The sequence below is a fragment of the Heteronotia binoei genome, chromosome 21, assembly GCF_032191835.1.
Source record: "Heteronotia binoei isolate CCM8104 ecotype False Entrance Well chromosome 21, APGP_CSIRO_Hbin_v1, whole genome shotgun sequence".
Classification (NCBI taxonomy): domain Eukaryota; kingdom Metazoa; phylum Chordata; class Lepidosauria; order Squamata; family Gekkonidae; genus Heteronotia; species Heteronotia binoei.
Genome location: NC_083243.1, coordinates 175040118 through 175149616, shown reverse-complemented (window position 1 = coordinate 175149616; position 109499 = coordinate 175040118). Strand labels below are relative to the sequence as shown.

At 45.5% G+C, this 109499-nt stretch overlaps 3 protein-coding genes across 6 annotated transcripts; 2 read left to right on the top strand and 1 right to left on the bottom strand.

Moving 5' to 3' along the window:
• Positions 1 to 3153: 3153 nt before the first annotated feature.
• On the top strand, positions 3154 to 15591 carry DNPEP (aspartyl aminopeptidase). The gene is made up of 10 exons (XM_060262277.1): positions 3154 to 3329; positions 4547 to 4631; positions 4759 to 4866; positions 7588 to 7665; positions 8671 to 8754; positions 9107 to 9267; positions 12856 to 12895; positions 13725 to 13826; positions 14774 to 14941; positions 15460 to 15591. The coding sequence occupies exons 1-10, from the start codon at positions 3169 to 3171 to the stop codon at positions 15508 to 15510; spliced, it is 1038 nt and encodes a 345-aa protein (XP_060118260.1). The 5' UTR covers positions 3154 to 3168; the 3' UTR covers positions 15511 to 15591.
• Positions 15592 to 25508: 9917 nt separating this feature from the next.
• Positions 25509 to 74381, top strand: PTPRN (protein tyrosine phosphatase receptor type N). 2 transcript variants are annotated; one of them, XM_060262017.1, is made up of 23 exons: positions 25509 to 25718; positions 47499 to 47549; positions 48473 to 48586; positions 48798 to 48903; positions 50228 to 50411; positions 51056 to 51254; positions 51496 to 51612; positions 52553 to 52587; positions 53229 to 53551; positions 54281 to 54367; positions 55654 to 55733; positions 57042 to 57106; positions 57565 to 57777; positions 58839 to 59048; positions 59389 to 59536; positions 61207 to 61280; positions 62445 to 62522; positions 63813 to 63932; positions 65515 to 65681; positions 70304 to 70360; positions 72562 to 72626; positions 72879 to 72952; positions 73412 to 74381. In XM_060262017.1, exons 1-23 carry the CDS (start codon positions 25610 to 25612, stop codon positions 73481 to 73483), a joined length of 2748 nt encoding a protein of 915 aa, XP_060118000.1. In that variant the 5' UTR covers positions 25509 to 25609; the 3' UTR covers positions 73484 to 74381. The 2 variants fall into 2 exon arrangements, with proteins under 2 accessions (XP_060118000.1, XP_060117999.1); XM_060262016.1 differs by having other exon boundaries at positions 25510 to 25718; positions 51056 to 51368; positions 70307 to 70360.
• A 664-nt stretch (positions 74382 to 75045) lies between these two features.
• Positions 75046 to 102461, bottom strand: DNAJB2 (DnaJ heat shock protein family (Hsp40) member B2). 3 transcript variants are annotated; one of them, XM_060262299.1, is made up of 11 exons: positions 102385 to 102461; positions 98466 to 98539; positions 89860 to 89969; positions 86706 to 86759; positions 85595 to 85717; positions 83365 to 83454; positions 82975 to 83080; positions 80298 to 80368; positions 78865 to 79110; positions 77163 to 77217; positions 75046 to 75892 (listed from the first exon to the last, which is right to left on the bottom strand). In XM_060262299.1, the coding sequence occupies exons 2-10, from the start codon at positions 98528 to 98530 to the stop codon at positions 77189 to 77191; spliced, it is 894 nt and encodes a 297-aa protein (XP_060118282.1). In that variant the 5' UTR covers positions 98531 to 98539; positions 102385 to 102461; the 3' UTR covers positions 75046 to 75892; positions 77163 to 77188. The 3 variants fall into 3 exon arrangements, with proteins under 3 accessions (XP_060118282.1, XP_060118283.1, XP_060118281.1); XM_060262300.1 differs by lacking the exons at positions 77163 to 77217; positions 102385 to 102461 and having other exon boundaries at positions 98466 to 98553; XM_060262298.1 differs by lacking the exons at positions 75046 to 75892; positions 77163 to 77217; positions 102385 to 102461 and having other exon boundaries at positions 78583 to 79110; positions 98466 to 98585.
• Positions 102462 to 109499: the final 7038 nt, after the last annotated feature.

Sequence of the window (109499 nt, the reverse complement as noted above, 5' to 3'; positions counted from 1 at the left end):
GACTGCTATGTCTCTGCGGTACATTTCTATGTTCTACCTATTGCAGCATTTTTAGAACAAAATAGCTGGAAAGGATGTTAAGGTCACCTAGTCCAACATCTACTATTGTATCCCATTCTTTGGTTGGCCATGCGGCTTCTTCCAATAACATAAGCGAGTGATGTAGCTATTGCAGACCAATGTTGGCCTGCCAGGCGTGGGAAGAAGCCCAGTTCCTGTGCTGTGAAGCATTATGAGAACAGACTCTTAATGAAGTTGTTGCAATTTATTTTGTGTGCTGGTCATTAGATGCTGCAAAATGGAGAGATTTTTAGTTTATTTGCTTGATTAAGATTTAAATTCTGACATGAATTGATGTTTTGAGCTTAACGAAGTTAACTTAATAAAAGTGTTTTGCATGTGGAAAATTATGTGGACGCAGAGTGATGCAGCAGGGGTATCTTTAGTGAATAGCTTTCATAGGGGATGCAGGTTATAAAAGCGTTATTAAAAATCAGGACATTGTTTAATTAATTACTTCATCGGTGCTTTTATGCTTAATAAACAAAACACGAGCGTGCCCAAATGTGCTCAGAGAACTTGTTGCCTAGCTACATTTGAGCCGCCCTGAGCCTGCCTTTGGCGGGGGAGGGCGGGATATAAAAATAAAATTTTTATTATTATTATTATTAGAAACATAGAATGGTTGAAAGTGTGCAATGCAGAGGTCCAACATACATACGACAGAAAAACTAGAACTTGAGAACTGTCTAAATGAAACTGAAGCCAAAAGTCAGTAAAGGGAGAGTGCTGATGGAATCAGGTGGCCTGGATTTTTTTTCTTGTTCAGTAGCATTTTCCACAATGCTTAAGACGGCTGAAAACTTTTGAGAAATAACAAAGACAAGGGTGCGTTTGCAAGGAATTCATGGGATGGAGGGGAAGAAAGGCATAATGTTCAGTTAGTGGGAAAGGCTAGAGATTCTCTGTTTCTGTAGGGGTTAGTGTAGTGTGCTGCCTCGTATGCTAGACATGGCCCTGGGAGACCTAGTTCGAAATCTCCACAGTCACAAAATCCACTGGGTGACATTGAGCCACTAGAAACTGCTAACAGTGTACTGAGCTGAGATTTGTTACACTGAGTCCCAGCAGTGAAAACCGATTTGTTGCTGATGTGTTCATGGCAAAGTGAGAATGTGTGAAGAAGTGCCAGCAGTACAGGTTTCTGTTGAAAGTATGGCTGTATGAGGGACAGAAAAACAGCTCTGTTTGAAGTCAGATCTCTCAAATACTGGATACTCTTTTGTCTCCCTACTCGTACCCTCTGTAATACAGAATGCTATGATTTTTATTTTAGCATAACCTGTGTTATCTAAGAACAGTTCTTTAATTTCAAAGTTTTGAAGTGTATTAAATCTGTGGACTGGCTAATAGCTTTTGTGGATTTATTTTTATATCTGCTGGTAACTACATGCATCTAAAACTACAACACACTATCTCACAACATTCTGACCTACTCAGCCAAGCATACTTTGAGTGAGGCTTTTAATCTTTCTTGCCTAGCTGCCTTACCCTAAATTGGACCATCAGTCCATCGAGGCTAATACTGTATATTCTGGCAGTGACTTCTCAGATGCAAAGAAGAGGTGTTTTCCATCTCCCGGATCCTTTTAACTGGAGATGCCAGGGACATTATCCTTTCAAAGCAGGTTCCTTGTTACTATGCCTTGGCCCCTCATGGTGGGTCAGTCATAATTGTCTCAGCCAGGCAGCTAAAACTGTAGGAGATTCAGGCAATTTCAGTCCCTTTCTCTATCTTTTTACTTTAGCCTTGCTCACATGTTACAGTAAGCACATATACAGCCTGCATGTATGCATGAATACCTGTTTGTAAGAGCCAATGTGGATTCTCTTTACAAATGAAACTGGGGACTAGTCCAGTACCTAAATAAATGTGAGGTTTCAGTTATAAATTCACCTGTACACATGTTCAGTTGTTCCCTCTAAGCTGCAGAGTCTTGTGAGCAAAAATGCTAGTTTGTGAGCTACTGGCATTAAAGTTGTGAGCTATTGCATAAATTACTGTGCTTTGGGGTCATCCTCCCTGAGCTAAGGCAAAATGTGTGAACTGGGGGCTAAAAATCTGTGAGCTAGTTCACGCTAACTCAGCGGGAACACTGGTTCAGGGTAGCATGAATTACTCAGAGCGCGTATAAAGAAAAATCAAGTGTACCCCGTGCACAGATTGTACATACTTTCACTGTAATTTGTGAACAGGGCTTTTTTCCCATTTCAAGTCTGTCATCAAATTTCCTGTACACCCAGGGCAAGCAGGTCATGAATTTTGTTTTGAGAAGTTATTGTGTAAAACAGTAATTCTACATGTGCTGGTTCTGAAATGCTTAGCTTTTAGAAGCATAACCTGTTGACTGAATTTCAGAGCGCACGAGGAGGAAGGCTGCTAGTCCTGACTAAAATAATGTCGTTCAGCACGGCTCGAAGAACAGCTCTCCTGGGGCCTGAAAGGAATTAAGCAGGCAATCTTTTGGCCATCACCGCTTATGTTTGCATGTGCTCAGAGGATTGGTGTGGCCTGAGGTAACAGGAGATGAGGGAAGATAATTCCCAGTACTCAGAATGGAGGAAAGGGAAAAGATGAGGCTTTGCAGCCAAGTATACGTGGAAAATCATTACAGCAAATTATAAAATGGCACTATGTGTAAGCACCCAAAGGAAATCTGTAATTCTTTGTAGCTAGCATGGGTTTATTAAAACAGTTGGCTTCTGAGGCTTGCAAGCCATTGTAGCTTGCTAGACCCCCGCAAAAAATCAGCTTTTAAAATTCAAAATAAGCTCATGCAGGACTGTAGCCAGGATTTTAAAAGTCAGGGGGCTTTTTAAAAAGTCAGGGGGGGCACCCTTTCTCATCCACTGTGGGGCTTGCCACTTCTCAGAAGCTTTCTAGGGTATGGGCAAAAGCCGGAGGCTCCGAAAGTGGCCACGTCAAGGCAGCCAACCCTAAAACTTCGGAGTCAAGAAGGGATTGCAGCTTGCATGCAAGCAGAAGGGTTGCTTCCGTTTCCCTCTCCCGCAGCCCATTCCACATGACTTCCTCTGCGTCCCATAGTAAGGAGCTTGTCTGATGCCTGCGTTCTGTGTTTGAGTACATAGTGAAACGTGCAGCTTCTAATGAGTTCCCTTCGATTTATTAAATTTCAGGACCTGGCAACAGGATGTCTGAAGCAGCAGCTGGTGAAGGTGGAGCACCCTATTCTCCGTATCCCGCATTTGGCCATCCATCTCCAACGTAATGTGAACGAGAGCTTTGGACCAAACACTGAGAACCACCTGTAAGAGTATAAACCATAACTGTCCTGTCCTGCCTCAGGCGCTGTCCCTTGCTGGGGAGAAATCAGGTGCCGGCTCCTCCGGCGGGACCTGGCTGGCACCTCAGATAGCCCCTACTAGTGGAGTCCTATCTACCTGAGGGGGAGAATATTGATTGTCTCTAGGGCTTGTCCTTCTTCTGAGCATCAGAAAAAAGCCCTGTAGTGGGTTCTGCCTCTCAAAGAAGGGCATACTTCGTTATGACACCCCAGCTTCCCTGCTCAGAGAGACCCATCTGAACCTCACTATTCTCTTAAACCTGTTGTTTATACTGACATTCGGAGTGTGAGGCTCAGCTATAGGACAGATTAGACACATACACGGCTGCCATTTTAAAGTGATTTTAAAAAGCCAGAGGGCCAATTGCTGATTGGGCTTGCAGCATTGAAAGATGAGCTCTTGTCACATATACACCTTCACATCTTTTCAAGTGCTGAAACAACTGTGGGGGAAGGGGGGCACTTGAGAATTAGCACTTGAGAAGGTATGGGGCAGGAGACAAGAGTGCCTCAGCACTCTGTGCCATGGGCCCAGTTAGGCCTCATAGCATTTTTAAATCTCTTTAAAATGATGGCAGCATCCACAGGTTGGGCCTGTGAATGTCAACATGTCTAATTTAGCCCTATGTATCTGTGTTCTTTTAATATCCAGTCTTGTTTTTGTTGTAAACAATTGATTTTTTCGCTTGTTCTTAAAAGGCAGTTAGTACACTTTAAAATATTTTTCAAATTTTTCTTTAAAGTTGGACAACAGTGACTTGTCTTTAAATGCTTCTTTTGCCTTGGATGACTAAGTATCAGAAAGCTATCTATCAGAGTTGTCTTTTTCTGTCAAGAAGGTGGAAGAAAACATAACAGCTTAACTTTCCCCATCAGCCAAACCAAAGTTATCCAAGGCAAAGGAGCTTTTGATGTTATAAAAACTTGGAAAATGTGGTTTAAAAAGCTCTTTTAATCCGCACAGATTCTTCCTCTGGCTACTGAGAGTCATACTCACAGTGGGTAGTAGCTCACTGACACTGGGATGTTACGTTCCTTGAGAAAATATGTTGTTGGGTTTTACCAATAGCTTTTTTGGAAACCCTCTATACCTCCAGATCTCAGTGCCCTTCTGTGTCCAGACAAATCCATGGGGAGACAGTCTGGTTTATTGGACCAGCTGACAAGCCTCCTTTTTACAGGATCCCAATTTTGGCCACAGAAGCCCAGGAAGCACTAGAGAAGGAGGTGTCCTATACAGGTACTGCTTGTACCTCTGCTGTCCAGGTAAGATGAGAGAAGGTCAGATTTACCAGCTGGGGTGCTGAGGCTGTGTGTTGGGCCTAAATTTTAAGGTGAGACTTTGCTGCTTTTGGGAGGCAATAATGCATCTCTGTCACAATTTTATTTGCAGCAGAATTGGCATTCTCCAGCTCTGCTGTCCCTCCTCTGCTCCCAGCTGGAAGTGAAGCCTGAGCAGGTGGTTGAAATAGAGCTTTGCCTGGTGGATACACAGCCTGCTGTGAGTGCCAGTCTATTTTAGTTGTTGGTTTGTTGGGGGCTTTCTTTTAAAAGCCAGGTTGTTGAATGGATGAAATATTGCCCTTGCATTATACAGCTCTCCCTCGAAGGTGACCTCTAAGACAGAACCACAGAGAGAGAGGCTAAGGCCAGCTGTGTTTCTGGAAGATAACATTGGTTTTGGTCTTTAGGCAGTGAGCAGATTTATACTCGCCCGCGGAGCCAACTGGACCCAGAGCGGCTTCGGGAGTGCTTGCAGGATCCGATGCCCCCTGGCGGATCATTGGATGAGTTAGTGGAGGACTGGTACTTCTGGCTGTCTGCAGCCATCGACGATATCGCAGCCCCCCCCCCCCCCCCCCCGTGTCCTCTTCGCTGCTGTACCAAAGCGGCTTCATGGTATATCCTGGAGCTGCAGAGGATGAAGTGACAGTTTAGATGGCTAGAGTGAGTGCGGCGGAGATCTTCTGACAAGGAGTCTAGAACGTCTTATAGAATGTTCATGAAAGTCTATGAGAAGGCAGTGAAGTCTGCTAAGATTTCTATGCAGCCTCCATTGCATCTGTGAAATTGCGCCCGGCCCAGTTGTTTAGAACAATTTGATCGTTGACCACGGTGCTGACAGGCAACCAAAAAGTTAGGGAATTGGACATTGGCTGTGGGGCTTTTGCAATTTATTTCGCAGATAAGGTCTCGACTCTCTGCCAAAATCTTCCAGCCACAGTTGAGACAGTACAGGAACTGGAAGCCTGTTGTCCGTCTTCAGGTCTCATGTTGGACCACTTCAGCTGCCTCACTCATGAGGATGTGGACAGGATCTTGGCTGCAGTGAAGCCCACCACTTGTCCTCTGGACCCATGTCCATCTTGGCTTGTTAAAGTGGGTGGAGGTGGTATCAGGGGTCCCTTGGCTGAGATTGTCAACTTATCCCTGTTATCAGGGATATTTCCAGCCAAGCATAAAGAGGCAGTGATTCGCCTGCTTTTGAAGAAACCATCTTTGGACCCAAAGGGCCCAGCCAATTACCACCCAGTCTCGAACTTACCGTTTCTGGGCAAGGTAATTGAGAAAGAGGCGGCTGAGCAGTTCCAAGTCTTCCTGGAAGATACATCTGACCTTGACCCCTTCCAGTCCGGCTTCCGTCCTGGTCATGGGGTGGAGATTGCTTTGGTTGCCCTCACGGATGACTTTAGAAGGCATCTGGATCAAGTTTGAGGGAACACTATGAAACCTGGGGAACACTCACTGATTTTCTGGTAGTGAGAGATCAACAGACAAAACGTTCCCGTGGGTTTGGGCTTATGACCTATTCTTGCCAGGAAGAAGCAAATGCTGCACTGGGACTACAGAAAGCAGTTCCTAGGGAAGGTTCTGTGAAGCCTGGTGCCCATTTGACAAGAGGGAGGAGATGCAGACTGCTACTGCAAAGAAATAGTGGATGCGGTTCAGGCCGTCTCATGGGTTCTGGAAACCGGAGGGAGGTGGCTACAGGCAGCCAAACTCACCAACCCTAAGCTCCTGAGAGAGACTGTGCTTGTATTGTGTATAATTGGTTTCAGTTGTTTATTTGTATATATTAATGTTTTGATGGTTGATTTTCCAAGGCAACTCCATTTTGGGTAGACCTCATCAATGGGGATCTAAATTGCCAGACCCCATGATTTGGTCTAGTGGGGGGATGTCATGATCCTGGGCCTAGCGAGGCCTGCAGGCCCCAGGGAAGCCTGCCTTGGAGTTACTGGGGAAAGCCTACGTCTCCCAGAATCCCCTCTGTCCCTCTGATTGGGTAGCAAGGGGTTTGGAGGGAAACAGGCTCAGAGAGGGGTGGGGCCTGAGAAGAGAATATATAGGCCAAGCCCAGGAAGTGGATGTTCTTTCCCTGGAAGGCTGAGCTGGAGGTAGACTGTGCCTGAAGAGCTTGAGCCGGGGAAAGCTCCCTTACCCATGGGAAGCAGTGAGTGCTGGATAGTAGTTTAGGGACTGTAAGTTAAGACTTGTTAGGACTTTTGTTTATTTTCCCTTCACCCTTTTACTGTTTTATGCACCTTGTTAATTTATCTTGCACTTACTTTAAAATAAACTTTTTTGTTGTTGTTCACTCTGCCTGGTCCTCACGCCTGCTATTTGGCCTAAGCTACAAGAGGCCTTCTGGGCCTTCTCAAGGGGAACCCTTAACCCAGAGTGGTGGCAGCAATTGATAAAACCCCCCTGAGTCGTGACGGGGCCTTTTCGGCCCTGGCCCCAACCTGGTGGAATCAGCTCCCCAAGGAGATTCAGGTCCTACCGGAACTATTACCATTCTGGAGGGCCCGCAAAACGGAGCTGTTCCGCCAGCCTTGGCTGAGGCAGGCAGGCGTCCTCACACCATCTAGTGGTCTTCCTGCACTGACTGCATTTACTACTATCCTGATAACCAGGGACCAGTTCAACACTGTTGATAATTGACCTCCAAGAAACCTATGATTCCTGTCTCTCAATTTGTGAATGATGTTTATACCACCGATGCCGCCTTATATCATGCTATTTAATCGTTTTAACTGTTTAATTTTTCACTGTTTTATTGTACAGTTTTAACTGCTTTATTGTGTTGTAATCCACCCTGAGCCCATCTTGGGAAAGGGCAGCCTATAAATTCACTAAATAAATAAATAAAAGCTTCCTATCAGGAAGAAAGTACTGATCCCTTTATTATCCTCCCCCCCCTCTGTGATTCCTATTCCAGACCATTGGTGGTGCCTTCAATGAGTTCATATTCTCTCCTCGCCTGGACAATCTCCACAGCTGTTACTGTGCCCTGCAGGTGGGTATTGAGGGTGAGGCTAGATCCAAAGACTGGCACTATTCCCAGTAGTCTGTTGATTTGCCGTATGCCAGGAATGTTCCTGTTCATACCCAAAAGGCTGAGCTGGGAGGTTGATCTACGTATGTTGCTATCTTGACATGTTTGACTCTATTCCTGTACTTGGTGAATAATTATGTAATTCCTTGTGGGACAGTAATGGTCTTGCGCCTTTAGAAGCTTTTTGTGAGGAGGAGAATTTGACAGGGGCTGGGTTTCCAGTGCTATACCGGGAGAAGAGGCATCTTATTAAATTCTTCTTTCTGTTTTGAAGGCTTCTTTTGGTTTTTTGTCTATGTCAAAGTGCCCAGTCTTTTGAATTTGACATAGAACGAGGGCTGTTTAAAGCTGAGTTGAGCCTCCCTTCCAATTGCTTTTGTCCTCGGGTGAGCTGTGAAGAAACTAAGCCCTAGATTCCCTCGCTTGGGAGTGCATGACTAGCAGCCATGGGGTCTTCCTCCCCTCCTTTTAGCAGAGTGATGCATGCTCTGGAACACTCCTTGCAGGAGGTGGAGTAATTGTTGACAGGCTGGCATTCCTCCCTCACTTATCCTTTATGAAACAAGTCTTGCTGCTTTTAGTCCTTTCTCCCATTTCTTAGAAGCTGTTCCCTAACCTTATGGGTGGCCTGAACAGTAGCCATCATTTCAGGTGCGCCAAACCCAATTTCATCTTCAGGTTGGCCACTCTTGCCAGGTTTCTTGTGCCTCTCCTAGATATACTAGTTGCCTGATCTCTGTGGCCGCGGCCTAGCTTTCATCCTGGCATTTCTGGAACTGGTTTAGTAGGTGAAAGAGGGACAGATGTCCATACCTCATCACAGCATTGGCGCTATTTTCTATCTAAAGCTGGTTGCATGCTAACATGTTGGTTCACAATCTAGCAAATTCATAGACCAGCAGAAAGTGCTGTTGAGAGTCTCATCTTGTCAAGCTTACCATACCCTCCCTTCATCTATTAATACAGGCACTGATTGAATCCACTGAAGGGCCTGGAACACTTGCCAAAGAGCCTAATGTGCGTCTGGTTGCATTATATGACAATGAAGAGGTGAGTGGGTTGATGGAGAGGCAAAAAATGGAGGGCCCTCCAGGGCAGGTCATTGGCCACTATATGAAAGACGATGCGGGACTTAGATGAACCTTTGGTCTGATCCAGCAAGATTCTTCCTTATGTGAAGGAGCTTATGTTGTTTTGTGCTGAGTGACACTTGTTGGGGAAGGCTAACAATGATGCGTTGGAGGTTTCTATGGGACATATATCCTGACTAAGGGGAAGCTTCAGCTCTGAGATTGGGAAGAGGAAACAGCTCGTGGTAATTTCCAAAGTGAGACGAGAGCTGAATCTTAGATGACCAAAAAGGAACCTCTCAGCACCTTCGCTGAATTTGCCTCCCTGGCAGGTGGGTTCCGAAAGTGCTCAAGGTGCCATGTCTCTGCTTACTGAACTTGTACTTCGACGGATCTCGGCTTCACCGCAGAATCTGACTGCGTTTGAAGAAGCAGTGCCCAAATCCTGCATGATCAGTGCAGACATGGCCCATGCCGTGCACCCCAACTACGCGTGAGTAAATTGCTGTGCTCAGGAGGAGGAATTGCATTACAGCTGCTTCGTTTTGTGACTGTTTCATTGTTCCCTATTTAATATTGCTCCATGCATATGCATTCTTGCTACACAGGTTTAGAAGTCCGTTGCTTTCGCTTAAAACAAACCTTCTAAGACCTAAGTTTCTTTAGAACCTTTAAATAACTTTATAATGGTTTTTATTGATAATCTTATAAGCAAAACTCCAGAGGGAAGGCTAAAAAAATTAGTTAAAAGAAAATGTAGGTGGCAATCACACTGCAAGTTTGATATCAGCCTTTTGTATAATTGGAATGTACTTAAACTGTCGTTAAAATAGTGAGAATAAACCAGATTGATACCCTGCTTTTGTGACTGAGAACATTAAGAGATCGCTAAAACTCCAGTTAAGATATAAAAGACCCAGAGAATGTCTTTTCTTTCTGATCCTTTTACGTCTTAGAGTTTGTTTATATATTCTGAGTGCAGAGACATGTAACCATGTTTTCCTCAAATGTATTGGGTTGAACTGGAACAGTGTTGCCCTTCGTTAACTCACATAAACACTCAGACACACACAACTGGAAACCCTCAATACTCACTGCGGGGAGCCCTTCTCCCTCTGCTTGTGGCTTCCCCCATCGCTGGTGCTCTGAGGGAACCCACCCACCCCCATTGCTTCCACTGCCAGTGAGTGCAGTACAGTTTTGGCTCCCCACCCCTGCTGTCTTCCTCCTGCATCTCCCACCTTCCATCCCTTCTAGTGCCAGTGAGTCCTGCACAGCTCCTGTTTCCCCCAGAAAGCATGATACAGCATCCAGCCTCTGCTTGTTGGACTCACCGTGTCTCCTGCCCCCACATGGCCTACACTGCCAGCAGGTCTAACGAAAGTATCCACACATAGGAGGCACACTTGGGAAATAGTATATAAACAATTGTGGACCCATGATACTTGTAATGGGGGGAATCGCCCCCCTTCCTTGTCAGGCCCAGTGCATCTCCTGGGCTGCATGGTCCTTGACACAAGGCCCATTATGTCTCCTAGGCTGCACAGCTGCTACTGCAGGGCCTAGCAGGGCTCCCAAGCTGTGCAGCCTCCAGGACCAGCACAGCCCTCTGGCTGCTTCTTTGCTGACACTGGGCCCCGCGTGGCTCCTAGCCCTCTCCTCCAGCCACCTCCAGAACCCAGCACAGCCCTCTGGCTGCTTCACTGCTGCCTCTGCTGAGCCCACCATGGCCCCAGAGATGTTTTGCCATGCAGAAGGTAGGTAGTAAAGAGAGTTCTTTGCTCGTGTGCAGAGAATACTGCGTTACCTAGATGGTCGCCCAGGTTTGCAGAAAAATCTGTTTAGAAGAAGAAGATATTGGATTTATATCCCGCCCTCCACTCCGAAGAGTCTCAGAGCGGCTCACAATCTCCTTTCCCTTCCTCCCCCACAACAGACACCCTGTGAGGTAGATGAAGATATTGGATTTATATCCCGCCCTCCACTCCGAAGAGTCTCAGAGCGGCTCACAATCTCCTTTACCTTCCTCCCCCACAACAGACACCCTGTGAGGTGGGTGGGGCTGGAGAGGGCTCTGACAGCAGCTGCCCTTTCAAGAACAACCTCTGCCAGAGCTATGGCTGACCCAAGGCCATGCTAGCAGGTGCAAGTGGAGGAGTGGGGAATCAAACCCAGTTCTTCCAGATAAGAGTCCGCACACTTAACCACTACACCAAACTGGCTCTCCTTTAGTGCAAGTGTGGCCCCAATCCATCGATTTAGATAACCACAGATGGGGGCAGACTTGGAAAATAGATACGTCCTGCCCCCCAACTTCCTCCCCGATACCCTACTGTTGTTGCTGCTGTTAACCATTCAGTCATGTCCAACTCTTAGTGATTCTGTGAGCCAGCTCTCTCCCAAGTTTTTCTATCTTGTAATGTTTCTTTGAGTTGTTCTGTGCTCAGTCCGATGTCTAGCCATGGTATTCTTTGGTGGCCTGGTTTCCTTTTGCTGCTAACCCATCCGAGCGTAATTGTTTTTTTTTTTCCTAGTGAGTCTTTCTGCATGACATGGCTGAAATAAGTCAGCCACAGTTTTGTGATAAGAAGAACATAAGAGAAGCCATGTTAGATCAGGCCAATGGCCCATCCCGTCCAACACTCTGTGTCACACAGTGGCAAAAAATTTTTATATATACACACACACTGTGGCTAATAGCCACTGATGAACCTCTGCTCCATATTTTTATCTAAACCCCTCTTGAAGGTGGCTATCCTTGTCGCCGCCACCACCTCCTGTGGCAGTGAATTCCACATGTTAATCACCCTTTGGGTGAAGAAGTACTTCCTTTTATCCGTTTTAACCTGTCTGCTCAGCAATTTCATCGAATGCCCACGAGTTCTTGTATTGTGAGAAAGGGAGAAAAGTACTTCTTTCTCTACTTTCTCCATACCATGCATTATCTTGTAAACCTCTATCATGTCACCCCACAGTCGACGTTTCTCCAAGCTAAAGAGTCCCAAGCGTTTCAATCTTTCTTCATAGGGAAAGTGTTTTTCATGACTGGTTTTACGCACTCCAATACATGTTTGCTGTCCAAGGAATGCTAAGGATTCTATCTACTAATCCTGTCTAAATCCTGAAATTTTGATACCATTCCTTTGGGCTGAAAACTTCCATAGACTTTTAGGAATTAGATAGCTATGTCTATTATGTAGAATAAAGTTGTTTCTTCTTCTTAGACACTGATATCTTTACTTGAGTTTATAGGCAGATTTAAGAATCCAAACGTAATTTAGTTTTTAATTGCTGTTTATTGTGTTCAAAATCTGTGACCAAAATCTTTTTGGCATGGAATGACAATAGTTATATGAATTTAGTGAATAACACTTGGATTGACAAAGTATGGGGTGCTAATACAAAGAACTGGATCCAGCCTTATCAGTTCCTGCCTCTGTAGAGCTGAAGGGGACAAAATATCTCCCTGTCATCTTAAGCCCATTCACTCATCATAAGTCATCTGAGTAGAGACTCCTCGACTACACTGAGCTGCTTCTGGGTCTTGAGTCTTGTGTAAGCTGCTCCCCCCCCCCCCAGGCCAAGGGGTGAGGCTGAGCAGATAGCATGCTGAGCCTTTGCCGGTAGATAGTCTCTTCCAAGTCTGATGGGTGGTTGAGACCAGTGTATGACAAAAGTAAGGAAGTGGATGTGCTTTTTTGGCTTTACGATTTGGATTTTACTTGTTCCAGGGTACACACTCAACCTCGACTACTCCCACATACAAGCTGTGCCCTCAGCTTAGATGGAACTCCCAGCATCACTGTCCAGATGGTCTCTTTCTCCTCTTCCCCATACTATCAATAGCATATGGCATTAATAGAACTCACTTTCATCAGTGAGTGCTCCTCTGTTCCAGCAACAGACCAACACACCCAGCATGGAACACACCCAATTACAGCTTGTTCACCACCTAAATTGTCTCCCATGTTTCAAATGGTTCCCATGCTTCATTTTCCCTTACTGGTTCCCGTCTCAGGTATGCATTCCAAAGAGCAGAGGTACTGGGTGGGGCATGATGATGCTTTTTTCCTGTCCCCAGGGACAAGCATGAAAAGAACCACCGGCCAGAGTTCCATAAGGTAGGCATTTGGAATTATATAACTACATTACTGAAAAGAAAGGTAGATCCTTGGGAAGCAGTGTGCAATTGTCCCATTGAGTGCAGGCAAAACCTGACAGACCTCTGGTGTTTGAACAGTGTGCAGACTGCAACAGAGGTGATTCCACTTTCTCTGATCCAGTTGTGTGCATTCTAAAGTAGACCAAAGCAGGGGTAGCTTGTAGGAGTGATGTCATGTGAGAAAAGATTTATGTGAGAGCTTGGTCCAAGAAATACATTATGAATAGTTCTCATTCAGGGACTGCTTGGCACCAGCAGGTATAAAGATGAATATTTACTTAGGTTTGGCCTAGATACAAGGATGTGGAAGATAACATTTTAATTACTGCAGATGAGAGACAGTATCTTCTCCTAAATATAAATGCGGGGGGGGGGGGGGACCCTTATCTTAAGCTGAGAAGGAGCAGGGGTGGGAAGAGAGTATGGCTCTCTTACCCTCCCTTTCTCAGAAGGGCAAAGGTATCCTTCCCATAAATTTCACAGTACTTATGTATTTTAGTGTGTCTGACAATTGTCTATTGATGCACAGCAGGACTATTGTATTGGCAAGTATTGGTCCAGTTTTGCATATGAAAAACGCAAGGGGACATCTCTCTGGGGAACCATACGCCCATAGCACTGCTGCATGATTGGGGTCAGGAGATCTACGAAGGTGCTCCTCTACATTCCAGTGACCCCCCTTCTGATTTCCAAAATAGCCTTCTAATATTGCATGCTTGGGAACTCATACATCAGGTATGCTGTACCGCCCCTCCCATCTCTGTTTAATGTTGTGCTTTTCTGTGCAGGGCCCCACGATCAAAGTGAACAATAACCAGCGATACTCCTCCACTGCAGTCACAGAGGCACTGATCCGTGAGATTGCTGGTCACGTGAATGTACCCCTGCAAGTAAGGAGTGTTTCTCCACTTAACCTTTCAGTGCCCTTGCAACCCATGTCAAGATTATGCACCAGTCGTCTTGAGCATTATCTTCAGAGTATCTGTCTGTGACTGCTGTGGCCTTGCACTGTAAGCTTCAAATCCAGCATCCAGAGGACTTGTGGCCCTACTTACACAGCAAGGTTTTAGGGTTCCATGATAACTGGCCTCTCTCTCATCTGAAATAGTAAGTTAGTTATCAAAGATTTCAGATTTTCACGGCTGGTAACATCATTAGGGTTTGTAGAATCTTTCGGGCTCAAGTGCCGTGTTCTACTGGAGAAAGTTTTCCTTCCAGACGTTTCGTTCTCGGCTGCGGAGAACATCCTCAGTGGCGTTGCAGCCGGAGCATGCGCTCTGACCTTCTTGGCTGCTGTGCATTGAGTGAGGCCAGGGCTGCTGGAGAGCTGTTATTTCTGGGCTGGAGGGGGTGTGGTGAAAGGGCAATAGAAATAGGCAATAGAAATAGCAGCTCTCCAGCAGCCCTGGCCTCACTCAATGCACAGCAGCCAAGAAGGTCAGAGCGCCTGCTCCGGCTGCAACGCCACTGAGGATGTTCTCCGCAGCTGAGAACGAAACGTCTGGAAGAAAAACTTTCTCCAGTAGAACACGGCACTTGAGCCCGAAAGATTCTACAAACCCTAATGAAGTAAGTTAGTTCTTTCCATCTCCATTCAGTTCTCCCACGTTCATCCTCCAGAGTTTATGAATTGGAAGGATGTCACAACAGCTAACCCAAGGCTATTCCCTGATGCTGGGACTGACTGTCAGGTGCCAAGAGTCCTGTACTCAGTGCTTCTGCTTCAGAAAATAGACTCAGTAGATCCGTACGTGGCCTCAGTATGAGGTCTAATGATTAAAACACTTTCCCCCCGGGCAGCACTCTCATCAGCTAACACCGTTCTCCTCTGTTGCAGGAGTACATGGTTCGGAATGACTCTCCCTGTGGTACAACCATTGGACCCATCTTGGCCTCCAGGCTTGGCTTGCGCGTTGTGGATATGGGTTGCCCACAGCTAGCCATGCACTCCATTCGTGAGATGTGCTGCACCTCGGGTGTCTTGCAGTCCATCACTCTTTTCAAGGTTTGCAGTAACTCCTGTGGCAGTTCAGCATCATCTTGGAAAGGGGGAGGGGGGAGGCATGGGAGCATTTGCAGGCAGCTGCTCTTTGCTTTCAGATTAGGAGGGGGCCAAAATGAGAGAGTAGGGACACATATATATGTAGAGAGGTGGTCTGGGAGAGAGCTGAGGGGCAATGAATACTGGGATAGGGAAGTCAGGGTTACTAATCTCAAGAGCTTGGTGAAAGGGAGTGAGCTTCCTCCTCTGTCCGGGTCATAAGTTTGTTCTGTGCCCCCCTCCTCCCCAATCACTGGATTGAGGGCTGGACCCTGCTGCCTCACTCTCTAGCTCTGTATGTTACCATGGCAACTATGGTGGCCTTGAGTCAGTGATTGGTTCCTGTGGCAACATTGTGCCTCACGATTCTCAAGCTGCCATGGTGATGCTATCGTGTATATGCTGACAGCTGCCCTGCTTCTCCCCTGAGGGCTGATCTCCCCATCCCTTTCAACCCTGACTTCTTCCTTTCTCTTTTCTAGGGCTTCTTTGAGCTTTTCCCATCTCTGGATCATGGATTGCTGAGCAACTGAATGGCATCTCAAATGCAGAATGAGGCAAACAGCCCCCTTCTTCTGTACTGGATAGTAATTAAAACACATCAGTATCTTAAACTAGTGAGCTCAGTGGTGTGCCGGACTTGCTGACTGACAGTTTCTGCTTCCTCTGCAGCCATGTTCTTTATCAAATCCTTAAAGATGCATCTTCAGTGACCAGCCCTATATTTCAGTGTTACGGAACACATGCTAGACACTCCAAGACACAGAGCTTGTGGCCAGAATAGCCTGTCCCTTATCTTTTGCAGTTAAAAATTAGTACAGCCCAAATAGCAGTCAGAAGGGCCAAAGTGGGCAGTAGATGAAAGTCGGTTTTGATAAATGCCAAATGATGCATACTTGAATTTGCCATCCCACTCACACATACTTTGCTAGCATCCTATTGGGCTTTGAATTAGTTACCATCCTGTGTGTAATACGTCTCTCAAAATGTCAGTGCACAATGTTGCTATCATATCAAATAGGCAGTATGTAGAGTTTACCTACGCACAATCCCATCATGCAGATTAGCTGCATATTAATGAGAGTTCAGCATCACGTTCTTTGCTCAAATCGTGTTAGGGAAAAAAGTGCCTCATTTATTTATAAAGCTGCAAAATGCTTTATAGTGGAAAAAATTGAAAGAGTTCTGTTGAACCCATCTGTAGCTACCATTTTCCTACCTTGGGCCAGTTAGATCACACTTCTTCCCCCCACAGCTGTAAGATGGAGCTGAAAGCCGTAGCCCTCCTTAATCCTCTTGGATTTTGTCTGGAACAACATATTGCTTCTGAACATGGATGTTCCATTTAACTAACACAGTTAATACATGTGGATGGACCCCTGGAAATGTATCTAGTCACATTTTAAAACCGTCGGAGTGATAGTGACTAGCTTCAAGTTGTAACAGTGTGGTCTGGTTATATTTAAATGCTATTGCTTTTAATATACTGATACTTAGTTTCTTAATCTATTGGTAGTTTCATAAAGTTCAAGGTGCTGGTTATGACGTTTAAAGCCATTCACAACTTGGGAACCACATACTGGATGGACAGCCTCCTCCCATGGGCACCAAGTATGGTCATTGGGCAGCCATCTGTTAGCTACCCCATCACTTAGAGTGGCCTGTCGGACACTGGCCAGAGCCTGGGTCTTAGGGGCTCTGCTTCCATGGAATGGGCTCCCAGAAGAGATGAGGGAGAGCCTCTCCTTTTTCTGGAGGTACTGCAAGATCTGCTAGGGCTTTGTAGGGGGTTTGAATGGGAGGGGGCATCTTTTTTGCGGGGGGGGGGGAGATTTGCGGTTTGATATTTTATTTTGGTTTTAACTATTAATGTAAGAAGCCTTGGACCACAAGGAAAGACAGGATATGTATGTTTCAATAAATAAATGACTTGTATTCTGGTATTAAAGAAGGAGAAGAAGCATTTTACTTGTTTAGGCCTGCTGCTTAGGAATGTTCTTTAGTTGCCCTAATGTGTGTGTGGGGGGGGTATTAGTTTTTGGTGATGGAAAGTATAAAGGTTTAATATACACATAACTTAGGAGAGCCAGTTTGGTGTAGTGGTTAAGTGTGCGGACTCTTATCTAGGAGAACCGAGTTTGATTCCCCACTCCTCCACTTGCAGCTGCTGGAATGGCCTTGGGTCAGCCATAGCCCTGGCAGAGGTTGTCCTTGAAAGGGCAGCTGCTGTGAGAGCCCTCTCCAGCACCACCCACCTCACAGGGGGTCTGTTGTGCGGGAGGAAGGGAAAGGAGATTGTAGGCCGCTCTGAGCCTCTGTCCTGGAAAGGGCAGCTGCTGTGAGAGCCCTCTCCAGCCCCACCCACCTCACAGGGTGTCTGTTGTGGGGGAGGAAGATAAAGGAGATTGTGGGCCGCTCTGAGACTCTTCGGAGTGGAGGGCGGGATATAAATCCAATATCTTCTTCATCTTCTTCTTCTTCTTCTTTAAGAGCAGTCTGCAGTTTTGGTTTTCCAGACTGAATGATGATATGAGTACAAAGGAAATGGGGCAAAAAGTCACCCCTAACACATCCCTGATCCTGCCAGTCACCTGCTTCTAACCCTGTATGCCATTTATTTCCAATACACGAATTCTTTCCTGAATAAATAACAAGCTAGCTGTGATGCTTCTTTAATGCAGAAAGCAGCTCAGTGTGCTATTGCAGCCAGCCTTCTTGGAGCGTTCCCCAGCAGTTCCAGCCAACCCCTGTATATATACAGAATAGCCCATACCATACCTGCTTGCGCTTGGCTGTTTTTCTCCTAACTTTTATTGAGAGTTTTCTTTTGCTTTTCACAACATATTTTATCTCACAAATGTTCCCTTTGAGTTTTTTTTTATCTAGCTGTCACAAACAGACCTGCTTTCTCTGTTTCTGGACAGCATTGGCCGGGGGAGGGGGGGGGGAAGAGAGAAATCTTCCCTGTGTAGTCCAAAAGGTGGTAAAATGTTTTCAGGTTTTGTTCTTCAAGCTACAGATGAGTTGGAAAGAAACGGAAAAAGCTAGCAATTCCTCATTTCTCTTAGAAATATGATAGGTTTTGTGTGAGTGGTGTACTATAGGTTCATAAAGTCACATGTTTGAAAGTGTGCATTGAGGAAAGAACCTTTAGCGTAGCAAGATGGGAAAGTAGATTAAATTAGCATGTAAGGTTTTTTCTTTCAGCCTCCAAAATTATTTATAAAACACTGCTGTGGAATGTGATTTCAAGTGAGCATATTCATGTAAGCTAAGCAATAGGTACTAATCAAGTAGCCTCTTCCTCAGGGGCCCATAAGCTAGTTGAACTTGTGGCTGCTTTTGGAATTTTGAGAACAGGTCGAGGGCACTACCACAAAATGGCTGTTATGGGAGGCAGGTCCAGTCATAAAACATTGAGTGATTCTGAGCAAGCACCTTCTAGAATGGAGGTAGCTCCACCCAAATGGTTACTCGCTCTAGACAGAAAGGAGTCGCTGCTTGGCTCTTCTGAAGCACCTTCTGCTCTCAATTAAGTGGATAAAAGACATGACCAGCTCTTTGCTTTAAGAAAGATGGAAGTGAGCACATTCATGGAGCCTTGATACTTCCCTACAGAACAGAAGGGAAGGCCCAAGACTTTACCAAATGTGCTGAACTGCTTTGGTTAGAGAAGCCAACACAGTCTATCCAGCTGTGTCCACTTACAAATGCTACTAAACACATACCACCTTTCTAGCTTTTATCACTCAAGGCTCCATAATAAAAGCTAGAAGGTGGTGTGTGTTTAGTAGCATTTGTAAGTGGACATGGCTGGATAGACTCCTGGCTTCTCTAGCAAAAGCAATTAAGTGCATTTGTTATTGTCTTAGGCCTTCTCTGTTTTGTGGGGAAGTACCAAGAAGGTGCCAGTCTAACCATCAAATGAAGAGCCTGACTGGATCAGATATGCTTAGTGCAGGGTCCTGTTTCCCACAGTGGCTAACCATTTGCCCCAGACAGCCCACAAGTAGCAGGGATTCCAAAACCATCCCTATTTGCCTCCTAGCAGCTGATACTCAGGAAGATACTGCCTCTGAAAACGAAGCTTCCATTTAGATGTTACAAGTGAGGGACTTGCATGGGGCATCTCATTTTCTCCTGCATCCAACTTACCCACTAGTCCTTTTCCTTTACTGGCAGCCCCCATAGCCTCTGACCTGTTCTTGCTTCCTTTTCTTCCCACCTACCAGCCAACCTACTTTATCTGCCTTCAGCTTCCCCTCCTTTTCCCGGCAACCTCTCCCTAGGAAAAGTCTGGCTGATCTGTGGGGCAGTAAGCATGGTGGCCAGGCCATTGTACAGTCACCAGTTTGGGTAGAGTTGCATGGTAGCTGCTGCCTCCAAGCCAGGTGAAGTTGTGCGGATAGTGAGTCTTTGGCAGTTGCTGCCACCTCTCCTCCAGGTCTCCTAGTTACCTAGGACCTAGCCTACACGCAGCTTTGCTTTACAGAAATCAAGGCTTGGCAATGGCCAATGACTGGTGAGAGCTCAATAGGCATTATTTTGTTTAAGCTACAGGTGTTTCTGTTACTGTGATGAGTTTTAATCCCCCAGTCTGTTTTGTTTTAACATTTCAGATATTTCCAAAACGCTGGAACTTCCTTCAGATTTGTAGCGAAACTTCCATGGTTTGTTCCTAGCTTCATTTTTGTGGCTTTTATCTATCATATCCTTTGCAGTCAATTTGGATATTGATGATGATGAGTAATAACTGACAGGCAAGGAAACCTGAAGGACTTGCAGGGGCATTTTATTTTGTGCAGGGGTGTGGAGGATTCAGGTTGGCAGATGGATATAAATACAGATGTTGCTTTTGAATGGGTATAAGTCCCCCCAGATGTTACCTGTCCAAGAGTGCTTAAAGAATTAGCTGGTGGAGCAATCATATTCAGGGCCTCTTGTAGTATGAACTGTCTGCCAGACTATTTGAATAGAGCAAAATGTTGCCCCATTTTTTTTTTAAAGATGCTGTGGAATATTGTACATTTGGAGTTTAGTATGCCGTTTTATAAGGTTCCTTGTGATGTTATCGATCAGCAAATTGGAGGGCTGTGGATTAGATTTTAGGATAGTTAGTTGGATAAGGAATTGGTGGGATAATTAGTAGTTAATGGCTCCTAGTTTGATTGGAGGATAGTATCCAGTGGGGTACTGGGATAAGGAATTGGTTGGATAATTAGTAGTTAATGGCTCCTAGTTTGACTGGATGATAGTATCCAGTGGAGTGCTTCAGGGCTCAGTTTTGGGCACAGTGCTTTTTAATATTTTTTTATCAACAATCCAGATGAGGATATGGAGGGACTCCTTATTAAATTTGCAGATTATGTCACATTAAGTGGGGTAGTGGAAGATAAGAGATAAAATACAAATAAACAATAGGCAGATGTGAACAAGCTGTGGTTTAATAGAGATAAATGTAAGATTTTGCATTTGGGTAGTGAAAATATTAGGAGTCCTGTAGTGCAGAGTGGTAAGCTGCAGTACTGTACGATCTGAGTTCGATCCTGGCAGAAGCTGGGTTCAGGTAGCCGGCTCAAGGTTGACTCAGCCTTCCATCCTTCCGAGGTCGGTAAAATGAGTACCCAGCTTGCTGGGGGTAAAGTGTAAATGACTGGGGGAAGGCAATAGCAAACCACCCCGTAAAAAGTCTGCCCTGAAAACGTAAAAGCAACGTCACCCCAGAGTCAGAAACAACTGGTGCTTGCACAGGGGACTACCTTTACCTTTAGTAAAAATATAATGCACACATGGGAAGGGTGGGGTATAAGTTATAGAATAAATAAGTTATAAGTTATAGAATATAGTTATAGAACAAGTTATAGAATATAACTTATAAGTTATAGAATAAATAAATAAATACCAGATGGAGAATACTCTTCTGGGTAGTAGAGTGCATGAGTGGGATCTTGAGGGTTTAGTGGACTGCAAATAGAGTATGTGTAGCCAGTGTGATGCAGCAAAAAGGCGGCAAATCCAACCTTTGGGGTACATCAATATGTATAGTGTCTTGGGCATGAGATATGGTAGTACCACTGTATACTACACTGGCCAGACCTGATTTGGAGTATTGTCTCCAGTTCTGGAGGCCTTTTTATAGGAAGGTCACAGAAACTTCAGAGCGGGTACAGAGGAGAGTAGTGAGGATGAGTAGGGTTTTGGAAAATAAGGCTGTGTGAACTAGGAATGTTCAGCCTGGAGAAGAGGAGGTTGAGAGGGGTTATGATTACTCTCTTTTTAAGTAGTAAAAGGGCTGTCATTTAGAGAATGGTAGGACACTGTTTCAGTTGATAGTGGAGGATAGATCTCATAATTAATTACTGGTGTGATATTAGGGAAAAGCTTTTTAAGGACAGTTCAGTAATAGAATTGGTTGCCCAGGCATGTTGTGGGTTTTCCCTCCTTGGAGGCGTTTAAGCAGAGATTGGATGATTTTTCAGGGACGCTTTTGGTCATCCTGCATGGTGTGTGTTGGGGGATGGGTGTAGAATAGACCAACTTTTTGATTCTATGATTTTCTTCCTCCCCCCCCCCCCCCTTATTTATTTTTCTCTCTAAAAACCCCCCAGCCTCTCCCCTGCTTCCCCTCCACTGGCTAACCAACTTTTTCCTGCTTGTCTTCCCCTGGTGGTCTCTACCTAGAAGAACTATGGCCCAGTTATTCAGAGTACCTTGTTTCTTCCTGTATCCCCTTTCCCAAAGTATTTTCCTTCTCTTGACAGCCCCCATGTCCTCACCTTTCCTTGATTTCTTTTCTTCCCACCCATCAACCACCTGGACTTGTATCTGCCCCATCTTCTATATTTATTGTTTACTTCATTACACTCCACCTTTCTCCACATGGAGACCCCAAGCAGCTTACATCATTCTCCTTCGTTTTATATTTGCGACAATAAAACTGTGTAGGTAGAGCCAGTTATGTATCCTCAGCCTTGAGCTTCCACGGCAGAGTAGGGATTTGAAACTGGGTCTTCTACATCTGAAACTAACCTCCACCACACTGGCATTTGTGGGGTGGCTACTGTTAAACAATAGCAAACAGCTGGGCCTGGATAAGTCATACAACTCAGGTAGTACCATGTGTCATGATCTTGGGCCTAGTGAGCCCTGCAGGCCCCAGGGAAGCCTGCTTAGGAGTTACTTGGAAAAGCCTACATCTCCTAGGATCCCTTCTGTCCCTCTGATTGGGTAGCGAGGGTTTTGGAGGGAAACAGGCCCAGAGAGGGGTGGGACCTGGGAAGCGAATATATAAAGGCCAAGCCCAGGAAGTGGGTGTTCTTTCTCTGGAAGGCTGAGCTGGAGAGCTTGAGCAGGGGAAAGCTCCCTCACCCAAGGCTAGGGGTGAGCGTTGGTATTAGGGCGTCTATAGATAGACGCATTAGGGCATTTGTTTATTTTCCCTTCACTTTTTTACTGGTTAATGCACCTTGTTAATTTATATTGCACTAAAATAAACCTTTTGTTGTTCACTCTGCCTGGTCCTCACACCTGTTATTTGGCCTAAGCTACAGGAGGCCTGAAGGACTTGGGAGGGTACTCTGGGCCTTCTCAAGGGGAACCCAGAGTGGTGGCAGCAATTGGTAATACCCCCCTGAGTTGTGACACCATGTCACCAGGTGGTTTCAACCAGGCCCTGCCCTGATGAGCAAAAACAGCCCCAGACGGGCTCTAGGCCTTCCCCCTATCTTTTACTGACAGTAGCCAGAGTTTGAAGTCTGACAATACTGCTACAGTTGCCTAGCAACTGCCACTGAAGGAATTTCTTTATTAAAGCGATAGGTGCTGTTCATTATTTGAGGTGGGGTTAACCCCCAGTGCATTTTTTTATTTCAGGTTTTTTTGCAAATCTGGAATATTTTTCAGATGTATAGAAAGAGCTGCCTTATTTGTTCATGGCTCCAGTCTCTGGAATTAAGATTTGATTAACAAATTTGATCATGTTGAGAAATATTGACAAGAGGGAACCTGCAAGAAACTTTCTGGAGTGGCCATCCTAGATGAGATTGCCCACTCTTGAGAAATAGATATATAAATGATGTTGATATTGATATAGATACTGTTACTGAACTAACCTCTGGATTTGTCTGATCTATTTTTAAGCCCGTCAAAGCTTGTAATTATCCCTTTATCTAGTGACAGTTCTAGAAAGTACTGCAGTCTGAGCTCTCTGCTCACAACCTGAGTTCAATCCTGGCGGAAGCTGGGTTCAGATAGCTGGCTCAAGGAGAAGTGTAGGAAAATCAGAATCCCCTCCTCTACACACAATGCTTGTGTATGTGTGTGTCCTGATACAAGTCTCTGGAAGACTACTGGTTTTGCTGGAGAAAATGAAGTTAGCCATGAAGCAAGATGGACAAGTGTCCACTTTTACAGATGGTTTCATCCTGGTTACTGGAGTCTCAACGCTGATCCTTATCTGCTGGTCCTTACAGAGTCACAGGTAGCTGTGTTGATCTGAAGCAGCAGCACAAAGTTTGAGTACAGTGGCACCTTTAAATTCAAGGTATAAACTGGTCAAACTTTATTATACTGTAGCTTATAGCAAATTAACTTTGTTATTTGTGCAGCCCAATAACTATGGGTGATCTAGCCTGCACTGTGTTTTCTCTGGATATTTTTGACTTTCTCGTTGTGCCAGCCATTTATTTGCAGTCTATGGAATAAGAGAGCAAACAAGAACGATGTGGCACAGTGTGACGTTTCCAGGGTGCAAGGATTGCGATATAGGTGTTATTCAGTGATGGAAATGTACTACAGCAATGGGGAGAAAGCTGCTTCTGCATTTTGACCCAGGCTTATTAGCAATTATTAGGAGCTCTGTGACGCAGAGTGGTAAAGCTGCAGTACTGCAGTCTGAGCTCTCTGCTCACAACCTGAGTTCGATCCTGGCAGAAGCTGGGTTCAGATAGCTGGCTCAAAGTTGACTCAGCCTTCCATCCTTCCGAGGTCGGTAAAATGAGTACCCAGCTTGCTGGTGGGAAAGTGTAGATGACTGGGGAAGGCAATGGCAAACCACCCCGTAAAAAGTCTGCCGTGAAAAGTCATGATGTAGCGTCACACCAGAGTCGGAAACGACTGGTACTTTACCTTTTTTTCTTAGCAATAGAATAATTAACAGACATTTTCACGTTACTGTTTTATTGGTTTCTCATGCTAATGCACAGGGCTGGCCTATGGGCTAATGCACAGTAGGCACTGGCCTATGGGCCTCCATGCCTTTAGGGGCCTTGGGCTGGTTTCCCCCCCCCCCTTTCACCCCTGCCTGCAGCCCTCCCAGCCAGCAACTGAGCCGCTCTTTCCCCAACTTGCCTGGTGTGGCTGCTGCTGGCATCGTTGCCAAGTTTGCCCCTTTCTGCCTCTCCCATGCAATTTTGTCAAAGGGGCTTTTGAGAAAGCGCCTGCACGTTGCAGTGGGGTGGGTGCTCCAACTCAGATGATTTGTGAGGAGGCCCCCAAGATTTTGATCGCCTAGTGGGCCTCCACACAGCTAATGCAACCCAGATCAAAGGTTTTCTGAATTCATTAATTTTACTATTCTGCTATTGGATTTTAACTTTGTACCGCTTTGCATTCTATATGTGGCTCTGCTTACTTTACCTCATTCCTTGTCTGAAGAAGTGTTCAGGTGCACGAGAGTTCATGCACACGAAAGCTTACATTTCAAATAAAAGTTTTTTGGTCTTTTAAGTGCTTCTTGACTTCTGCTTTGGTTTATTCCTTTGACAGCCTCAGGTGTTTTCCTGGGTGTGGATGGAGGTGAAGAGGTGGGATTTTGATAGTGTACTTGGTGGGTTCCCTGAATTATGCTGCTTGTATTTTGGCATTACAGGGAAGACCCCACACACTCTTAATCACATTATCCTCACAAAGATGCAGAAGACAGGTTGTGGGTGACGCAAAGACATACTAACTGTATTCGAGATAGCATGCGTTTGTCTGTTGCAGGAAAAATACATGAGACTTCGAAGCCCCTTAATTGCGTCGTCCAGAGGAGCTGGGGATTTATAACATAGCAAGGCTATTTTGGGTTGCCGCGGGGTTTTTTTTTTTTTCCCCGTTTCAGAAAGATCGCGGTGGAGGTTTCTGTAGTATGCAGCCCAAACCTAGAGTGTGGTTAAAACGCTTGCCTGCGGGAGGTGCAATTCTAAAGCCTCGCGAAGTAATCTGTTGTTATCTATAAACCGTCATCGACGAGAGGCGTGCCAACCGGGCATTGTATTGCTGGAGCAATTGGTTGAAAGCGCGGAAACCTGAGTTTGGAGGATGAGGCTGGCAAAAAAAAAACAAACCGGGCAAGGTCTACCGAGAGGCGTGGCCAAGAGTATAATAAAGTCTGCGGAGGCGTAACTTGCAAAAGTAGGGTGTGACCATGGACCATCTCGATTGGCTGGTCGTACAAAGGCGTGTCGTTTTCTCCTCGCAGCGATAGGCACAAACGCGTGTGTTTTGCATGCTTATCGAGATTGGCTAGTTTGGGGAGGAGGCGCGTGTCTCGGCGCTGGTCTGGAGGGGGCGCTGATTGCCGGGTTCGGGATGGTGCAGCGGCCGTGGAGGAGGTGGATGCTAGGGCTGTGAGCGGGGGCACCAGCCGGCATGGGGCGGTGGCGGAGGCTGCTTCGGGCGTTTGGCTGTTTCCTCCTGCTGTGGCTGCTGTTCCTTGGGCCCGGGGCTGCTGGGGAGCGCCCACTGCAAGTATTGCACGGTGAGACGCGGGCACGAGGGATGCGTGGAGACAGGCAGAAACGGGGGGCGGGAGTGCACGAGAGTTCAGGTGCTCTTGGTAAGGCTGCGGAAGCGGGAGGCTCGGCCTGGGATGCTGAAAGCGACAGTGGGCGGGGTGAGTGGGCCTGGGAGAGCTGTGGAGCCAGCCCCCCCCCCCCGCCGGGTCACTGGCTCCTCTTCCTCCCTCCTCTTCTTGCGCTTCCATATGGCAGGATGCAGCTCTTTCCATGCAAGCCCCGCTACGGGCACGAGGGATGCCTTGCAAACCCTGGGCTCTCCCAAATCAAACTGTCTGCTTTCCCGCCATTGGAGATGCAGAAGTATTTGTTTTTGAGGAGAGGAGCCAGAGTTTGGAGTCGTCGAGGAGGGGAAGGGGAGGCACGCTTGCTTTGAGGAGGGGTGGCGGAAAGGCTTGCCCCGTGGCCCTTCCTATACCTCGGTGGTAGGGTGAAAAGGGGAACCTTGGCCTAAAATGGAGTGTATCCATCCTACCCTGCAGCCGTGCCTTTGGGAAAAAAAATCTCTTCCCTCCTGTTGGGCTGTGAAGGCTCCCGAATAGCTGCATCGCTTCCCTTGCTCCTCAGGAGCCGGTGGGTGGTGCCTCTCTTTCCCGCCCCCTCCTGCTGTAGATGGATGCTCGAGTGCCCTCCCCCCATCCCCAATTCTCTTTTGGCATGGGAAGAGAATTGGGGAGGGGGGGGGGAGAAGTGTACCTAGTGTAGCTTCAGCCCCCGCAAAAGTGAGGTCACCGTTTTGCGTGGCGGCCTGTCATGTGCGCGTCACAGGCTTGGCTGGCTCCGTGTCCCCTACCTCCCCGGCTTCCTTCTGCTCCCGAGCCGCTCTTTTCTCCCGCCCTGCTTTTCGTGTTTTCCTCCTCGATTCAGTCACTGACGTCATTCTGGTCAGGCCTTTCTCTTCATCCCCCCTTCCAAGCCTTTCCCGGCTGCCTGTTGCAAACAGGAGCTGAACCCGTTTTAGGAGGGCTTTGTGGGATTTTTTTTTTTTTACAGCCTGGAAAGATAGAATGGGGACAGGGGTTCTTTAATGCTCTCCTCTATCCTGCTTCCCCCCCCCCACCCCCCAATACCTGTGGGTGTGTACACTGATGCCTTCTCTAGACAACTGCTTATGGGTTCCCACTTCCTTATTGATGTGCCTGATTTGCAAAATGAATCCCCAGGTCACTGTTCTGAGGCTGTTGTGGGAAATTTCTAAACCTGGTGAAATCATAGAGGCCAGTCAACGGCTCCTTTTTATCTCCTGCGCCTCAGATTCCAGCAAATTATTTATTTATTACTTTTCATTTATATCCCGCCCTCTGCGCAAGCGGACTCAGGGCGGCTTACAACATTATTTGCAAAATGCAAATGCAAAATTTGCAAAAATGGCAGCTTCCTGTGGCTGTTGTCAGTTTGCTTCTTTAGTTCTGAACTGGAAGTAAAACATTTGGGTATGTGTCTATAACAGCTATCCCTTCTAGAACAACTGTGAAGACTTTGGACATGGGCAGCCCTGTTCTGAGACATGCTTTCCCTAACCAGGCGTTTAGAAAACCAAGATCTTCCCTGCCTTTTGTAGGCAGTTAGTGGATGAAACTGCATATTCTGTATTCAAAGAGGAGGTGATGCCCTGCCGTCTTCACTTTTACTTGGTGTGGTTACTTGCCTCATAACTTTTTAAGTGTTGGAGAAGATACCCTTTTGCCGAGCTGTTTCCAGCTGTATGGGGTATGGCGGCTGTCTTGGAGAAAGTTTGATGATGGAAGGGAGTGTTGCAATGGGAATGCTTCCTCCCTCAGTGGTTCTGCACTATGGCAGCTTTAGGGAAGATAGTAGAGTGGCACAGCAGTGATGGTAGAGGCAAGCTTGACCAAAGTGTGAGAGGTTTGCCTGGGCAGTATGGCCTGTTGCAGAAGGTGAACCAGAATAACAATGTGAAGATTTTAGTAATAGTTGACTGGTGTGCATGAAGGAGGAAGACCAGATCATAACGTTGAAAGGTTTTCACCTTTTCATGAAGTGTGCTATGTCTCACACATCACAAGATGGTTGGTAGGTTCCAGAGGGCAAAGCCCCATGCCTGACATTGGAGTGGATGCTTTGCTGGGTTCTGGTATTTCATATCCCCAGGAGTGTCCTCTGGGAAGGTGGATCTTTGGCAGGAGGATGGTAGCCTGAGACCAGATCAGGGCAGTGAAGATCATGAATTAGGAGAGGGGCTGGAGATTCTGTTTTTCAAGTTTAAGTGACTGCTGGCTATTAAAATATTTAAAGCCAGAAATAATTTACCTTGCTGTTGTCTGTTCTGCTGAAGCCTAATTCTTTCTACCTCTTCTAATGAGTTGTTAAGTATGGATGGAAGAGCTTCTGGTAGCCAGAATTAACATTTGCTAGCATAAAGATGGTATATTTATAGTTTTATTGTTCTGTTTTGATTTGCTGATTTTATTGCATTGTTTTTAAATTTAAATGGTAGGTTTTTAATTGTTGTTCAGTTCATGTCGTGATCCTCCCTGAGCCCATTATGGGAAAGGGCAGAATATAAGCCTACTAAATAAATAAATATTTTTTTTCTTGCTGCTAAAAAAAAGTCCTATCCTAACATTGGATTCAGATGGACAAGGTGTATATTTACTTTTAAGTCTCCTATAGAACATAAGCCTCATTAGAGCTCTTGGAGCAGCAGTTCTGCCCTGCCTTGATTTCCTTGGTGTAGCTACCTGGCAGAATTCAGCCACTAATTAATTGCAAATTCAGTATGCAGTCTGACAATATGCTAAACAATTTATGCTGTTTTCAAAGATTCAGCAAAAGCAATGGGTGTTACCCATTAGCCTAGTGGTAACTTAACATGATGCACGTAACTATTTGGCAGGGAAAATTCAATCACCTTACCAAGTGGTGATTAGAGGCTAACCAAATTTCTGCACCTGCTTAGAAATCCATGGAAGCTGCAAAGCGATAAGATGGACAGGCCATTAATAGCTTGCCAACTGGTTAAATGCAGAGTGGCAAGTTTCAAGTTGGTATTTCAAGTCCTTATTCACTCAGTGAAACAATATAATCTCATTTGTGGGACTCATACTTCATTCAGTTTTGGCAGAAATGGTAATTGGAGGCAGTGCTGTCTAGGTTAGCTTTATTATTCTATTAATACCAAAATACTTGGGAACAAGATTATATACAGGTGTGCTAAGATGCTGAAATGGTGGGGGGGCAGCCCAAAACGATGGGGCCAAAATGTGAATCATAGAGTTGGAAGGGACCTCTAGGGTTATCTAGTCCAAACCCCTGCACAATGCAGGAAACTCACAGACACCTCCCCCTAAATTCACAGGATCTTCATTGCTGTCAGATGGCCATCTAGCCTCTGTATAAAAACCTCCAAGGAAGGAGAGTCCACCACCACCCGAGGAAGCCTGTTCCACTGAGGAATCGCTCTAACGGTCAGGAAGTTCTTCCTAATGTTGAGCCGGAAACTCTTTTGATTTAATTTCAACCCACTGGTTCTGGTCCTACCTTCCGGGGCCACAGAAAACAATTCCACACCATCCTCTATATGACAGCCCTTCAAGTACTTGAAGATGGTGATCATATCACCTCTCAGCCACCTCTCCAGGCTAAACATCCCCAGCTCCTTCAACCGTTCCTCATAGGACTTGGTCTCCAGACCCCTCACCATCTTCGTCGCCCTCCTCTGGACCCATTCTAACTTGTCTATATCCTTCTTAAAATGTGGTGCCCAAAACTGAACACAATACTCCAGGTGAGGTCTTACCAGAGCAGAGTAAAGCGATACCATCACATCACGTGATCTGGACACTGTACTTCTGTTGATACAGCCCAAAATTGCATTTGCCTTTTTAGCCACCGCATCACACTGTTGATTCATGTTCAGCGTATGATCCACTAAGACCCCTACATCCTTTTCGTACATACTACTGCTAAGACAAGTCTCCCCCATTCTATAACCATGCATTGGATTTTTCCTACCTAAATGCAGAACTTTACATTTATCCCTGTTAAAATTCATTTTATTGGTTTTAGCCCAGTTTTCCAGCCTGTCAAGGTCATTCTGTTTCTGTCTTCTGTGTTTGCAACCCCTCCCAATTTAGTATCATCTGCAAATTTAATAAGCATTCCCTCTATTCCTTCATCCAAATCATTGATAAAGATGTTGAACAAAACAGGTCCCAGGACAGATCCTTGAGGCACTCCACTTGTCACTCCTCTCCAAGAGGATGAGGAACCATTCACAAGCACTCTTTGGGTGCGATCTGTCAACCAGTTACAGATCCACCTAACAGTAACAGGATCCAAACCACATTTTACCAACTTGTCAACAAGGATAGTATGTAGAACCTTACTGAAATCAAGATAAACGATGTCTACAGCATTCCCCCGATCCAGCAAGGTAGTCACTTTCTAAAAAAAAAAAGAGATCAGGTTAGTCTGACATGACTTGTTCTTGAGAAAACCATGCTGGCTCTTAGTAATCACATACATTCTTTCTAAATGTTTCAGGACCGACTGTTTGATGATTTGTTCTAAAACTTTTCCAGGTATAGACGTCAAGCTGACAGGTCAATTGTTACCCGGATCCTCTTTTTTCCCCTCCTTGAAGATGGGGACAACATTCGCCTGCCTCCAATCTTCTGGCACCTCTCCTGTTCTCCAAGAATTTTCAAAAATAATAGCCAGAGGCTCAGAAATTACACCCGCAAGCTCTTTTAGAACCCTTGGATGCAATTCATCTGGCCCTGAGGACTTAGCTTCATTTAAAGAAACTAGGTGTTTATATACTACCCCAACGCTGATCCTGAAGTTGGAGGCATCTGTAATCTTGAAGATTTTATCAACTTCATTCTTCTTTGGTTACTTTTTTGTGACAGCCATGAATGCAAGGAATATTCTGGATTTGTTCTCTTAAAAAAAAAAGTGAGTCTTTGAGAAACCAAGTTGCTTGGTGGAAAACCAAAATCCAGCTTGTCCTCAGTGGTTTATGCTAACTGTGCAAACATCTGTGCTTATACGATCTTGTGTGAGCCTGAAAAGATGAAGGATACTGACACTCTAGACTCCCTCTTGGCCTCAATGCAGCATTAGATGTGACCTTTAAAAGTCATTTTTACTTACACCCAATTTGATGAGGGCTGAAAAGTTGGACTGATCTGTTTGATTAATGTAACAGAACAGAAACTAGAAAAGGGTAGGGGATTGGAAATTCTGTTTTGAATTACTGTTTTAAATTGCATCTCCTGGCTGTTTTGTTTCATCATGTCCTTTTTATCACAGTGTATAACATCTTGGGGTATTTACATATTGAGCAGCTGTAGCCATGGCCCTTCCTCTTGACAAAGCAATGAGATTGTGGTTTGGGGGGGTATATTCCTCCTCCCTTCCTTTTATAGAGTCAGTTTATGTTCTTTTCAAGAGTCCCAAGGAAGCTGAGTGAGTTTTTTCCTACTTGTACCATACTGGGAATTGAGCCCTGTGTTTGGCGGGGGGGGGGGGGCATTAACAGCTAGGTCAAGCATTTGTAAACAGTGATTTCTCATGGCCTCCCACAATTTGATTTCAAGCCAAATCCTGTTATTAATGGTGTTCTGTATGAAAGACTCCTTAATGTAGCATTTTTTAAAAAGCACCCTAAGGTTTAATTAAATTCATTCAAAAATATCTCTGCAAGCTGGGATGTGGATATACTTGGGGATTTATTCTAAGTTTTAGGGTATACTCTTGAGCAGCTTTTTGATTTTTGTCATTTTGTTATATTGTCTTTGACTCAATATGAGTCTACCAGAAAAACTGAATTTTTATATTTGTTGTTTTCTCATATTGGAGAGGGGAGAGAACTGGAAAAGAAATCTAACCACTGAATACCCTGTGATTCCCTGTAAGCCTTCTTCAGACTGCCAACTGGCCTGTTTTGGGTGCATTGATGACATTTCACAAATGAGGCAGCAGTTCATGACTTGGGAACTTTGAAACGAAAACATTTACAAATAGTTTTGTCTTTGACTTAAGCAAAAGTTCCAAGCAGTCTGGGGGTGGACTTGGGGGACTTAAACCACAAAATATACATTGGGAGGGTGTCTTCTCTTCAATCTAGGGTTCCTCCCATGATCCTGTGAATTAAAGACAAGAGCTTCTAATCGCAGAGGGGGAGACAATCTAGATACCCCTCTTATAAAGCCCATACGAAAGTGAGCAGGATCATCTCTGGAGAATGGCCCTTCAGTCAGGTGTAAGAGCTTAAGGTGAAGGGCAAGAATGGAAGTGAAATAATTTCTGAATGGAAAGGAGGTGCTGTCATTCTACTCTTGCCTCCTAGGTCCTCAGAAAATCCATGTTGGGGTTTCGTCCACTGATCCCACCTGATCTGACATTTTAGGTGGTCCTCTCTGAAGCTACTCACCCTCTTTCTCTCCACACACACATACACTTGAGAAGCACTGACCAAATTAATCAAAGGTACTTATCCTTAAAGAAGCAGTATTGACATAAAGGAGGCACTATAGGAAAGTCTGCTCCAGTTTTCTGCAGTTGCATGTGCAATCTCTGGTGTATGGTGGGGATGCGGCCTAGTGTGGTGGGAGGCTTTGGTATGGCTCTGAGAGTAGACAGGATTATTCCTTGTGGCATCAACAAGTACGGGTTCTCCCTGTTCCCGTTTGCTTGAGAGGTATGAGAGTCCCTGCCAGGTTCTTGGGATCCTAGTAGGGATGTGTGATTGGATTGCACTGCTAAACTAGCTAAGAAAGGTGAACCTGGCCATGATAAAAGGACAATGTCTCAAATGCATGGCAATTTGGAAACTGCTTGAGAGCAGGGGCAAGTGAGATGTGTCCTATCAGTTCTTGACTGTGTTCTACTTTTAGTCTTCATTGAGTGGGAAGTATAGTTTACTAGCTGATTAAAATAAGGGGTAATGTTTTACTTGGGTGGAGGTAAATGGCAGAGCTTGGCATGCAGAAAGTCCCAGGTTCAGTCGCTAACTTCTCCAGTTTTTAAAAAGATCAGGTAGGAAGTGAAGACTCCATGGGAACGACTCTTCCCATCATGCCTACCCTGTAGAAGGGGCTTTGTGAGATTGTCATCTAGGTGATCTCTCTGTGTGTAATTACAGACCCCCTCCCGTTTGGAAAATATATGCTCCTTCCTTCTTTATCGATATTGTGAAGAATGAGGAGCTGCCACTGCTTCCCCCTCCCTGAAATAGCACTGGAATCCATCAACAATCAGGTGGAATTGCAAGTCATAGCCATGTTTGAGTAATCCCAGTCCAGAAAGCATATTTTGTGACTGAAAACTGCCTTGGACCAGGTGTGCTGATAAAGCCAGAACCTTGATGTGCCTGGCTGCAGATTCCCCCTCTCTGGGGGCCTCTGACTCATGCTGGCAAAGACGTCAGTACTAGTGCAACGTGGGTTGGTTGCTGTGGTCTTTTTTGACTCACTGATTTGGCAGCTGTATTGTTCCTTGTAGAAGTGCCTAATTTCCATGTCCTAGCTCCCTCATACCAGGGGGCTAAGACCAAACAGAAGTGAAGGATCTGTGCCCTCCTCTGTCATCACTGGGTCAGATACAGGTGAGGAAGAGGGAGAGACAGTTCTAACAACTCATGATCAGCATTACCAATTTTCCCTTTTTTTCAGCACCTAAAAATAGGGGCAGTTTGTGCACGTAAATTGACACAAACACACAGAGTCCACAAGCACACTGATACCATCTCTGGGAACTACTGTGCCAAGATCTTCCTTCCTTTGTCAACCTCAGTGTCTTTCTGTTGGAATAGTTCCATCATTAACAGTACCTCACTGGAATCCTTGAAAAAGAAATATTTGTTTAGATACTTATACCCTACAAAACAGATTACAGTCGCATTCTCCCCTTTTTCATTTTATCTTCTCACCAGCAGCTCTGTAGGCTAAGAGAGGATGACTAGCTCAAGGTCTCCCAGTGAACTTTCAAGACAGATGAAGATTCAAGCTTGGCACTATACCACACCGATAGAGGGATGAGCTGCTGCTATTGCATTGGCTTCATTTGTGCCACCTCAACATTTCCACTGGATGCACTGCTTCAGCAATAGAGTAACAAGGAGAGTTTGATTCAGAAGGAAGGAAACTGAGCAAGCAGTCACCAATATAGATGCTGTGGATGCTATGTTATGAAGATTTTCATAAAAGTGGTGGATGGATGCTCTTAGGAAAGGCTGTTAATGTTCAGATACCTTGAGGTTGTTGACACTGTAGTACAGGGGTGGGGAATTTTTTTTTCTGCCAAGGGCCATATGGATATTTATAACATCATTTGCAGGCCATAAAAAATTATCAACTTAACAAAACAGTGCTCCGCCAAGGGAGAACAATTCAGGCTGGCAAAATTAATACAAATAATTTTTTTTCTATTTGAAGTCACGTGGAGAGAGCCTAATCTGGTGTGCGCGCACACACACGGCCCGTTGCCCTAGGCAAATGCATAGGTCCAGGGGGGTTTTTTGTAGAAAAAGCCCAACAGGAACTCAGTAGCATATTAGACTACATCCCTTAATATTAGCATATTAGGTCACACTTATTAGCATGTTAGGCCACACCATCTGGGATAATCAAGTGCAAACTGAACTGTGGCAGTAATTTTTCCAGGCCCTGCAGCAATTCTGGCCAGCCGGCCAGGCCCCAGGGAGGCTGCCACACAGTACACATCAAAGAATCTTAAGAGTCTTGGTTATCTAACCAGGCATAAAATTTCCTCCAATATTTTCTTCTTTAGGTTGCCCAGCTAACAGCTGAGACAAGAACTCCAACTCTGCTGTTTCTAGAACTTTTCCCACCAGATCCATTTTCGTGGGAATTTCCTGAGTTTTCCATCTCTGTGCGAAAAGGACCCTAGCTGTTGTTTTAAAATGAGCCAACAAATGTTTCATCTCTTTGGAATATTCCTCCGGAAATATATTCACTAAAAATAGTTCTGGTTTAAAATGAATCTGTGTCTTCATGATCTTCTGTAACATTTCATACACCATTTTCCAGTAGACTCACAATCTCACATGTCCACCACATATGATAAAAGGAACCAATCTGTTTAGTACATTTCCAACACTTACTAGACATATTAGTATACATCTTACAGAGTTTCTGTGGGGTCAGGTACCATCTATAAAACATCTTTTATAGATTTTCTTTGAAAGTTACTGACCTAGTTAATTTAACATTAAGTTTCCATAGTTTCTCCCAGTCTTCTAATGCTATATTGTAGCCAAAGTTTTTTGCCCATTGAACCATACAGTCCTTTACAACTTCATCTTGAGTTTTGAAGTAGATCTGCATATATTTTGGAAATCAACTTTTCTTGTGGACCCAACAAAATTTTGTCGAATACATGTTGCTCTGTAATAAAACCTGTTGCCTTATCTTTGGCATATCTAGATTCAATTTGCATTCTTGACCACCAATCCATTTTAATATTCACATTTTCCAATTCTTCTTTGGTTTTCAGTTGGTTATCTTTTCCCAACAAGTCTTCATATCTATAATTCTGATTTGGTTTTAAGAGGTTTGGATGTGTAAATGCTTCTACTGGAGAAACCCATCTTGGGATTTTTTGGTAAATTTTCATCTTTAACCATGACCACGTATGATACAAAGATTTTGGAAACCAATGATTCTTAAAATAGGAGTGGCCTTCGAGTCTTTAAAATTAATTTATATTTGTACTTATATTGTTATTGATTTTATCTGTTATTATGATATCATGATTTCGTATCATGTCCTGTAAGCCGCCCTGAGCCTGCCTTGGCGGGGAGGGCGGGGTATAAAAAAAATTTACTTACTGATACCACAAATATGTGTGCCATCCCATAGTTAAATCATGTCCTAATAGCATTTGTCTCTTGTCGTTCAAAAGTATCCAGTCTCTTACCCATAAAAGTACAGATGCTTTGTAATATAGCTGCCAATCTGGTAGCCCCATGCCTGCTTTTAGTTTAGAGTCCTGCAATGTCTTTTGTTTAATTGCAAGACCCCTATAATACGCTTGAGCAGTGTCCCAAACGACTTGCATTTTTACTTGTGTTATATTCTGTTTAAAATAGTATTCCATCTCCACCTTGGATTCTTTAAGAAAGTCTTTATCTTTCAAAATTGAAATATTTAAATTCCAAAATTTTCTCTTCCGTAAACCTTTTAGCTTTGTCGTTACAGGACTATGGTCTGAGATAACTCTTTTTTGAATTTCTACATCAGTTGGATCTTTAATCAAACTTGCTGAAAGCCAACACATATCAGTTCTTGACCAAGTTTGATGACTGGAAGAATAATACATAAAATCTTAAAATCTTGTTCTCCATGCATCTACCAGGTCCATTTCTTCTGCTAATTTCCAAAAACTTACTGGTAACTGAAGACCTTTATTTTTAATCTGTTTGTGCATTTTTCTATCCAGTTGTTTATCCGAAACTTCATTAAAATCTCCTGTTAAACAATATTCTGCATATTCCAAATTTGATAATTTAAGACTCAGGTCTTAAAAAAATTTCTCTTGGTGATCATTTGGGGCATAAATATTTGCAAGTAAATTTTTTTTATTATCCACTGTGATTTCCAACAATAAAATTCTTCCATCTTCAGAGGCAAATTGCAATTGCAGGTTAAATTTATCTTTAATATATATTGCCACACCTCGTTTCTTCTTATAGTTATCTGTTGCTGTGAATAAATTGCCCAATTTTTTATTTTTCAAAAGATGTTGGTCTTTCATTAAAATATGAGTTTCTTGTAAGCAAATTATATCCATTTCCAATTTTGCCAAATATCTAAATGTTTTCCTCCTTTTAACAGGAGAGTTAAGTCCATTCACATTAATTGAAACTATTGAAGCCATTATAGGTTTGGAGCAGCCAGAAAAGCCGGAAGCTCCTGTCGCAAAAGCCGCGCAAACGCCAAACTGCTTTTTGGCGGTTTCAGTTTGAGCGGCTTTTGCGCCGGGAGCTTGCGGCTTTTCTGGCTGCTCCGCAGCGTTTAGTGCAAAATCTGCGCAGATCCTGCGCGGTGAAGAGGGGGGTCGCGCCGGCGGAAGGTGAGTGCGAAAACGACCTCTGTGTCAGGGTGAGATAGTTTAATCTTACAAAAACACAGAAGAAATGCATGCTACTGGAGGGCTACTCAGACACTGAGGGGAACTAAAATATTTTTGGCAGGAAAATCTGCCTGGGAGTTGGGGAGTGATAGAGGTCCATCATAGCCCATGTTGCCCTTAATATAGGATAAGCCTTTCCACAACTTCAGACAGTATACCTCAAGTTTCTTACAATGCAATTCTAATCAGTGTTACACTCTTCTAAGGCTATACATTTTGTTGTTGAATAGTTAAACTTTACTGTTTTATAAAATTATTTAGAATGAATAACTTTATAAAATAATTTAACACTCATGACATCAGATGGGATCATTCTGCAGTCCTGTTGGATATTTGTAGACACGTGCTTTGGAATGAGTACTAGGAGAGTCTTCCCAGTGTTCCTTTATGGTCTTATCTGCTTCTAGTTTGTTATATAACAACCCCATTGCATATCTCAACTGGATGCATAGGCGGATCAATGATTTCCGTGAAACAGAAAATATCCTTGTTTAATAGAAAATGTTTACAATACCAAGCCAGTTTCAGGTAGTTAAAAAGCACCACATGTGAATGCAAAGTCATTAAGATATATCAGTGCATGACAGTTGGGGTGACTAGCCAGCCAGGCCGCTGACAGGGTGACAAAATTTGATGAGTTCAAGTCAGCTGGAGGGCCATTGAAGAAAGCCTCATGCTGCATCCAGCTGAAAGCCTCTCCAGTGATTTTCCTGTTGATGTCATTCTGGCTGCAACCACTAGGAGTGCAGGGAAGTCTAAGTACAATAAAGGGCACTCTACTATTGGCTAGACTTGCCTTTCTCCAAGACTGAAGCAAACTTGCCTAACAGGTAAGGTAAGGTAAATTTATTTTTGTATCCCGCCCTCCCCCGCCAAAGGCAGGCTCAGGGCAGCTCACAGACATGGAACAACCATGATTTCAATAAAATACAATCAATACAATACAATACGACAAATTAAAATACAATTAAATTACCATTATAAGTTAGGATAAAATTAGATAAAGCAGCTGTTATATATTAATAATAATAACAGATCATGCTAATCTCATTAACCAAGACAGTACTGGAGCAAGACCAGAGAGCAGGTCATTTTCTCCAATAGTCTAGCCTTTCTCTCTTCCTTTCCTTGTACCCAGCTCAGCCAAATCTTGCAAAGCAGTAGTTAGGATGTTGCAACAAGATAAAACAACCTTTCCCTATCTCTTCCTTAATTTTTCACCCTGTTTTCCACTTTCCTCATTTCTCTCTCTCTTCCTCCCTCCATTTATTTTCAGAATGTGGTCTCAAGTCTTTTTCATCGCTATCTTGCTTGGCAACAGAACATACTTATTAGTAGTACAGTAGCGAACTGTTGTTAATATTATGAACAGAAGGGGGGAGTTAATATCTCCCCATGATCTAACAAAGTAGTAAAGGGATGTTTCCCCCCTCCTACACACTTTTCATGCATGGTAATGGAATATCTGTTTTAGTGCTTATACATGGAGAACAGATATTACAACTCCCAGTTCAGGCACTGGGTTATTATTATTGTGTAGCTGAAAGATTGAATAGTCCTTTGTAAAGCTTACTTTGCTATACAACAAATAATGTGATCTTTTTAATATTAGGGTTGGCAGTCCCCAGTTGGGGGCAGGGGATTCCCTGGTGTGGAGGCACTCCCCCCCCCCCCACTTCAGGATTATCAAAAAGCAGGGGGGTTTGAATGTCTGCTGGGCACTCCATTTACCCTATGGAGACTGGTTCCCATAGGGTATAATGGAGAATCGATCCACGTGTACTTGGGGGGGGGAGTGTTTTTTGAAATAGAGGCACCAAATTTTCAGTATCACATCTGATAACTGTCCTACCACCACCACCCCCAGTTTCAAAAAGATTGGGCCAGGGGGTTCAATTCTATGAGCCCCAAAAGAAAGTGCCCCCATCCTCCCATTATTTCCAATGAAGAGAAGGCATTTAAAAAGAGCGATTGTCACAAGCTTGCTCCTGGCTCCACCCCCAAAGTCCCCAAATATTTCCTGAGTCAGATGGGGCAACCCTGCTTTAAATTATATTTGTAAAAATACCATACCCAGTCTTTCTCCCAAATGGGGACCCAAAGCTGCATAGTTTTCCTGTCCTCCATTTTATCCTCACAACAACCCTGTGAGATAGATCTGGCTGAGAGTGTTTCACCCAGCAGTCTTCCTTAACAGAGTTGGGGATCTGAGTATTACAGAAACATGACAGGTTGCTTAAAAGCTATCTTACAACATGTTGCCTATGGTGAAGATAACCTGGTTCAGGGTATTGAATTCCCTTCATTTTTAGCTCTGCAACTCCCTTCTGGGGTTGGTGGCCAGTTTTCAAAATGTAGCATTATTTTCTGAATCATACCTGCCGCAAACAGAGACCCTTTGTTTCCACTGCAAATAGCACAGGGTGAGGGGATGGTTTGCTTCACCTGGGCCAGGATTTTCCCATGACTTTCCATTTTGGCTCTGGGATTCCCACAATCATCCTGAAGTTGATGGTCAGTTTTGAGTCTCCTGGCTTTGTTCTCCGATGGGTTATAGCTTGAACAGTACTGTCTGGAAGCCAGCAAAGATGTGTTCTCTTCAGTTATTTCTGTACATGGAAAAACAGCATTTCAGAAACTCATTATACACACACACATACACACTTTTGTCTTGGCAAAATGGAGCTTCCTCATTGGTTGGGACTGCACTGCATCAACCTTTGGCCCATCAAACCATCAATCAAGACTACTTGCTTGCCATTGGTTGAGTCTGTTTCTCTCTCCCTCCAGAGTGGCTGTTGCTAGCCAGCAAAGCTAATTCTGTCAGTAAAAGCCAACTAACATTTGTTCTGGCAATTTCTGGCTCTCCCTACTCTCCCATTGGCTGAGCCGCCTGTCACACTGCTTCACAGAGGAGAGAAAGAAACCTTTTCTTTGATTGGCTGAGAGAAGGCGGAGGAGGGAAAGAGCTAGAGAAAGCTTTCCCTAGGTTGACTGAGAGCTCCTTTCTCTCCTCCTCTGGAAGGGAAACAGCCAGAGAAGGGGGGGGGGAGGCGGATGGTGTCCTCTGGCAGCAGACCAGATACAGGGAGGTAAAGCAAGACAGAGTGAGAGAGAATGAAGACCTGTGCTTAAGATCAGTAACATTATCAGAGAGAGATTGTTGGTCTGAAAGGTATCACTAAAGGCCTCTGAGGAAGAACTCATTGGGGCCACTCCTGACTAGGGCTTACAGTTCCAGGTTGATAGGAAATTCCTGGAGATTCTGTGGTGGAGTTTGAGGAAGGCATAGGAGTTAGTGCTTCAGAGCGGGGTCTGCCGGGCTCAGGTTCTTGCTGTGGAAGCTGACTGGGTGATTTCAGACCAGTCACAGAGTTTCAACTTAACCTACCTAACAGTGTTGTTGTGCAGATCAAAGGGGGGAAGAGGAGAATGATGTAAGCTGCTTTGGTTTCCCCCCCCCACACACACACACTGTTGAGAAAGATCATCCTTTTCCTATGTAGAGGTTGCAGGGAGGTAGGAGGCAATGGAAAGCTGAAGTAAGAGGGGCAGATAAAGGGAAGGAGATAGGGTTGCCAACTCCAGGGTGGGAAATTCTTGGAAATTTAAGGCGTGGGGCCTGCAGAGAGTTGAGTTTCAGGAGGGGTGGGACCTCAGACAGGAACAATGCCATACACTCCACCCTCCAAACCAGCCATTTCCTCCTGGGGAACCACTGTTGTCAATCTCCAGGTGAGGGCTGGAGATCACTTAGAGTTACAACTACTCCAGATGGCAGAGAACAGCTCCCCTTGAGATGGGGGTGGGGGGAGTGAATGCCTTCACTTGGGCGGGTGGGAAGACAGCAAAGGCGGGGCATTCACCCAGAGCCTCTTTCTAGAACCCATTGTATTTTTCTTTACAACTGGCCTTATTCCTAGTAATCATCGTAACTTAACATTTTAAAAGATCACGTTTGCATTATGTTCAGATTTGCTTTTAAATCAAGTTATTTCAAAACTAATTTTTTAAAGTGCATGCGTAGCAGCAGAAACTTAAACAAAATTTTAAAATCCAATGTAAATGTTTAAAAAAATCCATTCCCTGGAAATTACCCAGCTGCCCCACTCAGCCATATTCCATGGTGAAATCTATTTCCCTTGTAAATAGTCTGCTCAGAATATAAAAATTGAGAAGGTTACCAATTTATGCATCATTTTTTGAGCTTTCATAGTCTGCATACTCCAGATGATGTTCTCTGAACCACAGCTGCTGAGCTGGTGAACGTTGATTGTTGTAACTGAGTTACACGTTTCAAAAAATGGGAATATAATCAATGAACCAATATCCAATTTCTTGACTCTTGGCACAGCATGCGTGCAGATCGTTGCCAGTTTTTATCCTCCCTAGAGCCCTATGAGGTAGCTTAGGATAAAAGATTATAAATGGCTGAAAGTTATCATGTAAGCTTCATGGCTTGAGTAGGAATTTTAACCCAGGTCTCCCTGATCCAATTCCTGTACTTTACACCAGCCTGGCTTCCTCTGAATTATTAAACCACTTACAATTACAGCTAGGAGGTCTCAATCATCATTAGTTCTTACAAGATCTTTTCTTTCCTCCTCTTTCTGCTAATGACCTTTTTCCAAGCCCCAGCTGTGGCAACAATGGTTGCTGATCTGTTTCAGCACCATGGTCAGCTCTAACAGCTGGCTGGTGTCTGATGTTTTTATTAACCGATAAACCAGGGGATTGGCATGAGTGTCAAATGAATTTCATTGTTTAGCTGCAAAGATGCTGATGTGCCAACCCCAGGGGCCAAGTGGTATAGATCAGGGGCTTGCTGGTCCCAGAGGCGATTTTGGTTGAAGGTACTGGATGGCAGTAGGTGGCAGATGGGACAGTGTTTGCTCTTCAGTGAGATGGTGGCCTTGCATTTGTAGCTGGCAACCTCCTACTTCAGTCTGAGTGTACTCAGCAACCACACTGTAGGGGGATGGCTGCTGGTGTTTACTTGGGAAGGGGCTGGAAGGAGTTCTAGTCTAAAAACAGTCCTGGAGCTAGCCTGACCTGGCTCAACTACATTCCTGCTTTGGGGGTGAAGCAAGGGAGATACTGTGTCAGGCAAAATGGCCTTGGTGTACTTCAATCTTCAACAAATGTGCTGGGGCATTGCTGAAGATTGATGCTACAGGAAGCTAAGAGCATACCTAATTATATCCAAGGGGTATGTGGCCTGCACCCATATTTAGTGTTCTGTGATCTGCATGCATGAAACCAATATACCTTGAGTAAGGGTCTCTTTTCCATGTTCTTGTCATGATGTTCCATAGCATTTTCTCTTCATCCATTTTGGTAATATATGGCTACACACACACACACACACACAAAAATTCTTGTTGCCGTTACCCAACGTTTGCCTTCCTGTACTAGGTAGAACAGGGGGTGTCAAACATGCAGCCCGGAGGCCAGATCTGGCCCCTGGAGGGTTCCTATCAGGCCTGCAAGCAAGTCTGCTTTCTTCTCCCTCTCTCTTGCTTCCTTCTGTGTCACAGTTTGCTTTGCCAGGCTTTCTCAGTAGTGCAGGAGCTATAGAGCAAAGTCTCTGTTTTCTCCATTGGCTTAGGCTTCTCCTTTGGGGAGGAAGGGGGGGGGAGGGAGAGTTTGCTTTGCCAGGCTCTCTCAGTCGCACAGAAGAGCTACTGAGCCAAGCCTCCCTTCTATTGGCAGAGGCTCTACCCCCTCCTCATCCCCTGGGAAGGCAGGGAAACAACCAGAGTTTCCTTTGCCCAGTTTCCTCAATCACACTGAAGAGATACAAAATATTTTAATTTTGTTTGTCTGTGTCCTTTATAAAGTTTATATCTCCGCTACCTGGGATTACAATTTATGACACACATGGCCCAGTTCAACAAGGTCTCATTTATGTCAGATCTGACCCTCATGAGTTCAGCACTCCTGAGATAGAGTAAAACTGTGGCTTTGCTCTTGCCATAAGATCTCTGGTGGACATTTTGTGCTCTGTATAGTATAGGCCTTGACAACTGATAGGAAATTTTAGTTGGTATAGAATGTTTCCGATGCTGTTGAGGTTGACTAATTCCAAGCACATCTATTGTTTAACATCTTCCTTGGCTACTTGTAGCTCTCCAGGCTTAATTCAACCTCTTGAAGGTGCCCAATATAAAGCCCTGTATGGTTTGGCCCAACACACCAAAGCAACCATTTTCTTTACGATTACAAGATCTACAGAACCTTAAAGACAACATCCATGTCTAAAGTCCAGAGAATAAGTACAGCGACAGCAGTGTTTTCTGGGACTGTCCCATGTGACACCTCTTTCTTTGTTGTCTTAAATTGGGGAATCTTTGTAAAACAATTATAATTAGGTGAACTGGAAAGAAGGATGACCTGCTGTGTCTTCTGGACCTGGGCTGTTGCGGGTCAGTGTCCATGAGGACTTAATGTACATTACCTGTGCTGGATGTAGGGGTTGTTCCTTTACCTTGCCATACACTCCTCTGCTAGCCCCTTACCACTTTAAATTATGTCTCCTAATCATCAGCTCCCATGTTGCATTGGAGTGCCTGTAGAATAAACCCCTAGATTAAATTAAATGTCTTGATAAGCATTAGTTCTTTTGCTAGATGCTCCAGGGCAATTGTTGCAGGGGATGAAATGTGCCCTTTCCAAATCATCATTGTCTTTTGACACTACCTGGAAACAACCGTGCATAAGACTCTTGTGTGGCACACTTCAGCATTTCCTCAATATGTGCTGGTTAGTTCTGAGAAAGAGCAGGGTAGAGTGGTTATTAAAGCCCCTGGCATGTGGGCAGAGCCCCCTCACTTCCTCCCACCACCAAATAGTTGGCAGTTTGGATGGAAATTCTGCTGGCTTCAGCAGTTTGCTGGTATCCTTTCAGCTTTATATCCTTAAGCCAGGGGTGGGAAACCTTTTTTCCCTCAAGGGCCATATGGATATTTATAACATCATTCGCGGGCCATAAAAAATTATCAACTTAAAAAAACAGTGCTCCGCTAAGAGAGAACGATTCAAGCCGGCAAAATTAATACAAATAATCGTTTTTCTATTTGAAGTCATGAGGGGAGAGACTAATCTGGCGCACGCATACACACACACCCAGTCCGCCGACCTAGGCTAATGCAAAGGTCCAGGGTTTTTTTTGTAGAAAAAGCCCAGCAGGAACTCAGTAGCATATTAGACCACATCCCTTAATATTAGTATATTAGGTCACACACTCATTAGTATATTAGGCCACACCATCTGGGATAATCAAGTGCAAACTGAACTGTGGCGGTCACTTTTCCAGGCCCTGCAGCAATTCTGGCCAGCTGGCCAGGCCCCAGGGAGGCTGCCACACAGTACATTTGGGCCCTGTGATCCCTGCCTGGCCCTGGGGAGGCTGTTGCACAGCGTGGCAGGGTCCCACAATCCTCGCTGGCCAGCCAGGTCCCAGGGAGGCTGCCACATGGCTTGGTTCGGCCCAGCAATCCCCGAAGGCTGCACCAAGTGACCTCAGGGGCCGCATACAGCCCTCGGGACAGAGGTTCCCCACCCCTGCCTTAAGCTATGAGCTTGGGTGCCAGTGCACCAGCTTGCAAAACTGCCCCATCAAGCATTTTACTGTGTACTTAAATCCAGTTGATTTTGGTGGAATATACGTAAATGCTTTTAATGTTCTCTTGTCGTTATCCATCAACTGCCAAGCCAACTTCCACTGTATCTGATCTCTGTTCATATAATTGGGGAATTATTATTATTATTTTTACACAGATCTGTTCACTGAAACTGATTTGCAAATTCTTGAATTCTGACTTAAATGTGGTGCAAGGATGAAACGCAGTTTTTTTGCCTTGTAGTGCTTCAGTTTCTGCCTCCCTACAGGTATGGGGTGCCTCTTTTTACATTTCCGTATCTTGTTAATGGCTGCTGATAGATGCAGTACCGGTTTCTTCTTTTAAGAAAATTTATAAAACCAAAACCTACCCAGACCTGGAAATCTACCACTTTCAGTGATTTAATTATTTCAATTACCTCTTCCATTCTGCTATTCTTATCTCTCCAGAAGCAGCTTTAAAGGTTTTCTGCAAAATGGTTTTGCTTTTATATATAACTGGGGCGGGGGGGTCAGTTGCTAGGTCACCCAGAGTTCCTGGTGATATTGTTATTCCCATAGCTGTAAAAATAAAAGTTGGACAGTTTTTAATTTCACAATGTAATCACTTCGTATACTTGTCTTATCCACTTAGCCAGTTTGGTGTAGTGGTTAAGTGTACGGACTCTTATCTGGGAGAACCGGGTTTGATTCCCCACTCCTCCACTTGCACCTGCTGGCATGGCCTTGGGTCACCTGCTAGCATGACCTTCGGTCAGCCATAGCTCTGGCAGAGGTTGTCCTTGAAAGGGCAGATGCTGTGAGAGCCCTCTCCAGCCCCACCCACCTCACAGGGTGTCTGTTGTTGGGGAGGAAGGTAAAGGAGATTGTGAGCCGCTCTGAGACTCTTCGGAGTGGAGGGCGGGATATAAATCCAATATCTTCTTCTTCTTCTTTCATTTGGAAGCTAATAACTTTCTGTCTCTATGATGTGGCAACAGGGGCACTTGCTCTGAATCAATCTGGACAACCCTGACATCAAAGATCATTTTAGATGTATATTTTACCTCGGATATTGCAGTCTGATGGGGTTTCGCCACCTGTACAAAACTATCGTGCATGATCTAGTACAGGATTGGCCAAACTGTGGCTCAGGAGCCACATTTGGCTCTTTCACATATATTATGTGATTCTCGAAACCTCCACTTCTTCATTAGCTGGCTTGGAGAAGGCATTTCTCTCTTTAAATCACTTCTCCAAACTAGCCAGCCGTGAGGGTGCTTTGGAGGTGAGAGCCAGTTTGGTGTAGTGGTTAAGTGTGCGGACTCTTATCTGGGAGAACCGGGTTTGATTCCCCACTCCTCCACTTGCACCTGCTGGAATGGCCTTGGGTCAGCCATAGCTCTGGCAGAGGTTGTCCTTGAAAGGGCAGCTGCTGTGAGAGCCCTCTCCAGCCCCACCCACCTCACAGGGTGTTTGTTGTGGGGGAGGAAGGTAAAGGAGATTGTGAGCCGCTCTGAGACTCTTCGGAGTTGAGGGCGGGATATAAATCCAATATCTTCTTCTTCTCTTTCCACCTCTCTCTCCCTCCCTCCCTCCCCCATCTATTTGCCTGCCTCCCTCCCTCCCTTCCTTGCGGCTCTTAAACAACTGACATTCATGTCTTGTAGCTCTCAAATATCTGATGTTTATTCTGTGTGGTTCTTATGTTAAGCAAGTTTGGCCACCCAAGGTCTAGTAGGAAATAAATGGAGTCTCTCTTTCTCCTCTCTCAAATTTGCATGTCAGTTCCTTCAGTCTGCTTCATCCATGAACCTTAACTATTTCAGCAACATCCTGTATGTTAATTAAGCCTTCTATTATTAAAATAAATTCAAGTCATATTCACAGTTTTGCAGCATCTGAGATTTCACAATAGTATTTATATTGATAATCTGTGTCCAAGGAGTTCCGTGTTAAAGTTAGTAAGTAAAACATTAATCAAAATGACGTGATACTTGAATCCAATATTTTTGTACCTAAGGACATTCCTACCATACATGAAATACATTGGCATTGTCAGTCTAATATTTTTAATTTAATGGCATATATCCTAACACTCAGTTCAGCAGATTTTAATGACCTTTACAAGCCTAAGGGGCCTTCATTCAGCAGAAAGGAGCCACTCAAGTTGGAGGGAAGTTCCAAGGCTGGAGGAAGACTAATTGGGGGGATAGGTGTGTCATTCCTGTCTTGCTGAAAACTTTGTCTCAACAACCAGATGGATTTTCAGCCTCTGCTCTAGGAATAGCTCTCAGCTTGGTTGCTGTCAAACGTGCAGCCTGAGGGCCAGATCAGGCTCCTGGAGGCCTCTTATCAGGCCTGTGAACAAGTCAGTCATTTGCTTCTTTTTCTCTCTATTGCTTCCTTCTGTGTCACAGCTGGCTTTGTCAGGCTTGCTTGATCACACAGGAGCTACAGAGCAAAGCTTCTGTTTTCTCTATTGGCTGATCATCACGTGAAGCAACATGCACAAAAGCTCGCAATGCCCAGTCATTTCATGTTTTCCCCTTGGTCTTAGGCTCAAAGCATTGACCATGAGATTTCTGTAATGAATGCCAGTAAATCAAATGTAGGTGCCACTTACAGACACACACCTGAACGGCATACCCTACTTATGATTGCTACAGCACAGACATTGTCCCCAGATCTTGCTGCACTAATTCAGAGCAAGAGATGTCAGTTATCAGAGACGGTTAAGTAAACAAAATATTGCAAGCGTGCTAATCCTTTAAGCATATGTTATTTTAAGTTTAAAGGAAATGTTTAATTGTGTTTATCTGTGTCCTTTTTAAAGTTTATACCTCCGTTTTCTGACACACATGGCCTGGCCCGACAAGGTCTCATTTATGTCAGATCCAGCCCTCATAATAAATGAGTTTGGCACCCCAGTAATTATACTCTGCTTAAAAAAGAAATCTCTTTTGTGACTTTCCTGTCCCTCCATTGAGGGAACTCTGACCTGTCCTTGTCTCTTTTCCAGGCTGCCTGTTTGACAGAAGACTTTGCTCTCAGCGGGAAATCTGTGTGCAAGGTAAATGAGCTGAGATGGGAGTACAGGTTGGTTCTTGAGACTGCTGTGAAGGCGCAAGGCATCTCCTGGGAGTTTTGTTAGCTGGCTTCCCTCAATTTGTTGAAGTATATTTTGGATGGAGGAAGGTGAACATTGCATGCAGCAGCATCCGATCTGAAAGTCCTTATGCCCCCGAGATAAATCCAGAGCTTATCTCCTGTGGAGTTGACACACTCTTCAAATGATACTGAAATAAATAATTGGAGTTTATTTTTGCAATATAGTATAGTCGTTATAACTTTGGGGCAGAGAGAAGGAATGGTACCTTGCTTATCCCTACGGAACAAAGCTGTTTTTGCTTTGTACCTGATGAAGGGAACTTTGAATCTTGAAAGCTTATAACCCAAAAATCTTGTTGGTCTTTAATGTGCTGCTGGACTTGAACGTAGGTCTTCTCCTGCATATCAGCATGGCTACCCTCTGAAACTGTTTTCCTTTTGCATCTCTGCATCTGGAATTCAAGAGGGGCACCATCTTACAATTAACCAAAACCACATTATAACCTTTTTCCCACACAGCTTACCTCGGAGCAACGTCCCTCTTCACCGCGCAGCGTCTGCTCAGATTTCCCACCATCTGCTTCGCAGAAGCAGGAAGTGCCAGGCCTTTTGTGTCGCAAATGTAAATCGCTAAAACCTGGTTTATGTTAGTGACGCAAAAGCCGCGGCTCTTCCTGCTTCTGCGGAGCAGATGGTGGGAAATCCGAGCAGACGCTGCGCGGTGAAGAGGGACGTCGCTCCGAGGTAAGCTGTGTGGGAAAACGGTTCATGTTTTCGGTAGATGCATTACTTTTCAGTGGAGTTCCTCCTCAGTTGCATGTCAGCCTGCTTATTACAATCTTGCTTGCCTGGCAACTTGACTCTGTGGCTGTGTTGTACTTGCAGATGGATTGTTTGGTCAGTGTCAGGAAAGTTCGCTACAAGACCGGCCCTACTTCCAAGTCACAGCGCCAGTATTGCAACGTCTACAAGATGTGCTCCGGCACCTTATGGCACAGGGTGAGTGGCCACCAGTCTGGGAAAGAAGAACCGGCATGAGTAGGGAAAACAGGACAGTGCTGCACAAAGCTAGAAAGAATATTCAGAGGTGAAGTTCTTGCCTTCCTGTTTCCTTGGAAACATTGCGTGGGAAGGTCCATTAAAGGCTGGGTTCAGAGCCGGGTTTTTTGCCTCCTTCTGGCCACACTTTGACTTTTTATCTTTATGACAGGTTTATCATGGCAAGATGACATTACACAGTATGTGATCTCCCAGGAAATGGAACGCATCCCCACAGTTTATCTTCCCTCTTCGCGGGACCTGGTATCTGAGGACAGGTCAGGTGAACAATTTGGAAAACATGTGAGGGTAGCTGTTCTTCATTTTTAGCCAGTATCTGCAGACAAGAATTGGAGGGTACCTAGGTGAGAGCAAGTAAGCGGAGAGTAAGTGGATTCTAGGTGATAGCGATTCCTTTGGCATAAGAAGGCTGACGGTATCGGTGGGTGACCTCACCTGCAGAGAGTGAGTTTTAGAGGCACAGGCCTCTAAAGAGTCCAGCAAGCAAAATAATGTCTAGAAGGGTAGATATGCTAGTCTGTTGGAGCCAAAAGGACACAGTGTCTTGGGGCACTAAAGACTAAAGAATTATTGCCACATAAACTTTCATGGGCCAGAGCCCACTTTGTTAGATGCATGAAATGTTATGCAGAGAAATAGAATATATATGCACACAAATCTACTTCAGAAAAAGGACAGTGGGATTATTACAAAGACAGGCTAGATCAGGGGTGTCAAACTCATTTGTTATGAGGGCCAGATCTGATATAAATGAGGCTTTGTTAGTCCGGGCCGTGTCATGTTGGGCCAGGCCATGTGTATACCTATTTAAGATTAGGTAGCAGAGAGATAAACTTTATAAAGGACACAGATAAACACAGTTAAAGATTTTTTTCAAAAAAAACCCCCTTAAAACATGCTTAAAATGTGCTTTCTTTGTATGTCTCCCATGGGATCTAGGGAACAGAGCAAAGAAAGCTGTGGCTCTTTCCTTCCTTCCCCAAGGGACTGGGGGGGGAGCCTCAGCCAATTGAAGGAAGAGAGACTTGGCTCTGTAGCTCTGCTGTGCAATTGAGAGAGCCTGAAAAAAACAAGCTGTGCCTTCCCCCCCCCAAGGGAGGAGCCTCAGCCAATGGAGAAAATAGAGGTTTTGCTCTGTAACTTCTGTGCGATTGCGCAAGCCTTGCAAAGCAAGCTGTTATGCAGAAGGAAGCAAGAGAGAGGGAGAAGGAAGCAGATGACAACCAGTTGCTCAGGGGCCTGATAGAAGCCCTCTGGGGGCCTGATTCGGCCTTCGGGCCGCATGTTTGACACCCCTGGGCTAGATGGCCCAGGATCCCAGAATGTGGATTACATTATATAGTACATTCAAAAAAAGATAGTCAAAAAGGATAAATGCCCAGTCAGAATATGTGTAGGCCATTCCTCCTGAAATGGTCTCTTACTCTCAAAACCTCATCCCCGAAATACGTTTTAGTCTTGAAAGTGCTGTGAGACACTTAGTTGCTTTAGCATTCGGGTATGTTTCTTGGAGGACTGGGGAAACTATGCATTCTTAATGGAACCAAGTGTCCTGCTTTTGATTGAGTGTTCTCTTCCTAGGTTCCCACCAGTCCACCTCGTTCCCAGGAGGTCTTCTTTACCACCTGAACCTGCCTCCTTCCAGCCTGCTCACCAGCCCCCTCTCCCTCCAGCACTCCTACAGAGGTATCTGGAGATGCTGCAGCCTTCTCACCCTGAGCTCAGCTATAAGGAGGCTTTCCTTTCCTCCTACCCCCACTACCAGGTGTGTCCTCATCGAACCTGCAGCTGTAGCACCTCAGCCAACAGACGGGATTCTTGATAGAAAGCTTTGGCTGTGAAATATGGATCTTAAATAACCAGCCATTCATCCTGAGGTTATCTTTTATTTTTAAACAGCTTCACTAAATATAGGAATTTTTTCTACAAGCATGTGTGAAGTGGGCTTCATCCTGACTCATAACTCTGGTTGGTTTATCAAGCTGAGTCGTGTCCACTTGGACTTGCCATTATGTGAGAGTCCTTTTCAAGCGGGACATGCCAGGGATTAAACGAGGGCAGTTGCATAGGCAAGATGCGTGTTACTGCTGCTCATCTATGGCTCCACCTGAAAAGAAAGCCTACCCAGAAGTAGAACTATAGTATATAGTGGGTGTATAACTTTGTAAGAGCTCTTAATTGATACGTCGAATTTTTCCACTTAAATGTTTTAGACATGTAGTTTACACTTTCCCTTTAAAATTCCAATGTGAAACTTTATTCTAAATTCATGTGAAATGTAATTTTAATTTTGGATGTGATACCCTGAGCCTTTCTCTTTTCACAGCAAAGAAATTTGTGTGAGCCTTGCCCAGTGGCGTCTCTTCCCAAAGCACTTAAGGGGCTTTTTTCTCCTTGTTCCTATTTCAGTTTGGCTATCCCAGTGGCCCCTTCCAGAATAGTGCCAGTCCTCAGAACCCTGAGGCTCCCATTCTCTTGGACCGAGCTGCTGCCTCTAAGAGCCTCTTTGGAGTCAGCAGTGCCCCTTCATATAGGGGGCAGCAGGGGCTGGATGGAGGCCAGCTTTTCCAAGATCTGGGAACACTTTACTTGACACAGAAGCAGACGGGTAAATCCAGCACTAGGGATCAGCACACACAGGATTCCAGGTCAGGTTTTCTTCTGGACTATGGCGGTCACTCTGAAGAGGGAGAAGAACCCCGGACATCCCTGGCAGAGCCAGGTAAGGCCTTTCTGCCCTGCACATGCCTCCTAAGCACATTAATAGCTTAGTATTTGAGTGCTGAAGGCCTGGTGACTGTTGAAAAGCATCAACAAAATGTTAATCTCTTCCACCAACCTATCTATAGGCCGAGCTATACAGAGACTCTCAGCAGTGCTTGACAGCTATGGGATCAGACTGCAGGATCTTAGTCCCCAGCAGCTCAGTTCCCTCATCAGTCTGTTTCAGCTCCTCCAGAGTCCAGGTAAGAATGGTGAGTTGTAGAAGAACTGGGAGAAAATCTGTGGACCCTTGGGATGGATATGGAAGCCTCTGGGTTATAAGGGAGCAGGCTATTTTATGTGCTACTGATCTGCACCATATCCCTGAAGCCAGTGCTAATTTTGAGCAAGGATTTAGCCTGGAATGTGTCTTTCAGTATAAGACCTTAGGTCTGAGCATGTGCAGCAAACCTTTTCTGTACTGTTCAGAACCATCCTAGTACACTTATGAGAATAATAGAGAGAGTTTCCAAGTGGGCAATGTGACTTCCAAGTAGGCTTGAGCGCCAAGATCTTATTTTTACATATTATTATTATTATTTACTTAAAATATTTGCATCTCTCATTCTGAATAAGGTATTTTCAAAGTAGCTTACAACATTCGTGAAAGCACACAGAAGTAAAAACCTTGCAGAGCTAAAATCAACAGCCGTGTTAATAGTATCATCAAAAGTACCAATAATAGAGCAGATTAGAAACATAAAAGCAAAGCATTAGGAGATGTAATCATCAATGAACCAGGAAAAAAAGAAAATGATACTTCAGTCATACATTCAGTTATTTTGAAAGATCCCGTAAGAATGAAGGGGAAAGAGACAAATCAACAATAAGCTTGGAAAGATAAAAATATTTTTGCCTAGGGCCTAAAAAAATAGATTTAGTACTGTGCAAAACTCCTCCTTGAGGAGGGAATTTCAGAGTCTTAGTTTCACAGCAGATAAGACCCTGTCTTTGGTACCAAACTATCTTGGTTCTGAAGGCAGGGGGGTGGGGTGTAGCACACGGCTTGAGGATGGTCCTAACTGAGGAGCAGGTTTATCTGGGAGGAAGCATTCTTTTGAATGCTTCCAAATAGTTTTTGGTTTTTATAAGTAATCATTTAAAAATGATTACTCTTCCCATGTCAAATTCTTTCCCCAACAGGTGGACTTGGACCAGAGACCCCAGAGTCTAAGAGGGTAAGTGCAGCTTCTCCTGGTTGTCTGGGACAGTCTCTTAAAGACATCTTAAAATACATTCCTCTCCCTGTTAACAAGTCGTTTTCTGAATATGGGGCTGATGAATGAATATATTCCTCTGAGGTGTACATTTTGCCAAGATTGGCTTTGCTGGTTACAACCTATAGTGTGTTTCCTGATAACCAGTTTCTGGATGGGCAGCCTGAGACAGGGAGACGGTGTGTGGGAGCTGGCCACACCAGAGGATGATGGAAGACCTTCTGTTTCAGATTCAAGAGATCTGTATTACTGCTTAGAGCAGAACATAGAATCACTATAGTAACTGCAGGATGTTTGCATTGCTAGTGGGTGATTATGGCTTACTCCAGGATAATGTATTGGCTAAGAGACAGAGTTTCTAGCTCAGGAAAACCTTGGTTTGAATTTCTTCTCAGCCACAGATTCACTAGGTCATCTTAGGTTACCTTCTCTCTTTCAGCCTTAGCCCCAATCTGTAATTTGGGAATAATAATGACCTGCCTTACAGGGCTCTTGTAAGGCTTATGATAAACTATTATGTGGGGAGTGGTTTTTTTTTGGCATTGAAAACTTCGGTATAAATTCTGCTTTTAAAAAATTATCGCTATCATTCTCCTCCTCAGGTGACAGAAGCTGAAATGCAACACGGGGATGAGCTGGAACTGCCACCTTCTCAAGAGAGCTATGTTAGTTCTAGCCCCACTGAGGGGCAGATACTGGCTCAGGTTGAGGCGCTTGGCCCAACCAAGGCCAAAATGTGGACAACAGTGGCCTCCCCAGAACAGCCTGAATCTCTGCTCCCTGGTGAGAGGGACAAAAGTGGCCCTGAGGGGCAGATGGTTGTGAAGAAGAGCCATTCGACATTAGGGGGACCTGGCGAGGCTGAAGAACAGCCAGAGACAGCATTGGCTGCTGAGGAATACGGCTACATTGTCACCGACCAGAAGTGAGAGGCAGCAGGACGTGGAAAAGAGGGAGGGGATGAGAAAGAGAGAGGATCATTGTGTGTGGGAGGGAATGGTATTTTCTAACATTTAACAGGTGAAAATAGACAAGTGTACCATAGCTATGAGGTATTGGATAACTGTTTATTATATCCTCCCAAATAGATCTAGTCAGATGTACTGGTATTAGCCAGGCTTTAATGTTTTGCCAGTAATTGACCCTTTAGCTGCTTAGGAAAATATCAAGTAATATATCAGTTAAAATGTATACAATTGGGAAAAATCACAGAAAAATGTGTGTTGTGCTTTATTAAATGGGAAAGAATGAGATATTGTGGGTATGAAAGATTTCAGGTTTTCACGGCTGGTAACATCATTAGGGTTTGTAGAATCTTTCGGGCTCAAGTGCCGTGTTCTACTGGAGAAAGGAAAACTTTCTCCAGTAGAACACGGCACTTGAGCCCGAAAGATTCTACAAACCCTAATAATTATGGGTATGATCTGAAGTCCATGAGGGGCTGGGTTGAAGATGAGGCCCAGGTTAAGGGGAGTGAGGAATGTTTCCCCATTTTTGCTGAGTCACACATAGCCCTTAAACTTCTTACTCTGGAACCTGGACATGGCTGATAATAGAGTGGGGGGACACTGTTATCCACTTGCTCTCCATCACCGATTGTATCTCTTATGCATGCTATCCCTTTGGCTTCTTACTTTTCTTCCACCACCTGCAGGCCGCTGGGTCTTGCTGCTGGCATCCGGCTTCTGGAGATCCTGGCTGAACATGTGCACTTGTCAACTGCCAGTTTCATCAACATCAGGTGAGGATGGGGATCTTAGCTGAGCAGTCCTGGGATGCTTTGGGAGAATTGGGAGTGTAGGGTTTTCTGGTGCCTAAAGAGAGTAGAAAATCCTGGAGAGGCAGGGTGTAGACCCTTGGAAGATGCTTGAGTGAGGGGTCTTTGTGACTTCCCAATGCCTGAAAATTATTATTCTCAGTAGTAGTGAAGGCATGTTTGTGTCACTCTGAGGCTGACAAATCCCAGGTGCCCGGTTGCCCAGTACCTAGACATTTTGTATTGGTGTATAGTATTTTTAGGAATGATTTTTTTGGAGCGTCTGTCAGCAATTCTCAGTAGAAGTCCAAAGCTTATTTATCATTTAACTTCAGAGTATTTTGTTGTATGACATAAAAATGAATGCACACAAAGTTCTTGTCATTTCTTAATTATATGTAAACTTTACATCAATCAATCAGTGATGGTGAATGAATTAATATCTTAATAAGTCATTTTCTATGGGGTTGTGGTGCCATCAGGTTGCAGCTGATTTATAGCAACCCCATGGGGTTTTCAAGACAAGAGACATTCAGAATGGTTTGCCGTTGCCTGCCTCCACGTCACATTCTGGCTCCAGTATTCATTTTGAGTTTTTTTAAAGCAACAATAAAATCGTGAAATACTGGGTGGAAATTAGGCTAGGGTAAGAGGTTGGATTTTTGTTGTGCTGATGACCACCAGGATTATTGCCTGTTATTTACACGTACTACAACACTTCTGTCACGACATAAATAAAATTACAAGAAACTCTGAAAAGGTTAGTGTGATGTTTTGTGGTAGCAATAATTAGAAAATATGGTTCTTTAAATACAAAACACTGACGTTTAGCTCCTATATCAAGGCATGGTCTAACTAGAGTTATTTGAGGTGGCTTTGGGAGCTCATAATTCAGGTCTGTTATCTTGAATAAAGAATTCTTATTTACATTAGTAGGTACCTAGCTCATACACCTTTCTCTTTCAGGTTATAGTATGTGTGGGGGTTTTTTTTGGGGGGGGGGTTAGAACTTGGCCCAGCTCTATGTACTTAAGATAATTATTGTGGTATGACTTCTGACCCTGAGGTAAAACACAGCTGATCTTAGTTGAAAACAAACTTAGACTTTCTGCTTAGTAACCGAAGCAAGTTAGCATGATACCTTGAGTCAACTTTCTGTTTTAAAAAATGTCATTTTTATGGCTTATCAATCCTGCTTGGCAGCTACTGACAGAGAAGGGCACTGGGTGGGTAAATAGTACCCTTGTAACCTCAGACATTTCTCCCTGCAGTGTTGTGGGCCCAGCCCTCACCTTCCGCATCCGCCAAAACCACCAAAACCTATCACTAGGTGATGTGGCCAGCAGGGCTGGTAAGTTGACTAACGGCTGCAGAATATGAGAAGACTTTTAGTGGCAGAGACATCTCTCCCACCTGGCCGTGGCTGGAGGCTAGTCGTTGGTTTCACTCAGATGGGTGTGGGAGGCCCTACATTACAATTGTCTTCTAATTTGGTAAAACTTCCATTGCTCTCCCTGCCCTGGTCTCCCGGTTGGTCTCTAAACACTGACTGCGTCACCACTTTTGTATTAATATAAATCGTCTTTTGTTGATTGTAACAGTGTGTTTGCAGGCAGGCCAGCTGCAAGGTAATGCTTCTTAATACGTGCGTTGCAACTAGAAGACATGGAAAGGGTTGGACAGGCTGGTTTGCCTTCCTTTATAATTCCCTGCCTTCAAGGCTGCTAAGAACCCTTATGGCCACCCTGCAACAAAGATTGCCTGTCCCTCCACACACAAATACAACCCTTCAGAAAAATGCACAGGTATGCTACTGCCAGTGTTCCCTCTAAGCTGAATTAACGTGAGCTAGCTCACAGATTTTTAGCCTCCGGCTCACACATTTTTGTCTTGGCTCAGGAAGGATGACCCCAGAGCGCACTAATTTATGCAGGAGCTCACAGCTTTAATGCCAGTAGATCACAAAGTAGAATTTTTGCTCACATGACTCTGCAGCTTAGAGGGAACATTGGCTACTACTGTCCTCCAGTGGTACCATCCCATTCCCCAGGCCCCGTGGTGACCTGATACAGAAAATTCTGGGGGAACATAGTTCCTTCAGTGACCCAGCCTAGTTTTCATAGTTTGGCTTGAATCCATACTGATGGGAGTGGAGGAAATGGCCTGGCCTACAATGCTGGGCCTGTGAAGAGACCCAAAATGGTCTGTATTAGTTAGTGAGGTTACTGTGTTGTAACTGGGTAGGTGCAGTGAGCAGCATCTGTACCAGGTAGATCAGAATTTCCAAGGTGGCCTCCATGTTCAGACAGTGCTCTGTGTAGCGGCTGGTAAGTACACAGGCCACCTCCTTGGCTGCTGTTCGTAAAGCAGCCTGGAAACACAGTGTACATTGCCTCATGGACTATGACTTCAGGGCCATATTGGCTCACAGCATGCTTAAGAAGAACTGTGAAGATGCAGAACACTTATCAGTGGCATTTTGCTTTTTCCAATCAGTAAGAGAATTAAGCACATATTATCACACAATACGGAGCCGGTAGGTTTGACTGTCTTGGGAGAGAGAGGGCTAAAGCTCCCATTCCCCCAGCAGCTATAACTCCGGTCCCCAAGGGTCAGACCTTCTGTAACAATCCTTTTTCTGTTCTTGTTTCCCATCTAGCACTGGTAAAACCACAGCTGGAGTCTGAAGTGGGAGTGAAGATCCTACAGACAGGTGTGGGGCAGGTAAGCCAACTAGAATTGGGCTTGTGACTCTTGTGCTTTGGTGGGCGTTGAGCAAATTGGGGCTTAGAGCACTCTGAAACCTCCACCGTCTGAAAAGAAGAGGCACTGGCACCTGAAGACCGGGAGAGGGTCCCTTAGCAATGTCTTACTTGCAGAATGCCATGCTGTGATAAGGAGGCAATGAGCTAGCTGTGTATAAACTATAGAGCTGGGTTTAGCAAGGCAAAGGAGCCAAGTATGGGGAAATGAGAACTTTCTTCTCTGAGGAGCAGCAGAAGCGTTGACCTAGCTTCATATTACAAGGATGATAGTGAACAGTGACGGCACAGGAACAAACAAAATGGTGCTTGTTCTGGGGGGGAGGATTGGAGGTGGCAACTGGTTGACACACTCTCTTGCATGCCACAGAATACCCTTCATTTCTCCTTTTAAAGCTCACTTGTTCTGTCTTCCCACAGCGCAACGAGGCAGCAGCATACCCACATCCTGTGCATTTTGGTGGCACCTTTCGGTCAGTGCTGCTCACCTTTGTGGCACTGGCCTGTGTGGCAGGCATTGTCATTGCTGCCGCTGTGGTCTTCTGTTTGCGCCAGCATGCCAAACAACGTGAAAAAGAGCGGCTGTCTGGGTTGGGGCCTGAAGGAGCAGCTGATAGCACCTTTGAGTACCAGGTACTGAAGTGGGAGTGGGGGGCAGGCAGTCCTGTGCTGTTTCTGAGTATTCCAGATGCACATTCCCCACCTTGATGAAATCCATAGTAAATGTGGGCCAGGGAGGGACGGTGGCTCAGTGGTAGAGCATCTGCTTGGGAAGCAGAAGTTCCCAGGTTCAATCCCTGGCATCTCCAAAAAAGGGTCCAGGCAAAAAGGTGTGAAAAACCTCAGCTTGACTCCCTGGAAAGCTGCTTCCAATCAGGGGAGGGATGGTGGCTCAGTGGCAGAGCATCTGCTTGGGAAGCAGAAGGTCCCAGGGTCAGTCCCTGGCATCTCCAAAAAAGGGTCCAGGCAAATAGATGTGAAAAACCTCAGCTTGAGACCCTGGAGAGCCGCTGCCAGTCTGAGAAGACAATACTGACTTTGATGGACCAAGGGTCTGATTCAGTAGAAGGCAGCTTCATATGTTCTTATGTTGTTCATGTTCAGAATTGGGTATCTGAGAATGACAAGAGGCACACAGCATTGAAGACAAAGCACTGAAGGAAGGAAGGATATTTTCCTGATTGTCAAGGAATTCTTTCTTGCTTGCTATGGTTTGTAGCTACCAGGAAAAGGTACACGGCCTCTTCCCAGCCAGTTCTCAGACTGGGCAAAAACAGCTGCTGCACAGATGTAAAGCTGCTTGGCACACTGCTGTGCTTCGGATGACCTTTGTCAGGGAGCATCCCATCAGGAGATGGCCTCATATATTGGTCTGGCAAGCATGCCAAGTACCTAAGGGTAACCAAGCCAGTATCCATAGTGGACTGGAAAGCGGGCTAAAATAAGTATGGATTCCTCCATGAATATTTGGAATCGGAGAACTGGAGACAGACCTTGTACTCCCAATCTCTGTTGGCTTGAATCAACTATTTCTTAGCATCTCTCAGACCAGAGACTCGGGGATTGTGACTGTTTTCCTACCATCAGGATGAGGCTGGGCTTTACGCTTCTGGCAAGTTTTCTGTTCACCCTTTGGGAACTGCTGTCCCTAAGACCGTTGCACAATAATAGTTGCAGCTGTTTCTGTCCCACAGGAGCTATGTCGGCAGCACATGGCTGCTAAGTCATTGATTGGCCGTGCGGAAACATCCCCTGCCCCAGCTGAGAACTCTCGTGTCAGCAGTGTCTCTTCGCAATTCAGTGATGCACCCCAGGCCAGCCCCAGCTCCCACAGCAGCACTCCATCCTGGTGTGAAGAGCCTGTGCAATCCAACATGGACATCTCCACTGGCCACATGATTCTGGTGAAATACGGCAAAATCTTTTCTGATTATGTTTATGTGGATGGGAGGGTCTGGCTTATGAAGGTGCAAGGCTGCCACATATCTTTCCCCCGAAGCTTGGGAAGCCATGGATGTGTCACTGTCTCATATAGAGAAGTGGCAACTGGTGGTTGAAATGGTGGGAACTCTGTCGGGCCTCATGCTCAACAAAACAGTGTTGCCGTGCCCCTCTAATATCAATTAGCAGCAGGGACCGCACTGCTTTTACTCCCATGGATGCTAGCAGTCTTTCTGTATGCACTTCAATGCACTGCTGTATTCAGAAGGTGATAGCTGTGCTGTGCACCCCCACCTTCTCCAGGCGTACATGGAGGACCATCTGCGCAACCGTGATCGGTTAGCCAAGGAGTGGCAAGCGCTATGTGCATACCAGGCTGAACCTAATTCCTGTGATGCAGCCCAACATGAAGCAAACGTCAAGAAAAACCGTAACCCGGATTATGTGCCCTGTGAGTTGATAACCTGCTACACGTGTGCAGTGTAAGACAGGGTTCCTTCCTCACATTCCCGTTCCCAATGCCCTGGCATCTTTAGCGAGGCAGGTGGAAACTGAGACTCTGCGTAACATTGGGATGGACTTGTGGGATCAGCCACTCAGTTTTGGCTTTGGGTGAAGGTTCGTGGTTTGTCCCCCACCCCCTCATCCTCACACAAGTATTCCATCATTAAGACAGGTGGGGCCAGAAGTACTGTGCTCTTCCCGCCTCCCCCTCTGTCTCTGTCCATTCCAGTGAAGCTTGCTACATTGGCTTATTGAGAGAGCCAGTTTGGTGTAGTGGTTAAGTGTGCAGACTCTTATCTGGGAGAACCGGGTTTGATTCCCCACTCTCCACTTGAACCTGCTAGCATGGCCTTGGGTCAGCCATAGCTCTGGCAGAGGTTGTCCTTGAAAGGGCAGCTGCTGTGAGAGCCCTCTCCAGCCCCACCCACCTCACAGGGTGTTTGTTGTGGGGGAGGAAGGGAAAGGAGATTGTGAGCCGCTCTGAGCCTCTGTCCTTGAAAGGGCAGCTGCTGTGAGAGCCCTCTCCAGCCCCACCCACCTCACAGGGTGTTTGTTGTGGGGGAGGAAGGGAAAGGAGATTGTGAGCCGCTCTGAGCCTCTGTCCTTGAAAGGGCAGCTGCTGTGAGAGCCCTCTCCAGCCCCACCCACCTCACAGGGTGTTTGTTGTGGGGGAGGAAGGGAAAGGAGATTGTGAGCCGCTCTGAGCCTCTGTCCTTGAAAGGGCAGCTGCTGTGAGAGCCCTCTCCAGCCCCACCCACCTCACAGGGTTGTTGTGGGGGGAGAAGATAAAGGAGATTGTGAGCCGCTCTGAGCCTCTGTCCTTGAAAGGGCAGCTGCTGTGAGAGCCCTCTCCAGCCCCACCCACTTCACAGGGTGTTTGTTGTGGGGGAGGAAGGGAAAGGAGATTGTAGGCCGCTCTGAGCCTCTGTCCTTGAAAGGGCAGCTGCTGTGAGAGCCCTCTCCAGCCCCACCCACCTCACAGGGTGTCTGTTGTGGGGGAGGAAGGTAAAGGAGATTGTAGGCTGCTCTGAGTCTCTGTCCTTGAAAGAGCAGCTGCTGTGAGAGCCCTCTCCAGCCCCACCCACCTCACAGGGTGTCTGTTGTGGGGGAGGAAGGTAAAGGAGATTGTAGGCCGCTCTGAGCCTCTGTCCTTGAAAGGGCAGCTGCTGTGAGAGCCCTCTCCAGCCCCACCCACCTCACAGGGTGTCTGTTTTGGGGGAGGAAGGGAAAGGAGATTGTAGGCCGCTCTGAGCCTCTGTCCTTGAAAGAGCAGCTGCTGTGAGAGCCCTCTTAGCCCCACCCACCTCACAGGGTGTCTGTTGTGGGGGAGGAAGGGAAAGGAGATTGTAGGCCGCTCTGAGCCTCTGTCCTTGAAAGAGCAGCTGCTGTGAGGGAAAGGGAAAGGAGATTGTAGGCCGCTCTGAGCCTCTGCGCTTGAAAGAGCAGCTGCTGTGAGAGCCCTCTCCAGCCCCACCCACCTCACAGGGTGTCTGTTGTGGGGGAGGAAGGTAAAGGAGATTGTGAGCCGCTCTGAGACTCTTCGGAGTGGAGGGCGGGATATAAATCCAATATCTTCTTCTTCTTCGATATCTTATTGTACTTTGCGCTGTTTCCCAGATGACCACTTACGCATCAAGCTGAAAGCAGAGAGCAACCCATCCCGGAGTGATTTCATCAACGCCAGTCCCCTTGTGAGTGACAGGCAACCATATTCGCACCCCTGACACCCTGTTGCGCTCTCACTGCCCCCGCTACAAGAGGCAACTTTTTCTGTGCCTTCCTCCTCACCCCAGCATCCACCGCTCATCTGTAAGTGCTGCTCCTCAAGCCCCCCAGCTTCCTCCACAGTGTTAAATGTGTCAGGCCCATCATAAGTGAAACAAGTAGTCTGCCAGTCCCTGGCCTCTTCAGATCTGTTCAACAAGCTTATTTATCTGGATGTGCCCCCCTAGTCTTGCCAAAATGAGTGGGAAAAGCTAGGCCCCTCCAGATGTTGTCTGTCACCTATGTTCCAGAAACAGGTACGCTTTCTCACTTCGCAGTGTGAAGTCTTTTCACTTCCCCGTATTAGAATGAGATAACTTCTACTCCCATATTCTACTTAAACTTTTGGTCTTTTCTGACTAGCTTTGTACGCTGTTCACTTGTTCTTGGTGCTAGCTTTATGCCTCTCTGTTTCTGTCCCAATCAAGCATGAGAGTGCCCTCTGTGCACAATCCATTCACATTAGTGAGGGACAAACGAGATGTCACTGTGTCCACAGGTCAAGCCCATTTTAAAGCAATTTTTAAAATGCTGCAGGATTGGGCCCACAGCATAGCAGCTGGGCTGCTCTTGTCCTCTCCCGTCACCTCTGCACCTTTTCAAGTGTCGTAACAGCCGGAGGAGGGGGAGGGATGCAGCTGTATCAGCGCTTGAAAAGGTGCAGGGGTGGGGGACAAGAGCACCTCAGCCTGGGATAGAGTGTGATTCATTTTGATAGTATCCCCCCCCCCCCCCCCGCTTTCCATCTGCCTCTTAATTATGGCTCTTCCAGTCAAAGTTAGGATGCGCTGATTGCCTCCTTGTGGGTTGTTGAAACGAAGAAATTGATCAATCAAAAGACTGGATTATTTCTAGTAATTTGAAGCATCGCCCAGTCGTCTTAGTTGCACACACTGTGTTGGCACAGGATCTCGAACCAGAAAGTGCATTTTACTGTGGCCAAAGTTAGGACAGGCTCCAGACTTCTCCCAGTTCCTGAGCAGGCGTCACACTGCCTGAGGGCCCTGCCTCTCAAGCCTGCTCTGTTTTTACCCTGTTCTGCCTTGCCTGCTTTTAAGAAGCCTAAAGCACCTGTTTTTTTTCCATCACAGATTGACCACGACCCACGGATGCCCGCGTACATTGCAACACAGGGGCCGCTCTCCCACACCATTGCTGACTTCTGGCAGGTGAGGCGCTTCTGCATCATGGTGAACTAATTAAGAAAGAGCAGGGGGGGCACAGGTAGACAGTACTCCCACGTGGTGTGACAAAGATGAAGGTGCATGCCCGCGCACACATACCCAGGTCCCCAAGGCGGTCAGCCCAGGCTTTGTTTCCACACACAAGGGACTGAGCTGCTAGGAGGATAGAATGGACTGAATGTTAAACTGCAGGATAACTTTTTAAGGCTGCCTCGCATGAAGACGATGAACACAAACAAAGGATGGAATGGAGAAAAGCCCTGCTCCATTCATCTGAGGAATGGAAATGAACGGGGGAAGCGCCTGATTCCCTAGAGTGCATTGAGGCATGGTGCCTTGGGACAAACCGTTCAGACTGCTGGGGGAGGCAAAAGGGAAGAGACATTTGCCTCCCCTCTCCCTGCCCCGCTTGTCTGGTAGGCAGCAGCTGTCCTAATCTGCAGCATATTAAGGATGGGTGGGAGGCAGTGGTGCCTCGTTCCCGAGGGAAAGGAATACAAACGAGTGATTTAAAAAAAAACAAGAGGGGGGGATCGGGTTTTTGTGTATATACAGGAGATTCGTAATGTAGGAAATCATAAAAGCATGATTCCCTTATCTAGGGTCTGGGGTAGTTCATCGTTTCACCAATTTGTTCTACTGCATGATATAGACAAGGTCTCTGAACCATTAATGTTTGGAGATCTGCGATGGGCCAGATGCCCACACACAAAAAAACGGCAAATACTGTGCTGTGAATAAACGATGCAATTCTGAGTTTTACCAACACTGGCTTATTTTTGTGGTGTGTTTCTGCCTTTTGCATAATTCATCTGGTTTCTGATAGCAGTGACTAGGGAAAGAGGGATGAGCTATGCAGAGCGCTGAACAATACCCACTGGAAAAATCTGCATCGCGAGAATTCACTAGACACAGCCCAAGCTGATTTATTTAGACATAAGGGATTAAATCATATGCGGTCTTTTGGTTTTAAATTGGAAGCTAGATCTGCAGGATGCTCAGTACTGTATTTTCTGGTTATGTGGATAGGGGTACATGCAGCTCTGGAGTTTGGTTTTGGACCAGTGTGGTTCACATCCTGCTTATCCTGAAGTATGAATGGGACCCAGTCTGACTAGAGAGGCATACAGCCACTTGCTTCCTACAAGCGGAGGTGTTTTGTTCTCTGTCATGTGATGATACCACTTGTGCACACTCCTAGCAGCTGGCAATGAGCTATTGGATTCCACCCTTCTCCACCTTGGAGCTGCGATAATGCCTCTTGCTTGTGTGTAGATGGTGTGGGAGAATGGCTGCACTGTGATTGTAATGCTGAGCCCCCTCGTGGAGGATGGGATCAAGCAGTGTGACCGCTACTGGCCTGATGAAGGCTCCTCACTCTACCATATATATGAGGTGAGCTTAGGCCTGCTGGCATTGGTTACCTTTGCATTAAGAACCCCTAAACTCACAAGGTAGTTGTGGGATGCCACAGTGCTTGCTGATGTGCTTTTTGTTGTCCCACATACTGACTTTTCCCATACTCCTTTATCTCTTTTCAAATTCTCTTCTTCCCTCTGTCTTCTTTTGCTGAGTTCAGACTCCCTCCTTTTCTCCTCTTTCCTTTGTCACCTTTCACCTTTCTTTCTGATTTCAACCTTCTAATTGTTTATGACCTTAAGAGGTGGATTATACCAAGTAACGGGACTGGTAGCTCTTAATTCAGCTTTGTTTTATCTAAAGTCAGGGATTAGGGTTGCCAATCCCCAGGTGGGGGCAGGGGATCCCCTGGTTTGGAGGCCCTCTCCCCGCTTCAGGGTCGTTAGAAAGCGGGGGGAGGGGAGGGAAATGTCTGCTGGGAACTCTTTATTATTCCCTATGGAGATTTATTCCCATAGAAAATCATGGAGAATTGATCCGCGGGTATCTGGGGCTCTGGGGGGGCTGTTTTTTGAGGTAGAGGCACCAAATTTTCAGCATAGCATCTAGTGCCTCTCCCCAAAATACCCCCCAAGTTTCAAAAAGATTGGACCAGGGGGTCCAATTCTATGAGCCCCAAAAGAAGGTGCCCCTATCCTTCATGATTTCCTATGGAAGGAAGGCATTGAAAAGGTGCGCCATCCCTTTAAATGTGATGGCCAGAACTCCCTTTGGAGTTCAATGATGCTTGTCACAGCCTCAATCTTGGCTCCACACCTAATGTCTCCTGGCTCCACCCCCAAAGTCCCCAGATATTTCTTCGAATTGGACTTGGCAACGCTATCAGGGATGGCCAATTATTCTCCTATAAGTTCTCTCTTTCTGGGTGATGGTGATGTTTGATGATTCTTCTGCAGCACCCATTTTCTTTCCTGAGCCTGAGCAGCTAGCCTCCACCACTACCATCACTGTCTGGACTCCTAGGCTGTTAGGCCCATTCCAAACATATGCTCCCTACTGCTGCCCCCAAGTGTAAGATACTGGCCATCTTTGAGTTAAGAAATTATGAAAACAAAAGTTTATCCCTGGTGGCCAGAATCGATTTTCCTGCAGAGGAAAAAGTGATTGGTGACTTCCAAGGTAGCCTTGCAAGGGCTGTATAACTGAAATACACTCGAGGCTACTGCTCTGATGTGAGTCTCAAATGTGTAAAGGCCCCCCGGAGCTGGCTGTGGGGAAGGAGTAAAACAGGCTGTGTAGGTGTGGGTGTCATCACTTCTTTGAACAGAGTTCCACCTTCCCTAGAGAACTTCTTCCAGCTGCTCTAGGAATAGTCGAATAGTATCTAGGGACAAAATACCAAGGAAGCTGGTAACTAGATTGGTACCTGTGAAGAATGGGGGTGAAGGTGGGGAGTGGATTGTGCATGCTGCCTTGAACTGTTTGCGGGGGGGGGGGGGGGGGCGTAAAATGTGCTAGAGATGGCAGGGCATTTATCACATGAAAGATGGGAGATAGCAGTGAGTTGTTACTGTCCCCCCCCCCCCCAAAAAAAACACCCCATGGGGTCTCCATACAGGTGAACTTGGTATCAGAGCACATCTGGTGTGAGGATTTCCTGGTGCGCAGCTTCTACCTGAAGAATGTGCAGTCCCAGGAGACAAGAACCCTGACACAGTTTCACTTCCTGAGCTGGCCAGCAGAAGGAATCCCCATCACCACACGACCTCTTCTTGACTTCCGCAGGTGAGGGATATCGCTCCCACTTGCACGATGTATTGATGATGGTACTGGACATGTTATAGCAGGTATAAAATTGTAGGAGTGGGGGGGGGGAGAAGGTTTGAGGTCACAGTTTATATGTCTGGATTCCAGAAGGTGTACTGCGCCTGGCTTCAAAACTCTTAAAGACATTTTCTGCCTGCAACAAAACCTGGGGGGCCCAGCTGTGATGTTACAAATCCTCTTGGGGAAGAACAACATAGGTAACCTGGGGGAAAGCACTGCTCGTTTTTGTGAGTTTTAAGAATAGGTGACTGTGGCACCATCTTATGGAGCCATTTGAAATTACTTGCTGCATTAGAGTTGACCTGGAGATATCTCGTTATTACAGTTTATCTCCAGATGACCAAAATCAGTTCCACTGAAGAAAATGGCTGCTTTGTAGAATAGATTCTGTGGCATGATCTCCTGGTAAGATCCTTCCGCTCCCCAAATTCCACCCTGTCCATGCTCCACACACCCCGCAAAAAAAAAATCTCCAGGTATTTTTCAGTCTGAAACTGGCAATCCTATTCACTATCGCTGGAGACATTCAGAGAAACCAGGCCTGTCTTCTTTTCTATTGAGCCTCAGAATGGCAGGGCACAATTTAAGTTTGGATGATATAAGCAATAGTTACTGAGGAGTGTCACAAGGTGTCAAGACGTCTTCTTCCCTCCCCTTTCCTCTAACCAACTTTGCAAGGAAAGCTTGTTCAGATTCTTTTTTACTGTATCAAGGCAGTTAACCATACCACTCCAGTCTCTGAGGCTTCATTCAAAGCATATGGGATGGTTTTCTTTTAACTTTCGGCAGGTGTAGTAATGGCTCCCTTCCTCCCCTTTTGCTGAAAGGCATTCTCTGACAAAGGGGATGGCAGCCCTGCTGGAAGTCCTTGTAATGGTTGTATAATGGGGTAGAGCACCCTGGGGAATTTACTCCATGGTTTTAGCTTGGGCTAAAGAGTCAGGATTGCTGAGGATCTGAGAGAGAGAGAGAGAGAGAGGGGCACTCTGCAACAATTTCAGCTTCATACTGGACCTCTTCCATATGTGGGGTGTGGTGGAATGTGTGGGCTATTGTACTGGAACAGGATAAGCCCAAAAGGTATTGATAGTGAGTTATGTTGCATTCATGTAGTTTATATGATTTGGGTAGCAGAGCTGCGAGCAGAGGTTGGGGGAACAGCATTTCTATGTATGCATAAGAGATCGTTTATTGGCAAGACAGGCATAAAAACTCAGGGTACCTCATGGAATCCCGTCATTGCAATGCTTTTGAGGAAAGTGGACTTTATGATCCCAGTTAACAAGGATGACTCCAGATTACAGCAAGGAATCCAATCATGGTGGCAGGACACATTCAATTAGGTGGTGTATCTGGACTCCGAATTCTGCCCCTCCACAAAGATGCTGTTCCAGCTGGGTGGAGAAAGGCAGTTTTCTCTAGTGTTGCCAACTCTGGATTGGAAAATTCGTGGAAATTTTGGGGTGGAACCTGGGGAGGGTGGTATTTGTGGGAGGGACCTCATTGAATCCATTGTCTAAAGCTCCATTCTCCAAGGGGAACTGATTTTTTGGGTCTGGAGATCAACTGTAATGCTGGGAGATAGATCTCCAGGCCCCATCTGGAGGTTGGCAACCCTGTTTTTCTTCTCTGTGTTTTGAATCATGTAATCATTTCTGCTTATTTTGAATTTTGATTGTAAAAAACCATGACAGGTTTTCTTGAAGTGCTCATGTTTTTAGCAATGTAATTCTGAGTAATTGCATTGGGTTGTGTGGGGGTAAGGGGGTGACCAGGGCTTTTTTTGAGCAGGAACACAGTTCCAGCTGGCTTGGTGTCAGCAGGTGTGGCCTAATATGCAAATGAATTCCTGCTGGGCTTTTTCTACAAAAAAAGCTCTGGGGGTGACCATTCTCACTCTATACCAGGGGTAGGGAACATTGGCTCTCCAGATGTTTTTTTGCCTACAACTCCCATCAGCCCCAGCCATTGGCCATGCTGGCTGGGGCTGATGGGAGTTGTAGGCAAAAAAACATCTGGAGAGCCAACATTCCCTACCCTTGCTCTATACTAACCATGTGTCTTTTATGCAAATCAAGGCAATGATGCAAATTTGTGGCATTGTGCCTAATCTTTCTGACAACAGCCAGAGATCAAAATATACAGTGGCCCCATTTCAGCCTTGATTGGCGTTCTTGTGTTTTGCTGAAGTCAGATCTGGCTCAGGGGATAAACTGCATTAAATGGAGCAGAAAAGACTGTCGAGAAACTTGAGAAGTTGAGGCCATGTTTACCACCTGTGGGGGGAGACGGCATCTCCATCCAACCTGCTTTCAGAATTATTCTAACCTGTTTTATCCCCTCTATCATGGCCCTTCCATGTGCTTTAGTCAGCTTCTTCCTCTGTTCTGCATTCACCCATGTGTGCCAGCTGGGCAACCAGGACTCGCGTTGACTTCGAAGCATGATACTAGAGGCTGGCGCTGGGTCTGCTTTTGGGACTCTGACACGCTAAGAAGTCTTACGGGAGGCATCTTCAACATGTGTGAAAATACTTTCTTGTCGCTGTTGTTGATCGTTAATGCATTTCAAGGACTCTTTTTAGGGCTGGAGGCTTGGAAGGTGGTAGGGAAGGAGAGAACCTTCATGGTCATCCTTGGAGTACAAGGGTTCAAATTATTTTCCCCACAAACTGGGAGGCATGGCAGGTGGGAAGACCAGTGTACCTGTGAAGTCTGCAAGATGAAATCTGAGAGGGTCTCTCGTTAGCTGCCCCTCCCTTTCCCATCCTTGCCCTCTCACTGCCGCTTTCTCTGTGAGGCTCCGTTGGAGAGCAGTGTGCTGTAGAGCTCTCCGGCTCTTTCTTCTCTGCCTGCATTACGCCATGCACTCTCTCTCCTTCGTCACCGCTACTCTTCCCTCCTTCCCTCCTTCCTTCCTTCCTTCTTTCCTTCCTTTCCTCTCTTTCTTTCACAGCTGCCAGTGTCATTTTTGTGATTTGCAGCTAGTAATCCTGGCCCAGTTGCATAGTCACAAAAGTGATCATTGGCTGCCGTGCTGGCTGCATGGAACAGGACAGGGCCCAGGCTGCTGTTGTGCCCCACCTGCTACCCATCTCTGAGCCCCTTGCCCAACAGGGGTGGGGGGGAGACACATACTATGAATACCCGCCCCCCTGGATCTCTTCCACATATACCTCCATCGGAGAGGAAGGGTACCACGCATGGTGGTGGTGGGTGTTATGCGCAAGCAGGAGGTGTGCTAGTGTTACGGGACGAGTTCCCTGTAGAAAAAGCTCCCGGGACTCCCTGTCAACCGTGAGCAGAGGCACTCGCAAATGCCAAGTGGTGTCAATCTGATCTGGTTGGGGTTCTTTGCTCGCCACCTGCCGAGCAAACCGCTGCTTATAACAAGCAGTGCATGTAGTGCTCGGTCGCTTTTATTATAGGATCATGTACAAAAAAGCATTTTAACTTCTGGCTACCGGTAACATACAGTAGGTGGAAGCTTGCAAATTACCCAGGAGAGGGCTGTCATATGAGGATTTCGAATCTGGTTTTTTTGCCACACCAAGGTTTTCAACGCTCAAAAATAGTGAACCACCTACATGAAGCGCTATTCAGTAGAACGGTTCTGATGTTTAACCGTCATACGGCAAAACCCTTGAGAACTTCAGTAGCACTTTCCTGTGTGTATTAAACTCGCAATATATCACGGTGCATACAGTTTGGTGCAACATGGTGGATAACTGCTTATGGAAAGGAAATTCGTTCACTGGGGGCGGGGGGGGGGAGGATCACATTCAACCTCTTTGTAACAAGTCTACAGCCAACAAAGCCCTCCTGCATAACGAAGCTTAAGTGAAGATGGCAGCATCAGTCCCACATTGCCTCCAGTGCATGAAGAATCAGGCGTGTGGCTTCTGCTACACCCCAGGCAAGCTGTGAAGAAGGAGCACAAGAACGATATGACTAAAGCAGGGTGTTTGGCTGATGTTGTAGTATGACACCGATCATGAGAAGGCACTGATTTATCACAAAAGTATATATTAAAATTCTTTGCATGATCCAATCAGTTATCCACCATGATATGGTAAATCCCACGACCCATGTTAAAGAATTATACCCAGAGAACCTAATATACACATGAAGGTGTTATCTGGGTTATTTAAGTATGGTTGGCTGGCGGGGGATTGCTTTACATTTCCGAACACATTTTTTTTTGTCTTTTTGGTAAGGGCAACATCTGGGGAGGGGACAGAGGAGGATATTTTGGCCTTCAAAGCAGCATTTAGTCTCTGTGTAGTCCTGGATGACTTCTGCTCCTACATTTCTGGGCCGTTTAGAACAGCATCCCATCAGCTGTGTTCTGGGTGATTTCCAGACTTCTGCATGCTTACAGCTTCAGTGTGCGGTAAACATCTTGTAGCGGAAATCCTTATTTTGCTTCTCCCTGGCATGGAAATCCTCAGGAGCTTGCTGGGGGCCTGTCTTTAAATCTTCTCCAGTGCAACTTGGCCAAATGATTGTCATGTGTCTCCCAGGAGTTCAGTGGGATTCTAACTGTGTCTACTGGCTGACCCCATTCTCTCCTTGTCCCAGCAGGAAGGTGAACAAATGCTACCGGGGGCGCTCATGCCCAATCATTGTACATTGCAGGTAATGACCTAGCGGGGCAGGAGGGGGGGGCGGGATAATGAGAGACTCAATCTCATAACACTCGGGTTGTGGCGTTGCCATGGAAACACCATCTTGCTGAGGTACAGAGAACAGCACCTGGAAATGTGCTGCCTAGGGGCTGGGGAGGGATTCACCCAGATGAAGCATCCAGTAACTGCTTTACTCATAAACTGTCGACTGACAAGAACAGTTAAGGTCAAAAGACATGTGACAGAAGAATCCACAGGCTTTTAGTCTCACATCTGACATATTTTTAAAATATTTTATTTTAAAAAAATAAATATAAAAGGGAATGCTGTAGTATGGGGAGCTGAAGCCACTTTCTCCTGGCCACTCTCTGTTCCTGAAAGCACTCTTCTGCCCCAAGTAGTAGTAGAAGAAGAAGATATTGGGTTTATATCCCGCTCTCCACTCCAAAGAGTCTCAGAGCAGCTCACAGTCTCCTTTCCCTTCCTCCCCCACAACAGACACCCTGTGAGGTGAGTGGGGCTGGAGACGGCTCTCACAGCAGCTGCCCTTTCAAGGACAGAGGCTCAGAGCGGCCTACAATCTCCTTTCCCTTCCTCCCCCACAACAGACACCCTGTGAGGTGAGTGGGGCTGGAGACGGCTCTCACAGCAGCTGCCCTTTCAAGGACAGAGGCTCAGAGCGGCCTACAATCTCCTTTCCCTTCCTCCCCCACAACAGACATCCTGTGAGGTGGGTGGGGCTGGAGAGGTCTCTTACAGCAGCTGCCCTTTCAAGAACAGAGGCTCAGAGCGGCCTACAATCTCCTTTCCCTTCCTCCCCCACAACAGACACCCTGTGAGGTGGGTGGGGCTGGAGAGGGCTCTCACAGCAGCTGCCCTTTCAAGGACAGAGGCTCAGAGCAGCCTACAATCTCTTTTATCTTCCTCTCCCACAACAGACACCCTGTGAGGTGAGTGGGGCTGGAGAGGGCTCTCACAGCAGCTGCCCTTTCAAGGACAGAGGCTCAGAGCAGCCTACAATCCCCTTTCCCTTCCTCCCCAACAGACATCCTGTGAGGTGGGTGGGGCTGGAGAGGGCTCTCACAGCAGCTGCCCTTTCAAGGACAGAGGCTCAGAGCAGCCTACAATCTCCTTTCCCATCCTCCCCCACAACAGACACCCTGTGAGGTGGGTGGGGCTGGAGAAGGCTCTCACAGCAGCTGCTCTTTCAAGGACAAAGGCTCAGAGCGGCCTACAATCTCCTTTCCCTTCCTCCCCAACAGACACCCTGTGAGGTGGGTGGGGCTGGAGAGGGCTCTCACAGCCCTTTCGAGGACAGAGGCTCAGAGCGGCCTACAATCTCCTTTCCCTTCTTCCCCCACAACAGACACCCTGTAAGGTGGGTGGGGCTGGAGAGGGCTCTCACAGCAGCTGCCCTTTCAAGGACAGAGGCTCAGAGTGGCCTACAATCTCCTTTCCCTTCCTCCCCCACAACAGACACCCTGTGAGGTGGGTGGGGCTGGAGAGGGCTCTCACAGCAGCTGCCCTTTCAAGGACAGAGGCTCAGAGCGGCTCACAATCTCCGTTATCTTCTCCCTCCACAACAGGCACCCTGTGAGGTGGGTGGGGCTGGAGAGAGCTCTCACAGCAGCTGCCCTTTCAAGGACAGAGGCTCAGAGCGGCCTACAATCTCCTTTCCCTTCCTCCCCAACAGACACCCTGTGAGGTGGGTGGGGCTGGAGAGGGCTCTCACAGCAGCTGCCCTTTCAAGGACAAAGGCTCAGAGCAGCTCACAATCTCCTTTATCTTCTCCTCCCACAACAGACACCCTGTGAGGTGGGTGGGGCTGGAGAGGGTTCTCACAGCAGCTGCCCTTTCAAGGACAACCTCTGCCAGAGCTATGGCTGACCCAAGCTCATACCAGCAGGTGCAAGTGGAAGAGTGGGGAATCCAACCCGGTTCTCCCAGATAAGAGTCCACACACTTAACCACTACACTAAACTGGCTCTCCATACCCCCAACACTAGGAGCCGAGTTGGAAAGAAAAGTGCTTGGAATGACAGTGTGTGTGTGTGAAATGTGTGAGTCGGTCAGTTGTGTAAATAAATCATATACCGGGGGACTCAGTGGATACTTGCTGCTCTAGGATCTGCCCTTTTCCCTAGGTGAAGGGGTATTTTGTGCCCTGACATTGTTAATCTTCTCCAGTGTGAACCTCCTTGTCTCTTACAGTGATGGTGCCGGGAGGACTGGGACTTACATCCTCATTGACATGGTTCTGAACCGAATGGCCAAAGGTGAGGGTGTGTTTGGGGGGATATTCCTGGCTGGGATGTTGGGAGGGAAATGGATCCATTGGTCTGTCCCACTCTGCGAGGGCCATAGGAAGCACCCCTTCTGATTATTTTTGGAAGCCTCCAACTTCCTCATCTGCCTTCTCTCACAACTTTTCCCCCTGCTTCTCCACCCTCTATTCCATTATCTGCTTAGCGGGTTTGTCTTTCTCTCTCGTCACAAAATTCTAATTTTTCTCCTTGCCGCGATGCTAGGTGTGAAGGAGATTGATATCGCAGCCACTCTAGAGCATGTGCGTGATCAGAGGCCTGGCATGGTGCAGACAAAGGTACTGGATTGAGCTGTAGCCCTATGCACCCTTTCTCAAAAAAAAAAAAAAACCCAAACCCAAACCCTGAAACATTGGCTGGGAAGCTATGCTGTGCCAAATCTTGGGTTACATGGGGGCCATTTTAAGCTTGTTTTGTGCTCCAGGTGGGGGAGAGAAAGGAGGCATAAGCAAGGCAAGAGGATACTTCTCTGCCCTATTTCAAAGGGTATTTCTGCATCTTAATTTGTGAGGAGTTGCATCTGGAAGCTGAGGTGCCTGGAATAGGTCTCCAGGCCTAGGAGGTGGAGTCAATCAGGAGAGCCTCCTGGCTTTTTAAACTCCAACCACATTGCTGTGGAGGGAGATGATTATAACATGAGGTGGGGGGGGGCAAGAATGTAAAGCAGGGAAGGTGAGTACTTGCTGTCATGATCTATGTCTATAAACACTTCTAAGCGATTGCCTCCTTGCCCCCAGGACCAGTTTGAGTTTGCGCTGACAGCTGTTGCAGAGGAGGTGAACACTATCCTGAAGGCGCTGCCACAATGATGCCTGCCTTCGGTGCGCCCTAGCTTTGTGACCCCCACCACCACGACCCTACGCCACTGCTGTGCTCTGTCCTTGCCTGGAGTGTTCTTTTCATCTTGTCCATCTCCATGTTGTTGGCCATGGCAGCATTTTAAGCCACCTGTGGGCAATGCTGGGCCTCTTGACTTCCTTCCTTCCCGTCTCAGTCCCTTTCTTTGTCCCCGAAGACCCTATCCCACTTGAGTTCTCCTGGAACTAGCTCTTGGCTACTGTACCCTTTGAACTCTGCTCCTGAGGGGGCCTGAGCACTCAATATGGCATGTTCCTTGAACTACCAAGAGCCACAATCCAGTATGCAACTAGAAATCTTTAGCATCAAGTATAATCTGGTGGCGCTGAGTGCACCTCTGTTCACAGCCAACGAGTGCAAGCTGCATTCTGCAGAGGTGGGGGGAGTAGACTTTGGCAGCAGATGGTCCAAGATAGGGTGCTTCCCTGATGCAGAATGCCGGCTACCCCCAATGGCTTAAGGGGGGAGGCTTAGAGATGGACCCTCCCAGTTTTTATTCCCTGTTGATTCTTTCCTCACATAATCTGGCCCTCTGGGCCGTTCATGGGGGCTTCCGAGTGTGTGGCACAGCGAGGTAAGCGGTGAGGGGAGATTCTTCTACCAAAATCACTATCCATTGCCCGCCGCCCCTTTGTTTTCTTCAGCTTGGAGCCAAGCCAAGCCGCAGCAATCCTCTCCCTTACCGAAAGGGTAGGAGGGAGCGACGTAGGGGAATGAGCCCTACAGCTACTCCCCACTGTGTTGTTCCTTTCCCTCCCTTACGTTACTTACATCAAAAGACATTTCTAGGAAAATCTAATTTTGTATTTCGTGTGAATAAAGTTTTTGTGTCGCATTTGTGCAGCTGCAGCTCAGCCTACTCACATTATTTGTGTAACTGGGAAGGGCCCGAGGTGTTTATTCGTTATGCACTATCGACATGGCTATGGAGCTAGAACAGGGGTTCCCAATATAGTGCCTGCGAGGGTGCCGAGGAACTGACCATTTTTTCTGATGCCCACCAAGTGTTTTTGGAAGTAGGTAGGGCCAGTTAGGGCTTTTGCCCAGCGAGGCTTCTGATTGGCTGTGCAGATTTTTAAAGATGTTTGCTTGGTGGCAGCTGCTCCCCTTTCCTTGTGCCATCACAGCACAAGGATCTGCAGTGCGTTACTCAAGTTAAGCTGTGACGGCCGTTTCGTTACTGCGCTCACCATGCTGTGTCGGAACTGTTTGGGTGGAGTTATACTTTTAACTAGCTGTATGTAAGCAATGTGAAAGGAACTCTGGAAATGCCTGCCACCTGTCCTCTGAAAGCCAGCCACCTTGCCCTTTCAGGCTTCTGGGATGCTATATATATTTGACTAACTCAGGGTAGATTTCTTCTACGGAGATATTTCTCAGGATGCGCATGGAAAGGGGGAATATGAGAGACGTATTAGTTTCCTTAAGCAATTTGCTACACGAGCAGAGGGGGTGTGCCTTTTAACAGAGCTCAAACTCTTCATTCACTCCGACTCAAAAGCCAAAATCAGCATTAATTGTAAAGAAGTTTATTGACAACATCTTTCATTCTACACTGGGCAAGCACTTCAGTTACAAAAGAGATCAGTCCCTCTCCCTCTTTTCCCCACCTCAGGATTACAGACTTGTAGAGCAGGCTTGTATTAATGGAACTCTGTTACTTCCAGGGAAGGGCTTTCCTCCAAAGGGAGAAAGGTTAGGTCTGCAGCTGTCTTTCTGTGGAAAGAGACTAATGCCATCCTTTTCTCTCACTCTGCAATGCATACTGAGAAAAATTCCCTGCTGCACAGAGGGAGAGCCTGGTTTATAGCCCTTGACAGAAGCCCGTCCTTTCCTTCATTTGTTTCTTGAAACCCCCAGCCTCACACCTGTAGAAACATGAATAGTCCAGCAGTGCACACACTGAATCCCTCCCAAAGCCAAAGAGGGCAAGGATGCAGCCTTGCTTAGTCAGTGGCTTCTCTTCTATGCCCACTACTATCCCATGGCTGCTTCACATTCGTCCTGCCTCATAGCCAGATCCTTCTTCTTCAGCCGTGCCTCAGGCTCCTCTCTTGGACAGGGAAGAGGGTAATAGAAAATGGAGAATGCCTCGAGCAGTGTTAAGTCAGGAGCAGCAGCATAGCTACCAGCACAGACAAGAGGCTGTGCGCTCAGCCTGACTCATGAGCTACTGGCTGCTAAATGACCTGCCGCAGAGAGAGAACTAATGGGAGAGGAAGTCACACACTTGGAGCCTGCCAATCCCCAGGGCAGGGCTCAGGGAGGGGATAGAAAGCGAAGTCCAGGCTTGAGTAGCCTTCTGTGAGCACGAACGCTAGAGAGGCAATCCCCACAGCTCTTCCAGACTCAGAACACACCTGGGAAAACAAGCAAGGAAATGGGACAGGAGAAGGGGGGTGGGAGGGGGGGAAAAACAGATACCATGTGAATCAGACAGCAGTGAGAAGTGTGACAGCAAGCAGTGCTTGGGCTGTGGTCCATTCCCCAGAATACTGGGGCCACTGAGCAGGAATCACCCACCTCCAATTGCCACTTGCAATACTGAAAAGGGGAGGGTTTTTATCGCCGAGGCCCAACTGCAGCAGACCCAGGCTTAACAATCCACCAGGCGTGAAGCAGCCACGGTTCTTAAAGCGGTGCACAAGAGCATGCAAAGTAAGGAACGGACACAGGTACAGCCAGTGCTAGGAAGTCACTCTGGTGACGGGCAGTCTTCCTTCTCATGCCACTACAGCAAGACCGAGGACTACACCTAACTGTTCATGCCGAGAGCATCTGTTACAAACTGCTGTAAAGTAAAACGGCTCCTCTTCCTACTGAGGGGCATTTTAAAGCCAAAGGAACGGGCGTGGGGCACACATAGGCGAGAGTTGGGTTTGCATCTCTTCCCCAAGTAATGTTTACAAATTATTCCTCCCAGGAATGACAGAGTAATTAGCTTGGCCCTCAACAAGACACGTTATTTATACACATGTGAAGTCAAGCAAAGGATTACTAAATTGGGGGGTAGTGGCACCTGAAGCAGTCACCTGTCCCCACATTCATCACAGTAACCATTTTTTAGCCTGCCCACACTGTAAGCCATGAAAATCATCCCTAAAAACTGGCAGTACTAGCTAGCTGACTGATTCTTCCCCCTCCTCCTTCAGAATAGTATCCTGTACAGGCATTTCTCTGAGGAAAAACTAAGGATGAGGCATAAAGTCTACAGGGTCACACAGGAGACAAAAGAGGCAGGATAAAGGACGGGTCCCTTCCCACCAGAATCGCCAGGGCTGTGAATATTCTACGCCCCCTTGAATTCTGATTCAAATTCTGCAAACATGAAACCTGAGGCCAATCATCAGAACGATGCACAATAAGTTTTATCTACATATATTCTATGTAGATTTTTTTCCCCCTAGCTCTGCAATGAAGTTTCTCCAAATATTTTGGGAGCGAGGAAGAAGTGGCAGAGGAAAATGGAAGTGAGTTTTCAGCTAGTTGGGGGGGAAATCAGGCCGAATGATAAAGGTCCTTTAACACTTAACATGCAGTTGCTCTAGGGATGTACAAAATACACACAGCCCTGAAGAGTGTTGCCACTTCAACCAACCAAATCAGGGAAAATCAATGATTGAGGGTTACCTGCAGGGAGGCAGCATGGAGGGGCGTCAGACAGAATATGCCTGTCCATCAGGGTCTGTGGCATGGAAAGCACGGAAGGGAGGGATGGGCAGGTGAGCAGACAAGTGGCAGCGGCGGCGGCAGCAGCAGCAGAGAGAAAAAGAGAGGGCACCAACAAGTTACATTCCTACATCAAGCATCTACCGAAGCCTTACCCAGGGACTGCCACCAGGGGGGGGCAAGGGAGAAAGGAAGACAGAAGACTGCAAACCTAGTAAACCTTTTCAGGCAGGTTGGCGGGAGGAGCGCAAGAGGGAGAAGAGATGGGAAGCTACAGCATTATGTGGAATTGCAGTGTAAGCAAGTGATGCAAGACACCGACAAGCAGAATTTAGGGCAGGCGATAACTGACCAATGCCTGCAAAGGAAGTAGCCATACACATAAGCCATCGAGAGAAAAAGCAGACAAGAAGAGTAACGCAGAATCCTAACTTCCTGTTCCCAAATGAAAGCTCAGTGATAAGGCCCCGCCCCCGGGAACAGGAGGTGCTTCTCAAATGACATTGGGGTTGGGATCTCTTGTGGTTCATAATGCCAAATGATGCTGGTTAATATGAACAACTTTCTGCTTTGGCACCTCACTTTCTGCCCCCCCAGAATATCCACATATTAAGGCTTACTTTGTGAATCTTAATGCCTCCGGTATCCATTAAAAGAGGCCCGAATTGCTGACTAAGCAACAGCCAATGGAATACCAACTTTGGATTTAGAGTGCTTTCATACCACCCCTGGCACCTCGGTCTGGTCCTAGCTACTGTATACTGGATGGATGGTCCAATGAGCTGAAGGAGTGGTCTATGCTATGTTTCTGATTGCCCTTGACAACAGGAAGTCCTGCCCCCCCCCAGCTCTTGTGGATGTTGCTGAGGCATAACATTTCCATGCTGGACCTAAGGGGAAGGGAGATCCAGTTAACTGGAGAAAAAGCACCCCTTTCTTGTCTGCACCAGCATAAAACTGGAAGACACAGAACCCCAGACGGCCAGCAACCTCACAAAAGTCATGAAAGCCTGTTTTGAGGCAGAATCCAAGTAGAGGTCAACTCTGCCAGCTGGTGCAAAAACCTGGGCAGAAGCAGCATTTTCTCTTCCCATAATACCCAAGGCTTATCTTGGATAGCTAGCAAGCAGTGGCAGCCAATACCAAACCTCCATGGTGAGTCTATCCAATACAGAGGAAAGAAAGAGCCATGCAGCCAAGCCATGCAATAAAACAGCAATGTACACCACGCAGCAGTCTGAACTTGCACAACAGTGCAAGAGCTGCCTGGTTGACGCCTCTCCATGGCAATTACACACACACACACAATTACAGACTCTGCTCCTGCCCCTTTACTCAGCAGCACCATCTAGGCTGGATGGGCCTCTAGGAAACCCTGTAACAGATGACTTCAGTCCTCCAGGAACCTGCTCCTTCATTGCCCGGTGCACTCAGGGTCCTGGCCAATGAAGGCCCTACCTCAAGCTGGCTCATAGAAGACGGCAGCGTGCATCCTTCTTCTTCTTCTTGGGGGAAGAATCTTTCCCTTTGCCCTTTCCTCGGCCATTCCCTCCCATAGCCCCCGAGCTTTTTGATGACCCTCCTCCCGCCTGTCTCTCTGTGGCAGGACTCCCTTGTGACAACTGGACTCTGTCTTGGGACCTTTTCTTGGGGCTGTTCGCACCTGCTCTGTGCTGGCCCTTGGCCTCCATCTCAGACAGGCTGTAGGCCATGGCCAGCTGCAGATCCTCATCGTCCTCCTCACTGTCCGTGTACAAGATCACAGGGGATGAACTACGAGGTGGGCGTTTAGGAGGCGAGGGTTGAACTGGTGTCCACGGAGGAGGAGTTGAAGACTTGCGGTTTTGGAGAGCTTGCTGCTGCTCCCGTCGGCTCAGCTCCAAGCCTAACGCCAAATCATCTGGAACCCCTACAAGACATATTAGAGAAACAATCAGTCTTTGGAGGGCCCTGACCTCAGCAACCTCTCCCTCCACTGTTTTAACTCCATGAATTGTCCCCCATGACTACGACCTCAGCCAGAACGCCCTAGACAATCTTCCTTCTCCAATATGCTCCATGCTCTACTAGAGTATCGGGTGCCCTGAAAGCAGCCACAGACAGAAGCCCATCCAAAAAGTTTCCAGGTATGAATCCCCTCCCATACCCCACCATGTCACAGCCCTGCTCCCATAGCTCTCTGCCATTTCTCAGTCCCCAGTAGGGTTGCCAACTCTAGCTTGGGAAATTCCTGGAAATATGGGAGCAGTACCTAAGGAGAGCGGAGTTTGGGGAGGAAAGGGAACTCAGCATGGATGTTGTGCTACAGAATCTACCTTCCAGAGATGCCGTTTTGTCCAGGGGTCTGATCCCTGTATTCTGAATTTCAGGCTCCACCTGAAAGCTGGCAACCGAAGTGTCCAGCTGCCTATACTAAGCACCTAACTACACTATGTTTTGTGGGCATCAGCTACAAGTTCCCCGCTGAGAACTCAAGGGCACAAGGCCCTGATTCAGACTGGGGCCATAGAGTGTGCCCCCCCGCCCCCGCCATTTTCCCATTCAGGAGGCAATATTTACCCGTTCTGATGCACATGTCGCCATGGTCCTGATACAAATCAGAGGCCCGCCTACTTGATAATTAAGTTCCCAGTGGGCATAACACATCTGACTAAAAGCCTTTATGGCAGACATGTGTAAAATATAATAGTGTAGTTAGGTCCTAAATCATCTCTCTTTTAAATCTAGACTGTTCTACCAAAAGCCTGAAACTCCTCCTCTTCTGCCAGCCCCTGTTTCGAAAGAGGCCACAGAATCACTGGGCAGGTCATTTCCAACCAAAGTATTTGACACTCAGTCTGCAAACATCTACCAATTTAACATTTGACGGGAAGGGGATATTCTCACAGCTTTCTCTCATAAATATAGATTAAATGCCACTCTAAGAACAAATCCTAAATTGACAAGGGTATTTTACTCTCTTTCCTGGGAGACAGAAGAGATCAAGAAGACGACACTAGGCACCTCAGGTGTCAGGTGGAGGAAGCAATACATTGATGAATACAGAGAATACTTGGCCCAAGAACCTGGGGCACCTCTCCCCATCTAGCTACTCACCATTAATATGAACAGATTTCAGCTCCCCATTTTCTTCCACTTCCACCCTCTCCTGCCCATTTTCGACGATCCTATTGACAATATAAGGAGCAAAAGACATGTTTGGGGAAGACTGCCAAAATAAAGTAAACCTATACCCTACCTGTTCTCAGTGTTGAATTGCACTACGACCCCTCTTCATTTATCATTGGGCATGTTAACCTCTCCATATCCCCAGCCTGGTATTTTCAAGCAATCCTATTATTATTATTATCTTTATTATTGCAGTCAATGACCAGCAAAGCCCAAACAATCAAGACAAGTCATATTAGGAAATCCATTAGAATTTAACACCTTAGCGTCAATATTAAAATCCAAACAAATTATATATAGTAGTATCCCAAGCAACCCTCTCCTCTGGAGTGGAATGGAGAAGAGCACTACCAGCAGCTAGATGGCCCCAAGTCCCACATTCTAGCCTTGTCAGCCAATCTGCAGGATGGTCAGGGAGAGGTATATCCACTTCTGCTGTCAGTTCTTGAGCAATTACATGGATTTCTTTAAACAGGAGACCACAACAGGGTCTGTGGTTCAACTAACAAGTAAGCCTCTAGCTCTGATACAGAAGTGAAATGTGACCACCAGTGCATCTGAAAGACTCAAATAGCAAGCACCATGGAATCCTCACAGCTGGACATGGTACCTGGAAGCAAGAAGGTACTAGGAGGAAGATAATGAGGCATAACCTGGGTAAAAGCTGGTGGTTTTAATCCTTCCTCTCAAAGTGTAAAGGCTTTAGCTTCCCAGTGTCCAAGCACACAAGTAACAAACCCCAAAAATGGGATAAAGTTACCTTTTCACACACAACAAACAGACCATCATCTGCATAGAATGGACTAGTGATCTAGTTTCAATGACTAAGGGACATATCTTCTTTACCTTTCTAGCAGTAATTCAACATTCAAATTTTTAGCTGCCCATGTGACACATGGTTATGATAAAAGGTTCCTTTTTGCTCATATTTTGTTCCTTTGATATTATTTGGTTATGGCCACTGGTCTGAAGAAACAAAACATACAACTGCTGCTACTACAAACAGTAGTAGCAAAAGAAGACATAGTTTAGGACAGAGAGAAACAATGTGTGGAACTTCCTACCATGGGATTATGTGGCAGTCAGAGGTACAACTCCACTCTATTCCTTACTATAACTGGTTGCTGGTGGTTCACAAACATTCTGGCAGGCCCTACCCAAGGGAAATGGAGTATCTGGGAAAGACTTCCTCTCTCATCAATCAAGACCTGAATAGACAATGTCCCTGGCAGTAGACCCTCACTGAGCCACACTGCTTTTGTGGTGGTGACAGCACTCTTATCATGCTAAAATGACTTGCAAAAAAGGAAGTTCAGAAAGAGCTGCTTCTTTGCCCTTAACTTTTTGTGTCTGTGTGGCTTTAGGAGGGGATCAGAGACCTCCTGTTCTTTCCTATTTCCTAGATTGCCTGCATTAAGAGCAAGCTATCTTTAAAAAACTGCATGCAAGACTCTCTGTATTCTCCTGTGAAAGAGATCACAAATAGTGATGAACTGGTGCAGAAAGTAACATAAGACATTCTTTCCCCTTTAATTACAAGACCATGGAACCAGTGGAGAAGGAACAAATGTATAAGTCCATTAATAAGATCCATGAAACCTGTTGCATTATCACTTCTGAAGAAAGGCTATACCTCATTGCCAAAGCCGGTTTTGAGAGCATGGAAGTCACCAAGTTCTATCCCTGGTACCTCCAGTTAAAGGGTCTTCTGTATTAGAGGTCCATGAAACCTGCTGCATTATCACTTCTGAAGAAAGACTATACCTCCTTGCCAAAGCCAGTTTTGAGAGCATGGAAGTCACCAAGTTCTATCCCTGGTACCTCCAGTTAAAGGGTCTTCTGTATTAGAGGTCCATGAAACCTGCTGCATTATCACTTCTGAAGAAAGACTATACCTCCTTGCCAAAGCCAGTTTTGAGAGCATGGAAGTCACCAAGTTCTATCCCTGGTACCTCCAGTTAAAGGGTCTTCTGTATTAGAGGTCCATGAAACCTGCTGCATTATCACTTCTGAAGAAAGACTATACCTCCTTGCCAAAGCCAGTTTTGAGAGCATGGAGGTCACCAAATTCTATCCCTGGTACCTCCAGTTAAAGGGTCTTCTGTGTTAGAGGTTGGGAAGACCTTATGGGACCCTAGAAAGTGGCAGCTAGTTAGAACACACAGATGTTGGGCTAGCCCAGGGGTGGCCAACGGTTGCTCTCCAGATGTTTTTTGCCTACAACTCCCATCAGCCCCGGTCATTGGCCATGCTGGCTGGGGCTGATGGGAGTTGTAGGCAAAAAAACGTCTGGAGAGCTACCGTTGGCCACCCCTGGGCTAGACGAACCACTGGTGTGAGTCAGATTGATTGTAAGGCAGCTTCTGTATCACACCTTGCTGCTTATTATGCAGGAAAAGCAGAAACCCCGCCTTCCCGAGCTTCCAGTCTCCCCAGTACTATGCAAGAAGAGCAGAAAGGGAATTAGCTATATATTCCAGTGATACAGGAGAGCTTGGTTTTGGAGAAGTAACCCAAAAACCTGTACTACAAGACGAGCAAAAGATGGCATGAAAAAAACCACATGTAGGTAAACAGCAGGTAAGAAAGAGTGTGTCGAACTTACCTTTTGGTAGTGATGCGCTTGCCATTGATGAACTTAGTGGATGTGGAGATGGAGCGGAAGCCCATTCCCATATTGATGCCCGACCCAAGACCGGAAGGAAAGAATTCTGCAACATACAGCACCAGAGTGACTTGCAAGGAAGGACACACAGCTGGTACTGGACCAGACTAAGTAGGGCCAAAAAGCAACAAAGGAAACAAGATACTAGACAGCAATCATTTATTTGAGAGTCTGTGGGTAAAATTCTTATAAACTGGTCACTAGGATCTGTTGTAAAGAAAGACTGAAACCACAAACAAAAGCATGAAACGGGGATCCAAGGACTAAAGGTAGAGGCCACCGTAAGTTAAAGATGGGGAGGAATTTTTTTCAGCACTTTTCCTTTCTTACCTGGTGTTGCTGCAAAGGATGAAAAGAATGATCCTGCTGCAGGATGTCGAGGTCCACTTCTATGCATGTCTGAGAATGGGGACATATCATCTGGAAACACAAGAAGTTATCAAGACCTAGGGCTCCAGGGCAAAGATGCCTCCTAGGAGTGTGCACCCCCTCTCCTGATGAATCAACCCAGAACTCTCATCTATGGACACTCTCTTGGGGGTACTGGGCTACTGGCAGGTGTGTGAGGCAGTGATTCTCAGCCATCTGTGCTGCATCTCTCAGTCTGTCCATATGACAGAACTGCCTTCCTGAGCTTCCAGTCCCCCCAGTACAGAAAACCACCCATTGGCAGCACTGGGACTGATTAGTCTCACAGCATTTCTAGTTCCCTCATGCAGAGGGAGGCACTCCCTTAATGTGGCTGCATGACACAAGTGGCTTCAGAAGCAGTGCTCTGTACACAAGACAATGGCCCCACCTTGCCCACAACTGATCTATCTGCTGGAAGAGATCTGGAGTCTCCATTTGATCCAAAAGGAGGGACTTTCCTCCCAGTGTGGATTTTAGTCTCCACCTCTTTCAGTTGTATCATCCTATCCTTCCTGGAATGATTGTAAATGACTGGCTTCAGCATGAAGTAGGATTCAGCAGGCTCAACTAATAATCTGGGGACATATGATGCTATGCTATTATATTAACCAAGCCTTCAGCTTCACTTGTGCCTGGATGGGGAACTGTTCAAAGCTGCATATAAGACGCATTTGAGCTCCCTAAGGATGAGGGGAATACATGGAGAATGAATGAGAAAATGCCATCTGATCTGGCAAACCAAACTTGGACAGTAGCATGTTGTTCACACGACTTTCTGTAAGGTATGTGTGTGCAGACCCTGGAGATGATAACAGACTGGGGCATTCTACTGCGCTCTTCATGTATAAGGACATAAGAGAAGCCATGTTGGATCAGGCCAATAGCCCATCCAGTCCAACACACTGTGTCACATAAGAGAAGCCATGTTGGATCAGGCCAATGGCCCATCCAGTCCAACACTGTGTCACATAAGAACATAAGAGAAGCCATGTTGGATCAGGCCGATGGCCCATCCAGTCCACACACTTTCTGTAAGGTATGTGTGTGCAGACCCTGGAGATGATAACAGACTGGGGCATTCTACTGCGCTCTTCATGTATAAGGACATAAGAGAAGCCATGTTGGATCAGGCCAATAGCCCATCCAGTCCAACACACTGTGTCACATAAGAGAAGCCATGTTGGATCAGGCCAACGGCCCATCCAGTCCAACACTCTGTGTCACATAAGAACATAAGAGAAGCCATGTTGGATCAGGCCAATGGCCCATCCAGTCCAACACTGTGTCACATAAGAACATAAGAGAAGCCATGTTGGATCAGGCCGATGGCCCATCCAGTCCACACACTTTCTGTAAGGTATGTGTGTGCAGACCCTGGAGATGATAACAGACTGGGGCATTCTACTGCGCTCTTCATGTATAAGGACATAAGAGAAGCTATGTTGGATCAGGCCAATAGCCCATCCAGTCCAACACACTGTGTCACATAAGAGAAGCCATGTTGGATCAGGCCAACGGCCCATCCAGTCCAACACTCTGTGTCACATAAGAACATAAGAGAAGCCACGTTGGATCAGGCCAATGGCCCATCCAGTCCAACACTGTGTCACATAAGAACATAAGAGAAGCCATGTTGGATCAGGCCGATGGCCCATCCAGTCCAACACTCTATGTCACACAGTAGCCAAAAACGCCATCAAGAGGTCCATCAGTGGGACCAGGACACTAGAAGCCCTCCCACTGTGCCCCCCGCAGCACCAAGAATACAGAGCATCGCTGCCCCAGACAGAGTGTTCCATCAGTATGCTGTGGCTAATAGCCAGTGATGGGCCTCTGCTCAATATGTTTATCCAGTCGCCTCCAATCCCCTCTTGAAGCTGTCTATGCTTGTAGCCGCCACTCTGGCCCTACTCTGGTCACAACTTGGGGCAAAGTGGTTGGTTTGACCCCCAACTGAACAGCAATTACATCCTTAGCTCCTGTTTATGCACTACCTTTTTGTTGCGTCTCTCAAAAGTGCCGCCCTTTGGGATTTCAACAACTACCCTCACGGCGATCCTCATGACTATGGGTCAAGAGGCAAGAAATATAGTCATAGCTCCTTTTTGTGGCATTACATCCAGCTTCACATTCAAAGCCCCACACGTACCAACAAGAAAGTCAGCAAAAGGATCCTGTCCCCCAAAGAAATCTCGGAAGACATCACGAGCGCTGCGGAAAGTGAAGGTGTATTCAGGCATCCCTGGGCCAGCCCTGGATCCACTGGGTCCACCTAGGGAAGAGACAGACCAGAAGTTCACAAGGGGCATTTTTAATAGGAAGAATAAGATGCAGTCTGTTTACCAAAACTGAGACTATGGGCTTTCAGGTAACAAGATCTTTTACAGCAGACCATGTCAGCTGTGCACTGCATCCTGCTGTTTTGGCAGGCCATAGCAGATAGTTTATCAAACACTTGGCAGGCTGTGATTAATGATTAGCAAGCTAGGAGCGGCACAAACGAGCTTGTCAAACCCATTTTACACAAAACAATGCCAGTGAGGACTGTGGCGAAATCTCTCGGCTATGATGAGGTTCCAGCTAAATGCAGACTTCTTTCTCTGTTTGCTGGCCTGTGGAAGGCCTAGCCAGGCCGTAAGTGCCACTTTTCTGCCTTGGCTTTGTCCTGGGAACTATGCAGCTACCCAACCCTGGCAAATTTCTTCTGAGAACGGATCTGTGAATCACCCTGCGATGCTCATGCAAAAGTGTCTGATAAGGAAGCCTGCGCATTTCACAGTCGCACAAAACCTGAACAATGTTCCCCAGAGAGTACTGAGATCGGGAACTCAAAACCTCCTCGTTATCCCCGGGCCAAAAGAAGCCCGCTTGAAGTCTACCAGGGACAGGGCCTTCTCTGCTATGGCCCCTTCCTGGTGGAACCAGCTGCCGGAAGAGGTGAGGGCCCTGCGGGACCTTGCTCAGTTCCGCAGGGCCTGTAAGACAACCCTCTTCCGGCTGGCTTATAACTAACCGGCACAAGAAACTAAGTGTGGTTTATTAGACTTCTGTTGCTCTTAATGTTTTAATGTTAAATGTTTTAAATATTTTAACTGTATTAAATACCTAAACTTAATTTATGTAAGCCGCCCTGAGCCACTTGGTGGGAAGGGCGGGATATAAATCATAAAATAAATAAATAAACAAGATTTCTGCTTTCTTTAATCCGCACAGCGTTTGCCTTATCACGCGGTAGTTCAAATCATGGCGAAGCAGCTTACCAGCACCCATGAGTCCTTCTTTGCCATAGCGGTCATAGACTTCACGCTTGTTCTCTGAAATCAGAAAGCCCGCAGTTTAGGCAGCTGCCCTGGAAATAGTCTCTGGTTTTAGCCTTCGCGTTGCTATGGAGCGACATTAATTCTGTACACACGGATTAGAGAATGCTACTGAAATTAACTCGCTTCAGATGTGTCTCTCCCCTGATCAAAACTGTAGCACTTCTCAAAGTTACTAATGTGTACTACTTGTGTTAATCATAAATAGCATTTACAGAGCGTTCTAAAAAAAAAAATCGCTTTCGTTCCCAAATCATTATAGCAGCCCTAAAATGTAAGCAGGTATTATTCCCATCTGTAATATAAACTGAGAGTATAGTCTAGTGCAGTTTGCTTAATTCACTTCATCCTTCGAAGGAAGCCCAGCTTTGCTTAGACAGCCTGTTCCAATACTCAGTTGCCTTCCCAAGCTTAAGGGAATATGCTAAACTTCATCTCCAACTGCAGATTGTTATAATACAAAACCCAGAATATCTCCCTTCAATATCTAATTGAGTTCCTAAACCAAGCCAGTAAACAAGTCCACCAACAAACAAGTCCTAGGTTATTTCCAAACAGAAATTTTGCTCCAGTTTGACACCCAAACAGGAGTGGGGGTTTTGGAGCATCCACAGACACAACACTGTGCCCTAATTCTCTGCTTTCCAGGTTGTCCCCTGATTTGATCTAGTCTTTCCCAAACTTGACTTGATGTGATCTTTTTGAAAAAATTGCAGTCCAAATGCATTTGTGGGCAGGACAGATGAGAAAGTAGGCATTTTTGCAGGCCATACTCTCAATGGCAGCATTTTTCTTGCCTTAGCCCAGGACCGGATTAAACCCTGTGGAGGCCCCTAGGCAGTTGAAATCTTGGGGGCCCCCTCACAAATTATCTCAAGAGTTGGAGCACCCACCCGCTGCCCGTGCCTGCAGGCACCAGTGGCTAAAAAGACAAGTGCAATATTGGGCTGTATCAACAGAAGTATAGTGTCCAGATCATGTGAAGTGATGGTATCGCTTTACTCTGCTCTGGTAAGACCTCACCTGGAGTATTGTGTTCAGTTTTGGGCACCACATTTTAAGAAGGATATAGACAAACTGGAACGGGTCCAGAGGAGGGTGACAAAGATGGTGAGGGGTCAAGAGACCAAGTCCTATGAAGAAAGGTTAAAGGAGCTGGGGATGTTTAGCCTGGAGAGGAGGCGGCTGAGAGGTGATATGATCACCATCTTCAAGTACTTGAAGGGCTGTCATACAGAAGATGGTGTAGAATTGTTTTCTGTGGCCCCAGAAGGTAGCACCAGAACCAATGGGTTGAAATTAAAAGAGTTCCTGGCTCAACATTAGGAAGAACTTCCTAACAGAGCAGTTCCTCAGTAGAACAGGCTTCCTCGGGAGATGGTGAGCTCTCCTTCCTTGGAGGCTTTTAAACTGAAGCTGGATGGCCATCTGACCAGCAATGCGGATCCTGTGAATTTAGGGGGAGGTATTTGTGAATTTCCTGCATTGTGCAGGGGGTTGGACTAGATGACCTTAGAGGTCCCTTCCAACTCTATGATTCTATGGCTGGTGAGGACTGGGAAAGTTGTTTTAAAATTTACCATATGTCACATATATGCTTATATTTCATGCTGAAGTATTCAGCACACAGTGACTAACACAGAACAGAATTCACAATATCTGGCATGCACTGAGAAGTAAGTGTGGAAGAAGGAGCATCAACCATTTTGTGACTCTTTAACTACCCTGACTGCAACTGCAAGCAGAAATAACCTTCAACAGATATGCATCTGATTTAAAGGTAAGCACGCATACATATTCTATAGGAAGGAGGTGCTCTAAAACTGCACTGAACATTGGTCCTCATATTGGTATAGGTCACATGTGCCCCATTTCTTGTAAGAGGTGCCTCATATTCAGGTGAGAGTATTCTATGTACTACAGGGTACTTTCTATTCGTATTTTAAAACATTTATATCCTACTACCTTTCTTTCTAAGGCAATCAGTAACATATTTCTAAAGACCTCTTACATAAAACCTGCCAGGTGTCAAAACACACACACAAAAAAACCCCCCTTCATTTAAAATGTCCACTGAAACAAAACACTTTTGTCCTTCTGAAGACCAACATCAATGTGATCCTGATTAGCTCCACAGAGAGCTTGTTCCACAGAAGTGGAGCCAGTACAGGAAAAGTTCATGAGCATCTGGTTCCCATCTGTCACTCAAAGGGAAGGCAACGCTAACCAATATGGATCTTAGGAGCACACCGATGGCATGTGGATTCGCAGAGACTGATGTCCTTCAGATATTCAGCGTCACAACGCTAACCAGGACTCCTAGCCTTTTAACATGGTCTACTAATGGCTATAAAGCAGGGGTGGCCAAACTTGCTTAACGTAAGAGCCACAGAGAACAAATGTCAGATGTTTGAGAGCCACAAGACATGAAAGTCAGATGTTTGAGAGCTGAAAGGAAGCAAGGAACCTCTGAACTGAGTGACAGTCCTCATCTAGGATGCAAAAACAACAGCCACATTATACTTTTTTTAGGTTCAACCCAAATGACTCCCAATATTGCTCAAGCTTTCTCCAGAATTCTTCCATCAGTGAACCTCAAAAGCTCACACATTTTTTAATGTCATCTATTTACTTAAGTTATATCCCATCTTTCTCCCCGGTAAAGACCCGAAGCAGCTTATATCATTCTTCTCTTCTTCATTTTATCCTCTCATTAAAATCATTGTTAATCCGGCTCTGCCTTAGCCCCATGCTATCCCGCAACCATCATTTCTCTGCACTGTCAGGGGGCTTTTTTAAACGACAACATCGCAATTGTCATTTCCGAATGGTAACAGAGAGGAAGGAGAGGAGGAATGACAGCCGTGGGGGCAGGAGGCAAGGAAAGTGTGGGAATAACTGCCGTGTGGACGCTCCATTGGCAATGAGAGCTACATGGAGAATCATCACTGTGTGAAAGCAGCACAATTTCTGTTTGTCGGATTCAGAGGTCTCTTTAACATGCAGAAATAGCCACATATTCAGAACCAGGCTCCAAAGGAATCAAAATAATCGCAGAGGACACGGGTGGGTGGAATAAAGCAGCCCAAGCACTTACTGTCTGACAGCACTTCATAGGCCTCTGCAATCTCCTTGAACTTCTGCTCGGCGTATTCTTTGTTATCTGGATTTTTATCCGGGTGCCACTTCAGCGCTTTCTTCCTGTATCTGTTGTATAACCCCCCAAAGACAACCATCATTAGTGTGCAGCATTGCCTTGCCCAGATCCAGATTAACAGAGAATGTCGCCACCCCTGCACCCGCTCCATTTCTCTGTCTCACTGCATCTAGGTGTATTTCTGAAGGAATGATGTGCAGGTCAAACACACTTCTCTACTCTTTGGCACCTTGCCTCTGCAACCAACAATGTCATGGGGCCAAGCATATCGTTATTTTGCTGCAAATGTCAAGGGCTGATTAGTGTAAGCCAGACCCCGCCATGGAAACACTCATCGTTTCTCTTGCATGCTGTTTTCCTTTGGACTCCCTCTAATGGCCACAGGACATTCAGCTTTTGTGAGAAGAGAAAACCAGCTTTACTTAGGCTTGAGTAATGGGGAGACTCCTTCAATTTCACAGGACAGCGGCTCCCAACCTTTTTAGCACCAGGGACTGGTTTCATGGATGACAATATTTCCATAGACCAGTGTGAGGGGAGGGGGAGCTTCTGGGGTTTTTGCCACCCCCCACCGCCCCATTCCTGCCCCCCATGGGGGTCTTTAAATGAGGGGTGGAGGAAGGTTGCTGTAGTACTGCCGCTTCCACCCACCAGGGAAGATGAAAGCAGTGGTGCTTCAGACAGAGGCTGCACTGCCTCTTTCGTCTGCCTGGATCCCAGGCAGGCGGAAGGGGAAGCAGAGCTGCTCTGCCTCACTCCGAGGCTGCCTCCCTTGGAAGGGGAGGCAGCCTCGGAGTGAGGCCACGCTGCCTCTTTTGTCCGCCCAGGTCCCAGATGAAAGGGGTGGTGCAGTGCCTCTGCCTTGCTCCGCCGCCCCGTTGCTAAAAGGCCATGGACTGGGACTGGTCCACAGTCCGGGGGTTGGGGTGTCGTTGTTTGAGTGAGCAGATTTGTGACTGCCAAGTCTTACCACTGCCAATTCATGTAAGGGGAGGAACGGTGGCTCAGTGGCAGAGCATCTGCTTGGGAAGCAGAAGGTCCCAGGTTCAATCCCTGGCATCTCCAAAAAAGGGTCCAGGCAAATAGGTGTGAAAATCCTCAGCTTGAGACCCTGGAGAGCCGCTGCCAGTCTGAGAAGACAATACTGACTTTGATGGACCAAAGGTCTGATTCAGTATAAGGCAGCTTCATATGTTCATATGTTAAGTCACCAACAGTCTACGTAGGTGAGTTGCTATAGTAAGACACAGTCCAACAACACTGTGTACTTAACTATATACAGGTTTATTTACATATATACAGACTCTCCATCAAAGTGCTCCGCCAGACAATCATATAGATTAGTAGGGGTAATTATGTACAGCATAGCATTACTTATATACAAATGCAATTACCAGCTCTGCTTCCACTGCATGCCAAGCAAATGCTCTACCATGGAGCCAACACAACCCCTTCTCAGGCCTTAAAGCACACCCAGCGTGCATTAGTACAAATTTCTCTGACAAATTCATGGTGTGAGGATAGAGTTCTTTGGGTCTACAATTTCTATTAAACCTGAACACTGAAAAAACAATTATAGGCATGGCTCTAGGCATATGTTATGTAACTCTATTGATTACCAACCAATTACTGGGTTCAATTCAAGGTGCTATCACCTACAAAGCTCTTAAAGACAATGGACCTGCATGACCTTGCTAGATTCCATTGTGACATCTGAACAAAGCCTTCTGAACGCTTTGCCAACAGGTTAAATCAGCAATTGCCCATTCATGTGTATCCTTTGTGGTGGGTCCTACACTGGGGAATATTTTACCTGAGGCTATTACGAAAGCTCCAATGCTTCTATTGTTTCACAAAATATACAGAAGAGAACTGTTCAGGAGGGTGTTCTCGTAGAGGCAACAATATTGTGGTTCAGCTCAGGAGATATATTTTGCTAGGGATAAAGTCCTCCTCACACTAATTGTCCTGTTGCCTTTAGCATATGTGTTTGCATGTATTGTTCTGTTCCACCCCCTCATTCTACAATCCCATTCCAACGTCATTATTTTTTAAGTAGGAACCTTTGCTGTTAAGATCAAATGCTGTCATATTTTGTAATCCACTTACTGATTAACTGAAAAGTTTTCTATCATATTTGTAACCTGTCTTGGGTCCCAGTGAGAAAGGCTATAAATGGAATTATTATTATCTGGCACAATCTATGTTCATTCCAGCTCTTATGCTATAGAACGGGATGATACAACTCTCAAAGGCCCTGTATGCCCACTTGCTCATATCTCCTCCAAAGTTAAGAAGCCTTGAGAAAAAGCTACTCTTCAACTAGGACGTTATCTCCTTGTGCAGTAGATTGGGGAGTGGGGGTAGGAAAATATTTTCCTGAAAATCAGACTGTTTTACTTTTTTCCAGTTTTACCAAATAATAATTTTCTCCTTTAAAATATTTTAAAATCCTGAGATTTCACCATTTTCACTAGCCATATATAAAGAGGTTTGAACTCAATAGTGCAAAAAACAAAATGAGCCATATGCGTAAGGATTTTAATCCACGCAATCCTACATAATTCCATTGATTATAATGGTTATATTAAAACTGTATACATTTTGCTCACAAAAATGTTTGCAGCTTGAGTTAAATCAATAGTTTAAACTGGTCTTTTTGTTTTGATGATTAAAATGACTGAGATTATTCTCACTCAACTCATAAAAGCAGACAACTCAGCAGCCTTTAAGTGAACAAAACCTGGACGACTTTCAGAGGGAAGCTGAAGACGGAGCATAAAAAAGCAGGTTCTAAATTTCTACCTGGTTTCCTATGCTATGACAGCACCAGTCTGAGTAGACATCACTGACCTGAATGGACCAATGGTATGATTCAGTATAAAGCACCTTCATGTGTTCAGCCCAAAGCCCAGGCTAAAGAAAAGCACTTGAAGCTAAATTGAAGGAGGTCCAAAATGAAACTTGGACGCATAATTTAAAATTTCAAAGCTCCCTGGAAAATATTGAAAGGAAAAACCTTGTGGGCTTTTGAGAAGATGTATAAAAGCATATTTGGGCATAGATCATAGTGCAGCAGTAGGGATAGAGACAGCATCGAGAATAGGAATAGCAGAAAAGCTTGGAAAGTCACAAGATGTGTTGACTATATTTATTACATTGAGAAATAAGGATGCAATTTTGCGTAATATGTGGAATGGAGCCTCTTGTAGGTGATCATGAAATACACATTTCTCAATGGCCTTCATCCTAACACACTGTCCAAAAGGCATCAATTTCAGTTTTTAACTATTAAATAAAGATCTTTTGATACAGTTGGGGTATTCCCTTTAGAATAAATGTTTTTAACAGGAATAGTTAGGACATTTATGGCATCTAATAACTGTAACTGTAAGAAGATGGGGTGGCAATTATTCTGAGAAAACCTAATATTGTGGTTAAGGAGAGGGCTGAGGACCCAAATGGTAGATATTTAGTGTTAAAATGCCAGGTGGGGCAAGTAACTTCTATACTTTTGTGAATGTATATGGACCTCATCAAAATAAGTCTAATTTCTCAGATTACTGATGGAAAAACTAGCTGAGCAACCTGAAGCAGTAAACAAAGTTTGAGTTCAGTGGCACATTCAACATATCATCATCAACTTACAACCTCTATTGGACAGTGACAGCTCTTTTTCAAAAGTACTGGTAAACCTTTTCTTGCACATAGACAACCCCCTAATTTCAAACAACTCCTCACCCACAACAATACACTATCTCATCTGAGCATGGACACGTGTACCAGAGCTTGCAATAAGCCAAAGTGCCAACTTTGCTGCCACATATACTCAGAGAACACAATCACTGGACCTAACAGCATTAACTACACCAGCTCAGGTTCATTCACTTGTTCATCTTCCAACATTATATATGCCATTAAATGTCAAACATGCCCTTCAGTTCTCTACATAGGGCAAACAGGGCAAACCCTCCGCCAAAGGATAAATGGATACAAATCTGATATCAGGAATTACAAAACTGAGAAACCTGTGGGAGTACACTTTAATCTTCCAGAACATTCCATGGGTGACCTCAAAGTTGCTGTTTTAATGCAAAGGAACTTCAAGAACAGAATGGAGAGGGAACTGTTGAATTACAAATTATTATGAAACTTGGAACAAACACCAGGGATATTGGTTTCTTATCTCATTATACATGCTAAGCCCACTTTCACCAAGTATAGCTATATATCCACAGTATTCCAACATATTTCTCTTTTAGAATAGTATGCCAGAATAATGTTTTTTTGTATTGACATAAATAAGGGATATTAGCTGTTTATCTCGTTACATATACTAAACTCATCTTCCAGTATATTTTAATGTATTTTTTTCTAATGGCAAACTAGAATGATGTCTGTCTGTAAGTTACATGTTAAAAGGTAAATTAATTGGATGGGAAAAACTTCTGAGAAATAAATGCCCTCATTTTGGCCCAGACTTACTAACAATAGAATAATTAACAGACATTCTCACATTCTGACATGTTACTGTTTTATTGGTTTCCCACATTAATGCTACCCAGACCAATGGTTTTCTAAATTTGTTAATTTTGCTATTCTGCCATTGGATTTCACTTTGTACCACTCTGCATTCTAAACCACTGCCCACCAGCTATATGTAGCTCCGCTCGCTGTACCTCATTCCTCATCTAAAGAAGTATGCATGAACATGAAAGCTCACATTCTGAATAAAACTGTGTTGGTCTTAAAGGTGCCACTGGACACCTACTTTGTTCTAAAACTTCTATATTGTCTCAGCAGGAATTGTTTCTCAGATTCATGATGTGAATTATAGGTCCCACAGCTGACCATGCGCTTCTGACAGACTCCTGGTCATACAATAATAAGGCAAGTGTTAGGAGTTGGAGTCTAGAAGCGTGGTTATTGAATCGGGAAGAGGTTCAAATTGATGCAGATAAAGATATTCAAGATTTTTAAAAATTCAATATTCCCACCCCAGTTAGTTGGGACAAAAAACTTATACACCAGGGTGTTTTTTAAAATAAGGTCAGAAATCTACTGACAGACTTGAAGGATAGAATCAGTAAATATGGCAGATCAGAGATATTGAGGTGGAACTTAAAAGATCTCCTTCGGATCAGGCATACAAGAGGCTATTATATCTTAAGTTGCAGTCAAAAACGCAAAGATCTGCAGAGTTAGAAAGAATGATGGGGTATATCAGGTAATGGCAGTATGAATTAGGGAACAAGTCCTCAAAAGTTTTGGCTAAACTATTAAGAAATGAGCAAAATAAGAATAACGTAACAAGAATAGTAGTGAATAATCAGTAATTTATTAGGTCAGAAGATATTGTGAATCAACGTAAGGTTTACTATGAGGATCTATATACTTCAGGCAATATAAGTGAACTAGACATACAAGATTTTTTGTCAAAAATCAGCACACCCACAACATATACAGACCAAAAAAAAAAAGGAATTAGAGGCACCTTTTCAAGAACAAAAAGTAAGTTCAAGTGATTAAACATTCAAAGACGAATAAGGCTCCAAGCCCTGATGGTTTTATTCCAGAATTTTACAAATTATTTCTAAATCAAGTGAAAACTCCACTTATCCATCTCTTGAATGAAATTAATAGGCTTCAGCAGATTCCCCCCATCATGGGAAGAAGCCAAGGTTGCAGTTATTTTGAATCCAGAAAAAAAAATCCAGATGATATCTCTCCTCTTATCAATCTCACTTTGAAACCAAGATTTTAAGATCTGGTCAACTACAACTGCAAAACGACTTAATAAAGTCATTCATAGAATTATATGCCAAGACCAGATAGGATTCATTACTAGTCATTTTATGTATCAGAATGTAAGAAGACTGTTCAATCTTATACAAAAAAACATGAGCAGGCAGTATTTATGCTCCTTGAGGGTGAAAACGTATTCAACAGAGGGGAACAGAAATTCATGAAGGCAGTATTACATTATTCTAATTTAGGAGGAAGGTTTAATAAATGGATATCTATGATGCAGAAGAACCCCAGAGTCAGAGTAAGTGTGCACAGGGTTTTATCAGAAGAACTGGAACTTCACCAAGCCACAGCACAAGGATGCCCTTTATCTCCTTCACTGTTTGTAATTGTAATAGAGATACTCACTACTGTAATTAGAAGTGAGTTTGTGGGGTTCAGATGGGGCAGGATAATTTCAAACTATTTGCAGATGATCTAGCCCAGCCTATCACAAAACGTTTTGAGTCCAGGCCTGCTGTGTTAAGGATTTTGCATTCTTTTGGGGGATCTCAGAGACAGAGTTAATTTAAAGAAATCAAGCTGGATGGGTATTAGTATGGATGTATCTAAGAAGAAGAATGAACTTGCTCATTTAATAGGCATCCCATGGCATTGTTGTCCTAATAGATATCCAGGGATTTGGGTCCTATAAGATATCTGCAAAGCTGTGGATGTCGATCATAGGAAACCTCTCTCAGAAATTCAGTCAAACAAACTGAGATTACTTCCAGTATCTTGGTTGGGAAGGATTGCTACTATCAAAATGTCTGTTACCAAGATTATTGTTTGTATTCATGAATACCCCCATAACAATCAATCCAGGAATATTCCAAAGTTGGCAAAACTGGATCCTTCAGTTTATCTGGGAAAATAAACCGCTGAGAGTTTCTGCTAGAATCTTATATCAGAATCCTTTGTGTGGTGGGCTGGGTGTGAATAATATATATCTTTATTATCAAGATGTTACATGTAAAGTTTACTATTAAAATTGTTTATGACAGATTAGAATTTGAGCGCTGTTGAAACAACTACTTGTCAACTACTGTTTGGTTTGTTGACAAGAAAAAAGAAATATGAGTTCAAGAGTAATGCTGACAAACGTTTGAAGGAAACTGATACCATTATTTAGTCATGGTCTATCACCATTGACATCTGCTTTTTATAATGAGGAGATGCAAGATGTGAGCTCTTTAGGAGATATTCAGCTATGGAAGGAAACTGTCTACAGTTGAAAGTTTATTAAGCAATGAGGGGATTCTCTCTTATGATCAAATAATAGCTAAAACAAAGGAAGAAAGACTGTAATTATTTCAGTTCTTCCAATTATGCATTTCGTTTCAACGTTGATTCAAAAGCTTGAGAAATGCCAGCAGAAAACAAGACGTTTTGAAAAACTTACTTATAGTTTAGCACCTGGGAAAGTGTGTGATCTGTATACATAAATTTTGAATCAAGTGATAGCATCTGATAAACACCTGAGAAAATGGAAAACATGGCTAGGAGAAGAAAGAACAACTAATGAGTGGGCATAGTTCAGGGAGAGAATACCAAAGAAGTTGATCTCCAGTAACTGTAAAGAGAACTTTATAAGATCCTGTATTTTTGGTACCTAACCTCATATAAAATTGGTTTGAATTTACAATATATTTGTTGGAGATATCATTCCCTAGGGGCAAATCAATTCCACATCTTTTGGGAATGTAATGGAATACAGAGGTTTTGGTTCTCAGTACTGGAAATAACTCCTGAGATTACCGGTTATGAAATCCTCTTTGACAATAAAGTTATTCTGTTATGCTATTTTAAAGAGGTAATCAAAGATACAGATTTGGATTTGGTGACCACTCTTATAATTGCTGTTAGAATCTGTATTGCCAGCTACTGGAAGTGTGTGGAGGTCCCTAGAATATCTGAATGGATTTACAGAATTTGGAAGATTGCTTCTTTTGCTAAATTAACATATTATAAAAGTATCTTGGGTGGTGAGAATTTGTACAAGGACAAATTCTTAAAATACTGGATATGTTTCATTATGTTTTTAATAATAAACACAAGGAGGGTGTATACCGATATATATGCTTTGAACCATTACAGAGTTTGAAAATATTGTATGTATTGTATAGCTATATGGTTATTCATGGTCTGTGTAACATATTACATAGTTTGTAGACCTCAGATGTATGAGAAAAGTGCCTTTCTGATGGCTGCCAATTTTGCCACCTCTAATATATCAGTCACCTTGAAAAGTTTGTTTTGTGTTAAAAGTATAAGAACATAAGAGAAGCCATGTTGGATAAGGCCAATGGCCCATCAAGTCCAACACTCTGTGTCACACAGTGGCAAAAAAATTTATATACACACATACACTGTGGCTAATAGCCACTGATGGACCTGTGCTCCATATTTTTATCTAAACCCCTCTTGAAGGTGGCTATACATTATCAAAAATACAAACAAATAATCAAACAAACATTTCTGTTCTGCTCAGCCTTGCTAGTCTCTGTGTCTGTTACAGGGGGAAAAGGTGTAATGTTCTGTGGTTTTGTGGGACGATTGCTGGATAAAGACCACAACTGTTAATTATAGATTATTGATATCCTTAGCATAATTCTTTCTACTGCTTTACTTTGTTTTTGCTTTCATGAAAATGATTATATGATAGTTTGTATGACAATAAATAATTGTAAATTGAAAATAGAAATAAAATCATAGGCAATACTGGTACCTCAGAGAGAGATTGAGAGAATGCAACTTACGCTTTTTTGATGTCATCTGGAGATGCATTGCGGGGCACCCCGAGTGCTTCATAGTAATCCACCATGGTGTATACCTATGTTGTGCTAGGAAACTGGAGTAAAAGGCAAAGGACAGCCTCAGGCCTCAGGTAGTGTCCAAATGACAGCCTTCCCATCCACCCCACAAAATGCTTCAGAACCCAAGCAGAGTGGCTTAGCACATCACCTAAGCCTTCCAAGAAACACACTTGTACAAATAGGGAAAAAGGAAAGGTCCCCTGTGCAAGCGCCAGTCGTTTCCGACTCTGGGGTGACAATGCTTTCACAATGTTTTCACGGCAGACCTTTTACGGGGTGGTTTGCCATCGCCTTCCCCAATCATCTACACTTTGGAAGGCTGAGTCAACCTCAAGCCAGCTACCTGAAAACCCAGCTTCTGCTGGGGATCAAACTCAGGTCGTGAGCAGAGCTTAGGACTGCAGTACTGCAGCTTTAACACTCTGTGCCACAGGGCTCTTGTACAAATAAAGGCTCCCCATTAAACTCCCAGGCTTCTCTTTGTGACCCACAGTCCTTTCTGAATAGACCATAAAACGCCCCCTCTTTACTTCTCCCTCTACCATTCTCATTCCTATTTAAAAAAATATTTCTTAATCCAAAATATTTATTTTTTAAAAGCTGCAGCCCCAAAATATGTCAACAAATTTAGCAAGCTCCTCATTTAAATGTTAATATGCTCATTTTACAACAGACAGTTTGGCACTGCCCATTCTGTGCCTTAAACAAGATCCATTCCTCTAACGAGAAGTCCTCCCTTGTTGTCAGGATCACCCCCAGGGGAATCTGAATGTGCTTCCACAAGTTAGGCCTGAATCTGGCATGCAATTATTCATGAAGAGAAGGAGGAAACAGTCTCCAGGGCACTTCCACAGGAGGCTCTTCTGTCTATTGCTTTGTAATGCAAAAAGAAACCTTATCTTGGCCAAAAGGCTCATCAGAGTTGCCTTGCCACTGAACACCTCCAAAGCAATTAATAAAGATCATACTGTGAGAATGCATGTAACATACATGCCAGAATATCGCCAGAACTTTATTAGCCAACACCATTCTTTGCAATGTTTTAAACTGAAGTTGCTTTTTTTGCAGGAATAGTGCTTTGCCATGAGTTTTTTCTACACAGACAAGAAATAGTTCATTTAACTAAGGAACAGGACGATGCACATTCACTTTCATCTGTTGCTTTCTCTTCCATGTTAACAACATAAGTAGTGAACAAAACACAAAGGTGATTCAAGTCTCACATACGAAATGCTATTTGTGCCGCAGAGTTCCAAACTAGCCTGTTTTACATTGCTTTTTAACCACCCAACCTGATTAATCATTGAACATCTTTAACTTTACATCAGTTTAAATAAAGGAACACACAAGAATGACGTGTGGCTTTTCTTCCCAAGCTCTCAAGAAGCATTCATGACTGAGTCTCAAATCAGGATTGTACTTGGTATTATTAATTCCCCACTTCACATGTCTGCCTTTGGCCTAACCATGGCCAAGAGTGATACATAAGAGATTAAAAGAAGTCCTCAGCAAACCTTCCAAAAATCAACATGGTTAGAATGTCAGACCTTAATCTAAGAGACCTAGGTTCAAATCCCCACACTCTGCCTTGAATACTCTCTGGGTGACCTTCAGCCAGTCTCACACTCTCCGTCTGACCAATCTCATCGAGTGGTTGTGAGGATAAAATCAACAAGGGGAGAAAGATAATGTAAGCTGCTCTGAATACTCGTTGTGGGGGGGAAGTGAGACATAAATATCTAAATAAACAGGCTCTAAATGGGACTGAGCTATTGCTAGAGTAAATGAGGCAGATCCCAGTCTCATGTTTCTTCCTGGGTGTCAGCAATATGGTTGTATAACCATGACACAGCAGACAGCAGGCCCAAAAGATGCTACTGTGGGAGATGGATGAGTTTATGAAGGACTGAAAAACTATATGTGGATACATCCCTGTTCCATCGCCACACTAGAAGGTTGACTTCAGAGCCACAGCTTACATATTATCCAGCTTTGATCCACAAGTGCAGTGGTGCAATCATGCTGTTAAACTAAAAGAAGGGAAGTGGCAGCAGGTAGCACTTCTTCTACCCAGATGGGTAGAATCAGACACTCTAGAGAAGGGTTACTGCCAAATTTCTCCACGTATTCCATGGGGAAAGGATGACATACAACACAGGGCTTTTGAAAAGGACATCCAGCTTGCCTCGACCAGTGCCAAGGCCTTTTTGGCCCTGGCCCCAACCTGGTGGAATCAGCTCCCTACAGAGATTTGGGCCCTTCCGGAGGGCCTGTAAAACAGAGCTGTTCCGCCAGGTCTATGGTTGAGGCAACTGGACATCCTCACCCTACTACACCATCCAACTGGCCTCCCAGCAATGACTGCCACTTCATTTGGGGCCAATACTGTTGACATCTTGGGGCAACTTAGGCTGCCCACAATTATTATGCCTCAAGTGCTTATACCATCCATGCCGTCTTAAATGACTGACTTAATGTATCGGTTTGATTGTTTTATTGTTGGTTTTAATGTATTAGCTTGTTGGAATCTGCCCTGAGTCCTTCACGGGAAAGGGCAGGCTATAAATATACAATATAATAATAATATTAATAAAATTGTTCCTGCTCTGGTCTTCAGAACTACAAGTACATAACCAGGCTCAAGCCTGCTAAACCTGAAAAAGGGTTCTGGTCTGAGCTGCGACAGCAACTAAAAATTGCTGTCCACTATTTGGACACATAGGCCCAACTCACACATGCAGTCACAGTGAACTGTTCGTTATGTGAACACGCTTCCCAGAGCAAACTATTTACCCTGTTTACTCCATAGCCACATGATGCTTTCTGTGGCTGAAATGCCCAACAATGTCAAAGCTACTTCCCAACAAATAGCTCATCACATGACCATGTATCTACACAGTACTATTTCAAAGCAACGACTAACTGTACCACTGATCTCACTACGTGCTTGACCCGAGAGCCTCAAAATCAGGGGCCTACCGGGAACCTAACCTAAAAAGAACCCAAGCTGACCCTGCTCCATTGCACCAGAAGGACCAGGCCCTCCTTTTAAGTATCTTTATGCATTAAGCAGTTTAGCAGCCATTACCTTTTTAAGGGCTTAGAAGCTTCCAAGAACAAGAATAGCTGTGGTAGCAACACTAGGCAGGAAACCACTGACAAAGCTTATCGATCTACAGCCTGGTTTGCAGTCCCTCTTGCTGACTTGCCGTTCCAGTTGGGACACCTCAGCATGAAAAGCACTGTGTGCTACCTAGTTCTACCCTGCCATGTGCAGCCCTTTCCCCCCCCCCCGATGCCTAACACACCAGACCCCTAAAAGGCCAGCAGCCAAATTGCTGAGACGATGTCCCTGATTTTTTTAAAAAATGCCCTAACTGCTTTGAGCTCTTCATACAGCCAATTCAAGCACCTGGCGCTTGCTTCCAAGAAACTCCACCACCAATGCTCCCTCTAAACTGTGGAGTCTTGTGAGCAAAAATTCCGCTTTGTGAGCTACTAGCATTAGAGTTGTGAGCTACTACATAAATTAGTTTGCTCTGGGGCCATTTTTTCCTGAGCTGAGACAAAAATGGGTGAGCAGAAGGCTAAAAAACTGTAAGCTAGCTCACACTAACTCAGCTTAGAGGAAACACTGTCCACCCCCACCCCCCTTGGTCTCATCTTGTCCTGCTCACTCACTTTTGTGCTTATCTGTCTCCCGCAGAACATGGGCTGGTGGTGGGTGGGAACGGCTGGCAGAAGAGGAATGTCTCACTCACTGGAGGTCCCATCCCAAATTCTAGGCTACCCCAACACTGAATATCCTCCTCTTTACTGTTAGCCAGATTCTCTCCCACTGGGTTTTGGGTCTCTCCATTACCTTGTTGTTGCTGCCTTGATGGGATCCTGGAGCAGAGAAAGTTTCTTCCACAACAGGGAGGGGGTTTTCCTCCTCTGGAAACAAAAGCAGAAAGATCCCCCCTTCATACACCTGTCCCCATTTTGACTCCCAATCCTCCTTGTATAAGGAGGCAGAGAATAACTTGAGCCAGGACTCGATCCCAGAGCCGGCTCCCCAAACCAAAGTTCACCACCTGGAATATGCAACCCACAAAGAGTGCCTCTATGTATGCAGGCTGCGATAGCAATCCTAAACAGGTCTCCTCGGAGTCAAATCTATTTACTGTGTGTCTTCTCCCCCGCTAAAAAAAAATAATTTGACCCCTTCAAGGCTAGCAAATTTACTGTGGCATAAAACATCTAAGAACCAGAAATGTGTGTGTTTGGAACCCAAAATGTTCCCTTCTAGAACGGTTCACCATTAATGTGCCGCAGCCTGCTAGCCCATCCAGATCTGGTACCAGAGGCCTGGTCTGAGTACTGACCACCATCCAGACAGGATTGGCTAAGTGGGCAGCAGGAGTTGGCATTTTCCACCGTCGCCCGGGCTTGTGTTGTCCTCCTGCCCAAAACACACATTTGTCACAGGTGTGCCAGAGCCTCCTGTTCCCTTTTGCTTTGCCTTTTGTTGCCGGGCCGTCACACCAGCCGCAGGTCCCGGGGACTGATCACGTTTCAGCTTCTCGACTGTTCCAGCAGCGCCTTTCCCTGGCCAAGCTAGGCCAGACGCTTAACGCCCCATTCCCTCCCGGCACCCGCGTGTTCCCGGGTCAGCGGCGGCAGTTTCGGGTTGCAAACGCTTCTTCCCTGCTGCCAGTGTAGGGTGGGGTCAGCCCCCTAAAATGCCTCCTGTTCGTACCCTGCTTCTAGCCTCCCCTCCCACTCGAGCTGCTTCTGATCTCGAACAAGAGCACGTCTTGTCCTCCGCTTTACTTAATCCGGATTGCTAAACACTCGCAGGACACTACACCAGCCGCAAAAGCACATCAATGAAGCTTTTTTTTGGGGGGGGGGGAGGGGCACACTTTTAATCATGCCCATTAGAGGGACAAAAGGACTACTTTGTAGTTATGCGCTTTTGCATCACATGACGCTGGTACTAAGGATGCGACCACGAAAACAACTTTTCAGCACGCTTTCTAGCTGTTTCTCCGACGTGTCGGAGAATCTCGTAGGGAATCCCCTTTTCCTTCTTTAGCTGGGGGGCGGGGGGAAGGGGCTGGCGGCAGGGAACAGAGCTGCATTTTTGGACTGATTCGAATTACCAAACGAGGGAGGAGAATCACTCTTGTCCATTTCGCAGCAGACTTTTCATCCTGGTTTAGCCCCGTCTCCAAACTGACATTCTAACACTAAAATAATAGAATCAGAGAAACCAAATTCTATGATTTTAGTGTAAAATGTCAGCTTAGGGACGGGGCTAAACCAAGATGAAAGGTCTAGTGCGAAATTGCTCTCTCTCTCTTTTTTCAACAACTGTTAAGGCCAAACTCCTCGCTTTCGTTTGCTGCAAAGGAGCCTCAAGAAGATGCTCTAGAAAAGCAAGCAAGCGCACAACTTGGATAGACTCCCACCCACCCTGCAAGCAGCAGGGCCCGCCGCAGCTAGGCTACGCCATACCTCACCACCTGAGGAGGCTCCGTCCGGACTGCACCATAGCCATAGGGTACAACCCGCTCGCCCTGGGCACAACTCTCCAGCGGCTCGAGTCCCCGCCCGCTGCTGTCAAAGGAAACGAAGGCAGGCTCCTGCTAGCCAGCTCGGCCCGGACGATCGGCAGGAGCAGCGGCCAATGGAATGCCGCAGTTCCATTGTGACGTCAACGCGATGCGTTTTGGACGGATGAGGTAAGGCGAGACAACCACAGACAACTGCTGCTTAGGGCTTCAATGGAATTCGCCCGGCTGGGCAGCTTCCACCCATGTTGAGGCACACGCAGACTGTAGGCGCAGCTACTGCAGAGTTGGTCAGACACCCGGACGTCAATATGCACAAGAATTCCCTCGGAAGTGCACGCAGACACACACTGCGGTGTCTAGACAGGACCGTGTTAGAAGCGTCTGCAGCATTTAGTATAATCGATGCATGCAGTGTCCCTAGGGTTGCCAATCCCCAGGTTGGGGCAGGGGATCCCCCGGTTTGGAGGCCCTCCCCCCGCTTCAGGGTCATCAGAAAGCGGGGGGAGGGGAGGGAAATGTCTGCTGGGAACTCTATTATTCCCTAGGGAGATTTATTCCCATAGAAAATCATGGAGAATTGATCTGCAGGTATCTGGGGCTCTGGGGGGGGGGCTGTTTTTTGAGGTAGAGGCGCCAAATTTTCAGTATAGCATCTAGTGCCTCTCCCCAAAATACCCCCCAAGTTTCAAAACGATTGGACCAGGGGGTCCAATTCTATGAGCCCCAAAAGAAGGTGCCCCTATCCTTCATTATTTCCTATGGAAGGAAGGAATTGAAAAGGTGTGCCGTCCCTTTAAATGTGATGGCCGGAACTCCCTTTGGAGTTCAATGATGCTTGTCACAGCCTTGATCTTGGCTCCACCCCTAATGTCTCCTGGCCCCACCCCCAAAGTCTCCTGGCTCCACCCCCAAAGTCCCCAGATATTTCTTGAATTGGACTTGGGAACCCTAAGTGTCCCCTCTCACGATAGAGATCTCTGAACTGCCGTGTGTCGTAGCATTTACTTTTCTGGATCCTGCTGTTGGTGAATGTTTGCACAACCCTTTAGGACAGGGGTGGGGAACCTCCGTCCTGAGGGCCGTATATGTCCCTCGAGGTCACTTCATGTGGCCCTCGGGGATTGCTTGGCCAAACCGAGCCATGTGGCAGCCTTCCTGGGGCCTGGCTGGCCAGCAAGGATCATGGCGTCCAGCCATGCTGTGCAGAAGTCTCCCTGGGGCATGGCTGGGCGGCCGGCCGGAATTGCTGCAGGGCCTGGAAAAGTTACTGTCACAGTTCACTTGATTATCCCAGATGGTGTGGCCTAATATGCTAATGAGTGTGTGACCTAATATGCTAATATTAAGATATGTGGTCTAATATGCTACTGAGTTCCTGCTGGGCTTTTTCTACAAAAAAGCCCTGGACCTATGCATTTGCCTAGGGTGGCGGGCCAGGTGTGTGTGTGTGCGTGCGTGTGCAAGGTTAGGCTCTCCCAACATGACTTCAAATAGAAAAACCATTATTTGCATTAATTTTGCTGGTCTGAATCATTCTCCTTTGGTGAAGCATTTTTTTAAAAGTTGATAATTTTTTATGGCCAGCGAATGATGTTATAAATATCCATATGGCCCTGCTTTAGAAATATTGGTGGCTCCAAGCAGTGAATTGCAATAATGGCCATTCTGAAATGTGTATAAGATGGACAAAACAAATATCTAAAATTTGTATTCAGATTTGTAACTGAAGTTGCAAGTTAACATTCCACTACATGCATGCAATATTTCCAGCATAATACTTTCCCATTCCAATATTTGGGGCTACTGCGTGGGAACATCAGCTTGTGTGCATTGTAGGGTAATGTCATTTTCTCTCTGAAACTTCTATCAACTGTTGTACAACTGAAATCCTGAACAGCAGAAATCCTTGAACTTGAAAGAATGGCAATAGACCATCTGCTGTGTCAAAGTCAGGTCAGGAGAACTCCCAAATGATTTCATTTTGAGTCAAGGCTCTTTGGGAGTTGAGCCCGAGAACTTATTTACAGGACAGGTGATCATCCCTGAAACAAACAAAAAAAAAATTGGGAAAATGGCTTTTAAATTTGCACAGAGTGCCTTTCTCTTTCCACAGAGAAACTGCAAACAGCTCTGATAAAAATTTTATATTCCAGGTGAGATCCCTCTCCCCATAGGTTTGTAACCCTTCCATTTCATGTCACAGAAACCATACTTACATGAAAAGGCATGTATGGGGGGTTATGGGATGCAGGATACTATAGAAATGGTATGCCCTGGAACTAGCAGCTCTACTGAGAAAAGACCAGAAAACTGACTGCTGGAAGCTAGTAGGTAGCAACAAGACTGAGATATGATATAGAACAGCATTTCCCATTTGCAGGGTCGCGACCCGGTACTGGGCCATGAAAGCACCACTACCGGGTCACAAGAAAAGCCAAAGCTAGCCCTGCCCCCAGCAAAGCCTGAGTTTCATTTGGCTTCCTTTCTTCCTTCCCCCGTCTCTCTGTTGTGCAGAGAAAAGCTAGGCTTGAAGACTGACACAGGCTGCAAAGCCTGAGCTCTGTTTGGCTTCCTTCCTTCCCCTATCTCTCTGTTGTGCAAAGAAAAGCTAGGCTTGAAGACTGACACAGGCCGCAAAGCCTGAGCTCCGTTTGGCTTCCTTCCTTCCCCCATCTCTGTGTTGTGCAGAGAGGAGCTGGACTGCCTCTCCTTCCTTCTCCCCCCCCCCCCCAGTGTTTGAGAGAAAAGTTGGAGTCCACTGGCACTTTAGACCCATGAAGTGTTCTTCAAGGTATGAGCTTTCATGTGCCTTGCAGTATGTTCTTTTGGGGAGATCTCCCTGAGAGTCCTGGGCAGCAAAGAAGGGGGTTATGTTTTTTTCAGCTGGGAGAGCTGGAGAGTGGGCATTCCAGTAGCTTTTTTCTTTTTTTACCAAACGACCCCTGGGCAGAATTGCTGCTGGCTGGGGTCATCTGATGGTGAGTACAGTTTTTTTTTTCTTTGTTTCTTTTCTTTCTTTCTTTCTTTCTTTCTTTCTTTCTTTCTTTCTTTCTTTCTTTCTTTCTTTCTTTCTTTCTTTCTTTCTTTCTTTCTTTCTTTCTTTCCTTCCTTCCTTCCTTCCTTCCTTCCTTCCTTCCTTCCTTCCTTCCTTCCTTCCTTCCTTCCTTCCTTCCTTCCTTCCTTCCCTGCAAGTGACGCTGTGTCTGTATTCTTGGTGCTGGAGTGGGGGAAGCAACAGTGGGATGGCTTCTAGTGCCCTGGCCCCACTGGTGGACATTCTGGTGCTTTTGGGGCATTGTGTGAGAGAATTTTGGACTGGATGGTCCACTGGCCTGATCCAACATAGCTTCTCCTATGTTCTTTCTTTCCATGTCTTTCTTTTCATTTCCTTCGACTTCATTCATTCCTGTGAATGAATTGCTGTGAAATTCATTCCCCTTTCTCTTCCTTTCCTTCCTTTCCTTCCTTCCTTCCTTCCTTCCTTCCTTCCTTCCTTCCTTCCTTCCTTCCTTCCTTCCTTCCTTCCTTCCTTCCTTCCTTCCTTCCTTCCTTCCTTCCTTCCTTCCTTCCTTCCTTCCTTCCTTCCTTCTTACTGGATGGAACTTTTCAGTTCATCATACTGTTGTTGCAGACATAGGAGCTCTGCCAATGAAAAATTGGCACCCCCAATTGTAGCCAGCTGGCCTTTCTATGAGATTTCTGTGTGAGTGAGTGAGAGTGGGAGGTGTGGGGTAGAAAGGGATTATTGGAGATTACTGCTGTATATCTCAACAGCACTGGAAGTGATGGTCCTATTAACTTGGCACCATTTTACTGGTCCTGCTTTTAACAGCTGTCTGACACCAAAATTAAACTCCTCCTGTAGATATTAAATATGATGAAAGAAGTTCACTGGTTAAATATCTGCACAACAGGTTGCTTTTAAAGGCAATGGAAACACAGCCAGTAAAAAGCTGCAAGACCCTCATAAATATATAACTGCAGAAAAGCTTGTATGAACTTCATATGACTTGAAATTAATTCATTAATTGCAGTACAGTTCTCTGCTACCTTTCACAGCAATTCCCCAGTGTTTCAGCCAGGGAAAAGTATGAAAAATAGCTGTCAAAAGATTTTCTTGAAACCAAGCAAGCTTGGTTGTAGCTTGAGGCAGGGTTCCAGTAGTAGCAGCTGAAGGGCCTACTAAATGTGTCAGCATATTTTGAGGTAGAGCAGCTGCCAGGGCCCAGTGTGGGTGGTACACAGAGCTGGCATTCCTGGTGGCAATGGCAACAGCACTCCCAACTGCATACACTGGCCAGTGCTGTTGAGGAAGGGGTGTGTAGGTGGTGCAGGCAATTGAACATGGGCATTAGGAGTGCTTGCAAGCTGGAGAAGAACACACAAACAGATAGGTGCATGCAGGTGTGGGGTGGAAAGAGAGGACCCTGAGAATGTATGAAAAAATTGCAGACCACTCACTTTCCACCCCTATTTTGGCTCAGCATGAGTTTCAGAGAGATTTTTCTGAAAATGAAGGTTTGGGAGAGTGCCCTAGAAGTGACATCACAGGAAAAGGTGGAGTTTTGGTTCAGTGTGCCCCGGAAGTGACATCACTTGGCCCTTAACCTGGAAGTGACACCACAGGAAATGACATAATTCCTGTATCCCAGCTCCACCCCCAAAGTCTCCTGGCTCCACCCCCGAATTTTAGAGGGCCACGAAGGAGAAGTGTAAAAATAACTGGGCCAAGGGGGGGGGGTGGTTTGGGAAACCCTGATATAGAAACTTGAGGAAAGAGCAAGTGTTAGTCATCTGTGATGGAAGGGAAACGAGGAGCAGCTTTTTCAGATGCTATTACCTCCATTCCAGAATATACTGGAAAATACAACTTAAATCAACTTGTTCAACAGGTTGGTTGTTTTGCTGATGTGGCATGTTAGCTATTTAGGTCATAATTAGATGGGACTATAGTCTTCTTAATATATAGGCACCTCTGTCTTTCTCTGTATCTGGGTCAGAGGGTGTGGCTTCATCTAGGCCTGATCTGTTCCTTCTTTGAAACAATCTCCCTGAAACAGAAGTGGGAGCAAATAATCTCACTGTGTTCATGACTTGAATGCATATGAGTGACAAAATTCTGTTGTCGCGTGTCTTAACTGGAGCCCACTGCCAACTTTACAGCCTAGAAGTAGATTTTTTAAAACCAAGAGTTGCAGAGAATCCAGAATTTCCCACTACAGTAACAAGGCAAGCCACATCTTGGTGGAATTTTCCTTTCTTCTTTTAACTAAGCCATTTTTGTATGGAAACCTTTTCAAGGTCTGGACTTGGACACCATATCTGAATGGACTGACTTGTTTGCGTCACTTGGAAGTATTTGCCCTGTTCACTGTTTGTGAGACAGGGGCCTGGGATCATGTGGGTTGATCTGGGA

Bases quoted from the DNA above. Each gene is read 5' to 3' on its own strand.
- DNAJB2 (XM_060262298.1), bottom strand. From the start codon at position 98,530: ATGGTGGATTACTATGAAGCACTCGGGGTGCCCCGCAATGCATCTCCA. The intron at 89,970-98,465 runs GTAAGTTGCATT...GTTATACAACAG, and splicing joins CCAGATGACATCAAAAAAGC to ATACAGGAAGAAAGCGCTGA. The intron at 80,369-82,974 runs GTAAGTTCGACA...TATTGTCAATAG, and splicing joins AAGCGCATCACTACCAAAAG to GATCGTCGAAAATGGGCAGG.
- DNPEP (XM_060262277.1), top strand. From the start codon at position 3,169: ATGAGTTCCCTTCGATTTATTAAATTTCAGGACCTGGCAACAGGATGT. The intron at 4,632-4,758 runs GTAAGATGAGAG...TTTTATTTGCAG, and splicing joins CTTGTACCTCTGCTGTCCAG to CAGAATTGGCATTCTCCAGC. The intron at 12,896-13,724 runs GTAGGCATTTGG...TTTTCTGTGCAG, and splicing joins ACCGGCCAGAGTTCCATAAG to GGCCCCACGATCAAAGTGAA.
- PTPRN (XM_060262016.1), top strand. From the start codon at position 25,610: ATGGGGCGGTGGCGGAGGCTGCTTCGGGCGTTTGGCTGTTTCCTCCTG. The intron at 51,613-52,552 runs GTAAGAATGGTG...TTTCCCCAACAG, and splicing joins TCAGCTCCTCCAGAGTCCAG to GTGGACTTGGACCAGAGACC. The intron at 55,734-57,041 runs GTAAGTTGACTA...TTTCCCATCTAG, and splicing joins TGATGTGGCCAGCAGGGCTG to CACTGGTAAAACCACAGCTG.